Raw genomic sequence first — 144,179 nt, forward strand, 5'->3', positions numbered from 1 at the left:
AGTCCATTTGTTTGTGGATGATAGGGTGTGGTGAACTTGTATGTAACACCACACTCCTTCCACATGGCCTTTAAGTAAGCAGACATGAAATTGTTTCCCCTGTCTGATACCACCTCTTTTGGGAAGCCCACCCAGGAAAAGATTCCCAGGAGGGCCTTTGCCACTGCAGGAGCTGTAGTGGTCCTTAGAGGAATTGCTTCAGGATATCTGGTGGCATGGTCCACTACCACCAAGATAAACCTATTGCCTGAAGCAGTAGGAGGGTCAAGGGGGCCAACTATGTCAACCCCTACCCTTTCAAAGGGAACCCCAACCACAGGCAGTGGGATAAGGGGTGCCTTTGGAGTGCCACCTGCCTTGCCACTGGCTTGACAGGTTTCACAGGACTTACAAAATTCCTTTGTGTCCTCTGACATTCTAGGCCAATGAAACAAGGGAACAAGACTGTCCCAAGTTTTCATTTGGCCCAAATGTCCAGCTAAGGGAATGTAGTGGGCTAGAGTTAGGAGGAACTTTCTGTACTCCTGAGGAATCACCAATCTCCTGGCAGCTCCAGGTTTTGGATCCCTTGCTTCAGTGTACAAGAGGTTGTCCTCCCAGTAAACTCTGTGAGAGTCACTGACATCCCCATTTGCTTGTTAGGTTGTCCTCCCAGTAAACTCTGTGAGAGTCACTGACATCCCCATTTGCTTGTTTGACAGCTTGCTGCCTTAGACCCTCTAGTGTGGGACAGGTATGCTGTGCCACACTCAGTTCCTCCCTGGCAGGCCCCCCTTCACCCAAAAGCTCAGCAGTGTCTGCTTCCAGCTCCTCTGGTGTAGGTTCTGCACAGGGTGGAAATTCTTCTTCCTCAGAAGTAGAATCCACTGTAGAGGGAGGGATACTAGGTAGTGATTTACTTCTACTAACCCTAGCTTTAGGGAGCACTTGGTCCATTCTTCCAGGATCCAAGTCACCCTGTCCTTTTTGCTTCTTGGCCTGAGCCCTGGTTAAAGCAAAAATATGCCCTGGAATGCCCAGCATTGCTGCATGGGCCTCCAACTCCACATCTGACCAAGCTGATGTCTCTAAATCATTTCCTAGTAGACAGTCTACAGGTAAGTCTGAGGCAACCACAACTTTCTTTGGACCAGTAACCCCCCCCAGTTGAGATTTACAACAGCCATGGGGTGGCTAAGTGTGTTGTTATGAGCATCGGTTACTTGGTACTGTTGACGAAGTAGGTGTTGTTCAGGGTGGACCAGTTTCTCTATTACCATTGTAACACTGGCACCGGTGTCCCTGTAGGCCTGAACCTCAACACCATTTATTAGGGGTAGTTGCTTGTACTTATCCATATTAAGGGGACAAGCAACCAAGGTGGCTAAATCAATAGCCCCCTCAGAGACTAACACAGCCTCTGTGGTCTCCCTAACAAGACCAACCCCAACTAAGTTACCAAAAGTGAGCCCAGCTACTCCCTTGGATTGGCTATTAGTAGGTTTGCTCCCACCACCACTGCTATTACTAGGGGCACTAGGTGTAGCAGCAGGGGTTGTAGTGGTAGGAGGCTTGGTGCTTTTCTTTGGACAACTGGGATCTGTTGTCCAATGGCCTTTTATTTTACATAAATAGCACCATGGTTTCTTTTCTTTGTTTTGATTTGAAGAGGATTTGGGCCCACCACCCCCACCAGAGTGTTTTTGTGGGCCTGATGAAGACTCATTTTTAGATTTGTCCCCACCCTTGTCAGAAGACTTACCATCCTTCTTCTTGCCATCTTTGTCACCCCCTGTATGAACTTTTCTGTTCACCCTTGTTCTGACCCATTTGTCTGCCTTCTTTCCCAATTCACGGGGAGAGGTCAGATCAGAGTCCACCAGGTACTGGTGTAACAAATCAGACACACAATTATTAAGAATATGCTCTCTCAGGATTAAGTTATACAGGCTTTCATAATCAGTAACTTTACTGCCATGTAACCACCCCTCCAAGGCCTTCACTGAATGGTCGACAAAGTCTACCCAGTCTTGTGAAGACTCCTTTTTGGTTTCTCTGAACTTCATCCTGTACTGTTCAGTGGTTAAGCCATAACCATCTAGGAGTGCATTCTTAAGAACTTTGAAATCATTGGCCTCACTTTCTTTTACAGTAAGGAGCCTATCCCTACCCTTTCCACTGAAAGATAGCCATAGGATAGCAGCCCACTGCCTTTGAGGGATATCCTGTACAACACAGGCCCTCTCAAGTGCAGCAAACCACTTGTTAATGTCATCCCCCTCCTTGTAAGGGGGAACTATCTTGTGCAGATTCCTAGAATCATGCTCTTTTGCAGGATGACTATTTGGAATACTGCTGCTGCCACCATGGGTTTCTAAACCCAATTTCTGTCTTTCTCTTTCTATTTCTAAAGACTGCCTATCTAAATCCAGCTGTTGCTTTTTGAGCTTCAGCCTGGATTGTTCCACTCTCAATCTATTGAGCTCCCTTTCTAACACACTGTCATCAGGGTGGGTGGGTAGGGCATGTCTTGAAACAGAAGAATGGTGCGAATGAACAGAAGGAGACCTGGCCCTAACAGATGTCACACTAACATTCTGGCCTACAGAGGTGATACTTCTACTGTGATGAGAAACAACACTATTACTGTGATGTGAATTCACATCAGAACCAGCTATGCTGGGTGGCTTGCTAGGGGGCAGGTTGGAAAGCTTCCCTCCCACCTCTTTTGCTAGGGGTGCCCCAGAATCAGAGTGGGAACCATCAGCTAATTTCTCACCTGAAGTGCCACCTAAGGTCTTATCTTGTTCAATGAGCATATTAACCAACAGTTGTCTTGAGGGATTCTTCCCTACCCATAAACCTCTATCTACACAGAGACTCCTTGCTTCCTTCCAGCTAAGGTTGTCATAAGTTATGTTGGACAGATCAAGAGTTTGGCCTGTACCAGACATTTTAGACAGTGTTTAAGGGATAGAAAAAGTGAGAAAAAAGTTTTTCAGAACTTTTGGAAAGACAGAGAAAAAAACTTTTAAAACTTTTAAAGAACTTTTTAGAAAGTTTAGAGGTACTTTTCAGCACTTAGAAAAGAAGTGAGAGAAGAAAAGCAAAACTTTTTGGTTAGGTGTACATACACTGAACTTGTTTTGTATATTTTTCTCTTATGAAAAGTACAATGACAAAAGTGGTAAGTAGTTGCAAAGTACTTATCCCACCGCTGCACAACCAATGTAGGAGGCTGGACTGGCTTGTAGTGAGTACCAAGGGGTACTTACACCTTGCACCAGGCCCAGGTATCCCTTATTAGTGTATAGGGGTGTCTAGCAGCTTAGGCTGATAGAAAAGGTAGCTTAGCAGAGCAGCTTAGGCTGAACTAGGAGACGAGTGAAGCTCCTACAGTACCACTAGTGTCATATGCACAATATCATAAGATATACTAAAAATAAAGGTACTTTATTTTTATGACAATATGCCAAAGTATCTCAGTGAGTACCCTCAGTATGAGGATAGCAAATATACACAAGATATATGTACACAATACCAAAATATGCAGTAACAGCAATAGAAAACAGTGCAAACAATGTATAGTTACAATAGAATGCAATGGGGGCACATAGGGATAGGGGCAACACAAACCATATACTCTAGAAGTGGAATGCGAACCACGAATGGACCCCAAACATATGTGACCTTGTAGAGGGTCGCTGGGGCTGTAAGAAAACAGTGAGGGTTAGAAAAATAGCCCACCCCAAGACCCTGAAAAGTGGGTGCCAAGTGCACCTAAGTTCCCCAAAGAGCACAGAAGTCGTGATAGGGAAATTCTGCAGGAAATAGCAACACCAGCAATGCAACAACGATGGATTTCCAGATGAGGGTACCTGTGCAACAAGGGGACCAAGTCCAAAAGTCACGATCAAGTCAGGAGTGGGCAGATGCCCAGGAAATGCCAGCTGTGGATGCAAAGAAGCTGCCACCGGATGGTAGAAGCTGAGGATTCCGCACGAACGACAAGGGCTAGAAACTTCCCCTTTGGAGGATGGATGTCCCACGTTGTGAAGAGTCCTGCAGAAGTGTTTTCCCACAGAAAGACCGCAAACAAGCCTTGCTAGCTGCAAGGGTCGCGGTTAGGGTTTTTGGATGCTGCTGTGGCCCAGGAGGTACCAGAATGTCGCCAATTGCGAAGTGGAGTGAAACGGTGCTCACCCGAAGTTGCACAAGAGAGTCCCACGCCGCCGGAGGACAACTCAGGAGGTCGTGCAATGCAGGTTAGAGTGCCGTGGACCCAGGCTTGGCTGTGCACAAAGGAAATCTTCGTGGAGTACACAGGAGCCGGAGTAGCTGCAAAACACGCGGTTCCCAGCAATGCAGTCTGGCGTGGGGAGGCAAGGACTTACCTCCACCAAACTTGGACTGAAGAGTCACTGGACTGTGGGAGTCACTTGGACAGAGCTGCTGAGTTCAAGGGACCTCGCTCGTCGTGCTGAGAGGAGACCCAGAGGACCGGTGATGCAGTTCTTTGGTGCCTGCGGTTGCAGGGGGAAGATTCCGTCGACCCACGGGAGATTTCTTCGGAGTTTCTAGTGCAGAGAGGAGGCAGACTACCCCCACAGCATGCACCACCAGGAAAACAGTCGAGAAGGAGGCTGGATCAGCGTTACAGTGTCGCAGTAGTCGTCGTTGCTACTTTGTTGCAGTTTTGCAGGCTTCCAGCACGGTCAGCAGTCGATTCCTTGGCAGAAGGTGAAGAGAGAGATGCAGAGGAACTCTGATGAGCTCTTGCATTGGTTATCTAAGGAATTCCCCAAAGCAGAGACCCTAAATAGCCAGAAAAGAGGGTTTGGCTACTTAGGAGAGAGGCTAGGCTAGCAACACCTGAAGGATCCTATCAGAAAGAGTCTCTGACATCACCTGCTGGCCCTGGCCACTCAGAGCAGTCCAGTGTGCCAGCAGCACCTCTGTTTCCAAGATGGCAGAGGTCTGGAGCACACTGGAGGAGCTCTGGGCACCTCCCAGGGGAGGTGCAGGTCAGGGGAGTGGTCACTCCCCTTTCCTTTGTCCAGTTTCACGCCAGAGCAGGGCTGAGGGATCCCTGAGGGATCCCTGAACCGGTGTAGACTGGCTTATGCAGAGATGGGCACCATCTGTGCCCATCAAAGCATTTCCAGAGGCTGGGGGAGGCTACTCCTCCCCAGCCCTGACACCTTATTCCAAAGGGAGAGGGTGTAACACCCTCTCTCTGAGGAAGTCCTTTGTTCTGCCTTCCTGGGCCAAGCCTGGCTGGACCCCAGGAGGGCAGAAACCTGTCTGAGGGGTTGGCAGCAGCAGTAGCTGCAGTGAAACCCCGGGAAAGGCAGTTTGGCAGTACCCGGGTCTGTGCTAGAGACCCGGGAATCATGGGATTGTCTCCCCAATACCAGGATGGCATTGGTGGGGCAATTCCATGATCTTAGACATGTTACATGGCCATATTCGGAGTTACCATTGTGAAGCTACACATAGGTAGTGACCTATATGTAGTGCACACGTGTAATGGTGTCCCCGCACTCACAAAGTCCGGGGAAGTAACTTAGCACCCAACCTTTACCAGGTAAAGGTTAGACATATAGGTGACTTATAAGTTACTTAAGTGCAGTGTAAAATGGCTGTGAAATAATGTGGACGTTATTTCACTCAGGCTGCAGTGGCAGGCCTGTGTAAGAATTGTCAGAGCCCCCTATGGGTGGCAAAAGAAATGCTGCAGCCCATAGGGATCTCCTGGAACCACAATACCCTGGGTACCTCAGTACCATATACTAGAGAATTATAAGGGTGTTCCAGTATGCCAATGTAAATTGGTAAAATTGGTCACTAGCCTGTTAGTGACAATTTTGAAAGAAATGAGAGAGCATAACCACGGAGGTTCTGATTAGCAGAGCCTCAGTGAGACAGTTAGTCATAACACAGGTAACACATACAGGGCACACTTATGAGCACTGTGGCCCTGGCTGGCAGGGTCCCAGTGACACATACAACTAAAACAACATATATACAGTGAAATATGGGGGTAACATGCCAGGCAAGATGGTACTTTCCTACAGGAATGCAATAGCTGTGATTTCTAACACAAATTCGGCATAATAATAAGTAGCCTCTGTGTGCTTTGTTTCAAGGTCTTGCCTAAGACAGAACATGTACTGCTGTTTGTACATTGCTTGCTTACAAGGGGTTTATAGCCCTGCCCATTGCTTACCATTGGTTGGCTTAACGGTCATTAATTTGCTTGCTTCTCTTTGGTCAGCGCATGCTGGCTTGCCTTCCTCTTCCTGTGTTTGGTCCTCCCATGGAGCATAACCCAAGTACTGCTCCCCTGACCAGTGTCCTTCCACCGCTCGCACTTAGAGTTCTTTTTTCCTCTTGTGAAAGCACTCAATAAAAGAGCATGTGTTAGCTTTCACTGTCCATCCGGTGCTTGTCCCCTCTTGTCCTTCTCCCCATGATCGGTCATATTGCTTGCCCCCTCCCACCATCTTCCAGCTGTCCGTCATATTGCTTGCACCCTCCCACTGTCCTTGGTGTTGATTTGCCAGTCATGTTGCTTGCCCCCTCCCGCTGTCAGTCATGTTGCTTGCTCCTGCTGGTTTCCTCCAGCTGTCCTCCTGTTGCTTAGCCCTCATTTACACCTTCGCTATCTGTTGTGTTGCTGCTCCCGACCGGTATGACAAAAAAAGTGATATGATGTGGCCAGCACTGGCCATGTCATAGCATGTTACTCTCATGTCCGCCCCGAATTGTTGTTTGCTCCCTCCCTCCTACCCTTTCATGCCCCACCACAAATTAACAAAACCACTGACAAAGTCAAATAGCTCTTGCATACATAAGTGCCATTTGGCTCGGTCATTGTTTTTGTTATTCATGTTGTACAGCAGTGCAGCTGCGCTGCAGCATGGTTGAAAGTAAAAAAAAAAAAGAAAAAATTAAAAGTGCTATGACACAGCCAGTGTTGACCACATTAGAGCGTTTTGAGTGTGTGTGTGTATGTGTGTTTTTTTTTTTTTTAAACTTCCAGCCATGCTGCACAGCAGCCGTGCACTGTTATACAACATGGCTAAGAAAAATAATGACAATGCATAGGCGAGACTTATTGGCTTTGTCTGTGCTTGTCTGATGTTGATTTTGAAGTCAATGACTATCAAACTGAAGATACATTTTTTTGACTCCCAAAAAACTGGAATTGCTTGTGACAGTTTAGGTATAAGATTCTATGACTTATTAAGCAGAAGGTTAACTTAAACTCTGATTGTTGAGAAAGGTTTCCTGGCAGAAGAGCAAAAAAGACTGGTTGTTGGCACAGGCCATGTTGTTGATCCTGTTTCTCCAGGGCACAGTGTGATAATCTGAGACAGCGAGCAACCACGGCTTGAATCATATAATTATTCTTTCCTGGAAATCTGGTATTGTACAACAGTCCCGAGAAAAGGGAATTGTCCTTATGTCTTTATGAAAATAAAATCATTGGATACCGCCCAATAAATTATTGCCTAATCTATCTTCTACAGTATACTTAATTACTGGACAGGGAGTAATTAGTGAGGACAGTCTTCGATTCTATCAAGATCAGGCCAGCTCCAACCCAATTACGGGGATGAAATAGTTGGAGGTATAAACCCTGCGTCTTTATCCTGTGAAACTATCTGCAGCGCTCAACACCATCATCAACTACTCATATGTGCTCCTTGTCCGACTTGTCCAGGTACTCGTGTTCACTTTATTGTATGTATCGGGAGGACACCCAGTTGCCTGCGAAAATGCGAGGAAATACCGGTGACACCATCACCAAAGACTAAGGCATATTTTCCAGCTGCAATCAATGAATGCGATGGAACAGACACATGTTGAAGGATATCAACATGAAGCTTTCTACCTTTCCTCGACATTCACCAATGCTCACGGCCTTTTTGCCCCTGCACTAGGTCGACAGCCAGTTTCTGCCCCAGTGGTCAAAAGCACTGACATACAAATTCCAGTAACTTTCCGCTGGTTCCCGGTACAAGTTCCTGTGTCTGATCTGTACCACAACTCATCTTGTTCTAACAGATTTTCTTTAAAATAATAATAATAATAATAATAATAATAATAATAATAATAATAATAATATTAATAGTAATAATAATAATAATAATAAATAACCAGAGCTACTATATGCATTGCACTTGTATTTGACTATATTTCTGCCCAGTCCTTCTAACAGGTAGGTTTGCAACTGAGGTAGATCTTCCTGTCTGCATGGTTAGTCCTACATATGTATATGACTGCAGAACACAGAACAGCCAATCAAAGGGGTACTGTTGTAGTATAATGTAAGATACCAGATATAGGGATTAATTTAACATATGAATGCACTCAGTAGTCATCAAAATGGCTACAACTATAACATGGCGCAGGGCGCACGAGAGAAACAATTGAATGACAAATAGAACAATGAATTGAGTAGAGGCTGCCATGGGTAAAGCCTAGCCAATACAAGGTTAAAATCTATCTACTTTGGTTGTGTGTTCTCGGGGGAATATGCTCTCTCAGGATGACACTCAATCTGAGAAGACATCCGTGTTAGGTGTAGAACATTCAAGATACATATGCAGATAGTGGGGTGCTACTGCCTGCTGATGGGTGCAGACTTGTGGTCTGGTGTTGATGGTGGATGGCCTAGTCCATACAGGTGGTGTCTGATAAGAGAATGGGGTGGTAATATGACCTTAACTCTACATCGTGTATCCAACTGTTTTTTTATTCTTCATTCCTGTGTGCATTTTCACATAGAGATTTAGGATGTTTTGAGTAGCTGCAGTCCGTGGGAGTACTGTCTGGGGCCAAGGGGTATTAATCTCAAAGGGCCCGGTAACTCCCATTTTGGGGACTATCAGGCCTTTGGTCCGGTATCTCATACTCTGCTTGGGCAGGTAGGTGGATGCTTGACTCAGCCAGAGAACAGGTGGTGCATCTTGCCAGTTCAGGAACTTACAGGGCAAATTTATGTATTAATGATTATTTTGCCCTATAGTATTTCAACCAGCATATTTTTTGCAATAATTAGTCAGGGTTATGGGATGGACAGGGCACCCCAAATGTCAAGGTCATATTTTTCTGTGACCAACAAAACAGGGAGGTTTGGATGTAAATGCATAACCTATTACTCTAAATGTTGTTCTCAACCTTAAGGCTTGAGTACCTGAACATCGATTGTAGCATTAATATGTGTGGGATCTTAGGTGGTAATGAGAGCAAGATAGACAAGTCTGAGTTCAGATTGTCCTTGGTAACTTAATGTTGCAACCAGTTAAGACCCCCACTTTGCAGGGACAGTGTCTTAACCAGATCACATCACTAGTTTACAGGTATATAAGTGAAGCCAGTTGCCTTCACTAGTTCTTCCTACTCAGAAACTATCCAAGGGAGAATAAGGGAAAACAGATCCAAAGGTTATTACCTTTTTAATTGTCCAACTTGACAGGGCAGCTGTCACCAGATAATTATATGAGGATCACTAGAGCAGGGCTTTGGCTTTGCTCACACGATGGGAGCAATGACTACATGTTTTAATTGGGCAGATGTTGTGTGCTTCCACAAAAAAAAAAAAAAAAGTATTTTCCCTCCATGCAGCTTTGATAATGTTGTTTAGTTGTCAAGCTGCCTGAGAATTAACTTTTAGGGTCACACATATGATATTGTAAAGCTATTAAAAGCGTCTTAGAGAACTAGAGAAAGTATTGTGTACAGACGGATTCTGAGCAGTCATTAACCAACAAGGATGTTTAGGTTTGGCTTGAAAGTTCAACTCTCACCTGACCTTTTAATCGACCTTTTAACCTTAACCAATATTATGCTGCAGTTCTTTGCTTCCACATAAACGCATATCCATTCCCATGCTAAATACTTGTAATGCTTCACATTGCCATACAACATTCCTTTAATGCCAGACCTACTGGCCTTGCCAATGCTTGTTGTTTTGTACATCACTTGACAATCTGCTCCTGTTCAGTTCTTCTCTTCTACCAAAGTTTAGTTCTTTTCCAATGGTCTACCCCTGTTTGATCAATATTGGAATTTAATGACTCCTTCGTTTTCAAAAACCAGTGTTCTCTTTAAATGGTAAACCTGACTTTTTGTTTGGTGTTGTGTGTCCTGTAAATCTTTCCTCTACTTTACTTGACCCGGTTTCCTGACATGCCAGGGCATAGTGAGGACTAGGTTAAAGCCAGGAGAGGGCCTTCACCACCAGCAGAAAACGATGCTAAGTAGGAAACTAAAGATCCTCTGTCGCACATTAGACTAAGGGTGTGAGAAATTTCCTTTAACGTAATTATGTTTCATTTTGGGGAAATTATGCGAACGTAAATGAAATGTAAAACCGGCATTTGGTGCTATGTTTAGCGCAAAATGTCTCCTCTCATCCATTTTGGCCTTGAGAACACACTTTGCGTTAATAAAAATCAAAGCGCTTCAAACAGCATCTCCTCGTGTTGTGGGCGCTCATGTTGTTCACATGTGATACATTTTAGCGGGAAAAAATGGGTAATTACATTACGTGGCGTAATAGTGTAATTGTGTCATTTTGACTACACAGTCAATCATTTGCATTTGTACCAACGAAGACTCCCAAATGTCTAGAAGTTTACAGTTTAAGATGAGGGCCGTACTTGACACTCATCACATTGAGATCAATGTAAAACAGTGCATCAATAAAGTTTGGAAAACAATGGCTGCTTAATGAGTCTTATTTAATTAAATGAAATATACATAATGTGTTTGTTTCAATGGTATCGTCTCTGTAGATTCACACAGGATCTATTCCTGAATCTGTCAGCAACTCTTCTTTGATGCGTCCGGAAGAGCTACTGTAGCCCAGCATTGACTCAAGGAAAAACTTATGACTGTATTCCGGTAGCCTCCAAGGGCTGCTCGCTAATGAACCAGCTAGCCTTCGCAATTATGATTTTACACTGGAAGTTTTGGAGACAGCAGCATATGCAGTGTAAACACGTACAAAGCTATGCCAAAGATCTGGTTAACATGGCACAGTGGGAGACGAAGAGAGGAAAGATGCCAAGACAGCCCTTTAAATACAGAGAGAGGCTGAACATATAAAGTATTCCAAGAACGTGGAGGAGGTTCTCAAAATACACTAAATACTAAGTGGCAAGACACTGAACAGCAGTGTTATTTGCTTCCAGTTCACCAATTATAATCTTTCAGGAACATATTGATGGTGTATTGCAACAATTCCACTGTTTGAAGGTGTTTTTTTAGGCACAATAGGATCAGCCATTCAGCTTCACATTATAACTACCTTCCTCTTAAGCGCAGCTTAGTCCGGCTTAGAAAGTCTTTGTAGGGCGACCCAGTATTGGTTTTGAGTAGGTTGTCCCCAAGAAAGATTTTCCGTGTGCACTCAATCATGGTATCCGGGGAAAAAGGAAACACTTCACAGTATTTCTGAACATAATTCTGAAAATAAACTTCTAATTCTAAGAAGTGACGAACCCAACAAATGAAGTCACCTTGTACCACTCTAAGAGTCTGCAGTAAACGGAAGACCTGTTTTAAATGCTTTACCTTGGTCAACTTGTCTTTCCGATTGCTCAGGACCATTCCTGCAGTTTAGACAGCCCGAAGATGTATATGTAATAAGAAAAACAGCGACAGTATGACCTGGACCCTGCTGTCCCACTGAGCCTACCATGGGCTGCAGTGTAGGTAAAAAGATGACTTCCGTGGTAAAGTTGTCAACAGTTATTCCCATGTTCATCTAAGGTTGTCTCCCAGGTGAGGTTGTATAGGTGTCAAGTCTTCTGAGGTAGATAAAGTCAGTACAATTAAAAAACAAACACAAGACATTTAATACAAATGTGTAACGTCTGATTTGCTTGAAAGGAATGCTCACTTGTTCATAAAGCTGGCCAGAAGGCTTACTCAGGTGTCTGCGAGTCACGTGGGGACACCAGGGACGCTGGAATTACGCAATCCTGCATCATTTAAATATGGGTTAACTCCATAATCTCTTATCCGCTGCATAAATTGCAGATTTTTTAAAAAAAAAGTTTGTTCAACTGTTCAAACAGATTACAAACTACTAAAACCTCTATATGTCTTGCTGGGCAGCGGAGAGATCTTCACAAAGGTTCACCTTTCGGTTGCTTATTACTGTATCTGAGAGTTGAATTGGTGCTAATTAGTGAATCTTTGGCCCAGACAGTATTAACATGTGTAAAAATGATAAAACAATGATGTAATACTATCACACAACGTGCACTGTGTCCATAATTTGCCTTTTGCCGCATAATTTCGTCTTCCCCTGCCACATAATCCCAGTGACCCTGGGTGACACTGATAAAAGCCACTTGGAGAGTGAAGAAGAGGAAGCTATTTTATCATGTCTCCTCCTGCATCAGTAAGATCTGACCTGAGATGCATAGGCTAAGGTCCTCCTTCTTTGGTGGATGGCAACAGGGCTGTGTGTCAGAATATCATTGACAAAACAACAGTATGACATAAATATTGTGTCCTAAATATAATTTATATAAAATGTTATCCCAGTTTGTGTAGACTTTCTATTTTTAACTCCACTGGGCCAATATTTTTGTAAATATATTTAGGACAGAACATTTTTTATCGGACAACGATTTCCTGCTACCAGACCCAGTAATACGATATCTGGAACAAAAGTCCCACATCCACAGGCCGCTGCCTCATTTAAAGTATATGGGAAGATGGTGCTCCTGATGGAAAAGCCGCCACTGGCTCTGCCGCTATTCTGGCGTCCACGAGCTGACGTCAGAAGGGCTGTCCAATTGAGACGTTTCCCTCCAGTGTCACTCTGATCAGCAGTCCTCCTGTCTGGGGCTGCTGCTGAAACAATAGGTGTCCTAGATAGAAAAAGACTTTTAAATGTCCCCTATGCACTGGAAGAAAAATCCCAGTATTTGTGAGGGGAGGATGATATGGAAGGATCTGTGGATGGTCCTTTATTTTGGGGGTCTTTCTTTGAGAGTGACAAGGGCGAGAGGTTTTAGTATGTGGCGGTTGCCTGGCAGAACGTATGCAACTGGTTTTTACCCCTGAAGCGGCTCCCACGATGCAGTAGTTAACTAGGGGGAGTGACGGGAAGGTGAGGGGGGCAGGGCCAGAGTTAGGGAGGGGGCTTGGAGGGGTTCTAGATTTAGCAGCCTCGCTCCCTTCGCCACAACGTAAAGGGTCGACAAACCATATACCAAGCCGCAATTCTTGGCACTGTATAAACTTTCTAGCAAGCAAATCTGTTTCACTGCGTGGACAGGAGACACCTTCTTACAAAACTGAAGACTTCAAACTGGAGTCTGATCACTTCAGCCTCTTATTTCACCAATTTGGTAAACAAGACACTTACTCTCTGCATTATCTGTAAAAAAAAACAAAAAAACGCACGCTACAGTTTGGATTTCAAGGGGGTGTCTGGATGGTGCTGCTGGAGGAAGTTGTTCAAAGCGTCCTGGTACTCCTGTGGGTGCCTGCGCAGGTGCCCTGCGTGCTTGGAGCTCTTCCAGCCCTTCCCAACCACCTGCAACCCCCGCTTCTGCCAGGTCTCGATCAGCCGAGCAATAAGCACGTGGTCACTCAGAGGGTCATCCTCGCAGTAGAAGAAGAGAGCTGGGCAGGTGGGCGGGCCCTGCCAGAACACGTTGATGGCGTCATTGTAGTAGTCAACCGTGTATCTCTTCAGAAGGCTGAAGTACAGCAGGAGGCTGCTTTTGACCACGGGCTGCCAATGCGAGGAGATCATTTTAGCCACACCTAGAATACAAACAAACTATGAGTACCAGTCCAGGGAACAGATCTTTACTTTGGAACAGTCAGTTTACTGAGCTATAACACATACAGTCCCCGAGGGGGAGAAAGAGACAAAGCAGAGCCAAATGGCTTTTGTTGAGGTGATTCAAAATAAGCTCACCCTTCCCCAATCACTCCCACTACACCCCAACCTTTAGAATTAAAAAAATAAAGATTAAGAAACGAAGCATATTTTCCTAACATGGCATCAGCAATAATCCCAGCCCCCTACACTGCCGTTTCTGTGCAACCTCCTCCCTTAGAATGCGCTCTGCGGAATGCTGTTCACTCTCTGCCATCACCCCCAATCACCGATAACTGATTAGGACATTAGCCCCTTGTTCCTAACTCCTTTCAATTCATACAAATATGAGTTAAAAAGCAAACACCACCAGGACAACTGCAGCTGAATGCTCAACTCCCGTCAGGGCTTCACTGAAAGACAACAAACAAACATGTAATGCATTTACTCCATAGAGGACAAGACTCCAGAGGCAAATACACCAAGTTCACCTCTCGGCAATTCTACGGTGCTTGACAAAGGTAGAATGGGATGCCCAGGTAGCTGTCAGGAATCTTCTAAACTGAAGCGCCCTGCAACAAATATTTCCGCTAACATTTTCCTGTGTGCAGGGGTGAAGGATCTCTGTGCACTACAGATAAGGCCACATGCGTTCAAGATGCAACGACTCACTGCGCAAGAGAGACCACTAGAATCAGTCATATTTGCCACTGCAAGGATCTTTTTCAAATAAACACAAAAGGTGCACTTGATCCTGTTGAGGTGCCTGTGATACACTACTGACACTAAGAACGGCAAACAGCACCCCAACATCATCAGAAGTATTGGAAGCCTTCAAAGAAGATGAGCAGGATAGTGAAAGAGATTTGTAATATTCAATTCAGGTCCTCTGTGACCTGAGACTAAATGAGCCAGATAACATACTTCAGAAATCACAAAATATGAAATCCAGTATCTATCACTACTGAAATGCGTTTGCATGAATTCCAAGTGTAACACCTTCTGCTTGTGCCGTTTAATCATAGCCCTTTGCATAGTGTGGTTTGCAGTACTGTTTATGTCCTAAAGATATAGACTTCAAAATAACAACAATCAAAGTTCACATAGCATCAGTACTGGAAAACAGAAATTAGAAGCACCGAGCTCACTTTGTATGAAGATTTCATACTTGACATATTTGTATTTGTTGTCATAGCACAGGAAATTGTCCCAATTTCCAAAAAATGTGCTGCTGATGAAAAACAACTGCACCTGAAAATGCCACCCTTCCTAAATAGCAGGGGCGATGCAATTTAAAACTGAGGCGCATCTGCAGACCTGTGTGTGGAGGCTCGGTTCCAGAAGCAATGGTGCTGCAAAGAACAAGCATTTGCAATGCAATAGGTGTCACATTTTCTCAAGTTAGCGCTATCAGCGTTGTAAATGCTTAACTGGACTTTTCTTGCCACATAAATTGGCCAGCCCTGCCCCATAATTTGGTCATCTCTGCCACATAATTCCAGTGCCCCTGCCTATAACTAAAGCACTCCCATTTACCTTCTTCCTCTATCTGCAGCAAAAAATTAAAATATTGGTATTATTTATTATATTTATATTATTATTTTGGGGCCCCACCTTAACCCAGTCTGGGGACCACAGAAATGACCTAGACAGAAAGAGCACGTTGTGCTGACCGTTTTGATGGTGGTCCCATTGTCCTGAGCTATGAGCAAAAATGTTTTGTAAAAGGAATGCCCCACAAACCATTATGGGGCAAGTTTCAGAGTGGAGACAATATTGTAGGATATTGACTGTAATACTCAGAACAGCCTCTAGAGGACACCACAATAAAAACAACATTTGGAAGAAACACTCATGTAACCATAGTCAGCCCCTAGAGGAAATAACCACATGAAAAGATAATGGCAGAAAGTAATGCAGTGTAACCATGTATTTAGACCCTAGAGGGCACAGAGCTTTACACATTTTCAGGCCTACCAGGCCTACTGCAATAATATTACAAACAAGGCCCTTAAAAACACAAAGTACTCCCAGCCATAAAATAAAAGTTCCACCCATGAGAGCTTAAAAAGACACTGAATGGTGGGAGGGGTTACTATTTTGAGGTCCCCACCATCCTAGTGTGGGGACCCAGAGATTACCTAGACAGAAAGAGTGCATCCTGCCGAATGGTTTGGTTGTGGTCCCATTGTCCAAGACTACCACAGGCTTTTATGGGTCAAAACATTTTGTAAAAGATATGCTCCGTAAAGCATTATGGGGCAAGTTTTCAGAATGAAGTGAATATTGTAGTATTGTCTGTCCCGCTGTGCTGGAAGGTCTGAATTGAGGATTTCGGTGTTTTTTTCTGTTTAAAATGTGCCGGTTTGTATATTTTTCAACTGCTAACCTTGTACGTAAGTGGTACTCATGTAAAGAGCTCCTCCGATCGAGTTTGCGCTCTATGAAACTTCAAAAAATAAATAAATAAATTAAAAAGAAACCCCTCCAGCTTGCAGCCTTTGGACGCAGACACCAGAAAGAAACAGCAGCATGCCCAAAAACAAGGAAGAGGAAGAAACAACATACAGACATGGAGCGCAAAGCGGAGAGGCAAACGAAAAAAGAAAAAGAAGTAGTGCACCACACTAAGGTATATGGCAGATCGTGGAATAATTCATGTAACATGGTCAGTCTCCAAGGCGGTAACAAAACAACCTCAAGGCAGAACAAACAAAGCATTTACCTACAAAATCACTTGGGGTAGAAAAACATTGAATGAGAAATGCTGGATGAGTCCAAGGAAAAGAGAGACAAAGTAAGGAGGAGAAAGAGGAACATTAGTGACACTGGGAGAAGACACACTGGTGACGGGGGAAAAACAGGAGACCATTCTGCGCAGGTACTAATCCTATAGTATGAGTTGGATGGGAAATGTAATTTTATACTAATTAGTACCTTTTAGTCTCCAAGAATAAATTATCACACTTATTAGGTGTGGGAAAGCGGGTTGGGGGGGTGAAAAAGTATTTCAGTTACGGAAATAGAAGGTCACTTTTTTCCATATCAGTTACTCCTAACCAAGGTATCATACTACTCTAAGATTAAAAAGTAACCTTGTCTATTTGGTTTGGAAGAAATATTAAATATTTTTATATAGGACCTGCACACTTCCTATTGGTGCCATGCTTCATCATCGAGCCACACACTAGCCCCTAAAAATCAGGGTGGGCTCAACCATTTTTGGAGGCAGGGCACAGAGGCATGCCTCCAGACTAAAGGCTCAGGCAAGTAGGCTGGCTTTAATTTTCCATGTTTTGTCCACGTCTTATACGCATGACTAACTACTGATGACCTTCTAGACAATACTGACTGCCTTAAAGCAATGACACTTTCCGAAACAATGGGGTATATCTCAGTCCTGATGAAAGCCCAGAACCCCAGAGAGCCGTGAGAAAGGCAGAAACATGGCGACCAATGTTAGGGTATAGTGACAATAACCCCTCCCCACATACCTGACTGTTTAACTTTTTAACCTTAGCAGTGGAACCCAAAGTAAAAGGATACTGGAGTAACCACAAGGTATTTTTATATATATTTTTACCAAACTCCCAGTTAGGTCTAGAACCTTAACATAAGTGCTCCCTAGAAGATGGTTGAGCCTACTCTGGTTTTTAGGGACCAGAGTGCAACCAGACGATGATGCATGACGCTAATACTGTGTGTGAGGTTCCTACAGAAAAATTCTTCCGGACTAAATAGACAAAGCTACTTTTTAATCTCAGAGTTGTATGATACCTTGGTTAATAGTACCTTTTAGACTCCTTTCTGGAACTTTTATTAAGTTAATGCTTACCCTTCTGTTTATACTATTATTGATGGAACTATCTTCCTTCCGCACTATAATTAATCCCTTGTGCCGGACAAATTCCAGGTATATGAACAGTAGGATCTACAATTATTTTGACTCTAAGACAACTACATATCACATACTGTAATATGTACCTCTTACTTACTGGTTACTGTTATAGTTTACATTTATACATCTTTGTCAGCATTGGGCTTTATATACACCTAAACTTTGGTTTTCCCATTTCTGCTCGCAGCCATTAGACCTTAACTGCTTGCTCAGAACTTTTCCACAGAAGATATTTACTCCTTCATTAATCCCTCTCATTAATAGCTGTAACAGCACCTTCTTTGACCGTGCATCTATTACTTTCACACTTATATTCTCACTTGTTCATATAAACTTTGGGCTTGAACAATAAATCTTCTTAAAACATAAGATCATCAATCTCTGTCCGCAGAGCATGATTTTTATAGTTCACTAGCATTGGGGTGCATCTTAGGGATCCTTGTAATGGTTTTCGAGCTCAATGGGCACTGAATGATCAAGTGGTGGAATGCGTAATATTCACTTTATTGCATGGCATTTTGTAGTGCTCCACTTCCACTATTATCCTTAAAAGACTTAGCAACCCATTGATGCTGCTTTTAATATTTGCAAATGGGCATAAATGTGGTTAACATGATTCTGGCCAAAATGTAATCTGTAAATCCATGGAAAAACAGTTGAAATCTTTATAATTATGATTCCATTTAATTACAGCCTTGAAAAAGTCCATACAATGAAACACCTGTTCAGACAACTACATGTCTCATAATGAAATTTACATTATAACTAAAATGGTTGCTTTGATATTTTTCACAACATAGTTTGGCTATATGATTCATTGGTTTTTAAGCATTTAAATATTTGCTGTTTCAATATTAATTAGCACCTAAAATATATATATATGTGGTGTTTAATTATGTGAAGTCGCGTCTCCAAAATGAAATAGGACGAGAGTCTTGTCTTTATTTTTATGATTCAGACAAACGTGATGTCATCATGTGTGCATGTCATGTGATCAAGGTCGGCCGAAACAAGTAATGGCGGAAGATCAATAAAAATATTGCTAGGATTGCAGAAGGTATCTGCTTTGATCTCTGGGGAAGAGAGAAGTGAGATATATATTTTATTTTTCCCAAGAAAAGAAAGGTCTATATAGTTATGGAATACTTTGCTACAGTATTCGCTGATCTGAGTGCTCAGATAGACATTGTTCTCACAATCCTACAGATCAAAAGGTAGACTCTGCATTGAATACCAGCAGAGAATCTAGCTCTCAGAGCAAGCACCTACTCTGTGTATGCGGCTCAGTCACTGGTCAAAGACTTTCATAAACTGGCAGTTGTCATTCAAGAAGAAAAAACTGCTCTTATCCTTCTGGACTACTTAACTAAAGCTCTAACAAATCTGAGAGTTCCAATGTACATTGTGTCTCATTGTTAATGGCCAAGGTCATCTGGCCAGAAGTTTTGTTACCCTTAAGTAGCAGGGAACATGACATTGTGGCAGCACCTGTTCATGGATTAGTGTCTGTTGTAACCTTGACTAACCCAGTACTGCTTCTTTTTGGATGTGAGACAAATGCTAAACCATTGAACTTAACTGTAATCTTCAGAATTATCCGAGATTCTACCTAATAAAGTGATATGTATCACATCTACTGTAGCGAAATTAAGCTAATCCCATTCCTCCAGGACTAAATTCTTAATCTTCCAAAAAAAGGCACAGCCAAAGTAAAAGGGAATGGGTAAAAATCCATAATAATCTCTTATGTGAAATGAAATGTCCACCATTCTCCTCTCTTCTGATATATTTCCCTGTTGATCCCGCCTGGGTCTCCAAGTCCGGAGGAGAAAGAATTCTGAGGACAATCAAGAACATGCGTCTTGGCCAGCCTGCCTTATGCTTGGATTTGTGAGTACTTTTGTTAGTCACAGTGGTCTCGATCATTTTCTGCGCCTCTGCAACAGTCATTAGAACAGGAATGTCCCCAAGGGAGAGCGAGGGTCCCTCCAATTGCTTCTCCCAGCCAGAATAGGACCTACATCCTCAGAGGATGATGAAGATATGAAGATATAGGTCTCCTTTCAGAAGTTCTTTTGCTCACAATCATTACATCCACAATTAATTTGAAACACAGCACCCCAGGTTAAATAAAAGATGTCAGTACTGGGAGGACCAATTCCATGTTTACCCCTACAGCAACTTACACCAACCCTGAAATGAGGATCTCCCACCAATCCTCAATCAACACTGTGCATGCTAAATTTAAAAAATAAAAAGGAGTAACTTGAGCCCTCAAGGGACACTTACTGTAGTTCTACCAGCCACATAGTGAGAACCTCGCTCTCCTTGCTGAAAACACGCTGTTCTTATCAAAATGCTGTTGCTGTCTCACCTCTGAAATGCCTTCTTAGCCACAAAGACCTGGCCATATACTGACACAGCTGCTCTAAGAGCTTCAGGGATCGATCAGCTTGCAGCAAGACTCGCCTGTGCTGCCAGCTGCTAACTGAGAGGATTACTGCCCCACAGCTCTTTACAATTCCCCATGACGCATGCATACATAAATAAGCAGCCCAGCACCGCCAGCGGCCACAAAGTGATCGGTCTGAAGACCAAAACAAATAGAGTGGCAAGGGGCCTTTTATGCTTGTATTTGGTTGGGACTGATCTAAAGAAGCAGGACTGCCTCATATTTTTATGAGTTTTAAAGAGGGAGATAACAAATAGATAATGCACAATGGCACTTGTTCAAGAGGTATTTTCCCCACAAAACATGATGAGGACTTGCACTTGTGGGGGACACGTGTTTACTGTGGGCTGATCCAGAGTCAAACTGAACAATCTCTGGTGGCGAGTCAAGTGAAGTTGTGTCAAATGCACACTTACCTATCGCCATTCTCTCAATGCTTCCGATGACCAGGCTGTCGTAAACTTGTCCCTTTATCCTCTCCATGGTCCCCCTGTACTGCTGGCTGTGCTGTCCCATATGCAGCAGCATCAGGGTGAAAGTGTAGGCCCCAATAGAGAAAGCATGCACGTAAAGTGGACGAGAAGAGAATGCCTTCTCGTTCTTCAGAAGCTCCAGAATCTCGGACGCATAGGCCATTCCATGCCGGGGCCAAAGGAAGTGCCTCACACTGCTCTCTATCACCAGGACATCAAATCCAGGCTCTAGGTACAGCTGGCAATAGCGGATGATGGCGCTCGACTTGGAGCCCAGCCAAGGAAGGAGGAGAAGGAGAGGCCGGGTGGTCTCAGCAGCTCTGTTAGGGTCTGGGCCCACACTGCTCCTGCTATAGAGGCTGATCGAGCTGGAAATTTTTTTCACGTCTATGCTTCCGCCAGGCGGCAACGAGGAATCTGTAGTGTACTTCATTTGAAGAAAATGTGACTGAAATAAAAGGAGAGAAATGTGTGAATGCACTCAACTGTCACAAGTAAATGTGTAAAGCCTGGTTCAAACAGGTCACTGCATAATACACACACTCACCTAACCAGTATAATATTCATAAGAATTAATTTTACTCGTATACTAAAACGGTTTCTTTCAGCGTCACGGTTTTCAATAACGGAAACGTTTCAAAGTACTGATACAGAGGTGAGGAAATATGGTGACTACCATATGGAGACCTCAGTTCAACATATTTCAAACTATTGATAGCAGTTCATATATGAAATAATGCATCATTTTGTGACTGGTAGAAGTAGTCTGTTTTGGTACAAAAATACCTCGTGACTGATACTTTCCATATCTAAAATTGTTCTCAGTTAAACCTTGTGGTATTAAGATGAACAGTACACAATTAATAATCCATATTAGAAGAAACGCCATCCCAAGATGCATTTAAGTTGATTCAAATTTCATCTCAGTCTTTTGTTGAGGAAACAATGATTACGTCCTTTAACAGAGGGTTACAATACAGGCTCTGAAGGTTCATGTGTCTAGAAATGAAGACTGAGGCCACAATAAGAGAGAATCTCCCATAACACCATATTTGCAACCACATGTTAATATTTATAAAAAATACTACATAAACATCCATATCCTAACACACAGAGATACATCATTTTTTTGTAATACTATTATTAAACTACAGAACTAACGCACTCACACAGGGCATTGCATTAAAAAAACAGGTCAAAGCCTAAAGGACCAGCTCTTTCACACAGGTTACTTCTTAGAACACTAAGTCTACCCGGGAACTAAATCAAATAGGCAGAAATCAATATGTAAGATCATTTAAACGGCCATAAGGCGAGTGATGTTGCAATGCATCTCAAAACCCAAGTAGGTATCAAGGGAACATCGTGAAAGGCCTGTTGATGATTGTCAGTGACTTTTTTCACTCTACACTGGGTGGCCCCTTTAAAGACCGAGCCAATTCCAGTGGCGCTCCAGTAGTACTCACTAAGACCATGTTCAGATGGATTCTTAAGAGGTAGAAAATTATTTGATCCTTATTTTGTTATTTGCTGTTTCTCTTTTCACGTTCTTAGACCATTGCCTACGCATTTCCATTAAGCCTCTTTTGCCCTATTAGTCGGTTCTAATTTTTTTATGTGTCTGCCCGGACTTTCCATTTATTTTTGGATGTGTTTAAATTCTAGTATCTTTGTCATTGGTCGTTATAATCATCCTGCTGCTTGAGAAGCCTATTTACTGGACTTTAAAGCTACACCAAGGTACTTGAGTATTGCTTCGTGCACAATTCCGAAAGACAAACCAAATACCGGATGATCAAAGATTTCTATAACCGCAAATTCTGTTTTATGTCCGCTTGGTGTCAGCAGTAGATAGCACAAACAGCGGTCTGACACAGAGGGCCAAGTTCATACAAGTCCATTGTACTCGCAAAGGTACAAATGAGCAGGGCTAAGAAGACAGATGACAACTCGCAATGTACAAAATTACACTGCACTTCGGTATCTGCACTGCAGCTTAATATTTCACACAGCAGTTCTCGATATGACAGAGCAAGATCATAATTTAATTAAAAAAAATATACATTGAGATGTCTTCCTCCAATGAAAAATCGTCAAGAGGCCTTCGCACCTTTTCTCTGTCTGAAAACACCAACTGCACAGAGAAACGAGCTATGTTGAAATTAGCCATTCACCAGCAAGAATTAATGCACCTTGATTAATCCACTTTGGAAATCTCTGATCCCGATGAAGGCTATTTGAAAACAATGTCTGTAACAAACACTGTGTCTACAATTTGACTGAATTGGACTACGAGGCATTAGGATTATAAATTAAATGGAATGATGAATACATAATATTCATGAAAGTGAACAGCTAGTCACTGGCATGAAAGATGCTTGACAAATAATTATATTTTTAATTAAAAAGTAGGGTCTTTGGATAGTAGAAAGATTAAATGGATTTTAAACATTGTATTGTTTAAATAATATGTGCAATAAACAGAAAAATCTTTCTCAGTTAAATTGTTTCAACTTACTGTTAAATTCTAGAATGGTATCTCAAGGGGGATGGGATGGAGGATGTTAAAGGGAATAGTTCTGACAGTGCTCAATGTGCAGAAAGTGAATAGTTTCAGTTAAGGTCTGTGAACTGGATGATGGTTGGTGTTCTTCTAGGATGAAACAATTACACATTGATTGGTGGATGGGCGGTTAAGTAGGTGCATAATGGAGACAATCGTTGTTTCACAGGTACATGTAGCAGGTCAGTTTCAGCCAGTTTATGTACAGGTCTATGTATCGGGCATATTGTGATCCAAATCAAATCAAATCATTAACATTTATAAAGCGCGCTACTCACCGCGGGAAGGACCTCCCACCCGCCGTGGAGCGGCGGATGCGAGGGATGGCAGCGAGCGTGAGGCCAGAGGAACGGAGGAAACGGGTGGGGGCGTAGAAGCTGAGGCGACGGTTGAGGTATTCCGGTCCCTTGTTGTGGAGGGCTTTGTGTGCGTGGGTGAGAAGTCGGAAGGTGATCCTTTTGCTGACTGGGAGCCAATGCAGGTGTCTCAGGTGTGCGGAGATGTGGCTGTTGCGGGGTACGTCGAGGATGAGGCGGGACGAGACGTTTTGAATACGTTGCAGGGTTTTTTGGAGTTTAGCAGTGGTCCCAGCATAGAGGGTGTTGCCGTAGTCCAGGCGGCTCGTGACGAGGGCGTGGGTCACGGTTTTTCTAGTGTCGGCGGGGATCCAGCGGAAGATCTTGCAGAGCATGCGGAGGCGGAGGAAGCAGGCGGAGGACACAGCGTTGACTTGCTTGGTCATGGTGAGAAGAGGGTCCAAGATGAAGCCGAGGTTGCGGGCGTGGTCTGAGGGGGTCGGTGCGGTACCAAGGGCCGCGGGCCACCAGGAGTTGTCCCAAGCGGACGGGGTGTTGCCGAGGATGAGGACTTCCGTTTTGTGAGAGTTCAGTTTTAGGCGGCTGAGCCTCATCCAATCTGCGACGTCCTTCATGCCCTCTTGTAGGTTGGTCTTGGCGCTGGCGGGGACCTTGGTGAGGGAGAGTATAAGTTGGGTGTCGTCGGCGTAGGAGGTGATGATGATGTGGTGCTTGCGTACGATGTCGGCGAGAGGGCTCATGTAGACATTGAAGAGTGTCGGGCTGAGCGATGAGCCTTGAGGTACGCCGCAGATGATCTCGGTGGGCTCTGAGCGAAACGGTGGGAGGTAAACTCTTTGAGAGCGGTTTGAGAGGAAGGAGGCGATCCAGTCCAGGGCCTGGCCTTGGTTCCCTGTGGAGCGGAGGCGGGTTATTAGGGTGCGGTGACAGACGGTGTCGAAGGCCGCCGAGAGGTCGAGGAGGATGAGGGCGACTGTTTCATCGTTGTCCATCAGGGTTCTGATGTCGTCTGTGACTGAGATGAGGGCGGTTTCAGTGCTGTGGTTGGTTCGGAATCCGGTTTGTGAAGGGTCGAGCAGGTTGTTGTTTTCCAGGAAGGTGGTAAGCTGTTTGTTGACGGTCTTCTCTATTACCTTGGCAGGGAAGGGGAGGAGCGAGATGGGGCGGAAGTTTTTCAGGTCGCTAGGATCAGCCGTAGGTTTCTTTAGTAGGGCGTTGACTTCGGCGTGTTTCCAGCTTTCGGGGAAGGTAGCAGAAGAAAATGAAGAGTTGATGACGGCCTGGAGGTGCGGGGCGATGATGTAGTCGGCTTTATTGAAGATGAAGTGAGGGCAGGGGTCCGATGGGGCGCCGGAGTGGATAGAGTTCATGGTGGTTTTGGTTTCTTCAGTGTTGATGTGGGTCCAGGTGTTGAGGGTGATGGCCGGGGGTGTGGGTTCGGTGATGCTTGGTTGGGTCTGGTGTCCGAAGCTGTCGTGGAGGTCGCTGATCTTGCGATGGAAGAAGGTGGCGAGGGAGTTGCACAAGTCTTGTGAGGGCGTGACGGCGTTGGCGTTGGGGTTGGAGAACTCTTTGACGATGCTGAAAAGTTCTCTGCTGTTGTGGCTGTTTTTGTCCAGTCTGTCGGTGAAAAAGTTCCTTTTGGCTGCGCGGATCAGGTGGTGGTGTTCGCGGGTTGCGTTTTTGAGGGCGGTCATGTTGTCGGAGGTGTGGTCCTTGCGCCAGGCCTTCTCGAGGGCGCGACAAGTTTTCTTCGATTCTTTAAGGGTGTCAGAGAACCAGAGAGGTTTTTTGGTGATGGCCTGTTGATGCGTGCGTCTGAGGGGAGCAAGGTTGTCTGCGCAGTTGGAGATCCAGTTCGAGAGGCTGAGGGCTGCGTCGTTGGGGTCGGTGGTGAGGGTAGGTTGGTTGATGGCGAGTGCGGAGAGGAGTTGCTCTTCAGGGATTTTGTTCCACTGTCGACGAGGGATGGGTTGAGTGCGGAGGTGGCGGGTCTCGCGTCGGAATGTGAAATGGACACAGCTGTGGTCGGTCCAGTGTATAGCGGAGGCGTGGCTGAAGGAGACGTGTTTGCTGGCGGAGAAGATAGGGTCAAGCGTGTGTCCGGCGATGTGGGTGGCGGTGTTCACCAGTTGCTTGAGGCCGAGGTTGGCGAGGTTGTCGAGCAGGGCGGTGGTGTTGGGGTCGTTGTTTTGTTCCAGATGGAAGTTGAGGTCGCCTAGGAGGATGTAGTCCGGCGAGGCGAGGGCGTGCGGGGAGACGAAGTCGGCGATGGAGTCGCTGAAAGGGGCGCGCGGTCCGGGGGGACGGTAGACGAGGGATCCTCTGAGGGTGGTCCTGGGGTCGGTGCGAATCTGGAAATGCAGATGTTTAGCGGCGAGAGGGGTGTCTTCGGTGGAGGTGGTGACGCTGATGGAGTCTTTGAAGACGATGGCGATACCTCCTCCTACTTGGTTGGTGCGGTCTTTTCTGGAAATCTTGTAGCCTTCGGGGATGGCAGTGGCGATGTCTGGGGCCGAAGAGGCGTTCATCCAGGTCTCCGTGATGAAGGCGACGTCCGGTGTTGTGGAGTCCAGGAGGTCCCAGAGTTCCACGGCGTGCTTGTGGACAGATCGAGCGTTGACCAGGATGCACTTGAGGTGGTTGATGGCGCGTGGGCTGGTGGTCGTGGTAGTTGCGTGGTGGAAGATGCGTTTGCAGGAGTTGCAGGCGAAGGGTCCATGGGTGCGTTTGGGGTGAGCTTGGAAGCAGGTGTTGGAGCGCCCTGGGTTGAGGGCGTGGAGGGTGGTGGGGTCGTAGCGGAGCAGCGGAGAGCTGGGGACCAGGGGTCGTGGCGCTGGGCGCGGGCCAGGCACGGACGGGCGCAGACGGGCTTGCCTCTGGCGCGCCTCCGGCACGCCAGCGGCGCGGTCGCGCAGCGGCCGCCATAAGAGGGAGGAGGGGGGGGAGGGGTCAGCTGGGGGCGAATGGGAGCTGGGGGCGTGCAGGAGGTCGCGGCGTGAAAGCGGGAGGGAGGGGGGGACAGGTAGAGTGAGAAGAGCTGGGGAGGGGGGTCTAAGGGTGGAGGGGGGTGAGTGTTAGGAAGTTTAGGAGATTAGGGAGAGAGATAGGAGTGGGGTTGGGAAGATAGGGGAAGGGGGTTGTAGAGGTGGGTGAGAGGTAGAGTGAGAGGATAGGAAGATAGGGGTGGTAACAGAGGGGGTGGCGGGAGGGGGGAGAGATAGAGAAATAGGTAGATAGGAGGAGATGGTCAGTGAGGGAGATAGATAGTGAGATAGAGAGATAGGTAGATTGGTAGGTAGGAGGAGTGAGGGAGGCAGATAGCGAACGGGGTAGATAGGGGTGATAGAGAGGGGGAGGCGAGTGAGGGAGAGAGATGAGACAGGAGCAGGAGGGCAGGTGCGGGAGGAGCAGAAGACGGAGGACGAGGAAACAGAAGAACAGGAGACAGAAGAACACAGAAGAAGATACAGAAGACGAAGAACAGAAGGCAGAAGACCACGAAGAAGATGAAGAAGAAGAGAGGCGACAGAAGAGGCTGAGAAGCACACAGATGAAGAGAGAAGACGGGGAAAAGAAGAGTACAGAAGAAGATTACAGAAGAGGAGCGAGGAGGAAGAACAGAGAGGAAGAAAAGAAGAAGGAGCAGGAGAGAGGGCGAGTAGCGCGGGGCAGGGCGAGGGGCTGGGAGGTGGGGGGTACTTACTGCGAGGTAGCTGGGCGGTCTCAGGAACCTGGAGGAGCTGGAGGAGCTGCAGCGGCAGGGGGAGCGACCTACCCTTGGGTCAAGGGTCACTACCACTGTCGCACAGCGGCCGCCATAAGAGGGAGGAGGGGGGGGAGGGGTCAGCTGGGGGCGAATGGGAGCTGGGGGGCGGGGCGTGCAGGAGGTCGCGGCCGGAAAGCGGGAGGGAGGGGGGGACAGGTAGAGTGAGAAGAGCTGGGGGAGGGGGGTGAGTGTTAGGAAGTTTAGGAGATTAGGGAGAGAGATAGGAGTAGGGTTGGGAAGATAGGGGAGGGGGGGGTTCATTATTATGAGTGGGATGGTGGTTCAAAGTCTTTCCATTGGGTTGCTCTTTGTTGGATTGCTATAGCTGTAAAAAAAAAAAAAAAAAAGAAGAAATCAACTGCAATTTAGATTTTGGTACAATCTATGGGGTTGCTATGGTCTGACGAATACAAAAGGTACAGCGTTTCGAAATTCCCAAGTCACCCTGAAGTCTCTCCCCCTACAGTGAACTTTGTTGGAGCAAGGAGTCTTTCATAAGTGTAGCAACAGACCTCAGTGGGACCGGGGGAAGGAGTAGACAAGACAGGAAGCCAACTAAGATAACAGCATAATATTTGGACTAGAAATCTACTAATTTTCCTGCTGCTGCAGGTTTTCTAAATCATAGGCTGCTGTAGTCAAGCCCCTTCCTGAGGCAAGATTCCAAAAGAGCGTTCAAAAGGTGCAGCAACATACATTGGCACTGCTGCACTGTGGTGGAGACAAGGTTGAAGCTAGGCAGAGTAAGGCCTCACAGGCCCTGTGGTGATAGAGACCGCCACCAAACCAGGGGCTTACATGTTTATGCCTATCCCTCCTGCGGTATAGCCCATCAATCAGGACTGTCCAGCCACCTCTGCCCTCGACTTTTCTTTCAGTCTGACTCCAGACATAGCCCATCTCATTGCAGTCAGCCTTAAGGCCTCTGTACCAGGAGTTTCCTGGCCTTCCTCTTTTTCTTTTCTCTTCAGTCCTCTAAGTCAGGGCTTGCCTGCTGGTGTTTGATGCCCGCTTGCAGAGAGTGTGACCAATCCAGCCCCAGGGTCTTTTCATGATTTCTACACAAGTTGGAATGTCTGCTGCCATAGGTCATTGTTGCTGATTGTGTTTGGCCTGAGGATTTTGAGGATTTTCTGCTGGATGATGAAGGTCTAGACTTTGTTGGTGGTGGTAACTGTTGTACTGCACGTTTCTGTTCCATATAACAGGACCAATTTTACATTGGTGTTAAAAAGCCTGATCTTGGTTTGCAGTGTTAGGTCCTTGGAGCTCCAGATCTTCTTCAGCCAAATAAAGACAGCCCCTGCTTTGCTTATTCTTGTCTGGGATTGGCATTTGTGCTGGCCCCACTTGTCTATGACAATGACCAGGTAGGTGAAGGCCTCAACCTCTTTCAGCGCATCACCTGAAAGAGTGATTGCAGTTGTGTTGGCTGTCGAGACAGGCCACTCACCTGAAAAGCAGGATGTCTGCGGAGGCAATGGTATGCCCCCGCCCTCCAGGAACACCTCTCAGCACTTCCTGGTGGACACAGAAACCCCGGCAGTTGTCCCAAAAGGAAGGGGGGGTGAGAGAGAAAGAGACAAAACACTGCCACGTCTTGCCGGTCCAGCCAGGCACCCTGTATCTTCGGGGGGGCAGGTCGCTGCTGACAGAGTGATAGTAGACTTAGTGCACTCAACATCCTTGAAACTGAATCTCTCTTTCTGATATGGGTACGGGAGCAGTAGAAGAACACCAGGATGCTCCAGAACTTTTCTTGGATAATAATAACTGTTGGCACAATTACTAACACTGCATTACCAAAAAACCAAACTGACCACCATAACAATAAGTACTGCGACACTGGGGCTGGCTTCACAGAGATTCACTGTTGCACACTACAATTAGAACCGTGGGTTGCACTTATCATGCACAAGAAAGACAAACAATGGCATTAATTATATCACATATAACTTTCCTGCATGCATAGGATTAAACTAAAAGGAACAAGAACAATTCAAGAAATACAATTAGAACCGTGGGTTGCACTTATCATGCACAAGAAAGACAAACAAGGGCATTAATTATATCACATATAACTTTCCTGCATGCATAGGGTTAAACTAAAAGGAACAAGAACAATTCAAGAAATACAATTAGAACCGTGGGTTGCACTTATCATGCACAAGAAAGACAAACAAGGGCATTAATTATATCACATATAACTTTCCTGCATGCATAGGGTTAAACTAAAAGGAACAAGAACAATTCAAGAAATACAATTAGAACCGTGGGTTGCACTTATCATGCACAAGAAAGACAAACAAGGGCATTAATTATATCACATATAACTTTCCTGCATGCATAGGGTTAAACTAAAAGGAACAGGAACAATTCAAGAAATACAAATGCCCACTCTGGGTTTAAACAATTAGGGTGGCACAGTTTGGTTTGGTTTCACTGTATGTGTAAAAAACCCTTCAAAAGCAAATTCCTCAAACCTGAAACACAGGCATGAATGACAATTTAAATCCAAGAGTTATGCTGTTAGAGAACGAAAAGTCACTTAAATGCTCTTTTAAAATTGCACTGTCACTTTTTGTAGTACTTGAGCTCAAGCAGATTTCCTGAAGCACTTTTAGGCAAGTAACTACAATAGTAATGTAGAATGTTCAGAAATGCATTTGTCTTTTCAAGATAAGCACTCTGAAAAAATACGAGGTCTGAAATACACCAGCTATTCTAGGAAAGTGCGGCGCTCAAAGAACAAACTCCCTGGAGAATACTGGTCACTTAGCTGCAGTCTTTTCCAGTGTGCTGGAGGAATGCCTGGTGTCAGCTGGTACAGGAACCAAGAAAATAATTGCCTCAAAAGTCCTGAATACGAGGATGACAGCAGGGGCTGGACTGCCAAATCAGATGCTGAGATTAGGAAGCAAAACAAAGCCAAGCAGGGAGGCATGCTTCACTCTGCTATTTATTATAGCCAATCAGGAAAGCAGTTGTTTCCACATGTGGATGAGTCACCACACCCAATTAGAATCACATGTCTACACCACACCCAATTAGAAGCACATGCCTACACCTGCTCACATTAGCAAACAAGCATTGGTAAAACAAGCATTGATAAAACCAATTGTGTAACACAGCACATTATGTTTTAATTAGAAACATGAAGGTTTAACCAAGAACAGAGATATGATTTAACCCTAATTACTGGGAATGCTAACAGATAAGGCAGGAGGCACCTTGGGGATTCCTGACACTGACTGAGTTAGCCTTCAGGATCTTGGTTTTTTCCCTGTGACCTATGAAAGTTGAGGTCAAGTTGTGCTGATAGGGCTGCCACCTTGCCAGTCTTCTCTTGCAATCTGGAGATGGGTAGGGCCAAGTCGTCTGTATATTCTAGGTCGTTGAGCTGTGTTCAAGGTGTCCATTGGATCCCCTTTCTTCTCCTGGCTGGGGATGTCTTCATGATCCAGTCTATCTCCAGCAGAAAAAGGGAAGAGCAAACATTCCTGGTGATCTCCGTTCCTCACTTGGAAGGCTTTGATGAGTTGTTGTCCATGGACTATCTTGCAGATCATTCCCTGGTAAGAGTTCCTGATGATTCTTACAAGTTTACCTGGCACATAATAATGGCGTTGGAGTTTCCGCAAGTCTCCCTGTCCATGCTGTCAAAGGCCTTCTCCTAATTGATGAAGTTGACATAGAGGGGAAGGGATGTTCCATTCCGTCAACTGCTCAATGATGATGTGTAGTGGTGCGATCTGATCTGTACAAGATCTATCTTTGTGGAAGCCACACTGCTGATCGCGCAACTGAATGCTGACTTGTTCCTTCATTCTGATCAGGATGATACTGTTGAACACTTTGCCTGGGGCTGATGGAATAATTATCTCTCTGTAGTTTGATTAGTTACTCAGGTCGCCTTGCTTGGGGATCTTGAGGAGGTATCCCTCCTTCTAGTAAGACTGCACCTTCCCTGAGATCCTTCCAAACATGGGGTAGAGCATACCTACTGATGTTTCAATGTCTGCCTTCAATGCTTCTGCAGGAATGTATTCTGGTCCTACTGCCTTCCCATTTCTGAGATGTTTGATGGCTTGCCATATTTCTTCCTTGGTTTGTCTGCTACAGTTGATTGGCAAGTCCTTGTCAGCTAGCCATATATGATTAGTGGAGACTGTGGTACGGGCTGGTTCAGGAGTTCTTCAATGGGCCCCACACATATATTTTGTTGGCCTTCGTTACCCATGATTTTATTCCCAGCTTTGGTCTTAAACAGGTCTTTCTGGCTTGCTGTATCCATCTGAGACTTTTCTATTATTGTTGTAGAGTTCTTACAAGTTTCCATGGCTTGCTGCTTCCTGGGCTTCTGAGGAAAGACCACTGATGAATCTACGCTTGTCTGCTCTTAAGCGTCTCTTTGCTTCCTTGTTGGTTTTGGTATGTTCGGCTTAAGCTTTTGCTTTTTCTGCTATTGTTCAGCTAGTGCTAACTGCAGCTTTCCTTACCTTTCTCAATTGGATTTTGCATAGAGTTTAAGTGGAGAACCCGTCTTTATGCTATTGTTTCTTAGGACCCAGTACCTCCTGCGAGGCTGAGGTCACTGTTTCTTTCATCTTCTCCCACTGACTTTCTACTGGGTCTCTTTTGTCCTCTAGTTCCTGCAGGATTTGAAACTTATTACTGATGGTGACGGAGTATTCACTCTGTTTCTGTGCATCTTTGACGAGGGTGATGTTATATCGCTGTCAGTTCCATCAATGCTTTCTTTAGGTTTAGCCTTGCCACAAAAAGGTGATGGTCCAATGCCATGTCCGCTCCTCATCACTCTCACATCCTGCAAGGACCTCTGGAAATTCTTAGCAATGCAGGCATTGTCATTCTGATTCTTTGTTAAATGGTCTGGTGACTCCCATGTTGCCTTGTGTATTCTTTTGTGTGGGACTACACTACCGCCTGTCACCAGACTGCTTATGGCACAAAGATTAGCAAGCCTTTCACCATTCTTGTTCATGTCGCAAAGGGCATGGTTGCTCATGACTTCTTCGAACCTAGTGTTGTCGCTCCCAATCATGGCACTGAGGTCTACCATCATTATGGTGATTTGTCTCTCAGGCATTCCTCTAGGATGGACTGGAGTCTGTTGTAAAATTGTTCTTCTCCCTCTTCTTTGCTGTAATTAGTAGGTGCAAAGCATTGTATAAAATTCATATTGATCCTCTTTTTCTTTGTGCGGAAGGTCGCTGTGATGATTCTGGGACCATGGGCTTCCCATCCAGTCAGAGCATTGTAGCTGTTAATGTTAGCATCAGTGCTACTCCCTGGTATGTGGGCATACTCTTCCTCATTGTAGGAAAGTGCCCCTTTTTGACATCGTCACCTCCACTTTTTGCCTGGTATTTGATACCATTTTAACAGAAAGTGCACTGGGTTCCTGCTATCCAGGTCCCCAGTGCCACAACTTTTCCCTCAAACTGTACAATTTTTCCCCAATTGGCAATACCTTTGGCACCCCTATAAATCACTAGTAAACGGTACCAAGGTACCTAGGGAACGGGTACCAAAGAAGATCCCTGAGGGTTGCAGCATGTATTGTGACACTCTAAGGTACTCCTCACCTAGCAAATGCAGACTGCCATTGCACGGTGCGTGTCTTGGTGCAGTTAAGAGTGAAAACCCAAAATGGCCCGCAGCCTGTGTGCCATGCCAACTAACACTGAATGCAATATATGTAAGCCACTCCTACAGCAAGCCTTTCAATCCTAATGCAGGGTGCATTATATTACATGTGTGGACAGATCTGCAGGAGGAGATATGCCCCTGCTATGTCTCTGTTGATTCCTAGACATAGTAGGCTATCAGGAGAGCCATTTTAAGTACATGTGCTGGACACTGGTCAATACAAGATCCCCAGCTACATGATGGCTTCACTGAAACCAGGGATATTTGGCATCAAACATCTCTTATTAATAAACCCATACTGATTCAAGTGACAGACTCCCCAATACATGCACCCATAGGGCACCTTGGAGGTGCCCCCGATGCACCTATCAACTACCAGTGTGCTGGCTGACTGGTCTTAACCAGCCTGCCACCACTGACACGTTTCTGACCCCAAAGGGTGAGAGCCTACTCCCTCGGGCTGTCTGGAACAAAGCCTGCTCTGGCAGGGGTGTTCAACACCCCTCCCTACAGGATGACATGCGAATTAGCATCCAAAGGCAGGGAGCTTCTAAGAGCTTGCCACCTTAGATATGCTGGCTTCCTTCACAGGTAAGGATGTCCACCCCCCTGAGCCAGGGCCCATTTGGCGCCTGGACAGGAGGAAAAATTAGTAGTCAGAGAGAGGTGTCCACCTTCAGGCCAGTTCCACCCCTAAAGTGAACTACCTGATGTGGATATGACATCTGAAAGTCTGCCACCTTGGTGATGGCAGAACTAGGAACTCTGGGACAGGGTATGACTATTTCCCACAGGAAGTGGTCATATAGGGGGCATAGTGACCCCAAGGGTAGGTAGCCCATTGGCTACTATCTTACACTCTCCTAATGCCTCGCAATCCAGTATTTATGGGAGCCCCTGGTACCAGAAAATCAGATTCTGCTGACCCGAAAGCAGATGAAGGACACTGAAGAGACGCAAAAGCAAGAACAGAAGATCAACAACTGACTTGGCGCCAGCCTGCCTGCTTACTTTGAGAAATACATCAAAGACAAGTCGTTCTGCAGTTGCTTGTGCCTCCAAAAGCCTGGGAGAACCAGGAACTCCTGTGGAGTAGTGGAACTGCTCCCCTGCATCTTGAAAGCACCCCAAGAAGAACTGAGAGGCCTCCAGACCACCAAAACCTGACACCGGATAGCACCTGTGCCCCCTAGCATGAGTTGAAGTGAGCCAACAGTGCCAGCTTGGTCCACAGATATACAGACACGAAGCCCACCTTGGGTCTGCAAACTATTGACTTCACGACATTTCCTGCAGCCTCTTTGTGCAGGCACCCTTCTACTGCACATGACCCAGAGACAAATACTGATGCCTCTGGACACCTCTTTAAAGAAAACGAGGCACACCCCGTGACCCTAGAACCGGAGTAGTTAAATAAGCAAAATAAACAATGGCCCTATAGGGGGAAGTAAAACCCTTGTCTTCCTGGGAAACAACTTTTAAACAATCTTCAACCATGAGCAAATTTTGTCAACAATTCATATTTTATTATATAATAGATGCATATTTCTTTAGTAAAAACCAGTCATTCTTATACTTTGAATTCAAATACAGTGCTCCTATAGTGACAGCGCAGTGAATATGAATGAAGTGAAAATTGTTTGTGCAAATATACTCTGTACAATATATACAAGAATTGGTTAAAACATACATTTTCTGCGATCTTCCATAGGCGGACTCATGTTACTCCAGAAGTCACTTTTTAGACTCTCACAAAAAATCCACAATATCAAAATGTTGCCGTTTCAACCCCATTTATGTAGATTAATCTATCTGGGGCCATCATCAGGAGTGGCAATTTGCTATAGGTAGCACCAGTCAATCATCGTATTCTGTCTTAGGGTAGTTATTTATTAATCTCATCCTCCATTTGGCTTTTGATCTTGTTAATAGGTCCTCTACTTGTGAAACTTCATGTGGTTTGTTTTATCTCTCTCTACTGGAGGACACCTGCTTGCATCTCACTGCAGATGCAAGCAGGTGTCCTCTGATGCTGATCTGCACATCTGCACCTAGCCGCCCCACTGCTGCCCGTGGTGACCTATTGGTGTGGCCTAGAATCCTACCCTATACTCACCTTAAGTGAGTATAGGGTAGGGTGGAAGATTTGTCCTGTATGATGCTGTAGAGTGTCTGTTTGCCGTACATGTTTTTCCTCCATGGGTTAGCATTGTCGCTTCAGAAAATTGCACTATGCTGACTTTTTAAAACTGTATTAATTTCTATTGCAAAATGTACTTTCCTGATCATATTCATTTTGGGGCATAAACATATATAAAGATACATGTTATTTTTATAAATTGGTGTGGATCTCCTTAATGAGTCGCGTATAGCATTTAGGTGCCTATAGCAGGTATCTAACACTCCTCTCTGATAAGTCTAAGGGTTCTTGACCACACTAACCACTAAAAGTGCACCTTGGGATTGCCAAAGAAATCCCCAGTCCACTAGTAAGGGACTCTTTGCAAAGTATACCTCATTTTGGTATACTAAATAAAGAGCCAGCTTCCTACATCCGTCTCCAGAATACTGCAGCATACCTCCTGGATCCAGTCTTTCTGTTCGGATTGTGTCCATCTGGTCTCACTGATGCCAAGCAGGTCAACACTGTAATTTTACATCTCTGCTGTCACCTGGGCTGTCTTGTCTCTCTGGACATGGTCCTCACATTCCATGTCCCGATGGTGATGGTCTTCGTAGAAAGCAGGATGATCAGCCTTGTGGCTTCCAGGGAGAAATTTCTGGCTTTCACCACAAGGCGTCAAAGCTCTTCTTGAAGGAGATTCCTCTCTCTACAAGGCCGGGATGTCTTTTGGTTGACATTTCTGTAGCTAGGATGTTTTTATGTGGTGGGGGGGACTAGCCCCAGGCATAACCCTCTTCCTTTTGAAGATGAGATTGGGACCACTCATAGTGGGGTTAAACCAGGGGCCTTGCCAGCACTCAATCTACTCAGCCAGATACTGGCAAAAAAAAAAAAAAAGAGTGTGGCACTTATCCTTGGTATCGCAAAAGAGGCCATCAACATGAAAAAAAAGACGACTGACCTAGTGAGGGCCTGGTGAAGACTGTGCCTTTAGGACAACAGGACTCAGTGGCTGCATTGGTGGTCAGAGGCTGAGTCATAACATGATGGCACAGACACACAGGCCCAATTGAGTGGAAATCAAGGAACCCAAAGGGTTTGGATGCAGGGCAGAACTGGGTGGAGTTTGTGCTCAGGCTGCCAGGCAAGTGGTACTGTGAAACAAACGTGATTATGGCCCCTGCAGATAACTTTTTGGGGATGGCTCAGTTTCCAGAGGAACTGAGGTCTATAAAAAGCCTAGATGAGTATAATATTTGCAAGGTAGTCTGTGAGGCAGATTGCCATCTCAGATTGAACCTTGGGGGCTTAGATCACCAACATGGAGCCAGAGACGTAATACAATGAGATGACAGGACAACAGAAAATGAGAACCCTAACTGATGGAAAACCTGGCCAAAAGCACTGTAAACAAGATAGTGTGTAAGGTGCACCATAATCCTGGCCTGACTGTGGAAGCTTTTGAAAATAAAGCAGTGCTGGCCCATAGTATCTCTGAGACAGACAATGACATGTTCACGTCAAGTGAAAAAATTCTGTAAATGGAAAATTTGCTCTGTACCATCAAAGCCAAAAGTAAGAATTTGGAATCACACACCTGCTATAATAATATGAGAATTATGGGATTGGCAGAGACTATGGAAATACAGAAGCCTTAAATGCTCGTAGAATCTCTACCCTCAGAGTTCTTTGGCAGGCCAACCTCTCAGATGCAATCATGGTTGAGAAGACACATAGAGCATTGGTCCCAAGGCACTAACAGTAAACATTATGATTTAAACAGAACAGGGGACAGTGCTGTCCCTCTGGGGAACAATCCTACTCACAGATAGTTCAGCAGAGTTAAATGGAGAAATGGCTACCATTTGTGTATGTCCACTGAGAAAAAAAGACCTAAACCAATCCAGAACCAATGTATCCAGTCCAACACATACTAAACAGTCAATCAAGATGACTGCTATGACTCCTAATAAAAAAAGTACGATCCATATAACAGCAAGACAAGTGCCAAACTGGAGCATGTGCAAAGATATAATCCCTACCTACAAAGCTTTGCATTGGGACTCTGTGGTTAGAAGAAACTCATTCAAAGCTATCTGCATCACCTACTAGGCAATCCATTAAAGTGGGTCCTCCAATCATACCTCTTGTTCTACTCCCAAGGAAGAACTCTTAGATACAGAATCCAGACTATTCCCTCTTAAAACTGCTGCATGGCCAATCATTCTCTGTACAGACTTGCAAGCTGTGGAACATATTCATAAAGGAATTACAGACAATCAGTAACCACCCTGGCTTTAAACAAGCTATAAGCCCTGGCTGTTTCCTGAAACAAAATACCACCAACAGGACTGAATGCCCAAGAAGCACTATCTAGTGTACACAACGTTTAATCCTACCTCTCACACCAGCTTTCTACTGTTTACGGCATCGCAACATGACCTGTTACCCATGCTTAGTGTATAGTGACATCCAACCTCACACACCACCTAGCAGGTCCCATGTTGGCCTTAGTACTAGTGCTGATACTAATACAAAGTGGGGTGTTCTCAGCCTGGCTGATGAGAGGTGATATCGCAAAACCGGTCCCTGGGTGCTTGTTTCCATCCCAGGGAGGACCTAGCCTGGCAGTTCATGCTAGACTGTTCCCATAGGGAGCAGGTTCAAGACTGCTTTGCATATGGCTGGGTCCGAACTGGGGAGACGTGGGAGGCAAAATAATGATGGATTAAACCCAGATCTGTGACCAGAGGCGAGTGTCTAGAGAGTTTCAACATTCCGCCCATCATAGTATTTTGTGATATTTCTATGTGTTTCTCATCTGTCAGGGCTACGAAGTGCAAAAAAAATATACAGAAACAACAACTACTTCTACGGCCATACAGAAAGCACTCTGAACCCCATAAGGGGAATGAAAGCGTTATACAAAAACACTAATACAATACAAATAACTCCAGCTTTAAACTCGGTTTCTGTGATGTAAACATAAATCTAAGTCATTTATTTAACTATGTTAAAATATATTTAAAAAAGTGTACTGTTTCTTTCTTGCTGCAGACAAACTCTATTCTCACTACATTAATCAAGAACTATAAAACCATCTAGTAAAATTTTTACTCTTTTAATACCTGAATTCAGCAAGGCAGTTGGTCAAATTGTGCAGTGTCTGGCACTATGTTGCACTAGCTGCAAAGTTTTTTTTTTAGCAATTTACGATTCTTCCTAAACTGATTTTTTTTTTGTAAACATGCAAATAATGCAGCAATGGTTCCCTATTTGGCATTTTTATAATTGTGTGGAAAAGACAGCGACTCGTAATTCCAGTGACCTTGATCACAACATTGTGACCACACAATAGATTAGGGATTAAATACTGCTCACTGTACTGAATGAAGGCTACTTTAAAAAATGAGGGTTCAAGCAAGCTGCTTAATGTTGAGTGCACTCATATTTTCTAAACTGGAGAACCTCCTGGCTCAAACCAAAACAAACAAGCATTTGCAATGCAACGGGTTTCGCGTTTGCTCATGTTAGAGCTGATAGCGTTGTAAACTCCTAACCCGACTTTTTACCTATCGGCAACAGTGCATTTATGTACGTAACCTGAAAAAGTACAATTAACTGTGTAAAGCGCTCGACTTCTGCCAAGCGAAATCGCGCTAGTAAATTAGAGAATAAGTAGTCCACGAGCCGGACAGAAAACAGCGAGCCTCACATGTTTTCTGTACTTGGTCGCTGCGCTCGAGGAGGGCTAGCCACCGGAAAAGGCATGACCTATGCATGCCTTCGACTAATGAAAGCAAGCAGATTTTAAATGGCAAGCCCACAAACCAATGAAAAACACTGGCGTGACGTCGACAGGGCTCCGAGCCCTTTTCTAAACACAAAAGCGTCTCGCTGCGATACGCATGCGCCAGCAACGCAGACTCGACCCTAAAAAGGAGCACCTGAAAACAGAGCAGCGGACGGACACAAATAATGGGTCCATGCTCCAAGGGAGGGATAAACCCAAGAAGGGAAGGGAAGTGAAGCCCACAAGCCTTAACGAATTAGAAGCAAGCAAACAAGAACAACAATGAAGCCAACCAATGGTAACCAACAGTTGAACTCCAAGTTCACTGTAAGCTATTAAATGTATCACAACAAACGGAGCATGCACTGTCTGAGGTGAGACCTAAAAACAATCAGGTCGTTTGACACAGACTCTAGGTTTCAGGCTTCCTTAAAGTGTATCAATTTGGTCAAACACCGAGTTTCACCACGCTACCGAAGTTAGCAGCCTTGTAGTAGAGTTTCCCACTCGCCTGAAAGTTGCTGTGAAAACACAACTTGAGCCCATTACAACATCGTGTTCAGCAAGTGACATCTAATGCACATCATATGATGATCTTTGACTTTTTTCTTTCAAAAAAAGTTATAAGGACTTTAGCCAAATCCTCACTGATGATGCAATTCCTTTCTTGATGATAATTTCTACATAAACACTACCTAATAAATGTTTCCAGATATGGGGTGTGTAAGGCAATGTGGAATGGGGCAGCAATGCGTACATTTTTGTGTACGACAATGTGAGGTATGGGGCTCCCTACAACAAAGATTTATTGGATTCTTTAAACGAGTGACGTGTTGTTGAGCTTAGACACATCATGTGAGCCAAGCCCACGGACATAAGGAACGCTTGTTCTATAGTTTATCACAATACAATTTATTAAAGAAAGACTTTGGCTACAAATGAACAAAACAAACTAACTTTCTTTGGCGAAATCTGAATACAGGGATAATAAAGAGAAATAGCTGTTTGTTCGGGTGCATCATGATAAACAACACTGTTGGGTCATTTTTCACTTATGCTCCATTCAGCTAGATTGCAAACATGTTACATACACTTGCAGAATAGCCTCATAATGTATCTGCAAAAAAAAACTCTTAACATCTAAGTAACCCTACAGTAAACACATGGAGAACAAACCAATCATAACATTTACCAAATTAACTCACCATAAATACCGACAAAATAGCTCCATTAAACAGTTGTAAAGCAAGCAGCCAACAGTCAGCACATACAGGATTGCCCTGTAAAACCCATAGAAACAGCAATCAGCCATCTGTAAACATATACAGAGAAGCCCTCTGAAATTTCTACGGAATACCCCTAGTTATTTTGCGGCATGTGAAAGGTCCATCACTGGTGTGGGGGATGGTTTGTCAACAAACAACATTCCATACTGTTCACCTGAACTCGGGCGTCATCATTCTGGCCTGCATGATCGGTACCCGCTGTGGAATCATTGGTCCTTCATTGGTCAGGCATCATACTCTCTTGATCATGGCAACCATGTGTGTCCTGGGGCTGGCAGTACTTTGGTATGCTTGCTTCTGATCCACTGACAAGCTCCTCAGTTGGCAGGCAAGCAAACCAGTAGAAAACAGGCAGAGCCTTTCCTTGTTTAATCCTGACCTACTTCAGGCAGCTCGATGTTCAGTTACACTCCTCATATCCACGAGGAGTCTAAACTAAGTACTAGCTCTAAGGATCCAGTCCATAGCCAAGCTAAGGGAGGTGGACAAGGTTCCAGCTTCAAATCAGAGTTTAGTTTGAAAGATTTTATAGGCAGCAGTTCAGGAAAGGGGCCCTTTATCTGGGCTCCTTTCCCGAGCAAAGTGTATGATGGAGGAACTGGCTTTGGTAGGGAAGGATAGTGCTCCAACTCCAGGGCAGATCTGACCACATAAGATCCTATGTCAAACCTAGTCGCAGGAGATTATGAAATAGCTTCATTTGTTTGCTGACATGCCATTAAAAACTTAAAAACAAAAACTCAGTGCTATTTTTTTTCTCATATAGAGAATGTGTTAACTGGTATAAAAGAGCATGTTTGAGGAAATTATGTGAATTGCAAGAGGCTGCAAAGACAATTGCAGAACCTAGAAATGATCAGTTAGTTAAAAAGAACATGCACAATCACCATGGGAGACACAGTGACAGGGAAATATAGGTTTAGGTATACATGTAAATTCGACATCTGGAAGTCAAGCAAAAGTTGAATCTGTTCATTCTAATGCACCCAGGTATAGCTAACCTCGGTTTCCAAAGGGCAAGGCATCTGGTAACTGACAATAATTTAAATTAAACCCTCTTTTTCTAGTTCAGACACCGTTTTTTGATTTCATTTGAAGCCTTGTGGCTTATAGACGGCGGAAATGCATTGATTTGCAATCGAAATTGTTTCAAAGACGTTGGCATGGATCCAGCCTGGCCAGAGGCCAATGCAACATAAAAGAGAAAATTATCATAAAATAATAATTTTAATTTCAATGACCATTAGAGACCAGAAAAACATTACATTTTGATCTCAAATATAGTAACCGCCAGTGCCAGAGGGAACACTTGCTTAGAACTCATGCAAGATAATGTTAAATGTTTACCTTTTTAGTTAATTAGAAGTATCACCACTGAAGTGGAAAGGCGTGCCACAATAACCAACATGTTGCATCTAACACAAGACATCATATAAGCCCTGGGAAACCTGTGAATTTTTAAATGTTATAAACTACAAACATAAAACTACATGAACACGATACTGCAATGGCTGCATTTTTCAGTACAAACGATGTACTGATCTGTAGTACACACATAACTGAATTTACACACATATATATATATATATATAATGACCTAATGGCAGGTGCCACTAGGTAGTTATAGTTAGGACCTAGTTTCTATAGAACAAGCATTTTTTACTTGCCTATCTCTGCTGCTGGGTGATGAATCTTCATGACATTTTCCAAAACAATTTAACACTCACTTCAGCTGCTGTCTGGAAAGTTTTGGGGTAATCCATCAAGCAGGGTCTGAGAAAAAAGGGGGTTCCCGAAACGCATTTTCCCCAAGCACTTTTCCATAGGGATTTTGAAAAGGACTACAACCCGGACCACTGAACAGAATTACGCCAAATTTGGCAGAAAGGTAGCTCTTGGCCCAGAAAGTGTGTGTTTTGTTCTCTAGTGTAAATCTGTTCAATAGTTTTGGAGATTTTAAAGAAAATAAAAATGTGTATATATAGGGTGCAAAGGCTACATGAACCGTCCAGGATCTCGTGCTGAGATCTTATTGGCAGCCACTACTTCAACAAGGAAGTGTTGGCAGCCATCTTGGGAGCAGAGTCCCTGATAAAAAATATATAACTAGCATTTACAATAGCATGGGTCTCGCGTTTGCTTTTGGTAGAGCTATTAGCGTTGTAAATTTATTTTCTTGCCACACAAATTGAAAATAAAAAGTAAAACAGTTGATATAAGCGAGCCGAAGACAGACAAAAGGAAAAAGAAGTTTGCTTGCAGTCAAAGTTATCAGCAAAAGTGCAATTATCCATGTAACAGGGTTGATGGCCATGGCGGTAACAAAGCCGCCCTAAGGAGGTACAAACATAAAGCAGTTACCATTGAAAACAAAGGACTTTTGAAAGGCAAGCCCAAGAACAAGTGATAGTGATGAGTGTGCGGTGGGCATGGTTAAAAGCCCAGATACATACCAACACGTCGGAAAGGGAGCGCTTGCGCGCTGCTATGCTCGACCTAAAAAGGGGCCAAGGTAGGGACATCCTGATCCCTTAGCTCTGGTGCTGGGGTCCCAGAGGGCCAGGGCAAACAAGGATTGCAGCAGATCTGGTAAAAAAACAAAAAAAAAAACAAGCACTGGCTCCCACACTTGTTTTGGGAAAAGCCCCCAGGTGTGCCAGGTCCTCGGGGCATCATTTGAAAAAAGAAGGGGGACTATTAGTAAGCAGGAGGGCCGTCCGGATCCCCCTGACCCCCAGGAACCATCAACTGCACTGGGCTTAATGTTTGTAATGCAGGGCTGCTTGGACCCCTCTCCTCCCTCCCCCCCAAATAACCCAGGGACCACCACCTTCCCAGAGCTAAATATTGGCAATGGGGGGGGCCACTGGAGATGCAGGCATGGAAACCGACAAAAAGATTGCTCTCACAGACAGGGAGCTGCATGTTTAGCAGCTCCCTGTCTGTGACAGCAATGCCGGCTCCTGCAGTAGGCTGGGAGCCGGCTGGGATCATGGGGGCATTCAGGCTACCACTGCGGTCCCAAACAGTGGTGACTGAGTGCCCCGGCCGGGGGCTCCAGGGGCGAGAGGGTGAGGGGGGAAATGGGGTGAGCAGGCCCTCTCCCCAATACAAAAAAATACATTTTAAGGCTGGGCCCCAGACCCAAATCAGCCGGGGAGGGGAGCCCATAAGAAGCACTTATGTTCTATAGATAAGAGGAAGGACCCTGGCTTAGTGCAGATTTATATCTTTGTAGTCTCATTGGCCTCTCTATAGGAGGATTCATGTTATCACAGAATTTTGGAGAAAGACACACAAGTCACAATCACATTACCAAACACACTCAAGGTCACTGGAGACAGTTCCTCGTGGTCCACAACACAGCTGTACTGTAGAATACACACTGGACATTTACCCAAGGAGTGAGAATGGACTCCACTTGGGTAGATATTTTGTGCAAAACTGTGGACTCTTGTTGGATAAAAGGGCAGGAGAGGTTCCTTTGTATTCGAGTCACTCACACAACTCCTGACACACCCATACTCACACACCCACTCAGATACTCATGCACCTACTCAGACTCACTCAGAGACTCATGTACTCACTCACAGACTCAGACACTCAGGCATCCACTCACACGCCCACTTAGACACTCACACATCCATTCATAGACCCACTCAGAGGCTCAAGCACACATTGGTAGACCCACACAGAGGCTCACAGACCCACTCAGAGATTCACACACTCACAGATTCACTTAGCCACTCAAGCAACCCCTCACAGACCCATTCAGACAATCATGCATCCACTCACAGACCTAGACTCCCTCTCACACCTACTTTTACATCTAGACACTGTCACACCCACATAGACCATCTTACACTCACTATCACAACCAGAAACTGTCACCTCCACTCTCACACCAAGAAACACCCTCTCACACCTATTCTCACACTCAAAGAAGCAGGACCTGCTGTGCTCCATCCCTTGGGGCCTTGCCCCAAATTAAAAGGGGAGGCAGGCCCCTTCCCCAGCCGATTTCAGACCCAGAGACCCCATCCCTCGGGGCCCAGCCACATCACCTTGGTGCCCCCAAGGCACCCCGTCACCACAGCTGGGGACAGCGGGCCTGAATGCCCCCCACCTTCATTACAGCACACTGCCCCTAGGAGGTGGCGGTCCTGGTGCAGCAGGGGTAGGGGTGGTGCGCCCTCCTCCCTATTAGCAAACTGACTTCCTTCATCATCATTTTATTTCAGCCCTGGAAAGGTGGCAGTCCCTTGGGCCGAAGGGGGGGCCCCACGGCCCACTTACCTGCAATGCAAATGCCCCCAAATACTCTTTAATTTAAGCCCTGGAGAAGTGGAGGTCCCCAGGGCATAAATAAGCCCATAAGGGGGCCTCATGCACCCCCTCCTTTATTTATTTTTACATATCCCCGGAAGCCAGCCCACCCGGGGGCTTTATTGAAACCAGCCCAGGAGACTGCACTTTTTTTTTCAATGCTGTCACGAATTTGTGCCTTTTGCCTTTGGGGGGCCCTCCTGGAGGCCAACACCAGTGTTAAGGGGTCAGGGTGTCACTACCCAGGCACCTTTACTGTTTTTTTGTTACCTTCTTTCTAGGACTCGGCTAAAGCAAAGTCCGAAGCTGGCTGGCAACACTTCCAGGTTGAAGTGTTGGCAGCCAATCGGATCTCAGCATGAGATCCGGAGGGTTTGTGAAGCCTTCGCGCCTCTAAATATCTATATATTTTTTCTTTTAATATCTCAAAAACTACTGAACGGATTTACAACAAACAACAAAAAGCGTAATCTGCGTACCGTAAGCGAAAGGTTTGCTAAATGTGGTGTAATTTCGTCTAGTGGTTCAGGCTGTAGTCATGTTCAAAGCTCCTATGGGAATTAGCATCGAAATGCACTTTTTTTTTTTAGCCCTCCTTTTTCATGGCCACCGCTTGGCGGATGACATCGAAACTGCCAATGCACAACAAGATTCTTTGCTACATTTTATTGGAAAATTTTGAGATGATTCATCAAACGGTGCCAAAGATACAGGCAAGTCAATAAATGCTCTTTCAATGACAACAGCCAGTAGGTAATATGTAATGTAATATTGCTGATTTCGGCCCCAGGGACCCCATCCCTCATCCTTCATTAAATGGTGAAGAGGGGGCATGCGGTTCCTCTCCCCCAGCCAATTTCGGCCCCTGGGACCCCATCCCCTGGCCTTAACAATTGTTTTTAGGGGGTGGTGGAGGCCCCACGTGGCCCCCTCAGCAGGCTGATTTTGGCCCTGGGGACTCCATCCCTCGGGACCTGGCCATCTGTCCTCTGTGCCCTACAGGGCACCCAGTGTGCAATGGGACCGCAGAGAAAGTCTGAAGGCTCCCGCGGTCCCAGTCGGCTCCTCACCTCCTGCAGGAGCCGGGATTGCTGTCACAGAGAGGGAGCTGCTACAGATGCAGCACCCTCTCTTTTAAAGCATTAGTTTCCTCTGTTTCCAGCAAGTAAGAGCTGTTTCACAGCTCTCTCTTGCTGGGATCAGAGTGTTTGCTCTAACCTGGCGGGAGCAGTCAAAGCTCCCACCAAGTAAGAGCAAACAGCTATATCCCAGAGGTGGGCACCATACACTAAATCATTCAGTTACAGTGGTACTCAGAAAGTCATGCACACCTTCAAAGAACTCCTGAGAAAGACCCAGTAGCAGTCTGATGCACACATTTGCAGACTTAGTCACACCCTCATATACCCATTCATACTCACACATCCATTTGCGGACCTAGGCACACTCTCATACACCCATTCACAGATTCACTCACACCCTGACGCACCCATTCGCAGATGCAGTGACACCCTCATGCACCCATTTGCAGACTCACTCACACTGTCATGCAACCATTCACAGATACACTCACCCCCTGATGCACCCATTTGCAGACTCACTGATATCCTCATATACCCATTTACAGATCCACTCACATCCTCATGCACCCTTTCACTGACCCAGTCACGCCCTCACACACATATTTGCAGACTCAGTGACACCCTTATGCACCCATTCACAGACCCAGTCACACACTTTTATACCCGTTTGCAGACCCAGTCACATGCACAAGCATCCAATGACAGACCCACTCACACCCTCAAGCAACCATTCACAGATCTACTCATACCCTCATGCACCTATTCATAGATCCACTCACACCTTTCTGCACCCATTCAGAGACCCAGGCTCCGTCATGCACCCATTCACAGAGCCAGTCACACCCTCTTGCACTCATTCATAGATCCACTCACACCGTTATGCACCCATTCGCAGACCTAGGCACATTATCATGCAACCATTCACAGATCCACTCACACTCAGATGCACTCATCTGCAGACGTAGGCTCACTCTGATGCACTCATCTGCAGACGTAGGCTCACTCTGATGCACCCATTCACAGACCTACTCACATCCTCATACACCCATTCACATACCCAGTCACACCCTTACACAACCATTTGTAGACCTAGTCATACTCTTGCACACACATTTGCAGACCTACTACTCCCATTCACAGATCTATTCACACGCTGATGCACCTACTCACAGACACAGTTACACGCTCATGCACCCATTTTCAGAGTCATCCACATTGTCACACACCCATTCACAGATTCACTCACACCCTGATGCACCCTTTCGCAGACTCGCTCATGCCCTCATGCACCAATTCATAGATCCAGTCACACTCTTATGCATCCATTCACAGAAGTAGGCTCACTCTGATGCACCCATTCACAGACTCACTCACACCCTCATAAACCCATCCACAGACCCAGTCACACCCTTACTCAGCCATTCGTAGACCCAGTCACTGTCTCAAGCACCCAATCACAGACGCGGTCATAGTCTCATGCACCCATTTGGAGACCCAGGCACATTCTTATACACCCATTCACACATCCACTTACACCTTGATACACCCATTTGCAGATGCAGTTACACCCTCATGCACCCATTTGCAGACTCACTCACACTGTCACGCACACATTCACAAATACATTCAGACTCTTATGCAGCCATTTGCAGACTCACTCATCCCCTCATGCACCAATTCCAAGATCCACTCACACCCTGACGCACCCATTTGCAGACCCAATCACACCCTCACACACCCATTTGCAGATCTAGTGACACCCTCATGCACCCATTTGCGAACCTATGTACACCCTCATGTAACCATTCACAGATCTCAGATCCTGATGCACCCATTTGCAGACCCAGTCACACCCTCACACACCCATTCACAGATCGACTAACAGACTGATGCACCCATTTGTAGACACAGTCACACCCTCAAGAACCTATTCACAGACCCAGTCACCCCCTCATACACCCATTTACAGATCCAGTGACATCCTGACACACTCATTGACAGACCCAGTCACACACTCACATACTCATTTGCTGGAACACACACCCCTGACGCAGCCATTTGCAGACCCACTCACATTATCACGCACCCTTTTACAGATCCAGTGACACCTTCAAGCACCCATCTGCAGACCCACTGATAACCTGACACAGCTATTTGGAGACTCAGTTATACTCTCATGCACACATTCCCAGATCCACTCACAGCCTGACTCACCCATTCACAGACCCAGACACACCTTCAAGCTCATTTTCGCAGATCCAATCACACTCTCACACAACCATTCACAGACCCAGTGACACCCTGATGCACCCATTCGCAGATCCAGTCACACCCTCTCAGTTACCCACTCACACCCTTCACACCATTCACAAACCCACTGCCACTCTGATGCACCCATTTACAGATCCAGTGACTCTTTAACGCACCCATTGACAGAGTCACACCCTCACATACTCATTCATAGACCCAGTTGCACCCTGACGCACCCATTCACAGATCCACTCACAGAGTGACGCACCCATTCGTAGACCCAGTCACACCCTCATGGACCCAATTCACAGATCCACTCACACCCTCAAGAACCTATTTACAGATCCACTCACAGACTGACTCACCCATTCACAGACCCAGACACACCTTCAAGCTCCTTTTCGCAGATCCAATCACACTCTCATGCAACCATTCACAGACCCAGTCACACCCTGAAGCACCCATTCGCAGACCCACTCACACCCATTCGCAGGCCCAGTCAAACCCTTCGCACCCATTCACATACCCACTCACACCCTGATGCACCTACCCGGAGAGCCACTCACACCCTTATGCACCCATTTACAGATCCAGTGACATCCTGACGCACTCATTGACAGACCCAGTCACACACTCACATACTCATTTGAAGGAACACACACCCCTGACGCAGCCATTTGCAGACCCACTCACATTATCACGCACCCATTTACAGATCCAGTGACTCTAACGCACCCATTGACAGAGTCACACCCTCACATACTCATTCGTAGACCCATTTACACTCTGACACACCCATTCACAGATTGACGCACCTGTTTGCAGACCCAGTCACACCCTCATGGACCCAATTCACAGATCCACTCACACCCTCAAGAACCTATTCACAGACCCACTCAAACCCTCAACACTCATTCAGAGACCCTGTCACACCCTCAAGAACCTATTCGCAGACCTAGTCACATCCTTACACACCTATTCACAGATCCACTCAAAGCCTTATGCATCCATTTGCACACCCAGTCACTCTCATGTTACCATTTACAGATCCACTCGCACCCTGACGCATCTATTCTCAGACCCAGTAGTGAGACACCACTGAAAGTCTGTTTCATGCAGCAACAGACACAGTCAGAGAGACATAAATGAGTTTAGAGAGCCATTTTGAGGGTGATCTTGCTAGTCTGGTGTAGAAAATATTTTATATATATATAGGTTCAAATTCTGAATGGGATAGTGTGTGCTGAAAGCCTGCTTTTGCTTTGCGTGTTTAACGATGTTGTTGCGAACATTGTGAAAAAAAAAAAAAAAAAAAAATTGTACAAAGAAAATGAACAATATTTTAGGGCAATAGGGTGTCCCGCAGAAGAGCTTTGGTGTTCATTGTGAGTATGTGACAGCTACATATAAGACCGGATGCTGAGTTTCAGGTTGCTAAGAAAGACCCTGTAGCCTTCATCTGTGAAGTGCATACTGTCACATCTATAAATACCATCGATGTCAAAGCGCAGGTTTTTTGCGATGGATAGATACAGCCCATGTTATTGCCCCAGAGGACTGCAGAAACAATTTTATTAACTTGTTTCCTGGCTTTGTCAATCTGTGGTTAAAACCGATTTGACCACTTCTATTTCTGCCAATGGCATAAGTTAGAGTACACCAAGACAGAGTGAGTTCAAAGTGACATCAGTTGTGCAAACCCTACCTACCCCGGTCAGTGTGCCTAGATCATTATCCCCACAGTGCACAATCATGAGGTCAGGGAGTCGGCAATCTCCAGTGCTTGTAACCAAAGGGAGCAACTGATGCCACTTTAACCCTCTCTGGCCAATCCATTTAATATCCACATTAGCCAAATCCAAGTTCCTGTAAATGCCACTCTTTCTAGCAGCCTCCCTAGCCCAAAATACATAGCTGTGCCAAACAATCCACAATCTAACCATTTTGAAGTGAAGCGGTAGTAGCAGTCAGAAGACTGGAGCTGAATGTGGCAGTTTTGGAAATGGCAAGCAGTTAAAATGGAGGTGTGCGCCTCCTTTTAAAAAATTAAAAAATCATACCTTTGATTAGGTAGCTTGAATATGTAGGTGACTGAAATTAGGTGGTATCTTAAAAGGAAAAGTGAGCAGTTCTCTGCTTGGCTGTTGTAAAAATAACATTTGTACTGCAGACTTAGATATGGTGTTTAATCTGCACAGTAAACCACACCTGCAGCAGCTCATTTTGTAACTAGTATGACCCTTGTACGATATGCTGTGAACTTGTCACCTGGTGGCTCTAGGGGGTTGCTATAGAGACTGTGCTAAGAGTGTATTTGGGGAAGGGTCTTAAAGAGAGAGTTAACTCTTTGTAAAAATTAAAAGGGGTTTGCACTCACTATTTTGCTATAAGGTTTGAGTTTGCTAGAGAAGCATTCCTAATGAAGTGTACTATACTCTTGGAGTCATAAATCTAGCAAGCTAAATATGGTTTTGGACACCAGTTTTCTTTGTGAATTCGTTGCAATCATTGTAATTAACTCGTGATTTTAGATATAAAATCCTACCATACTAGGCTTCTTTAGAAAAGTGTATGAAAGGTTTAACACACACCAACCATTCAGTAGTGGGCTTACAAAAGTAAAAAAATGAAATGTATGTTTTTATTTGTTTACACCGAAAGTATCACACAGTGCAAAGTTTAAAAGGTTGCAATTTATGGTTCCTATGTGTAAGAGTACTGACCCATTCTTATGCTTAGTTTTGACAATTCTTGAGAGAACTGACTCTATCCAATAACACTAACAATTTAAATCGTCAGTTATGTGAAGTAGGTTTAATTTTCAAGAATAAAAAAAGATTAAGGACATATTTGTATGTGAGAGTGTTAAAATATACTATTAAGAATATAGTACAGCATTGACAGTAGCTCAGATGATCTATGACTGGTAATGTGAATAATTGTATGTTTTTATTAAGAGGTAACTAACTTGCACTTTGTCTAAGGTATAAAGTACCTGAGTGAGAACTAAATTTACAATGTCTTGCCATAGAAATGCATATTCTAAATGTAGTATTTTACTGTATACTCTTATTGCTAGAAAAAAAGATATGCAAGCTGAGTCTTAACCATTTCATTCACAATGTATTACAAGATATCAAAGTTTTACATGTCTATACATGATGTGCTGCTCACAAATACTGTATTTGTAATTATTCTGGGAATTGTAATTTTATTTATTCTATTTTATAACATGATTACAACATTCAGAATTCAAAGAGAAATAAAATTTAGTACAGGTGTATGTGAAGCATTAATCTGTAAAAGATGACATCTTTGTATTAGATACACTTTAGGGTAGGTGTTGGTAAATTATAGGGCAGGTTTGTATGTGATTAGATGGAAACATATGTTTAAACTAAGTGAGTTATATGTGCAGATCTAGACTGATAGACATAGTTAAACATGTACCTTTTGAACAGGGATCGGGTTTTGTTGTGTAGACTGTATATGGTATAACGTGTCAGATTCTTATAGCATGTACAAGCTATTAGTAAAGTACCTATCTTATATTGTAATAGATATTACTCATCTCAGAGATATGATGTATCTATGTCATTAAGTATGGTGCAAGGTGCTTAAGTAAATAAAAAACATACTTTTCAGTTTTAGAGACTTCCCCATGCAATTGCAGACCCCTAAGCCAAGCACCTCATAAGAGTATACAACTCCTCAAATAACTGATATTAATGTTTCCACAGCATGGATCTTGTGTGTCAGCCACTGACAGAACGACAGAGACACTTTTATATTCACTGACATTCTAAGAAAATATTTCTATATGCAGCACAATCTAAGGGGATTGTAGATTTAGTACATACCCCTGTATTCACTAACACATATATAGGCTAGCAGTGACAGGATTTTATCATGTATGCAGACAAATACTGCTTTGATCACAGGTGAGGCCTAGTAGTGCAGTGTGTGTCTGTGTTCTGCTACTGGCGACTGATTTTGACCTGTAAAATCCCTTTGTGAGGTCTCAAACTGACATTTTAGTGCAAATATTCCACCTTTGTGATATGCTGAAGGTATGCTCTCAAGCATGGTGTAATGTGCTTAAGTGGTCAAAAGACATAGTTTTAACTTTTAAAAACATACTGATGCACTTGCAGACCCCTAACCCATGCACTATATCAAGTATACCACTCACCAAGGAACCGTCATTCATGGTATAGTCACAAAGCACTTATTTATGAAGGAGTATTCAAAGTAACATCAGACACTTGACGCCCCTCTATTCGCTAACAAAAGTACAGAGGTATATATTTCCCCACTTACATAGGGATTTACAGAGTCATTCTGGTAGTAAAACAGGCAGTCATGTACCGGCTCTGTCTCTGGTTACTGAAATTAGTCTGTAAAAAGCTTTTTGAAACTTTCAAACTCACATTTAAGTGCATATATCACCTCTGCTATATGTTGTAGGCATGTTATGAAGTTTCAATTGAGCACTTTTAGATGCTGTGTGTCAGCTAGTGAGAAACGGAGACATTTCTACATTCCCCCGGACATACTCAGAAAGCACTTACATATGCAGCAATATGAAAGGCAATTGCGCACACACTCACATGTCCCTGTATTTCCTAACAGAGCTACTGAGGTGTTATCATCCACTGAGTGTAACTCGTTCTATGAATATGTGAATGGATATGTGAGCAAGTATATGGATGAGTGAGTCGCTGTATGGGAGATTGAGTGGATGTGTAATTATCTGTATTGGTGAAAGAGTGAGTTTGTGACAGGCTGCATTGACTGAGTGACTGGTGGTGTGAGTGGCTGTGCAAATGAGTGGGTGTGTGAATGCTTGTATGAGAAAGTGAAAGTGTGTGTTTGGTACTGTATCAGTAGGAGAGTGAGTGTATGGGTGAGTGAGGAGTATCAGTTGCTTAATGCCTAAGTGTGTTGATGTGTCATTGGCTTCATGGCCGAATGAGTGGCTCTGTGAGTACCTTTATTGGTGATTGAGTGAGTGAATGGGTGTACGAGTGCCTGCCTGGGTGAGTGAGTGGGTGTGTGAGAGGTTGTATGTGAGTGAGTGGGTAAGTTAGTGACTGTACTGGTGAGTCAGTGACTCTATTAGTGAGTGAGTGGGTGGGTGTACGAGTAAATGTATACACATGTGCCAGTCAAGGAATACGAGAGTAAGTGGATGTGTGAGAAGCTGTATGTGGAAGTGACTTGGTTTATTAGTGACTGTATGGGTGGGTGAGTGGGTGTGTGAGTAATTGTATGTGTGAGCGAGTGGGTGTGTTACTTTTTGTATGGTTGAGTGACTGTGTGTAAGTGTCTGTATCGGAGAGTAAGTGGCTACGTCTCTGACTGCATAGCTAAGTGTGTGGGTATCACACAAAACAGTATGTCAATGTCCTACATATAAACCAATATTATTGTAAATCAGTGGACAAGCTAGTACTGGCAAAAGCTTCCTAATTAAAGTTCTCATTAGTTACCTACAAAAGACTATGGATTCAAATTATGTGGTTACAGCACTAACAGGATTAGCTGCTCATAACATTAAAGGAATTACAATGCATCTACTTCTGTTGCTACCTGCTGAACATGACAATAAACAGGAGTATCAGAAGTTATTTGATGACGCTTACCATGAAGTATCCAGAGTATTGAAAAATATAACTCTTCTCATCATTGATAAAGTAAGCATGATATGAAACTTAATACTTGCTTTCATACACTTAACGATGCAGATAGTTTTAAGAACAAATTATGACGTACTATTTGGAGGAAAACACTGAATTGCCTTTGTTGACCTACTCCAACTTAACCCTGTAAAAGGAAACCAATTTTCAGAACTATTCTGCATAATGAAACAAGGAATTCTCTAGGAAGTATTGGCAACATAAATATTCGGTTAAACTTTGAGTACAAGGAATTAGTTAAAAAACAATATGTGCCAAGCGTCTGATATGGAATATGGAGGGATACTGAAAGATATTAAAACAGGAGTTCTTACAAAAGAGCGGAAATGTGTTTTGCAAAGTCAACTAATCACTAGTCTATTCCCATGTGGCATAACTGCAACAGATCTAATGTTCAATTTCATCAAAGAGGAGAAATCTAAAGTTTGTTTATTGCCAACACTTCAAGAGTGCTCAAACTTTAAAGGAAAATTACTACAACTAGAGTAAGAATACATCTTAGAAATTACAGCTATTGATAAAATGGAACATCAAGGAGTCACAGTATTACTAACAGATAAACTTCAAGCATAATTGGAGTCTTTGGAGAAATCAGTATTGACAACTGCAGGATTAGAAAAGTGTTTACGTGACTGCAAAAAGTGTCAGGTTATTTTACGACTTTAAATGTTGAGGAAGGCTTAGTACATGGTGCAATGGGTAAAGTTATTGATTTCATTAATTTTCCAAATAGAGACGAAGCAGGGTATTTGGCAATAAAATTTGATAATGGCCGGTGTGTTGTATAAGTCTTGCAAGCAAAAACTGTACATCTGACAACAAGTTTCCTGTCTCTTTAGCATATGCAGTAACCATCTACAAATCACAAGGTTTCGGTGTTGATACAGCTTTGGTTAATATTGGAAGGTCTGTATCCAAAGAAGGAATCTCATATGTAGCATTATCTCAAATTAGAACTTTCTCCAGCTTCTTTTTAGTTGACTTTGATGAAAGTAAAGTTACTGTTGACATAAACTCTGTACAGGAGTATAATCAGTTAGAAAGCCTATACGCTCCTCATTTAGGCCACAACCCTGTTTTTTGAGAAAAGGATACTCTGTCCAAAGCAGAAGATTACACAACAGCCAATGGAACCTTCAGAAAAGAAAGGACAGAAAGACAACACAGACAGTACTAAGAAGAGAAAACTGGAAAATGATAGTTAAATTGTAGGTTACTAGCTAAAAAACAGTTCAGGTATCAACTGCTATGCAAATGTAATTCTCAACGTACTATTCCATTTACCCCATGTGGTGAACCAAACTGAACAAAAGTCGGATAAGAGAATGTGTTCTGCACTATATATTTTGTTGCAACGCTTATTGAATTACAAAAGTGTTATACAGTCTCCTTCGGGGATCCGAGATCTTTTAGATATATGTACTAGATCAATAATGTTTACTCTCAACACTCAACAAGATGCACAGGAACTATTTATGGTCATGCTTAATGTCTTAGAAGAAGAAGTAAATACAGATGATATTTGTGGACTCCGTTACACATGGACCTATGACTGCTAAGACTGCTCTTTTACATCTAGTACTGAAATAAACTCTGAACAATTTCTCTATTTAACATTACCAGAATGTAGTAGTGTACCTTTTGACAAATTGTACAGAAATGCTAATCAAAATATGAGATGCCCAAACTGCAGATCTGACCTTCTCTCTACACGGTTTCTAGAAATAATAGGATAATACCTTATAGTAATGCTACAATGCTGCAGACCAGATGGTTCAAACTGGAAACTCAAATTACAAACTTTAAGTCTGAACAAATATCACTTTCAGGAAGAACTTTTACTACTTCAGCTATCATATTCCATGAAGGAGTTACTACAACTTCTGGACACTACACTGTATTTAGAAAGTAAAAGTAAAAAGACAGAATGCAATGACACTAAACTAAAATGCAAACAAAAACTTACGTTCAAACTACCAAACTAATGTCTTCTCTTTCTTCAACCAAAGTTATAAGGTAAAATTATGGTTAAAAAGTGGCTAATAGTGTTCCCTCCTCATAGTTCATCTGTTTTTATTCAGCCAATTAAGGGCAATGTCTTAAAAAAAGATCTTCAAATGTCAAGAGTCCTTTTAATATTCTACAATGGAGGTAATATATAAAATCTATGCAAAACTCTCTAATTAAACTGCAAAAAAAGAACATACTCCAATTACAATAGTTCGAACTTTAAACAATAAAGTTCCTTCAAAATTGAAAAAAGTCCCCGTTTGTTTCTCCAATGAAACTTCTACATCCTAATGGAGGGGAAAAAAACAATTGAGTGACATTTTGTATAGATGGATTATGAACACCTTAGACATAATTTGCCCTATAAAAATATTAAAATCTGCTTGCTTAGATTACTGTAGTAACTAGACAGAAAGCCACTAATTAAATGAAGTGAGTGTGCTGCATAGTGTCACTTATTTGCAGTGATGTACTGTGCAGATTCAATCCATTGTTTTTTTCCCCCACTGTTCAAAGATGATGCTTTATACAAACCACCATTATAAGGTGAAGAAGTATAAAAGCGGACAACAGTAAAAAATGAAAGTGATATTTTAACTATGTTGTAATAGTGCTTTATAGTACTGCAGTCAGTGTTATTATATTTGTGTAACTGTGGAGATTAAATACTAACATATGTTTATCTTTTGTTTTTTCCCCAATAGTTGTTGAACATTACTTTTCAAAAGATTATTGAAGGGCATACATCTGGCTAACGGATACAATGGAGACTATTTTTAAGCATAAACAGGATCTTGTCATAGCTCTCTTTTTCTTTGCCTATTACATATGAAAACTTACAGTTTAATTCAAGAGTCTTATTAGAGAGTACACAACACCTTTATGAATCATTCAACTAATAGCTCATAGAAACAGTTACAGAACTATTAACTAACCCATACACCACTCATACGCTCACTTACTCATACACACACTCTTGCACTCAGTCACTCCCCCATACTAAAACTCATGCACTCACTCACCCATACACATACACTCTCTCAGTCACTCATGCCCCAGTCACGATCTCACTCACGAAGTAAGCAATACAGCCACTCCTGGATCCAGTCACTCAGCTATTCAGCCATTCATGCAACCAATCACTCACTCATATATGCACTCCTGCACTCACAAAAATCACTGATACACCGCTCATGCACTCACTCACCCATGTAGGCACTCATACACTCAGTCAATCACCCATACACCCCTCATGCACTCACTCATACATGCACTCATTTACTTACTGACTTACCTATAGAGCCATTTATGCACCACTCACTCACCCATTTATGCACTCATACACTCACACATAGATGCACGCTGTCAACTGCCCACACTCCACTAATATACTCAGTAAATCTCACCCATACATCCCCTCATGTACTCGGGCACTCTTGCTTCCACGCACTCAGATACTCCATCATTCACCCATGCATCACTCACGCACTCACTCACCCATACATGCACTCATGTACTCACTCATCTATAGAGCCATTCATGCATACACACAGTCACACATGCACTCATTCACCCATACATGCACTCAAAAGCCCACACACCTCTCATACACTCAATCTTACATATACACAACTAATGCACTCACTCATTCATTTACTCATGCATTATCACTCACACTTCCATGTACTCAGACACTTGTTCAGGGACCTATGCATCACTCACGCACACACCCATACATGCACTTGTACTCAAGTACCTATAGAGCAAATTATGCACCCACCCACTCATACATGCACTCACTTACGAAAGAGTATGTGAATAGTTGTGTGTGTGAGTGTATGTATGACTGTATGTTGGTATTAGCTGGTGTGTTAGTATTTTTGTAGATGATGTCATCAGTGATGTCAAATGAGATGTCATCACTGATGTTACTGACCATGTCATGAGTTATGTAATATGTGAAGTCATAAGCAACTCATTATGGGGGCAAAAGTTATATTTGCTCTGTTAGCTATAACTGCTGAATTTCTATGGTTTTGTACATGTGAAATGTGAACCTAACTATCCCGTCCCTGTAACCTTGTTTTTATTTGTACTCTATATATATATATAGTAACAAAAAAATATATATATATATATAAAAAACAACTCCAACAGATCCAAAAAGGCGCGCTCTTCTCATGTCGGTGCCTGCATGTGGGAAGGACCTATTCCCATCAATAATCTTCACACCAGTTTGACAACTGAGTCAAAATTGCGGCACTCACAGGATTACAGCAGGTTACTTTTATTTCATGGCAGGACCCCAAACAAACTAACACCAATGCGTTTCGACCCTCACGGTCTTGATCACGGTAATTAACCAATCCATTACAAACACTATTTATACTAATCCTCTAAGCCATGCCCTTAAGTGGCATTCTGGGAAATGTAGTCTATACAATGTGTGCTACTTCTAAAGCCAAACACAAAGCCTATTACACCCTAACGTGTGTTTCATATACAAACAAAACTAAGAAATAAATAAAAAGAAAGACTTAGTGCACATAAACAATACTATTAAAGCAAAATGGACCGAACATAACAGCTATTCTATTCATCATTCCAGACTATTTTTTTATACCACTTTACACTTTGCTTGCAATCCCCCGTCAACAATGTCCATAATTGTTAACAATTTTTATTCCAAATAATTTCTCTTTCCCCATTGCTCTGTAGGGATTCAATTCCCAATTACCATTTCACTTATTTCAATGAATACACCTCATTCAATTTTACATTAACAATGGGAATTAATCCATGTTATACAACCAGGTTTTAAAGATGACAATAGAGTTCCTCATCGTAATTTATCCCAAATGGCATCTTAGTCTTTAACCTAATAATGTATCTGGATTCCAACCGTCTTAATCTTTGAACCATGTCGCCACCCCGTTCATGTTTTTTGTATTGTTGCAACACCATAATACTTCATGGACAACCAGTCGAGTTGTGAGTGAGTTTTTAAATGTTTGGTCATTGCATATGTGGTATCCTCATTACAAACCGCCCTTATATGTTCCAAAATACGCTTTCTTAAAGGGCATACAGTACTCCCTACATACCTCAGACCACATGGACATTCCAACACATATACCACAAAAGATGTTTCACATGTGATTCTTGCTCTGATTTCAATTTCTCTGCCTCTATGATCTATTACAGCTTTTTTATTGCATCCAATTCTACATGCTTTGCATTTTTTGCAGCAAATGAAGCCCTTACTGCCCTCTGATAACCAATTGGGAGATTTTGGTATCTGTAGGTGACTTCTCACTAACATATCTTTCAAAGACGGTGCTTTCCGATATGTGATTGAGGGGCAGATGCCCACTCTTTGTCCAATGTCACTATCTTTTTGAATCAAGTGCCAATATTTCTTCAATATTTTCACAATTTGTAGGTTTTCCTTACTATATATATATATATATATATAAAAACCAAACAAATGTTAAATGTATAACTATGGAACACACACACACACACACATATATATGTTCTATATTACCTACTGGCAGTATAGTTAGGACCTCGTTTCCATAGAAAAAGTGATTTTTTGACTTGGCTATATCTTTGGAGCCGTTCGACGAATCTTCACAAAATTTACCAAAAAAGTGCATTCTAAGGTCTTGTTGTGCATGGAATGTTTTGGGTCAATACGTCAAGTGAGGGGGGCAGAGAAAAAAGGGTCGGTAAAAAAAATAACAAAAAAGTGAGTTTCCCATGTTAATTCCTATAGACGCTCTAGACATGACTACAACCCAAATCGCTGGACGGAATTACACCACATTTGGCACTAAGGTAGCTTTTGGTCCATTGATTACGCTTTTTATTATTTGGTGTAAATCCGTTCAATTGTTTGAGATATTAAAGGAAAGCTAAATTTGTGTATCTAGAAGCGTGAATACTTTGCGAATAGTCCAGATCTCGTGCTGCAATTTGACTGGCTGTCAACACTTCAACCAGGAAGTGTTGGCAGCCATTTTGGGACTCGGTTGACAAAACAGAAAAAAAAGAAAAAGGGGTCAGGGTACGACTACCCTAACCCCCCAGCTTTGGTCTGGGGCAAAACACAAATTTTTCTTTCACTGCACCGCAAGATTGGTGAATAAATAAATAAACAGGGACTCCCTATTTGTAGTCCTTCGGTGGGCCAGGTCCTGGGGCGACATGCAGGCTTATGTTTAACCCCTTCGCTGCCAGGCCTTTTCCCCCTCCTGTGCCAGGCCTTTTTTTGCCTATTTGGGGCAGTTCGCGCTTAGGCCCGCATAACTTTTTGTCCACATAAGCTAACCAAGCCAAATTTGCGTCCTTTTTTTCCAACATCCTAGGGATTCTGGAGGTACCCAGACTTTGTGGGTTCCCCTGAAAGAGGCCAAGAAATTTGCCAAAATACCGGGAAAATTTGGTTTTTTTTTCAAAAAAATTGGAAAAAGTGGCTGCAGAAGAAGGCTTGTGGTTTTTCCCCTGAAAATGGCATCAACAAAGGGTTTGCGGTGCTAAACTCAGCAGCTTCCCAGCTTTCAGGAACAGGCAGACTTGAATCAGAAAACCCAATTTTTCAACACAATTTTGGCATTTTTCTGGGACATACCCCATTTTTGCAATTTTTTGTGCTTTCAGCCTCCTTCCAGTCAATGACAGAAATGGGCATGAAACCAATGCTGGATCCCAGAAACCTAAACATTTCTGAAATGTAGAGAAAATTCTGAATTCAGCAAGGGGTCATTTGTGTAGATCCTACAAGGGTTTCCTACAGAAAATAACAACTGAAAAAGAAAAATATTGAAATTTAGGTGAAAAAAACATAAATGTTTCTCTACGTTTTACTCTGTAACTTTTCCCTGCAATGTCAGATTATCGAAAGCAATATACCGTTACGTCTGCTGGACTCCTCTGGTTGCGGGGATATATAGGGCTTGTAGGTTCATCAAGAACCCGAGGAACCCAGAGCCAATAAATGAGCTGCACCCTGACGTGCGTTTTCATTCTATACCGGGTATACAGCAATTCATTTGCTGAAATATAAAGAGTAAAAAATTGCTATCAAGAAAACCTTTGTATTTCCAAAAAGGGCACAAGATAAGGTGTTGAGGAGCAGTGGTTATTTGCACATCTCTGAATTCCGGGGTGACCATACTAGCATTTGAATTACAGGGCTTTTCTCAAATAGATGTCTTTTTTACACACTCTCCTATATTTGGAAGGAAAAAATGTAGAGAAAGACAAGGGGCAATAACACTTGTTTTGCTAATCTATGTTCCCCCAAGTCTCCCGATAAAAATGATACCTCACTTGTGTGGGTAGGCCTAGCGCCCGCGACAGGAAACGCCCCAAAGCGCAACGTGGACACATCCAAATTTTTGGAAGACAACAGAGGTGATTTTTGCGAAGTGCCTACCTGTAGATTTTGGCCTCTAGCTCAGCCGGCACCTAGGGAAACCTACCAAACCTGTGCATTTCTGAAAACTAGAGACCTAGGGGAATCCAAGGAGGGGTGACTTGCGGGGCTCGGACCAGGTTCTGTTACCTAGAATCCTTTGCAAACCTCAAAATTTGGCTAAAAAAACACATGTTCCTCACATTTCTGTGGCAGAAAGTTCTGGAATCTGAGAGGAGCTACAAATTTCCTTCCACCCAGCGTTCCCCCAAGTCTCCCCATAAAAATGATACCTCACTTGCGTGGGTAGGCCTAGCGCCCGCGACAGGAAACGCCCCAAAGCGCAACGTGAACACATCCAAATTTTTGGAAGACAACAGAGGTGATTTTTGCGAAGTGCCTACCTGTAGATTTTGGCCTCTAGCTCAGCCGGCACCTAGGGAAACCTACCAAACCTGTGCATTTCTGAAAACTAGAGACCTAGGGGAATCCAAGGAGGGGTGACTTGCGGGGCTCGGACCAGGTTCTGTTACCCAGAATCCTTTGCAAACCTAAAAATTTGGCTAAAAAAACACATCTTCCTCACATTTCTGTGGCAGAAAGTTCTGGAATCTGAGAGGAGCTACAAATTTCCTGCCACCCAGCGTTCCCCCAAGTCTCCCGATAAAAATGATACCTCACTTGCGTGGGTAGGCCTAGCGCCTGCGACAGGAAACGCCCCAAAGCGCAACGTGAACACATCCAAATTTTTGGAAGACAACAGAGGTGATTTTTGCGAAGTGCCTACCTGTAGATTTTGGCCTCTAGCTCAGCCGGCACCTAGGGAAACCTACCAAACCTGTGCATTTCTGAAAACTAGAGACCTAGGGGAATCCAAGGAGGGGTGACTTGCGGGGCTCGGACCAGGTTCTGCTACCCAGAATCCTTTGCAAACCTCAAAATTTGGCTAATAAAACACATGTTCCTCACATTTCGGTGACAGAAAGTTCTGGAATCTAAGAGGAGCCACAAATTTCCTTCCACCCAGCGTTCCCCCAAGTCTCCCGATAAAAATGATACCTCACTTGTGTGGGTAGGCCTAGCGCCCGCGACAGGAAATGGCCCAAAACACAACCTGGACACATCACATTTTTTCATAGAAAACAGTGCCTACCTGTGGATTTTGGCCTCTAAGCTCAGCCGGGCCCAGGGGGGCAGAATCGGCCTAATACCAATAGGCCGATCTGCCCCCAGGGGGGCAGAAATGGCCTAAAATAAATTTGCCCCCCCACCCTCCCCCCGGGGAGCGACCCTTGCCTGCAAGGTCGCTCCCCTTGCGTGACGGCGCAAAAAAAAGATCCCTGGTGCCTAGTGGTTTCTGCCCCCATTGGGGGCAGATTGACCTACAATCGGCCAATCTGCCCCCAAAGGGGGCAGAAATGGTCTAAATACAATTTGCCCCCCAGGGGAGCGACCCTTGCCTAATGCGTCGCTCCCCATCTCTAAAAAAAAAAAAAAACAAAAAAAAAAAACACAAAAAAACTATTTGCCCAGGCGCCTAGAGGTTTCTGCCCCCCCTGTGGGCAGATCGGCCTAATACCAATAGGCCGATCTGCCCCCAGGGGGGGCAGAAATGGCCTAAAATAAATTTGCCCCCCTCACCCGCCCCCCCCCCCCCCGGGGAGCGACCCTTGCCTACAAGGTCGCTCCCCTTGCGTGACGGCGCAAAAAAAAGATCCCTGGTGCCTAGTAGTTTCTGCCCCCCTTGGGGGCAGATTGACCTACAATCGGCCAATCTGCCCCCAAGGGGGGCAGAAATGGTCTAAATACAATTTGCCCCCCAGGGGAGCGACCCTTGCCTAATGCGTCGCTCCCCATCTCTAAAAAAACAAACAAACAAAAAAAAAACACAAAAAAACTATTTGCCCAGGCGCCTAGAGGTTTCTGCCCCCCCTGTGGGCAGATCGGCCTAATACTAATAGGCCGATCTGCCCCCAGGGGTGGCACAAATGGCCTAAAATAAATTTGCCCCCCTCACCCCCCCCCCCCGGGGAGCGACCCTTGCCTACAAGGTCGCTCCCCTTGCGTGACGGCGCAAAAAAAAGATCCCTGGTGCCTAGTGGTTTCTGCCCCCCTTGGGGGCAGATTGACCTAAAATCGGCCGATCTGCCCCCAAAGCGGGCAGAAATGGCCTAAATACAATTTGCCCCTCCAGGGGAGCGACCCTTGCCTAAGGGGACGCTCCCCATCTGTAAAAACACAACAACAACAAAAATCCCTGGTGCCTAGTGGTTTCTGCCCCCCGTGGGGGCAGATCGGCCTAATAAAAATAGGCTGATCTGCCCCAATGGGGGCAGAAATGGCCTAAAATAAATTTGCCCCCCATGGGAACGACCCTTGCCTAAGGGGTCGCTCCCCTTACGTGAAAAACAAACAAACAAACAAAAAAAACTCCCTGGTGTCTAGTGGTTTCTGCCCCCCTTGGGGGCAGATTGGCCTCATAAAAATAAGCCAATCTGCCCCCAAAGGGGGCAGAAATGGCCTAAATATAATTTCCCCCCTATGGGAGCGACCCTTGCCTAAGGGGTCGCATCCCACACCTAAAACACAAAAGAAAACAAATTAAAAAAAAAAAGTATCCCTGGTGTCTAGAGGTTTCTGCCCCCCCTGGGGGCAGATCGGCCTATTATTAGGCCGATCTGCCCCCAGGGGGGGCAGAAAAGGCCTTAAAAAAAAATGACCCCCTGGGAGCGACCCTTGCCCAAGGGGTCGCTCCCTTCTGTCAATTACATCTAAAAAAAAAAAAAATCCCTGGTGTCTAGTGGGGTTTCAAAAGCCGGATTGCAAGCAATCCGGCTTTTGAAACCCTCGGAGAGACTTCAAAGGGAAGGAAATACATTTCCTTCCCTTTGAAGCCACTCCGGGCCTCCCCCACGTGATCGAAAGAGAAATGCTGAGCATTTCTCTTTCGATCGCGCTGGAAGCTCTGCTTCCAGCGCGATGGGGGAGGTTGTGTGATTGTCAGCGCGCGCTCGCGCGCTGACGTCACAGGGGGGTGGGGGGGGGGGGCGCGGGGGTTGAAGGGGAAGGGATTCCCCTGTCAGCCCTGACCTAGGGGGGTGGGGGGGCGGCCCTCGGGAGGAGCGCTAGCGCTTCTCCCGAGGGCAGCATTCAGGACGTAATGGTTACGTCCATGGCGCCACATGGGCGCTGCCATGGACGTAACCATTACGTCCGTGGCGGGGAAGGGGTTAAAATAATGGAGGGGGCACACAGGGCCCTCCTTCAAGTGCTTAAAATGCCCTTGGGACCACTACCTCACCGGGGCTTATGGTAATATCGTGAGAGGGGCACAGACCCTCCCCTCGCCCAAGCCCCAGGAAAGCCCCTCCCCGGGCTATAAAAAAAAACTAGGGGACGCTGCTCAGACCCCCTGGGCCCCAGGAACCAACACCTCCCTGGGGCTACAACTATATAATTATGCAGGGTAGGGCACTGACCCACTGTGTCCAACCACCTCCCCAGGGCTATATTTAACAAAACAAATGCAGTACACTGCACAGAAACCTCCCCCCCCATCCCGGGGCCCCGGGAACCACACCTCCTCAGGGCTATATTTAAAAAATGGATGCCGGTGGGGGGAGGTTGTTGCTTGAGCCCCCCCCCCCCCCGAGCCCTAGGGACAACCACCTCCCTGGGGCCAATTTATCTTTGAAAAAGGAGAGTGGCCGCACCCCTCCCCACCTAGGCCATATACAGCCTCAGGAGCACCACCTCCACAAGCCGGCTCCTGCTACTTCCTGAGGTGCCCATCCTCAGGATGCAGCTGTTTGCTTCTGCTTGGCGGGAGCTGTGACAGCTCCCAACAAGCTAAAGCAAACACCCCGCTTTCAGCAAGTGGGAGCTTTAAGAATACTCCTGCTTGCTGAAAGAGGAGATTTCATCGCTTTCCCTGCACGGAGACATGCGTGCAGGAGCAATGCTGGCTCCTGCACGAGGTGGGGTGACGGCTGGGACTGTGGGGGCCTTAAGTCTAGTGTAATGCTATCTGTATTTTACCCCCAGCCCCATCTGGACCACTGTTGCCATTTTGTGCTTAGCTTAGCCACAAACACCGTCATATTGGTGGTGCAGGTATTTTTCCGCGCACAACTAATGCAACATGTTTTGTGCTCCCCTTGCTCTCTTTCTCACCAAGGCAGAGTCATAACATAGAGGAATGAGGGAGAGATCAGGATATACCAGAAAATGTTTATGGTACAGCAGGGAACAGTTCAGTCTTGGGAGCGTACCTTGGGATGTGGCCAATCTCTAAACGTGCTCTTTCAACACGGACCTGATACAGCCAGCATTTGAACAACTTACTTTATGGGAGGGAGGAGTTACAAGAATTCTCCTCTCCAGCTTGTTTAAGGTATTTAAGAGGGAAGCTTGATGCCCTGGGTTAGACAGAACTCTTTCTGGGAGGGGGACGCCCGGATTCCCATTGTGGGTAGTTCTCTCTTCTCGCAGTCGTTTGGGTTCACAGCTTGCAGCTGGCAAAAAAGATTATGTCTATGTCACGCCCTATGGTGATGCATTTTATCTTTGCATTGTGCATGAATATATAATAACTATATAATCTCTATACATGCACTAACATTCCATGGTTGAAGTAGTGTACTTTGTTTCTATGATCGTTATTATTCTACTGCTGTGATTATTTTCAAAAGTGTACTTGTTTTGCTGCATTTGATATAAAAGCTTTCCCTGTACGAATCTTGAGAAGTGCCTTAAAAAATTCTTTACTCAGACTAAGAGTGCTGCATTGTTGGCATTCCTTTCATTTTGTCTTCTCTCTGTCTGAAGGCTAGCAAAAAACTCAGGAAGAAAAAAAACACCAGCAAACAAACTTAGTTTTGTAAAGTACAAATCATCTAAGTGTGTTTTCTCTGCAGTTCCAACCTGTAAAGTAATCTGACGAAAACAGTTGAGAAACAATGACAATGGCAAAGTTATAGAAACATGTTGCCACTGGAGACGTTATAATGACTTACTTTACCCATCTCTAGTGTAGGAGATGACTATTGGGCTTGGGTAGAGTTCACAGAGTTCTGCTATGCAGAACTCCACGAAGTGCCGAAAAAACTCTACCTCAAAACGCGGGGTTCCGCAAGCGGCAGAGTTTGGGTAAGTTGTGTCGTTCGCACTGATTTTCAGCGGCAGGAATTTCTCTGGCACTGTAAAATCACCACAAAAGGCATCATGCGGAGCACCAGAGGGCGCCAACTTCTTTCTGAAACACAATAGTTTTTTTTACTCAAGTGGCAGCTTCCTCAATGCAGGCAGCAGCTTTCTGAACGCGGGTGGGCGCGACTGTCTGTGTTCAGAAATCTCGCTCACCAACTTAACGTTGGTAAGCCGCATGAGAGAAAAACTTCCATTGTCACTATGAGGAGTTTTTCGGAACTCCGAGCTCTACGCAGACCAGGCAAAACTCTGCAAAGTTCGCTAGCGGAGCAGAATTCTTCACCCACCCCTAATGACTGTTCATTTTACCCACTAAGATAGCACTTACTAATTAGCCAGTAGAAAGTACTCCAGTTGGGTAGGCATTCTGCACAAAATGCTGGTGCTGGCCTCTTCTTGGATAAATACGCAGGGCAGGATTCATTCAGGTACGATGCTCATTTCACAACAAGCAGCTGCAATGCAATGGGTCTCATGTTTGCTCTAGTTAGAGCTATTAGCGCTGTAAATTCCTGACTGGACTTTTATTGCAACATAAATTGAAAATGAAAAGTAAACATTGACATAAGCGAGCCAAATCAAAGCCCCACAGCTGCCCTGAGCGTGAGGGAGAGACACAAAAGGAAAAAGAAGTTTGCTCGCAGTAAAACATACCAGCAAACGTGCAATTATCCATGTAACCGGGTCGATGGCGAACCCCTGCCAGGAATGGCCAAAAGGTGGTAATAGGGTTGGTTGCAGGGCCTGGCCCCTAATACTGAGCAGGATGTATTCCTGGCGCACTTATCTACTATCCTAATTGATTGGGCACAGTATCCCTGGGTGATAGAAGGGAACTTCAATGCAGTCCTAAACGTTAATTTTGATTATACTCACCCTCACCCCCTTTGCGGGCTCCGTCAGGCCAACATCAATGGGTCACAGGGTGATCCCTATCTGACACCTGGCATAATAGGCATGCCAGAATGCATGAATACTCCTTCTATTTGCCCCATCATAAATTGCATGCATGCCTGGATAGGACCTTTTGCACTGCATCCCTACAAGCAAATGTCACCCATGCAAAGTATTTGGGTAAGACGCTGTCAGACCTCAACCCCCCAGAACTCACCATATCATGAGGCAGTGTCCCAACCCCCATTCCTATTTGGCGTATACAATCTCAGCTCTTAGAGGACATTGGGGTCGATTACGACTCTGGCGGATGGAAAAGGCCATCTGGCGAAGTTCCGACAGTCAAGTTGCCGCCAGTGCGGCTGCTTTCCCTCAGGCCACATTAAGAGTTTCCCGCTGGGTCTGCGGCTCATTGCCGTCCACCACAGTTTGGTAACTAGTCACCTCTTTGTTGAAGCCGGGCCGGGACCCGGAAGATATGTCCTCCTATAGACCTTTGTCCTTGCTGAATACCAAATGTAAGATCTTAAGCAAGGTGCTGGTGTGGTGCCTGTGCCCTCTGCTTCCACATTCAATAAATAAAGACTAATGTGGTTTTGTCCCGCATTGTAACACCTCACTCAACATATGCCACTTCTATCAGTGGTCAGTATTCAGCGGCTGGTTGTCTCTCCCTGTACCGACAACTAGCATTCGACACCCACCAGTAGGATTTTATATTTGCTGTCTTTGCACGGTTCAACATCCAGCCTACCTACACACGCTAGGTTAAACTCTGTTAAACACTACCCCCACCGCTCAGGTTGCATATTTCCTCCTTCTCGCCATACCCAGTGTTCTGTGGCACCAGACAGGGCTGCCCGTTCTCCCCACTATTATGTGTATTGGCACTGGAGCCCCTGGCCCAACACATCAGGCACACTGGGACTAACTACGCATGCCATATCAGTGTATGCTGATGGCATGATCGTATATGTCCACAATCTTGAAGTAGACCAGACACCTGTATCCACGATGCTTCACTTGTTTGGGAACTTGTCCAGCCTTCAGGTAAATTACAGCAAGTCCCATGCCTTTTGTTTTGCAGATACCAGAGGTTAGACCACTCTTCCTTTCGGTCCTGACAGTATACAGATGGCCCACAAAACATTTTGCTACTTAGGCATACAGCTATATTGGGACTCTAAGGATTTGTTGGATGGTAACCTCATGAAAACTATCACCTCGCTGAAACTTCAAATTGAATTTTGGGTCACCCTGGCCCTGTCTGTCGCAGGACGTCTAACTAGCCAAAATGGTCACATTGCCCCACCGGTTGTATCATCTTGTCAATCTACCTGTGGTCATTGCTGCACCAGACTTTAAGATACTATTTCCCTGCAGGTGCCAATCATCTTGATCTATGCGCACAATACCCCAGGACTGCCCTTTTCCCGCTGTTTTGTAGTGCTTGCCCATTAGCAATCATGAACAACCCACTAACGTTCTCTGCTTTACTCTGTTACATCCGTTGGTTTCGATGGTTTTTAGTACAAAGTCCCAGAATCCAGATTTTATGACAAGACCGGAGGCTCCTATTATGCGTTTCTTTTCTCGCTTTAATGAATCAGCAGCAGTCAAGAAAAAACTACAAATCCCATAAGGCTTAACACAGACAGCCAATGGGATTAAAAACGTAGTACAACACACATGAACCAATGGGAATACTACCATGCCATTATGATGTCACTTGACTGCAAGCAGCCCTCTTTTCTTGCTGCTGCAGTCAAGATAAGTTGCCTTTTCATTTCTCTCATGTCTTTATTGATTACTGAGTGCACGGTGTTTTCATTGCTATTTGCTCTTATTGTGTATAAATTCCATGTTGTCGGCAAGTTGCCGCATTTTGCCTTAATCGTTCATTTCTACTTGCTTTGGTTCGGTCTCAGACATCAGCGGTCGCGCTGTTTCTGAGCCGAACGGTTCGTTTTTTATGTTGACATTCCAGCACGCTTCGCGCGCGCGCGTCGGCGTTCCTCAAATTCTTTCGCCTCAGGCAGCAACCGTCATTCGGATAGATAACCTCCTATAGTGCGCGCACGTTTATTTTTTCCCTCTCACATTCATCACCCTAATTCTACGGAATGGTTTCCAGCTGACCATGTGGGTCGCTATGTGGCTCAAAAATTGTTTTCACCTCTAGATAAACAAACTAGATCCAAGCTGAAGTCGGAATGCCCTCGTCCTGTCCTTCCGAACAAGGCTACCATTACCCCTTCTATTGACCAGCAAATGTTGACCTTCTTTACTAAGCAGGGTAAGGACCCTCGCAAAGGGGTGGACAAAGCGTGGTCCTCCTGTCAGGACAAGCTTTTGGATGTTACTGGTCCGCTTACTAGGATTTTCGATCTGGTTGAGTCGGCCAGGTTAGAGGGTACCTTTTTAGACCCAGAAGAGTTATCGTTGTGGGTTCAACGTTGCTTCTGTCTACTGGGGAATGCAAATTCCTCTCTTATTCATGAGCGACACAAGGGCCTACTTATCAAACTGGATCCCAAATTAATTAACTTGTCGACCGTACAACCTCACATTCAAACAGAAGGACAACTTTTTGGGGAATTTTTCATAAAAGACCTCAGTAAATACGTGGCTACATTTACTTCATTGGACAAAGCTCAACAGTCCATGAGGAAAATGTTTCATCAACGTGTTTTTGCCAGGGCCGGTAGAGGCAGGGGTCGCTTTACCGGCCGCAGATTCGCTAACCAAGGCTCCAGAGGTTACCACAGTTCCTACCAGCAGGATTTCAGGCCACAATTCCACCCCCAGCGTGGCAGAGGTTACCGCCGCAGGTCCGCCAGACACTCCAGAGCCTCCAACTCAACAGGTAAGCCCTCATGTTGTTTATTTCCCGACAGGGGGTCGTATCTTCCATTTTCTGTCAAATTGGTTAACAATTACCGCAGATGTGTGGGTGCTAGACACGGTGCAATGTTACAAAATAGAGCTTTATTCTACTCCGGTGCAAACTTTTTTCCAACCTCATCCCCATTTCTCCGCAGAAAAAGATGCGTCCAGTCATCCATCTAAAACATTTCAACCGGTTTGTGGTATACCGACATTTCAAAATGGAGACAATTCTCCACCTCAGAGATATACTTCTTCAAAACTACTGGATGGTCAGACTGGATTTACAGGATGCTTATTTAGTGGTTCCTGTACATCCGGAGTTCAGAAAATGTCTTCAATTTCAATGCCTGGGCCAAATGTATCATTTTACCTCTCTGCCCTACGGTCTCTCGTCTGCCCCCTGGTGCTTCACCAAACTCATGAAGCCCGTAGTTGCTTTTCTAAGAGCTCAGGGGATAAGGTTATTAATTTACCTAGACGATATCCTCATTTTATGTCATTCTCCTCAAACTCTTCTAGAACACTTACAAACGACTTGCTCTCTTTTAGAAGACTTAGGTTTCATAATAAACAGAGAAAAATCTCTCCTAACACCCTCTCAAATCATAGAATTCTTGGGATTCCAGATCAATTACCTTTCGGCTACCCTTCTTCTGCCTACGACAAAAATAAAATCCATAAAGTCAGAAATTTTACAAATTCTTCGCAGTTCTCTCATTTCTCTCAGAACTTTAGCTCGAATAGTAGGCCTTCTCTCCTCTTCTATCCAGGCAATCTTTCCAGGTCCCCTTCATTACCGCTCACTTCAAAGACTGAAGATTCAACACTTGAGAAAGGGGCTATCGTATTACGACCTCGTTCCTTTAGACGTAGAGTCACGCACAGAGCTTCAATGGTGGATAGACCATTTAGATGCTTGAAACGGGAAAAGTATTTTTCCATCAGCCCCAGATCTTGTGTTAGAATCCGATGCGAGTCGTCTAGGTTGGGGGGCCCGGTGTGGTCCCATCTCTACTGGAGGTACATGGTCAACCGAGGAGTCCAAATTGCACATCAATTGTTTAGAGATGCTTGCCGGCCCCTTTGCAATCAGAAGCCTGGCAAAACACAAAGTGCATTGTGCAATCCTTCTCAGGATGGACAATATCTCTGCAGTCAGATACATAAATCTTCTTGGGGGTACAAAATCCAAACCTCTGGCAGATTTAGCCAAGAGTTTTTTGGAGTTCTGCCTCTCAAATCATCTTTCGGTTCATGCAGAGTACCTTCCAGGAGTTCTCAACTCTGTGGCAGATTGGCATTCTCGTCATCTTCGAGACTCCAGCGATTGGAGACTTCATCCTTCAGTTTTCCACAAGATACAATCACTATGGGGCCCGCTCTCCATAGAGCTATTCGCATCTCGACTGAACACACAGCTTCCTCAGTTTTACAGCTGGCGACCAGATCCCTTAACCTTAGCATCAGATGCTTTCTTACAAAATTGGTCTCATTCCCTCAACTATGCCTTTCCCCCTTTTATCATGATCAACAGGGTCCTAGCACACGCCAGACGTCAGCATGCCTCTCTCATTCTGATTGTCCCATTTTGGCAATCCCAGGTTTGGTTTCCTACCCTGTTGGAACTCTCTGTAGATTTTCCCTTACTAATTCCGTCCTTCCCAGATTTACTGCTGGACCCTTTTCAACGTTCTCACCCCCTTATTGTGGACAATATCCTCACTCTATCCGCCTGGAAGATCTCGGGTATTCCCAATCTTCCCCTGTCATTTCGGCGGAGGCTTCCCAATACATCTCAAATTCATGGGCCCCAGGCACCAAGAAAGCCTATAAGGCAGCCTTGTCTTTATGGGACGGCTGGTGTTTGGGAAGGCAAATTGATCCCTTTTCAGCTGATGTAATTTTTGTTGTTAATTTCTTGGCCGCAGAAGCCAGTAAAGGTAAAGCATTCCGCACTATCAATCTCTATAGATCAGCGATTTCTTCCAACCATATCCATGTCAATGGGAAACCGGTAGGCGAACATCCGATGGTATGCCAATTACTGAAGGGAGTAACATTTTCCAAACCTCCTCTACTAAAGTATAATCAATTGTGGGACGTCAATGATGTTTTAATTTTTTTTATTTCTTTGCCAGACAATCCAATTTTATCATTAAAGATGTTATCCGCTAAATTAACAATGTGGTTATGTTTGGTTTCCATTAAACATTTATCAGATGTTAAAGCACTGGACGTCTCCAACAGTCAATTCACTCCTTCGGGGTGTTGTTTTCGGTTGTACGACGTACCAAGACCAACTTATCGTCAGTTTTTTTTATCCTTATTTCCCGCAACATCCGAAATAATGTGTAGGCCAGTGTCTCAAGGTTTATGAGCAGAGGACTGCAGATTTGAGAACATCCTCCTCCCAACTTCTTATCTCTTTCAGGAAACCCTATAACCCGGTTTCGTCTGCTACGTTGGCTCGTTGGGTGAGATGGATTATGTCCTTAGCGGGTATTGACATTTCCAGGTTTGGAGCTCATTCTTCCAGAGGGGCTATGGCTTCCAAAGCCTTCTGGGCAGGCTCTCGTTTAGAGGATATTCTGAAATCTGCAGACTGGTCTAATGATAATACTTTTAGAGTTTTTTATTGTAAACCTGTTGACAATGTTTCATTGAATGTAATTAATATGCTTTAAACTCGCATAATAGGAGCCTCCGGTCTTGTCATAAAATGTAGATTTTCCTAGTTTATGACGGAAAGTCTTAATTTTATTAAAGACACGGAGGCGAGTATTATCCCACCTCTGGAATAACTTTATTTTTCTCCCTCCCTTTCTTCTAGCGCCAGTTTCGGCTACTCAACCAGTGTCCTAGTTGGACCTCCTTGCATCAACTGAATTCTCCGTTTACTTCAAGTTTTGGATCGTCTCCTCCTGTCTTACTGGAACATTCCTTCCTTTCTAAGATCTTGGACTTTTGTTCTGATGTGTTTGCATTTCTTATGGCATTGTTTATTCTTTGTTCATTATTCCCGTTATTCATTACTAATTGACTTTATTCGCAAGAAAAGAGGGCTCCTTGCAGTCAAGTGACATCATAATGGCATGGCAGTATTCCCATTGGTTCATGTGTGTTGTACTACGTTTTTAATCCCATTGGCTGTCTGTGTTAAGCCTTAAGGGATTTGTAGTTTCTTCTTGACTGCTGCTGATTCATGAAAGCGAGAAAAGAAACGCATTATACTCGCCTCCGTGTCTTTAATAAAATTAAGACTTTCCGTCATAAACTAGGAAAATCTACATTATGTTCCTCGTGTTTTTTGATAGTATGTGTTCTGATCCCACACAAATGTCTACAATCAGTTCCACAACAGCCACAAGACAAAGTGTTAGAATGACGGTTTTGGGAGGGTTGGGGGACGGCAGGTCTTGTTACGTTTGCTTTGTTGTGTGTTATCCATGGGGGGTTATATGGTCCTATTCTCCGCTATGGGAGACAGCCCTTCAACCAACTGTTCTACATGCCGTTACCTCAACCATGTCGGTTAACTATTGCTACTTTTCTCAATTCCAGCGTGTATATAGCACTATAGAAGGCATAATAATTCTGTTAAATGTGTGACTTTTGCCCGGGGGATGAACATCTGATCATGACATGTATGCTTTGCTTGTGACTCAACAAATTACAATAATGTTTGTGTTTAAAAAAAACAAGCAGAGGAGCCAGTTAACTCATATCACATTGTATTTACTTGCACAAGACTTCAGTTTTACCTGTCAAAGCAGGCAGATAAAGTGCCCAGATTTACACTGTATTAATGCAACCGGTCCAAAATGCAGCACATGAATCAGACTCACAGGTGTGCAGCTTTTAAATCCCACATTTCTTTTCTGTCCTTTTAAGCCATAAAACAGGTACTGAGAAATGTTTACTTCTAAAGCTCTGAGCATTTAAAGAATGACAGAATAATTGTGTGCCTTTTTTTTTTTTAAAACATGTAAATCATTTCTGTCCTCTTCTGCATGAGATTTCTACATATTATTGTCATGTTTTTCGGGCATTTCAAAGCCTGATGGGCTCCCTCGGTCTTTCATCATTCAGAGAATGATTAAATGAGCGCTACTGAGCAGAATAACAATAAAAAAATTGGTTATTGGGAGCCAAGATACACTCCTGGGTGTGCATAAACTTTAGGAACACACGTTATGTAATTTACCCAAGTTCTGTAACTTGCCGGATGTATGTCGGAACGACGCCTGCCTGAACAACGAGGTCGGAACAACAACCTCGTTGTTACCACTAATGCCTTTACCACTAATGCCTTAACAATAATTTTTCGTTGTAAAGGCATTCCTGGTAAAGGCATTAGTGATAGGCATCCATTGTTCCTGCATGCGTCCCCCCTGGATCCCCACCCCTAAAAATTACCGTGACCACCCTCTGCCCCCCTAAAACCACACCCACCCCCCACCCTTGCCCCTAAATCTACCCCCTCCCCCACCCGCCCCTAAAACTGACCTCTACCCCCTACCCCAAAACCTAACAACCCCAACCCCCACCCTATCCCTGAAACCTAAAGTACCCCACCACTAAAACTACTCTGAGCCCCCCACCCTGCCCCTAAACCTAAACCCCCAACCCTAAAATTACCCGACCCCCCAACCCACCCCTAAAACCTAAATCCCCAACCCCCCACCCCGCCCCTAAAACAAACCCCCACCCTACCCCCAAAACCTAAAACAACCCCAACCCCCACCCCTAAAACTACTCCGAGCCCCCCACCCTGCCCCTAAACCTAAACTCCCAACTCCCCACCCGCCCCTAAAATTACCCGACCCCCCAACCCACCCTAAAACCTAAAACCCCATCCCCCACCCCTGCCCTCTGGCCCTAAACCAGAAAATACCCGACCCCCCACCCCTGGCCCTAAACCTAAAACCCCAACCCCCCACCCCGCCCCCCAAACCAGAAAATACCCTGACCCCCAGCCCTAAACCTTAAACCCCGACCCCCCACCCCCGCCCCCCAAACCAGAAAATACCCCGACCCCCCCACCCCAAACCAGAAAATACCCCAACCCCCGCCCTAAACCTAAAACCCCGACCCCGCCCCCCAAACCAGAAAATACCCCGACCCTAAACCTTAAACCCCGACCCCCCACCCCTGCCCCCCGGCCCCAAACCAGAAAATACCCTGACTCCCCACCCCCGGCCATAAGCCAGAAAATGCCCCAATCCCCCACCACACCCCCACCCCCCAAACCAGAAAATACCCCTACCCCCACCCCGACCCTAAACCTTAAACCCCAACCCCCAAACCAGAAAATACCACGACCCCCCACCCCGCCCCAAAAACTAAAACCCCGAACCCCCACCCGGCCCCACTTACCTGAGTCATCGCCTCGTCGTCCTCCTAAGCCGACTCCGTTGTTTGTGCCTTAACCACGCATGTGCGTTGTTCAGCACATGCGTGGTTAAGGCACAAAACAACGAAGTCGTGGTTAACGAAAGCGTTGTTCCGCTTTCGTTAACCAGGACTTCGTTGTTTAGGAGTCGGCATTGAGGGTGTTTCCCGTTAATACTGAATTGCTTAAAAATAAGTTCCAGCCATATCTATTGTGCAATATTTTAGTTGCCTTTAATCATAGATAAATTAAATGTTCCTCTCTTACTTTATTTTGTCGATATAGTAAAGCTCTACTACAAGTCTGATTATTACATTTCTCTTTAGGTTAATATGCAGTCATTTTAAAACATCTGAAAGAAAATTATTTAATTGTAGCCAAGCCACTGAATCCTGATTAGTGAGATAAGTGAACTTGTACGCTAAGTTCTGCTCAGCCAGAGCCTAGAACTGTACTGAGAAGGACCTAGAACTAGCACCTTAGTTTGCTCGGTGGACAAAGAGCAAAGAGCACGCAATGAAAACAAACATGGCCAATGCAAAAACAATTCAGGGTGAGATAGCCCCATAAAACGATGCTGCACACCCATCATAAATACCTTTAGAATAACGTCATCATAAACAAGTGAAAAATAACCTTATCTGCATTACGTGGAGCACAGCCCAAAACGCTGCCACAAAAAAAGGCTACTGTGAACACCGACAAAATAACTGTCACATAAACACACATGATCATCAAGCTGCCACAGAATAATCCTGTGATAAGTATCTGCAGAATAATTTCATCATAAACACCTGCACAGCTACATTGTCTTAACCCCTTTGTTGCCAGGCCTTTTCCCCCTCAGGTGCCAGGCCTTTTATTGGTTATTTGGGGCAGTTCACGCTTAGGCCTTCATAACTTTTTTTCCACATAACTACCCACGCCAAATTTGTGTCCTTTTTTTACCTATACCCTAGGGATTCTAGAGATACCCAGAGTTTGTGGGTTCCCCTGGAGGAGACCAAGAAAGTAGCCAAGATACAGCAAAAATGTTTTTTTTTTTTTTAAACAGGATAAAAGGGCTGCAGAAGAAAGTTTGTGATTTTCCCCCTGAAAATGGCATCAACATAGGATTGCGATGCTAAAATCACTACCTACCCAGCTTTCAGGAACAGGGAGACTTGAATCACAAAACCACATTTTTCAACACAATTTTGGCATTTTACTGGGACATCCCACATTTTTACTATTTTTTGTTCTTTCAGCCTCCTTCCAGTTAGTGGCAGAAATGGGTGTGGAACCGATGCTGGATCCCGGACAGATAAACATTTCTGAACAGTAGACAAAATTCTGAACTCAGCAAGGGGTCCTTTGTGTAGATCCTTCAAGGTTTTCCTACAAAAAGTAATAGCTAAAATAAAAAAATATTGAAAAGGAAGTGAAAAAAAGAGCCATTTCTGTCCACGTTTTCCTCTATAACTTTTTCCAGCTATGTCAGATTTTTTAAAGCAATATACCGTTACGTCTGCTGGACTCTTCTGGTTTCGGGCATACATAGGGCATGTAAATTCATCAAGAACTCTTGGTACCCAGAGGCAATAAAGGAGCTGCACCTTGCAATGGGTTTTTATTGTATACCGGGTATACAGCAATTCATTTGGGAAAATATAAAGAGTGAAAAATAGGTATCAAGGAAACCTTTGTATTTCCAAAATAGGCACAAAATAAGGTGTTGAGAAGCAGTGGTTATTTGCACATCTCTGAATTCTGAGGTCCCCATACTAGCATGTGAATTACAGGGCATTTCAAATAGTCATCTTTTTTTTATTTTTATTTTTACACACAGTCTTACAATTGGAAGGAAAGAATTTAGAGAAAGACAAGGGGCAATAACACTTGTTCTTCTACTCTGTGTTCCCCCAATTCTCCCGGTAAAAATGGTACCTCACTTGTGTGGGTAGGCCTAATGCCCGCAAAAGGAAACACAACATGCACATATCACATTTTTACAGTGAAATCTGACGTGTTTTTTTAGAAAGTGCCTAGCTGTGGATTTTGGCCTCTAGTTCAGACGGCACCTAGGGAAACTTACCAAACCTGCGCATTTTTTAAATTACACACCTAGGGGAATCCAAGATGGGGTGACTTGTGGGGATCTCACCAGGTTCTGCTACGCAGAAGCCTTTGCAAGCCTCACAATTTGGCCAAAAAGCACTTTTCCTCACATTTCGGTGACAGAAAGTTCTGGAATCTGAGAAGAGACACACATTTCCTTCCACCCAGCATTCCCCTAAGTCTCCCAATAAAAATGGTACCTCACTTGTGTGGTTAAGCCTAGTGCCTACAACAGGAAATGCCCCAAAACACAACATGGACATATCATATTTTCCCAAAGGAAACTGACCTGTTTTTGCAAAGTGCCTAGCTGTGGATTCTGACCTCTAGCTCATCCGGCGCCTAGGAAAACCTAGCAAACCTTCACATTTCTGAAAAGTAGACACTGAGGGGAATCCAGGATGGGGTAACTTGTGGCGCTCTCAATAGGTTCTGTTACCCAGAATCCTTAGCAAACCTCAACATTTGGCAAAAAAACGTCCTTCTACCCAGCATTCCCCCACATCTCCTGATAAAAATGGTACCTCACATGTGTGGGTAGGCCTAGTGCCCGCGACAGAAAATACCCCAAAACTCAAAATGATCAAATACAAAACTACCTGGTTTTGTGTGGGGGTCACCCGGGTTTTTGGTCCTGGGCTCAGCAGCCATCTAAGGAAACCTACCAAACCCAGACATTTCTGAAAACTAGACACCCGAGGAAGTCCAGAGAGGTGTGACCTGTGTGGATCCCCCAGTGTTTTCTTACCCAGAATCCTCAGCAAACCTCAAATTTAGCTAAACAAATCACATTTTCCTACATTTCAGTGTGGGATCACATCAACTGCACAAATTTCCTACCACTCAACGTTCCCCTCAGTCTCCCGATAAAAATGATACCTCACTTGTGTAGGTGGGCCAAGTGCCTGTGACAGGGAAGGGCCAAAAACATGTTGAAACTGAGGGGGAACCAAAGCGGGTCGAAAGGGCAATTGAGAAAAAATGTTTTTAGGCCGACAAGTGGCGCAGAATTTTTATCAGTATAGGTGCCACAATGGTTGGTGGTAGGAATGTTGTAGATTCCTGCAAATTCCGAAAGCTTCCATAACAAAAATGTAGGAAAAATGTGTGATTTCAAGCAAAGTTGGAGGTTTGCAGGACATTGTATGTAAGAAAATGGTGCGGGTGCATGTGAAGCACACCACCCTGGACTCACCTAGATGTTTAGTTTTCAGATGTATCTAGGTCTCGTAGATTTTTCTACAGGACAGCATCCCAAAGTCCAAAAAGTGCAGCCCTCATCATTTCAAGAGGGACGATTTTGAGAGTTAGACAAGCTTTCATGGCACAAATGTAAAACCAAAACCCCAAATATTCAAATGTCCTCTTGCTTGCCGTTGGAATAAGATGTTTTAGTGTGCTGGGGAGAGCTGAAAGACTGTTTCTCCCTTCAGTTGGGGTAGGGGCAGAACACCATGCCCATACTGGTTGGTAGCCACCATCCCACTATTTTTTATTAAATTCCATGGTATCTAGTGGGCTTTCTGCCTCCCTCCCCCCAGGGGGCGGGGGGAAGAAAAGGCCTAATAAACAAAATGCCCCATGGGGAGCGACCTTTGCCTAAGGGGTTGCTCCCCTTATAAGGGTAAACAAAAACAAAAAAAACTCCCTGGTGTCTAGTGAGCATTCCTGCAGCCTGAAAGGAAAGGAGACCTGAAAGGAAAGGTAAAGCCTTTCCTTTCCACGCCTCCCTGATCTCCCCTGCCCCTGTACCGAGAAGAAACTAATTTGTTTCTCCTCGGATCGCGCTCGAAGCCATGCTGTCAAATAGATCTTTTGCTTATTAAATATATTTAGAGTGGCTTTTGGGTCCACCCCCTTTCAACTACTGCTTTTTAGGTTGAAGCCTACTGCTAACAATTTCTTGGAGGCATTCAGAAAGCTACCCTGGGAATGCATTCCTATTGATTACCATTGGCTTTTCGGTTTGTAATTCGCATTTTCTTGCTTACTATTTGCTGGCTTTATTTGTTTTTGGCTGTCCAGCGTGAGACTGTCCCTTCCCTTGCCCAAACCACATTTACAGTATCCTTCTGAGTGCTCCCTTTCTGTAAACAGGCCATTAAATTGTGTTCTTATCTTGTCACAGTTGATGTGCATTCAAAGACAGAGATCAAAAGCCATGCTCTGTCTTCTGAGGGAGCTTGGTGCTTACTTTTCTTTCTCAGACTTCAAAGTGGGAGGATTTGTGTGACAATCATGCTGGCTACTGGGACTAATTTCTGAAGTGTGGTGGCAACATGTTTTAATACCATCAAAAAAAATGCATACACTAGATAATGACATTTCCACACAATATAGTTTGGGTGCTACATACTTTATCAGTAAAACGGTATGTCTGTGCAAATTAAATGCTCAATTCAACTGAAGATGTGTTGTCTGTAATGGCAATGCGCTACCACACCATACATACTCTACTTTACCTTACTCCACTCTGCCCAACTCCATTCCACTGCACTCTACTCTGCACCACTCTACTTTACGCTACTCCACACTCCACCACTTCACTCTATGACTTTCTACCCTACTCTGCATCAGTGTATGCCAATGCACTTTAACCCACTCTACTATGCACCACTTCACCCCACAAGGTTATTCCCACACCAATGTACTCTGTACCACTCCATGCCAGGGCACTCTTCGCCATCCATTCTTCGCCAATCTAATCTACTCAGCACCACTGCACTCAACGCCACTGCATTCTACCCTGTACTATTCCACTCTATGCCACTTTGCTCTACTCTGAAACAATCTACTCTGCACCACTACACTCTACTGCACTGCCATCTACACTTCACCACTCCACTCTGTAACACTCTATTCCAACCACTGCACTCAAAGCCAATGCACTCTACACCTCTGTACTTTAATCTGCACACCTCTACTCTATGCCAATACCCTCTACTTTACTATGCACCACTGCACTCTCCAGAGTACTCTGCACCACTACATTCTATGCCAGTGCACTCTACGCCACTACTCTATGTCCCTCCACTATACCCTGCACCATTCCACTGTACCCTGCACTTCACTCTGCTCTGAAACTATCTACACTATTCCACTGCACTCTATGCCAGTCTACTTTATGCTGCACCACTCTACTCTATTCCACTGCGCTCTAACCAGTGTACTCTACACCACTTTACTCAAACCCAATGCACTGTACACTGCTGCGGTCTACGATAACTACTGTGTACCACTGCACTCTACTATACTTTGCAACACTCTACTCTGTCACACTACACCATTGCACTCTACAACACTGCACTCATTGCCACTCTATTCTACTCTGCACCACTGTACACCACTGCTCTTTACAGCACCCTACAACAGATTGCGACACTGTACTCTACACCAATGCACTTTACATCACTGCACTCCAAGACACTCTACTATGTAAAACTGCACTCTCTGCCACAGATCTCTAAGCTACCCTGCACCACTGCACTCTATGCCACTGCACCCTTCTCTGCACCACCTATTTCTACTCCAATGTATTCTGTGCCACTACACTCTACATCACTCTAACCTACACTGCACTGCATGCCACTCAAGTCTACAACTCTTCACTTTATCCTGCACCACTCCACTTTAGCCTACACCACTTCACAAGACTCTGAAACAATCTAGTCTACACCCTGCACTCAATGCCACTGTACTCCACTCTGCACCACTCTTCTCAACGCTATTGCACTCCAGGCCTCAAAAAAATCTACTCCCTATTGTCATATTATATCTGGTCAGCTATTTTTAGGACCTAGTCGCCCCATCTGGAATAGGTGTTCTGTTCAGTCAGAAAGTGAAGGTGCAATAAAGGAACCTTTAAATCTTGTTATCTTGCCAGGTTTGCTCTATGTTCAAAGACAGAGGTCAAACGTCTGTATGTCCTTTACAATTTCTTCTGATGGCAGAGTTCCAGGGTTTTGTAGGGTGAACTGTCTGACCTGCTGGACAAAGAGTGTGAAGTGAAAGGGATGAAAACACATCAGAATACTTTACTTGGCGATGTGCAAAAGATAAATGTTTTCTGAAACCCAATTTTCACAGATTATTGTAAATACATTATATACGTTTATCAGTAAAGCTGCAAGTTAGTGGGGAGGTTTTTGGACATTTCTCAGAAATGTACCGTCAGTAAATGACTGTAAGCTACCACATCATGCTTTAGTTATTTATATTTATTAAAATTGAGTATGTAAACATAAACTGAGAAACACTCCTGTCCCAATGGCAATGCTATTAGTAATCTAAGAAGCAAATCATGGATCACGTGTCCCCTATATGTAGGCTAGATTCTGTATGTACATGGAGCTAACGTTTAGTCTATTTAATCAAACAAAAGAGGTTTTTTTGTACAGCATAAACGCTAAGCTCAAATATTTGAAGGTGCAATCATATGTGAGAATGAAGAAAAAGTCGACTGTAATATTAACCAGGGATCAGAAAATTTTAGACCCGTTTCTTGGTCTAATACATTACAGTTAGGTCGAATAGGTTAATCAAGTTACTCGACCTACAAGTCTAGTAACGTTTTTATGATTTTTCAAGGCCTACACTCTACACCACACTGTGCCACCACTCTACTCTGCACCACTCTACTCAAATCAATGCACTCTAAGACACTGTACTCTATGCCAATCTACTCTGCACCACTGTACTTTATGCCACTCTACTCCACAACACTCCACTCTACTCTACTCTACTCCATTTAAATCTACTCCACTCTGTGACACCCTACTCCATTATATGTCACTCTTTGACACTACTCCCCTCTACAGAACTCCCTCTATGCCACTTTACTCCATGCTATTCTCGATGCCCAGGACACATTGTTTTGGGTCAAGGACAACAAGTTTTCATGTTTATTTTGTCTTTCGGAAGAGCAGGCCCAGCCCCCTGCAGCACAAACACTTTAGCTGCCAGTTTATAGAAGCACATTACTGAGCAGTTAAGGGCACGGTCTGCAGTTGAGGAAATATTTGTGTCCATATGTTAATGCTGTTCGAACTTGTATTTATGGTTCATTAATGCAAAGTCTTTATTATTAGGGTGAGCACTCCAAATAAATGTTGTAAGCTCGGACTGCAGGACTGACAGTGATTCCAGCCATGAAATATGTAGATGTGTTTGCAAAGTTTAACAATATGAAACCATGTATAATGCTCCCAGAATGCTCTCTGATTAAATGCTAATATTTGCAGAAGCTTGAAAACAGGATTTGTGACTCTTTGCTTCCAAACTAAAATGTTCACAAAAAATGCAACTAGATAAAAAACAAATGTTTTGCATTGACAATGCCAATAGGTCCAACATTGGTGGTTGGTCTTTTGGTTTTGTCAATGTGTGTCTTGTTTTGACATGGCTTTTGTAAACCTTTATTGTTGTGGAAGCTGGCAAGCCCTCGCCATTGTAACAAACATTGGCAAAAAGCAGACATATTTTTTGGCCTCAAAAAGCATACACTGTCATTGTAGTTCCTAGCACTGAGCAAAACTACTTTGTGTGTGGATATGCTGCTTGTGAAAGAGCAGACTAGTACCACTCGCAGTGAAGCCAGCCGACACATGGGTAGAGAGAGAGAGAGAGAGATAGAATTTTAATTTTTAAAAAAGGTATTGGTTAAAGTCAGACCCAATTAGGGGCACAATCCTTACAGAAAGTCACAAAAGTGCACCTTGGATAGATGTCTTTGCATTAGTGTAGAATTACATATTTGATGAACTCATAAGAATTTACAGACGTAGACCAGGAAATTGTACTCCTGCAAAATATATGTGAACTGTATTTTAGCACGAACAAATATACATGTGCAGACTTGTTCATGCGAAGGATCTGTTGAGCGTTTACAAGTTCCCTTTCCCTCCAGCCACTATTTTCCCCAATCCTGGAAGAAGTTTTATGTCTGCTCTTGTCAGGAGTGAATTTCCAACCTTAGTATGGGAAAATATTAGAGAAGAGCTGGTGAAAACCCTTAACACATGAACGTTAGTGGGTTTGCAGAGACTCAAAAGGGCATTCCAACCCTGTAATTATTGCTTACTGCTACCTCCAGTCCCATTATGTAGATCTGTGACAAGTTGGCAAAATAAAGAAACTGCAAATATTGAAGCCCTTCCATAGTATTGACCCTGACATAATCAGAGAGGTTATTATGAGGGCTCTTATATAATGAGGTTGTTGCCTTAATGTGTTGCGAAGTGCATGGCACCAAAGGGACAAGAATTTTTTTACAGGATAATTAGATTTATGAAGCAACGTGTCACATGGACAAATAGATATTTTAATAAATTGCACACCCCAGCGACACTCTACTCCTCAACTCTATGCCACTTCAGTATCCTATCCTATGCCACTCCACGCTACTCTGTCACTCCACTCTGACATTCTACTCCACTCTACGCCATTCCACTCTACAACAATCTATTTCACTATACGCCACTCTACAACACTCTACGGACCATCCTCTACAACACTCCACAAAACTCTACTCCACTCTACCCCACTCCATGCCCTTCCACTCTACAACACTCTACTCCCTCCACAACACTCTATGCCAGTCCACTCCACCCCACTGTACTCCATAACACTGTACTTTACGACACTACATTCCACTCTTCTTTATGCCACTAACTTTTAACCATGCTGAACAGCTGCCAAGCTGGTGTACAATATGGCTAAAACATAATGGCAAAGCCAACCACCATTGCATAAGCGACAACTACTGGCTTTGCCAATGCTCGTTTTCTGAGTATCCTCTTTCAATCATTAGCTTGACATTTTGTCGATAACCTCTTGGCTCAACCCACAGGAGCGTTTCTCCCTTGTCTGATGCCACTGGTTGTTAGGCCACCTCCAAAGAACTACAGGAGGAATTACTTTGCAACTGAAAGTCTTTCTGTCTGATCCTTCAGGCTCCTTCCCACTCCACCTGCTTCTCTGTTTTGCTTTACCTTTCTCCCTTACATCACCTTCTTAAACTCCCTCTTTCTCTGTGGGCTAATGGAGCCTACCCTCTCTCAGTACTCCCTCCAGCGCCAGCCTTTTTCCCATCAGTTCTTAGTCATTTCTACTGTAATCTCCCTATCCACCACTCCATCTCATTCACCCCTGTAACTTTTCACTAGTGCCGCCAGGGCTCAGCATTTTTATCTTTTGTTTTGTAGAAACACAAAATTGTCTTTACTGCTTTTCAATCGGCCCTCTTTTTGTTTCATTTTTAAATGAAGATACGGTGGAATGGAGCTTTCAATATGGCCCTTCCTTTCTAAGTCATAGAAACAACTGAAGGACTATAAAGGTTTCTGTTGCACTTCGAACATGCACACTGGTAGATAACCCAGCAGGCAGGTAGGTACAGGAAAAGGTACTTTATTCAGGAACAGGCTACAAGTACTCATCCAGGAGCTAGGATGTAACCAGGTTGGTCCCAAGCTGGAGACAGAAACTCCAACTGTCACGAATAGAACACTCACGCTAATTACATCATAAAACTCACAACATTCTACACCAGGAAGACAGAAGATACAATGACAGAACAGTAGAGAGGGTACCACACACCCCTCAACCCCCGAAAGAACAGAAGCACAACAAAGTACAAGAACATAAAGGAACATAAGAAACAGAATACATAATGGGCAAAATAAAAGAACACAATTTATTTGAGTTTTAATACACATAACACTGAAGCAACAAAAGTAAAATAGAACCTTATGAACCTCACACATACCGTATAAGAAACAAGCTCAAATTAAACACCACCATAAATAGCTTCACACAGGGCAAATGGCAACACACCCAAGCTCACACACTCCTTCACACTGGGAACTCAACTGCACATCCCAGGGCACACACAAGTAAATAGTAGATAAAACGTTTGCACCAATAATCAGCACTGATATCACAATCAGTGGAGTACGCACTCTACATGCAAACAGTACACAGGAGTACAACCTAGTGGAGTACACACACTCTGTACAAAGAGAACATGGGCCTTGAAACCAGTGGAGTGTGCCCACTCCATGCAAAAGCAAATGACCATCACTGTCAATGAAGTATGCACCCTCCACAGACACTCAACACAAGACCTCCAGCTCCCACCTTAAAGTTAAAAATCTGTGATCTAAAAGAAGTGCTCCAGCCAGGGCAAACATCTACTGAGCCACCCCTGCCCTTCAATGAGGCACTGAGATAGGTCCTGTTTGGGCTTTGCAAGAGGCTGGCCTGTTTGTAGTGGGTACCAAAAGGTACTTACACCTTATACCAGGTCCAGTTATCCCTTAATAGTGAAATGTAGTCAGTGTCTAGAAGCCAGGCTTTCTAGAGGAAGCTGTAGGCAGAGCAGCCAAGGCTGAACTAGGGGCCAGATGTAGCAAGCCTTTTGCGCCTCGCAAACTTGGAAAAACGCAGTTTGCGAGGCGCAAAAGGCCAAACGTGATGCACAACCGCAAATTGCGAGTCTGTACCAACTCGCAATTTGAGGCTGCGACTCGCAAATAGGAAGGGGTGTTCCCTTCCTATTTGCAACCGCATCGCCATGCAGAGTTGCTTTGGGACCGCGAATGCGGTCGGAAACCAACTCACAGTTACCATCCACTTGAAGTGGATGGTAACTCATTCGCAAAAGGGAATGGGTCCCCATGGGACCCCTTCCCCTTTGTGAATGCCACTAAAAATATTTTTTCAGAGCAGGCAGTGGTCCTATGGACCACTGCCTGCTCTGAAAAAAACGAAACCAAATGGTTTGGGAATTTTTCTTTTTGCAGCCCGTTTTCCTTAAAGGAAAACGAGCTGCAAAAAGAAAAGAAAACTGCTTTATTCAAAAAGCAGTCACGGACATGGTGGTCTGCTGTCTCCAGCAGGCCACCATCCCCGTGAGTGCCTAGACTCGCTATGGGGTCGCAAACTGCGACCCACCTCATTAATATTCATGAGGTGGGTCTTTGCGACCCCATAGCGAGTCGTAGAAGGTGTCTGAGACACCTTTCTGCATTACATTTTGTGGGTTGCAAATTGCAAGTCGATAGTACTCGCAATTTGCAACTCGCAAAATGTATTCATGCTACATCTGGCCCTAGGAGACATGCATAGCTCTTGCAATACCACTGTAGTCACAAGGTTCTTAATTTTAGTGACACAAGGCCACAAATACTTTGGAGACTATACTCCCTTAGGAGGTAAGTAAATTACACAATATATACACTAATAACCAAAACCAGGTAAGTAAATAGTCAGAAAATAGTGCAAACACTGAAAATCACAATACGTTGCAATGGGTCTAGGGGGAACACAAACCATATACTAAACTAGTGGAATGTGAAAGTCGGTTTTCCCCCTAGGCAAGTGTAGTGTGTAGAGGGGCACTGGGAGTGTAAGAAAACAACAAAGGTAAGTAAAACACCCCACCCCAGAGCCCAGGAAAGCAAGAGTAAAACACAGCAAATTTCCTAAAACACACTAGAAGGCGTGATAGACGATAATGCAAGAACCAGAAGAGACTGCAAGACACCAACAATGGATTCCTGGACCTGAAGACCTGTGGAAGAAGTGGACCAAGCCCAAGAAGCACTGAAGAGTCCAGGGAGAACAGGAGCCCCCTGCTGACCCAGATGAAGGTGCAAAAAAAAAAAAAACACCAGTGAGAAGACAAAGTCAGTATTGCACCAAAGAAGACAGATGCAGGTTCCTGGTTGGTGCAGATGTCCCACGCTGGATGGATGAATGCAATCTGGTTTGCGTCGTTGGATTCCGCAAACAAGCCTTGGCACCCGCAAAGCTCAAAAGTTAGCGGAAAATAGCGCTGCCCGGGACCAGGAGGGACCTGGTGGCCTCTACACAGGAGGGGGAAGAAGAGGGGGATTTCAGCAACTCATAGAGCCCTCAGAAGACAAGGCAGAGCGCACAGGAGTTCTACAGCACAGGGAAAAACTTCTTGGAAGGTCGCACACAAGCCTTGGCAACTGCAAGTCATGCGGTGCACAGGGGTACTGTCTTGCATGGGGAGGTAAACTCTTACCTCCACCAAAAGTTGGACAGCTGGACGTTGGGACTACTGAAATCACTTCACCTGTTGCTGGATCCAAGCCTGTCGTCTACAGAGGGGACCCAAGCCACCGGTCGCTGCTGCAGATAGGTGCCTGCTGAAGAAGGGAAGTGACTCTGTCACTCCATGGGAGATTCCTTTGGTTCCCCTGGTGCAGGCTGAAGACAGGCAGTCCTCGGAGGATGCACGACCTAGAAACTGTTGCGGTTGCTGGCAGGACCTGAAGTTACAATGTTGCAGAAGTCGTATTGGTTTCTTTGTTGCAGTTTTGTAGAGTTCCTGGAGCAGTCAACATTTGATCCTGTGGATAGAAGATGAAGTAAAGGATGCAGAGGATTCCTGCTGGAGTCTTGCAATCTGAATCTGAAGAAACACCCAGAGGAGAGACCCTAAATAGCCCTGAGAGGGGGACTGGTCACCTAACCAGGTAAGCACCTATCAGGAGGGGTCTCTGACGTCACCTGCTGGCACTGGCCACTCTGAGGCTCCCAGAGTGCCCCCCCAACTTGGAATCCAAGATGGCAAAACCCAGGGACACTCTGGAGGAGCTCTGGGCACCACTCTTGGGGTGGTGATGGATAGGGGAGTGGTCACTCCCCTTTCCTTTGTCCAGTTGCGTGCCAAAGCAGGGACTGGTGGTCCCTGAACCTGTGTAGACTGGATTATGCAAGAAGGGCACCATCTGTGCCCTCCAAAGCATTTCCAGAGGCTCTGGGAGGATACCTCTCCCATGCCTGTGACACCTATTTCCAAAGGGAAAGGGTGTCACACCCCACTCCTAAAGGAAAAGTATTTGTTCTGCCTTCCTGGGATTGCGCTGCTCAAGCCCCAGGAGGGCAGAAGCCTGTCTGTGAGGTGGGAGCAGCTGGGGCTGCAGTGAAAACCTCAGAAGGCTGGTATGGCAGTACTGGGGGTCCACTGTGGAGCCCCCAGAGTGCATGGGATTGTGCAATCAATACTGGAATCAGTACTAGAGTACAATCCCCAGTTGTTAGACACCTTACATGGCCATATTCGGCGTTATCATTTTGAAGCTGTACATAGGTATTGACCTATGTACAGTGCACACTTAAGATGGCGTCCCCGCACTCACAAAGTCTGGGAAAATGGGCCTGGACCATGTGGGGGCACCTCTGCTAGTGAAGGGGTGCCCTCACACACAGGTACTTTGCACCTAGCCTTCAGGGTCTGAAGACCTGATATATAGGTGACTTATAAATGACCTTGTGCAGTGAAAATGGCTGTGAAATAGTGCATGCACTATTTCACACCGGCTGCAATGGCAGTCCTGTAGAAACCTTTGTATGGGCTCCTTATGGGTGTCAAAAGAAATGCTGCAGCCCATAAGGATCCCCTGGAACCCCAATGCCCTGGGTACGTAGGTACCATATACTAGGGACTTATAATGGGGGGACAGTATGCCAATTTGGAGTGAAATACTGAGTTACCAGCATGTAAGGACATATTTGGAACCAGAGAGAGCATAAGCACTGAGGTCCTGGTTAGCAGGATCCCAGTGATACAGTAAAGCATACTGATGAAAACAGTGAAACATACTGACAAGTAGGCCACAAACCATAAGCACTGGGGCCGTGACTAGCAGGATTCCAGTGACACAGTCAAAACACACTGACAAACAGGCCAAAAATGGGGGTAACCATGCTAGGAAGAGCCTACTTTTCACATACTTGTGTCAAACCTTGCTCTGAATCCTCCCCACCTCCCTGGTCAATTGTCAGTCGCCAGATTGCGAGATGCCACCTCCTTCCCCTTGGCAACCCTGCGATTTTGTCTCTCCGCCCCTTCACTGAATGCTTTATGGTTCTTCAAGTATATTCAAACAATACCAGTTGAGGTTGCACTCACTGGAGTGACATTTACACACTAAACTGCTGTTTTTCCAGTAGGCCACTAAAAAACAAAGTTCCACGAGCCTACATTTACACTTACAATGTACCTCAGAGAGGTCATATTAATAAACTATTTTAATGCACACCGTGCTTTTCATTTAGTATTTAAAAGCTGGCATTTTGTGCCAACACTGCATCATACTTTTCTTTCAGTTCATCACTCCCTTCACTGTAGAGTAGTACCACAAACACCCTTTACCACAGTTGTGCTCACCCTTACCACACTATGGACATTCCTTATGATCCCAGGAGGAGCCTTCCAGATGCAAAACTGTAAAAACTGCTGCAGCTTCTCAGATCTCCCTGATCAGGAAGCCTTAACACAGCCTGGTGCCCTCTATCTCTTGCACTAACAGTGCCTCACATAAACCTGAATTAGAAGCCCTTTCTATAGCACTCAGTTGTTCAGCAAAACTTTGGGATACCTTTCTTAATCAGCACTTCTCCTTAGCTTACTACTGCTACACACCCATTGCGCAGCGGCTGTTCTCTTCTTTGGGGCTGCCAGGTTTTGTAGCACTGGAGGAATTCCTTCTTCAACTTGACAGTTACATGGATCTTCACTTTGATGTCTTTCACAGACCTTTAGTTTTCACTCATCATCACTGATGCATTTCAAAGATGCACATTGGTAGGAAGACCCAAGAGAAGGTAGTAGTTAGAGCACCGCATACTTTATTCAGGAACCAGTTACTAAAAATGGAGTCCCAAAAGGAGCAATGTCACCAGCTCAGTCCCCGGCTGCAGAGGGACAATCCAACCTACAGGGATAAGACACTCACACTAATGACATCACACATTTCACATGACTCAAAACTTTACACACCAGGCTAGACAAAAGACAGGATACCACAGTTTCCTTGCCATCTGAACTTTAACATAGAAACAAAAACAGGACGGTATATCGGAGCTAAAAGTGGCTTCAACAAAGACTGCCTTTCGTTGAAGTCAGCATAATAAACCCATACTTATTATTAGCTTTATCAATGGCTGGTTCAAGACTAATGGCATCCCAGCTGACACTGGGCCATTTGATGGCACTGTCTTTAATCTCTTGCTGTCCAGTTACAGGGCCAGACGACATGACATGATCAGCATTGTGGATACAGGGAGAACAGCCACCCTCACAGTAAGGGGAGGTCACTCTTAGAAGGGCCAAAAAAAACATTCTCAGAGGAGGAGGGAGTCAAGAGAGAGGAAAAGAAAGAGAGAGAGACCAAGGGAAAGAAAGAAGGTAAGGAACAGGGAAAGGCAAAGATTCTGACATGACACTTCGTAGATCGGAGTTTGCAAGGAGAGACTACAAGATCCACGGAAGTGCTGAGCATACACCCACCTTAAGCACTTGGCGCCTCTGTGACATGAAAAGACCACAGATTACAGAATCAGTAACCCTTTGCGATTCTCAGCTACAGTTCCAGGGTCCCTCATATAGATATTGGTGGTTTAAGTAATTTGTCTTATTAAAAAAAAAAAACAAAAAAAAAAAACTCTACACTGCACCTTACTCAAACCCAACAGATTTTCTTTCTTGGTAGGCTTGGTGTGGCTGCCCTTCTCAGTTAAGACAAAAAGCAGATTTAACCCTAGTGGACGGTCTAGTTCTGATGAAGCACTGCATTTGCGCACCCTGGTTACCTTGGAAACTCTAACTGAGGACTGCAGGAGTATTTCCTAAAACCTCATCCCAGCATTAATTCCCACCATGTCAGACTGATTGGCTTACACATACTGATATGATCGTTTTTGATTAATTTCCCTGTTTATGTCCCACCTCCCCTACCAAAGACTTTATAAAAGATAGAGTTCTTACCATCTCTAATGTCCTTCTGTAGAACAACTAATACCCAAGTTGGGGTAGAGAAATGGTGCTACTATACCCCAGACCAAGCTGTTCATCACCCCTTTATGGTGCAGAGGTGCTGTTTGCAGGCTTTTTACCTCCCCATGGTTTAGAGGTGATTTTACTGTGCCCCTACTTGAGATCAAAGTTGGTGGAAGCTATTGGAAACGACTTGCCCACGCTGTACTAAATTTATGCTTTGTCAGGGGTAGTAAGAGATTTATAAATACAATTAAAAAACAGTTCTAAACGTTTTTGTTTAAAAAAAAAAACGGTTCCTGAATGCTGAATGTTGACTGAATTGTCGCAGGCTAAAAGGGTAGGCGAGGGAACGCATCTACTGTGCAGGTAGAAAAGGGACAGGGGGCTAGAGAATAAACAAGCTCTCTCTGCACTGTGCCTGCTACCAGAAAACTGCAAATCTAAAAGCTGCTTTGGAGTCTGTAGGCTTTAATTGATTGTATCATTAGAAGCTTCAAGGTGAAGAAGAATTATTCTACTTGAGAATTACTAAACGGTCCTACCAGTCCAAGAATATGTCCTTTCAATGGAAACAGATAAAAAAAAAAAAAAAGGTTTGCACTATGTAGAGCCCGATTCCAAATTACTAAAAATAACTTTGAAAGTTCTGTAAGCATGTAAACTGCGAATGTTTTGCACATGTTGTGGCACCCTATCTTACACTGTGTGGTTTACATTTTTTTTAAATAATGTACAAATTTACAGTGCTTCCTGCCGCCACCCGACCTTATAGCACTATAAAAACACATGTTGGTAATGCCCAGTATACCAACCAGAATTCAAGCCAGTGACCCTTCGATTACACCGACAAACATCTGACGTGATCGCATTAACCAACTGAGCTTTCCCACCGGAATAATGCACTTCCCACAGATTAGTTTAACTTGCATTTATTTTTCATTTAAGGAATATGGATTATCTTTTACACGCAGGTCCCTGCAGCTAAAAGGCCAACAAAATAGTTGCAGCGATTTTGTTCCTTTTTGCCATGTCTTTGCCCCATCCTCGTCCCACTGTCCTCGGGATCACGGTCCCCAAACCTTTTATGGACGTCTATCGCTGGTCAATGCACTATAGTCCGGTTGGCTTTCAACCTCACCTTGGAACAGAGGTGGTGTTAGTTAACCTCGACAGGTGCAGGCATGGCGGTCCATCGACAGCGCGCGCAGGACTCGCCTTCACTTCTACTTACCTGGCCCCTTGTATGTGGCTGCAGAGGGCTCCAGGCTTTGGCCCAATTACCACCCCGAGCAGTTTCTAATCATGCCACAGGTCAAAGTCTGAATTTCTCTAACGTGGTGAAACACCGAGGTCAGAGGGTTTCTTGCAGCACGTACCTATCCAGGGAGTTGTCCCAAAGTCACAGAGTCCCGGCTTTCTTATAACTTCGCTTCCATGTGTCTGGTGACACATAGAAAGCACACCTCTCATCTGTTCACGGCTTCTCGGAGCTTTAATTAGTAACTTTTATGAGTTTTATGGTCACGTTAGAGCTGACTGCTGAATTATCAACACCAACCAGAAAACGAATTGTTTGAAATGGGTACTTCTGTTTTCAGTGCTGTCAAAGTCTGTTCCACTTACCCCGTTGATAACCGATATTGAAATAAAATGGCTTATCCCCTTTATCCACTTCTCGCATAATCAGGGCATTTTGCCTAGTGGCTCATTTTCAGGGTTTGGTTCCTGTAGGCCTCACTTCTGTGCCTCAACAACAGCAAACTCAGTGTCTCAGATAACAGATTTAGTCCCATGCAGGTAAATATTACTACTTTTTTAAAATCTTAGCAGCAAAAAGCAGATAAGCTTTAAACAATGCTTTAAACAACCGCACAGCTGTACACATGAAAAAATGCAATTGATGAGCTGCGATTCAACAGGGGGCTCAGAGTGACTGTGGTATGTAGAGACGGGCGAGAGGGCTATTTGTTTTCAAGACGAACGACTCCGGCAGCAACAAGTTAAAGAAAAAGACTATAGTCTCCAAGCTAATTTATACTTTGTCACAGATATAAATTAGATTGAGCAAGATTGTTTTGATATACATGTAACCAAGCTGTTGAGAAAGGTTGATGGCTGTTTGTTGAGGGTTTAAAAATGAATATTCTGCTGGTGACCTTATGTCAGAATCCGTTTTGGAGGGTCACGGTGCTATCAGGAATCACTAAACCCAACCATGCGGGTTGAGGCCTTTCACTCCTGATGTCCCACAGTCTGGCCTACTACGGGCACTGAAAAAATGTCCCAAGTTAGGTCTCAATTTTAGATTCACGTTTTAACAGGACATCTTATTCTAATGGTGACATTTCGCGTAGTATTCTACTAACACGAGAATGTGCTGCTTACTCATTTTATTCTTGGTAGTCATTGTCGCCCTGTAGTCTGCAAATCCAGTCCAGGGACATACAATCAGTATGTGATGACATTTTTTTTGTGCTCGTCAGGAGACAGCCCACTTATGCTAGACGAACCACGGTAGCAGTTTTGCACCTGTCATGGTGTAATAGGAAGAGTGTTTTATTATATAAACAGCACCCGTGCTACACTCTTTGAGAGGAACACTTCACACCAGATGATCATGGAACTACTATAATCTGTGACTGAGATGGAGCCCTTCTTGGGAAGGTAACCTGTACACTAAGACTGGATTCCCAACATTTAAGATCAAGGTATGGGTTTTAGACTAACCTAACTTATCAGGCAGAAGGGTACTTACACTATGCTCTTTTTAGTTTAGTAATAGATACAGATAGGATTTAAGTCACATTAATAACAATTGCCATAGTTGAATTGTTTATTTTTTCCATTCTAACAATGCCAATTACAGTAACATCTCTCATCTTTTTAACAATCACAGCAGCTGATGCTTTTCATGCAAGAATACAATTCTTTCAATAAATGTTTGAAAATTCATTTTCATATCTTTGTTGTGTTTACCTTGGGCATGCAAGAGAGACCAAACATGCATTCCTTGGGAATCAGATTGCCATGTTCGAGGTTACCCATAACATCTACTTTCCCTGGTTAGTTTAGGGGTTTGGATGTGGTATTGTGAGCTAGCTGAAACAAACCAACAATTACTGATTATATAGGTAGACTAAGGCACCGATTACGAGTGTGGCGGTCCTAGGACTGGCAGACTCGCAGTGGCAGTCGGACTGGCACGGTTGTGGCAGTCCGACCGCCACATTACGAGGTTGGTAGGCACATCCACCAATCTACCACCGTCCTTGCCAGGATCTTAGATCCCATTGGGCTGATGACGGAGCTGGTTGTAATCAGCCAGGGCGGCGCTGAACTCAGGGCTACCATGGCTGATTACAAACTTGTTCTCCACCAGTATGGCAGAGAACAAGTGCAGGCGCCCACAGGGGGACACCTGCACTGCCCATGTCTATACTCAGCACCTGTGAAATGCGCACTGTCTGCTGTGCAGACAGTGCGCATTTCAAGAGTGCTGGGGCCTCCTGCATGCAGCAGCATTGCCGCTGGCTCTATTTTGAGCCAGTGGGACTGCTGCCGCACCTTTCCCACTGGGCTGACCGGCGGAAACCTTGGTTTCTGCCGGTCAGCCCAGTGGGAAAGTTGTAATGGGGCCGGCGGGGAGGTCGCCAGCACCGCGGCGACCTCCCTATTGCGAGTTTGGTGGACGGATGTTTTCATCCACCAAACTCATAATCAGCCCCTAAGTCTCTATACTCTGAAGTTCTTGTTGTCATAGACACAGTCCTACCAACCTCGTATGAACCATATAACACCAGTATGAGACACGCAGGCACTCATGCATGATCTGTGTTCAATCATGGCCAAGAATTTGTTACCAAGGAACCATATGTCACTGCAGCTTGGGCACTCAGGACAAGAGTACACATTTACTGCCAGGTGAAGGACTTTTCCACCCTAAGACTTACTAATTTTAAAAGGCCTGGCACAACTGGGGAGTCTTCACTTTCAAGTGTCTGGCCAAGTCAGTCAGAAGTGACGCTCACAACCTTGAGTGTCGCTCACTAGCAAACAGGACCAAAGAATTCACATTCTCTTCTACTAATACACATTTGTCAGAACAAATGCATTTGTTTTGGCTCAGTTCCATGTATTCTGGTCCAATAAATACATGTGCTGTTAACAATTGTACAGTCCATTATGTTTAGTTAGTATCTGAACATTTATTCGCAATGGCTTCTTCAGTATTATGCACATCATGTTTTCAGAATACTGACCAAATTGGACTTAGTTCGTTCTAGGCACCCCAAATTAGAGACACATGCAGACATCATTCAAACATTTAAAGAAAACACCTTGTTCATTAATCACCATTTTAGATGCACATCAGTGGACTCAGTAGTTTTTACATTTTCAGTTTGGTGAAATTTGTTGTGGTCTGCAGATAGATAATCAGTGTTATTAGAAAGTGCACATTATTACACTAAAAAAAACAAAAACAAAAAAGAAACATCTTGAACAATGGAACCCTTGACCAATGTCCTCCAAACATTAAATAGCACATGCATATCATTTCTAAGAGAGTATATATGTGACATGGTGGAATCTGGGCCAAAACCGATGGTAAACTACAATTTCTGAATTACCTGCAGGAATTTAAACATAGGAAAGGGAAAAGAAGGCCCCTGATAATGAATATAATGGTGCAGACCAGAAGGGCAGGACACTTTACAAACACAAATAAAAAAATTTTTGTAGAGTGTGCCTTCCTTTTGACCGTTAAAGGGACATAAGGTGTCACTGAAGTTTTTTCCTGCCTTCTCCAAAGTCCCCTTTGCACAATTTTAAATTACGAACATCTATAGTGTGCCCTATGGAAAATGTATGACTGAACACTAGTCTCACACCAAAAAGCTCCAGCACAGCACTGGAGACCCAGTGGACTTTTTATGATTATAATTGATTGACAATTAATTAGGAATGACATTCAAGGAATAAGAAGATGATAATATGTAAATGTGATGAAACATCATTATGTAAACTATGAAGGAATTGAATTTATTAATACCTAATTGCTGATAAAATATTAACTGTGTTAGTGCTCTTTTTGAGGTTTTAGCTAGGTGTTGTGTATTGTATAGGATGACTATAGAATAGACGAGAGTTGTGTGAGGTTTTAAATTAATTTTTGTGTATGTGGGGTAGAGGATGTGAGGTTGGGGAGGTTTGACAGACTTATAATATGAATTGGACAGGATATTGATAAGTGTCATACAATGAATTTATCAAAAGAAATATAGTAATACTCAAATTTCTATACAAATAAATAAAAAGTTGGGTTTCTGCATATAATTTGAACTCTGCATTGAATTGTATGATGTAAGATAATTACTGTAGACTAATGAGCATTTCTGAAATTTGATGGGGAAGGCAGAATTATTTTTGTTTGTATAGGAAATTCAACATCACCTTAACTATGCTGTCAGTAGTGCATCAGGTGAATACATGAATACCTGAACCTACAAATAATGAAGCACACATTTTCAAGCTTTCCATCACTTGCCTATATGAAACCCACTCCACCACTCAGGCAACACATGTCGAGCCATCACACACCATACGCAAAACATCCAAAAGGACCACTTTAAAAGAGTAGTCTGCAGAAGGCAGATGTACTGCCCCACACCACAAGATATCACTTCAAATCCAACCACAATGCTGTATCCACGCCCATCTAACAGTACAAGGCTCATCAACACCAAAAAGGTGTGTGTTAACATCAACAAGAATATAGATACTTCTGAACATTAAGCTGATAAGCAGCTCAATTATACCATGCGGATCAGGTACAGACCACTGACGATGTATGCCACCAAATATGAAAGGTGTTAAGAGAATTTCTGAGTTAAGGCAAAAACAACCAAATAACCCAACAATTCTATCTCTTGCTCTCATTCACGCCCATTTGAATTAATTTTTCACCAAGCATGACCCTCATGCCTCTTCCCCAATGGAAGAGAGAGCCTAGAATTGTTTGGATCAAGGAGACATCATATAGTTTGAACAACTGAAAAAGAATCAGCCGGCTCTAAGGTGTGGTGGCCGGCAAATAAGAACCAGGGGTAGACGTGGGAAGCTTGAAGAGCTGACTCTTCAATGTTGTCAGGTATAGATCCCTAGACTTAGGAACTGAATCCCATTGACACAAAGAAGAGAGAACACAATCCCACACCACACCAACTTGGCAAACGCTAGATCATGGTAACCTGTGCCAGAGTACGGAAATGGACAAGAGAGAAACACTGCAAAACATGGTGTCCTCCTCCCCTAGGAAAACAGTGATGCAAGGGTTGACAGACTGTCATTATTAAACAGAGATGAATGGAGTGCGTATGACAAAATCATGGCTCACAGAAATGAATAGGCCTGCTCAGTGTGTGGAGGTGTGATTAAAAGACAGGAAACAGGATTGATTCCTTCGTGTCTCTACTTCCCCTGGGAATAGAGACCTCTCTTCAGGGAACTCAAAGTCCTGGCGCAACAGCTCCTCAAAAACTGAGTTTCTACAAAAAATCCCAGGCCAGAAGTGACCCCTGCTATAGGGAGCCAGAAATATAGTAGCAGAAGAGGTCTGCGATTCTCAGAGGAAACATCTATCTGTAAATGAGAAACAGAGACACAAGTAACTGGAACACGGTCACAGGGAAGTCTTGTCTGAATGGAAGAAAACTAAAGTAATAAACACAAGACTGATGAAATCAGAAGATAAACTGCATCAGAGCAAAACTTCTGTAAAGAGAACACCTATTTTATGTACAGGAATATGGAATTAGTTACTTTTAACCAAGACGTTTGCTCAGAAACAACAAGACAATACATAAGAGGAGGCCAGATCCTGGGCCAGAGTGAGTACAGGGATGTGTTATGTCCCTGCTTATGTGAAGTAACAGGTAGGAAGGTAAGCAAGAGTCCACCAGACTGTAGGAACGAAAAGAAGTGATGCACACACCTCAAGTAGATTACCTGTCTGCAAACGTGGGCCAGAGGTTTTACCATACCCATGGTCTCGAAACAATGTTCTGCAATTCAATAAGCACTCAAGAGGGACAGTTTTCTCTCTTGGGTGCAAGGGAGAATTAAAGGTGATGCAGGAGTATAGGTGTAGCAAGATGGGCTAGGGCATTTAAAGGGACAGAAGAGGAGGCTTAAAGAGGTGGAGCCATACTACATTTTAGACCCTTAAAAAGCTGGGAAAGGCTTGGAAGGAGAGGATCGGGTAGGTACTCCAAGTATGATTGGTCAGCACTGTACACTTATCTGGGTTAACAGTGAACCAGGAATTCAGGCCCTGGGCCCCTGCACTTTTTTCGTTGTGGCATGTTGTCCTTGTTCTTCAGCGTTGCAGCCCTGCACAGATGGTTTGTAGGGGTACTCGTAGACATTAATCACTTTTTGCAAAGCTAGTGCCCGCTTGCAATGTTTCTAGTTATATGTCGCCCTAGTATCCATGCCCCATGAGTGGACTCACAGCCCACCCCGGCTCGGCAGGGACATCACGATGAGCACGCTTTTGATGTGGGTAGGTGCAGTGGGACAGACTTCTCCCAATCTTGCTCTCCATCTACCGGAAAGCACGGTAAGATAGCACAGCTTATACAGCATGGTGATCCTATTTGGCAATCATTCTCCAGCTTCTATATGAATGTTTCAACAGGAGGAACAGCAGACACCTGTTGTGCCCTATGAGTTTGACAGTCCCAAGCGGAGCCCTTTATAACATGCCTACCAGCACGTATGAGCAGTTTCACTATATCTCACGGACAGACTTCATACCCTTCTGCTCAGATGTTACTACTCAATGGCAAATCTTTATCACTTGTGTGGCATCAGCAAGACATATGTTTTTTAGTTTACACTGCAGCCCCCAGAAACCAACACCCAGCTGTGAATTAGCACCAAGATAATACTGAACTAAAAGAGCACACATGGCACTGTCAAAATGTCAGGGACTATTTTGTTTACTGAAGAAGAGAGGTCCGTGGCAGTGAGCAAAGTCCAACAAAGAGACTGCCATCAGGCATTTGTAGGAATGTAAATTTCGCTAGCCAGGAACCTTTGTCAAGAGTAGAAGTGCACCCGCCAATGCCAGCTGATGAGTGAGAGGGTTTCAAAACAATTACTACTGAGAATAACAAACATGCTAAACTACGGATGGATGAAGAATTCCAGTTCGAACTGTGTTAGTACAGCCCTGCTAATTACAGGTTGGACCACCACATTTTAAGGTCGAGCGCACAGGCGCTTTGACCTGTTGTAAATATTGTGGGCTTTTAACCATGCCCATCTCACGCCCATCACTTTCATTTGTTTGTGGGCTTGCCTTTCAAAAATCACTTGATGTCATTGGTAAATGCTTAATGTTTGTCCCGCCTTGGGGCGCTTTGGTTACTGCCTTGGACACCGACCCTGTTACAGGGATAATTGCACGATTTCAGATATACTTCAGCGCAAGTGAACTACTATTTTCTTTTGTCTGCACTTCATGGCTGACATGACGTTCACAGCGTTCGGATCGCGAATTCGATCAGCTGTATAGTTTTTATATTATTATGTACTCTGATCTTCTTAGTACATGTTCTTTGCAGCAGGCATATTAACCCTGTGCCCTACCTTATGATGCCTCCAAGCTTCCATTAGACAAAAGTATGTTCTCTTGGCCGCCATGGCGCTCAGAGTGCAAACTCGATCAATGGTATCGTTTTCACATTATATGCACTCTGATCTGCTTAGTACACGTTATTTGCAGCAGGCATATTAACCCTGTCCACTACCTTATGATTACTCCAACCTTCCACTAGACTAAAGTACGTTCTCTCTCCAGAAAGAACATAAATCGCCAGAGTCATTGACATTTTTACATCACATGCACTTTGTGATTTGCCTAGCACTCATTCTTTGCAGCAGACACGTTAACCCTCTGTGCTACCTTATAATGAGTCCAAGCTTCCACTAGACAAAAGTATGTTCTCTCTTCAAAAAGAACATTAATCGCAAGAGTTATTTTGATATTTTTACAGTATATGCACTCTGATCTGCTCAGTACACGTTCTTTGCAGCACACTTTGATTCTGGGACTTGTTGTATTTTTATAACGTGATACAAGCTGGATAACCAGCCCTTGGAGTTCTATTCGTAGAGTTGTCCAGCTCCCTAGTTCAATGCGTGATTTGGTCATTTAGGTTATGTTTCAGCTTTGCATTCTGGGACTTGTAGTTTTATTTTTATAACGTAATACAAGCTGGGAATACAAAGCATAAACCTGGCTAGATGAACTACACACATTTGAGTCTATGAAACTTGAGCTGTGAGTGTATTTATAAAACTAACCTTGAGGAAAGCTTACAGTTGATTGTGCTGTACAATGGTCAATATTTTATAACTAATATTTCAATTCAAGACTGACTGAGGATCATTAATATTATGCAAGGTCACTCTCCTCAAGCATGTAAAAAATCATGGGCATTTTGTTCAACTCCCCAGACTGCAGTAAAGGGGCAGTTATCCAGTAAGTACGCATTTTTGGAGTACAATGAAAAATTTCCTAGCTATCGTAACAGAAAGTTTCAATTCTATTAAGGACACGGAGGTGAGGATTATGCTTTCCCTTTTTTCCTGTAATCAAACAGCAGAAGTTAGAAGCAAAAACAACATTTCCCAGAACACCCTGGAATAGGACTACAAAATGTCATCAGCCAATCCATGTCATTCTACTGCTTATATCCCGCTGCACCTCCTCAGGCACTTGCTCTTTCTTGACACGAGATTAAGATAATGGACGAATCATTCACCTTTGTTGACCTCATTACCCAAGAGAAAGAAGGCACAAAACAACATCTGACCAAGAGTCAAAACCGCATGCACCTTATCATTCGCTGCAAGGAAAGTTGTTAACATCAGTAACATGACAAAAAACATAGCATTCAATCAACATCTTATGTATCATTATGACATCTGATTACTTTACTTACTCTTAACCAGACCTCTCATGAAGGGAAAAAACACCCACTGAGCAGGAATAAGACGAGCAGTATTCGGGAGGGAATAATCCTCGCCTCTGTGTCCTTAATAGAATAGAAACTTTCCATTACGATTGCTATGAAATATTTCAATTCTATGTCAGGACCAGAGGCGAGGATTATGCTTGTTCAAAGCTTATCCACCACCAATGATGCCATGTCCAACACTGGTTTAAAGTAGAACCTCTTGAACATGATCCCTGCCTCCTGCATAACCCATCTTACTATGGTCGGCGACGAGACAGCTTTGAAAGGTTTCCTAATGGAAATGAGCAACTGGCGCTCCCCCAGGGGGCGAATGTCCTCAGTTTCAAGCTCGTATGCCTTGAGGCATGTTACCACGCACAACCTGGAAGCATTGTCAAAGGCGGGATAGGAAATAAGCCTTGTGTCCATTTTTGTCCGTCTGGATACATGAAATGTGACTCCCTGAGGTGTAAAAAGCCTACTCGAAAGGTCCAGGTCTCGAACATCCGAAACCCCTTTGCAGGAAACAAGGCACAGTGACATCGCTAATTTGGTCGATATTTCCTTCCTTGAAAGGTATTCGCTTGTTTACCAGGATTGGAAGAGACTGACATCCCATAAATTGGAGTACTTGGGTTGTGGAGGGAGAGCAAGGCGAATACCCCTTAACACTTTACACACTAAAGGATGTTCCCCTACCAGCAAACACTGGATAGGATGGTGACCCGCTGAAATAGCCGAGCAGTATGCATTAACGGTGCGATAAGCCATACCCCAACGTCGCACCCCATGGGATCTTCTTTGCATTGAAGACACCAATGTACCCATTTTGTCCATGCAGATTTGTATCTCTTAGAAGTGCAGTCTGCCCAGGCTGCGGCCAGCAGTCTTACAGCTTCCGATGAAAGGCCTGGGACTCTCCATCGATTCCTGTAATCCTCCAGGCCATGAGAGGAAGACGGCCTTGGAGAACTAACAAATGACTAACAAATGACTAACAAATGACTAACAAATGACTCTGTCCCAGAGGATCCTTTAGAACATCCGGATCTTGGGGGAGAGAGACTGGAAAATCCCAAGAAAGTTCCAAAAGAACAAGAAACCATACTCGAGATCCCCAACCCGGAGTGATCACTACCACTTGCGCCTCATGTCTGCGCACCTGCGCAGCTAGGCGCGTTATCATTGCAATGGGGGGGAAGGCATAACCCTTCTCCTTGGACCAGTCTTGGAGAAATGCATCTGTCGCCACTGCCTGTGGGTCCAGCTTCCAGCTGACATAGCGGGGAACCTGGTCATCCAGCCATGACGCAAAAAGGTCTATCATGAAAGGATCCCACATTGCATTGAGCTTCGCAAAACCCCGCGAAACAAAGCAACACAAACTTGTGTCCACCAGTCCGGTATTCGATTCAAAGACCCTGGGAGGTATTCCGCTTTGACAGATAAATTGTATGTCAGACAATATGCCCAAAGATCCTTGGCCAAATCTGCCAGGACTTTGGATCTGGGGCCCCCTAGGTGACTGATATAGTGGACCGCCGAGCGATTGTCCATCTTGCGTAAAACCAAACAATTTGCCTTGTCTTTGGTCCAGCGCATTGAAATGTGAAAGGGCCTGCCAGGAGCTCCAGAAAATGTATGTGGAGGGCTTGCGTGGCTGACGACCATCTTCCCCCGGTGCAGGAATCCCTGCAGCAAGCTCCCCAACCAGAGCCGCTGGCATCAGATTCTATGATAATGTCTGGATCGGAGCCGAAAATCACTCAGCCGTTCCAGGCCTCCATATGAGAGAGCAACCAGCTCATCTCGCTCCTTGCGTCCTCTGTCAGAGACACCAGATCAGAGTAGGAGAGGCCCCTGCACAAATGGGAGGCTTTCAGAAGCTGAGGGACCCTGTAGTGCAGGGGGCCTGGAAATATCGCTTGTATGGAGGAAGCCAGAAGCCCCACTATGCGAGCAATCTGGCACAGGGACTTGCAGACTTAGAAATAGTTTTCCTTAACTCCATGTGAATCTTCGCAACCTTGCGAGGCGGCAGGCTGAGAGTCTGGTCTACCAAGTTTATGACAAAACCCAGAAAGGTTGTCTGTCTGGAGGGAGTCAAAGACTTCTTGGCGTTGATCAGGAAACCCAAACTCTCTAGAAGAGAAATGGTGTACTGTAGCTGCTCTCGCAGCTTGTGGGGGCATTGATCCATCATCAAAAGGTCGTCTAGATAGATGATCAAACGTATTCCCCTCGCCCTCAGATGCTCCATTGCTGGCCTCAGAACCTTGGTGAAGCACCAGGGAGTCGAGGACAGGTCGAATGGCAGTTTTGTGAACTCGTAGACCTGCCCCTTCGACTGAAACGGTAGAAAACAATGATGGGGGGACCGCAGATATGCGCCCTGCAGATCCAGGCGCACCATCCAATCGTTGTCGCGCAGAGGATCACGCAATAGATGGATGCCTTCCATCTTGAAATGGCGGTAGAGCAGCCAGCCATTGAACTCTCTAAGGTTGACTACCGGACGCTGGCCCCCATCCCGCTTGTCTACTAAAAGATGTTGCTCAAGAAACCCCGAGGATGAACAGTAGTCAGAACTATAGACGCCTTTGCGGCACAACTCCCTCACCTCCTGGTCAACCAAAACTTCTTGGGAATGGATGAACACTAGGGGACTTGGGCGAGAGACTTGAACGGGGGGACTCAAAGATCTCTAGCTGAAAACCTCTGATGGTCTGGAGAACCCAAGAGTCCGAGGTAAGCGACTCCCAGTGGTGTGCGAAAAAAGCCAACCTACTCCCAACCGGTATGAAAACTGCTGACATCACACTCCCCAGCTTGGGGTCCTTGCAGTTATCCTCGGAAGGCCCCTTTGGCTCCTCTACCTCGTTGACCTTGTCTGTTGGGGAAGAACTCTCCGTAATGAGGTTGCTCTACTGCCCTGCATGGGGCTTGACCTCAGGCAGGACCCTGGATGTAAAAACAGCCGGTCGAGCAATCTCTCCCACGACCGGCTGAGACGAAAAGGTGCAGCTGAAATATCTTTTTTTTTTTTTTTTAAATCGAGGACTGCGCCCCTGAGAAGTTCCCATGTGCAACCGGCCCCGCCTCCATGGAAGCAAGGTCCCCGAGCTTCGGGTCCACCTTTATCAGGAGAGACCTGCGCCTCTCCGCTCTGATCCACAGTTGACGTTCCCCAGAAAGATTATAGCTCTCTGGGCCCACCCGGAGACCACCTCTGGGGAAAAGGCAGTATCCGTTGCCTTTGCCTGCTCCAGTATTTTCGTAAGAGGCCCAGAAATATCGAGCAGCTTGTCTTGAAAGGCCCTCCGGGACCTGTCGATCCCCTTTTTAGGATCCTTCATAAACTTTTGTAGAAAAGTGGCCATCCTGGGATCTATTTCTGGGATGGAGGAGACTTTCCATGGGAGAGATGGGCAGGGATGTGACCTTGTTAGAGGGAACCCATTCGGAGGACCGAGGGTGGACTAAGTCCTCAGGGTCTAGCATGTCTGATGACCCCGTTGCCTGATGGAGTTTCGAGACGGTTTGGGTTGGTCTCCAGGGCCTAGATGGGCCTGCCTCGTCAATGGAGTCATGTGAGTCATCCTCCTCAGGATCTGCTGACAACCATGAGAGTGGATCGCCATCTAGGGTGGAGCACTTTGCAAATGCCTGCTTCACGTTATCAAAGGCTGTCATGTCCAGCCTGCTCTCCATTTTGCGTTTAAGGGGACATTGTGCTGACTGCCCCCAGTCTGTCTGTCTGTCTCTTGGCAGGGAGAGATAGGTTAAGGGGGTTGGGCACGAATACACCAGCTGGAGTAGAAGTCTCTCCAGAGGCTCAATTGCAGCGGCCACCGCCAGATGGATGGAGCATCCACCGCCTCACAGAATTCATTATCAATAGGAAGGACAGAGATGGTCTCTTCCTCTACGTAGTCCTCGCCTTGCATACTGGAAGTGTATGGGAGGCATAATATACAGGCCAGTGGAGCCACTGAAGTTGCTGGTGAAGGCCAGAGAAATGAGACTGAGGCTAAGCTCAGGGCATTCCCCCTGGGCCGGACCAGGTCCAGCAGATTTAGACACAGCATGCAGTTGTTAGGGAATGCCCACTACAGGATTTTCCAGCTTAGAGCCTTTTGTAAGGCACTTGGGGTATCCCCCTGGGGCCACCTCCCTTTAGCTCTATAGGGAGATATGAACACCTGGGCCCGACCACCCAAGCAGTGGTGAAAACGCTCTCTCGCACTTTAATGGCCTAAGCGCAAGGAGCCTTGCGGCTCAATACTGACCCGGAACACCTGGGCGACACCCGCTGCTAGACCAACTGGGGCAAGGCAACTTGTCTGTGCCCAATACGGACCCCGAGTGGGGCGTCAGGGCTTCCAAGGTGTGCGGTGCTCCGAATCGCTTTGCGGTGGGCTAAGACTCCTGTCAAAGACAGAGCGGTGCCCTCACGATCAACCAGACGCGCGGTGCGCGTCAGAGAAACCCTCTGCAAGCGCACAGGGTTACCGTAGTGCTTGCCGAATGGGGTTGGTGACTAGCCCCCCACAGATCCCTGCGAAGGAAAAGTTGGTGCGTTGTTTTAAGGCACCACTACCTGCACGCACGACCTAAGTAACTAAATCCTAATAACTTCCAACAACGTGAAACACAAAAGGCACTTATCTTCTTCCGCAGCAGGAAAGAAAAAGGAAGTGCCTGAGGAGGTGCAATGGGATATAAGCAGTAGAATGTTGTGGATTGGCTGATAAAATTTTGTAGTCCTATCCCAGGGTGTTCTGGGAAATGTTTTTGCTTCTAACTTCTGCTGTTTGATTAAAGGAAAGAAAGGAAAGCATAATCCTCGCCTCCGGTCCTGACATAGAATTATTTATTCTTTGCCACGCGGGCAATGTCACCTGTTTCAACTGCCAAGTAAATATTTTTGGCACCTGGGAATAGTTTGTGTTTTTTAAGGGCCTTGTTTGAAATATATTCCAGTAGGCCCACTAGCCCTTTAGTTATATGCAGGGCCACTGGAATTATGTAGCAGAAAGGACCAAAAATAGGGGCAGTGTTGACCAATAAGTTGTAGCAAGACAAGTCCAGGTATGCATTTACAATGCCAATAGCTCCAACTCAAGTAATTGCGAGACCTATTGCATTGCAAATGCTTGTTAGTGAATCCTCTCATTACCACAGGGTTTTATATTTGTCACGCATACGGAGGTAATAACTGATAGAGCGTTTATTTGCTATTGCAGTCTAGCTTTATGCAGAAGAGGACTTTTGTCCTGCTTGCCCCCCCAACCCGGCTGACTGCAACAATCCTGTATGCCTTGGCTATCCCATACTCACTAATCACTGTACAGTGTCACATGGCCTTTTGGCTATCTCAGACTAGCTCACCAGAGAGTAGCACATGACCTCCAATGGAGAGTGCCCCTCCTTCATGAGCTCAGTGGGTGATGTGGTGAGCTCAAACCTTCCTAGGAATGCGCTCTGCGACATCCCAGTTCATGGAGAAGTTCATTTATTTGGTGCTGTGTATTGTGCGCAGATTCAGTGGTCTACGACCGTCTAGAGCAGTACATAGAACGAGAAGACAGAGCACTGTGCTCTTCATGTCCGCTGGGGTGGGAAGCAGCAATAACACTTGGTACAAGGGTGTGACAGCTGTCAGTTGTATAATAGGGCGATGGTAAAGTGCTAGTAAGGGACTCTGCTTGCACACACAGCTCGTGTTAGGTTACAGGGCTGGGCCAGGCCTATCTGTGCCGAGACACATGGTTTTAGGGGCCAGTGAAAAGATGAGAGAAACCCAATATTTTTGGTTCCTCAAGGGTCTGCCCTTTTGACTTTGTTTGTGTCACTCAGTCCTGATGATGGGCTTGCAGACTAGTTATCCATTTTAGACTGAAACAGTACATCCTCTCTAGCTTCCATCAGTCAACTTTGATCAACCTTGGATTGACTATGGTCAGAAAGTCTGTGATATGTTAGGTGGAAATACAGATCCCCATTGGTCATTACAAAATAATTTTACTTTTGTGATTAATGTGCTCTTTATAATATTTTATTGTGGACCCTGATTGAACATTGTTATAAACGATTATGTACAATGTATTCATATTTGTTGCTGAAATCTTATTGCTAAAAAAAGAAAACATTTCTACAATTATTTTTTGGTATGCCTTATTGTTAGTATATCTTGTACTTAATTGACTGTAAGTTGGGTTTTTATACCAACTCAACTCTGAGTATATGTAACTCCTTCAGGAGCCTAGTGTTCCACGATTACGTTTATACCCAGTCTCCTGGGGGAATATTGGGCAGCACTAGCGTGTTTTGTGCTATGGACATGGGTGTAGAGGCAAACATGCCTTTAGGGGGCTCACTGAAAGTGGGCCACAAATAAAGTGCACTTTCAGTGCACCTACCAAAAGGCAGCTCTTTGGAGGAGAAAAATAGAGTTCAATGGACCCTCCCAGACATCCCCTTACAGGTGGGTGCAGTCACTCACTGTACCCGCCTGCAAGGAGATCGCTAATCCCTTTTGAAAGTGCAGGCAACTGCCACCTGCACAGTGAAACACAGAGCAGCTTTGAAGCAGCCGCTACGTATTTCAGTTGAATGTGCTTCCCCCCTGGGGAGGGCAGCGCAAGTTTGAAGCTGCCCGGAAAGCAATGCATTCACCATAATAGGGCTCACTTTCCCTCTTTGCGCCCGGCGCAACTGTCTTAATGTGCATCATGGCACAAACTGGGAGAGTGCGCCCGTATCACAATATGGGCCCTGATAGCCACAGAATTGGAGGTGGAGGGGGCAGTGGCTAGGGTAATGGAGGTACCCAGGCATGCAAATAAGATTTTGAAATTGACTGTATTCAGCAAATAAGTATTTTTAAGTCTTGCTACAGTCAGCTTTATTTTTTAGGGTCGAGTCTGCGTTGCATGCGCTCGCGCATGCGTATCGCAGCGAGCCGCTTTAGTTATTAGAAAAGGGCTCGGAGCCCTGTCAATGTCATCTCAGTGTGTTTCATTGGTTCGTGGGCTTGCCTAGTAAAATCTGCTTTCTTTCATTAGTGGAAGGCATGCACACGTCATGCCTTTTCTGGTGGTTAGCCCTCCTCGAGCGCAGCGACCAAGTACAGAAAACATGCGAGGCTCTATGATTTCTGTCGGATCGTGGACTACTTTTTCTCTATTTTCCTAGCGCGATTTCGCTTGGCAGAAGTCGAGCGCTTTACACAGTTAATTTCACTTTTTCGGTTACGTACATAAAAGCACTTTTGCCGATAGATGAAAAGTCGGGTTAGGAGTTTACAACGCGATCAGCTCTAACATGAGCAAACACGAGACCCGTTGCATTGCAAATGCTTGTCTTATATTGTGGTTGCTGCCTAATTCTGCTACCAAGAACAGTCTGAGTAACGGTTTAATACAATCTGAGATTACACACAACTCAAGAAGGGGCTGTTCCCCACAACAGGCTCAAAGACTGCATGCGCTAAAGTGAGATACCAAGGGGCACTGCCCTCCGAGACAGCCTACAAAACGGCACAATACAGAATTAGAACACACCTCAAGATAATACTGCTGCTCATGTGGACTGCTCCCCAGGACAGGATGAGAGCAACTTTGACGCAGTTTGTGATTAAACTCAAGGAGAGACTGCTTCCCAGAGCTCAGATAGTGCACAGGGTAGGGTGATATTACTGGTCCAAGATGCTCCTCTGCAGTCCAGTTTAAGAAAGACCACAACATAGCATGAGATCATATCTGAAGAAGAGCGAAGAGGCTCACAGACTGCACAATGTAGAGGGACATCATTTCACAACAAATGGAGAGACCGCCACCCAAGACACACTCTAGAGACAGCACAATATAAACCGAGATAACAACAAAAGGAGGGACTGCTAACAATAACAGGTTCAGGGACCATATGAAACAGGGACCCCAATTAAAAAACAGACTGCTCCCTACAACAAGTGCAGGGATTGCACAGCACAGAGATCACAACAGACACTACTTCCTGGGGCAGTCAAAGAGACATGCACAATGGAGAATGCAATCAGAGACGCTGCTTCCCAGGACTCCCCCTAACTAAAGGATGTGCAATACAGATCAGAACAAGCCTTCGGCCTCCCTTGGCTTTCTGTGTTCTAGGCTGTTTTAAAGGGGACCATTAAATGGAGTCTTTCTCAACGCCTCATCAATAACAATCTTCATTCACTGGCATTCTAGAATTTATGTTTGATTATGTGTGCTGGGGTTTTAAGGTCAATTGAGACATAATTCACCGGATGGTCACATTTAAAACTTTTTCTAGACCCTAACATTACACGTCTCGTATAGATTCTTCCATTTATCTCCCAAGATACAGAAACAACTGCTTTGTGTACTTGTGATAAAGTGTAGCATCTAAGGCAGTAAAATGTCACACAAGCACACCGAAAGCACGGAAATGTCACAAATAATGAGAAAATAAATCTGGCAGCTAGGTTATTAGTTCATAAGTGAAGGTAATTCCGAAGTATTTCTACTTTTCTTTTTCTCCAAGTGCCAATCAGCAATCTCTGTCTGGTGACCCATTAGTTAGAGGAGCTGGGTGAGGAACCTCGTATCTGTGTTTACATGCCTGACCACTCACTGTCAGACACCCTGGTCCTTCGGCCTCCCATTCCTAGTGTTACTCTGAACGCGCTGGCCCCTCATCTCTCCTATTTTCTTTTGTCTCCTTCACACTGTGGCAGTGCCATTCCTGGCAAGGGACGGCAGGCCCGCCCCAGAAGGCCCAATATCACTGGTCATTTATAGAGTACACACTATTGGTCAGTCCTATCCTGGCTCACGCCCCGTTCCGACGAGAGTGACAAGGTGTTAGAGAGAGGAATCCAGAAGCAAACTTTGCGGGTGACAGGTGGTGTACACAGAATCGGAACAGAAACCACGGCCACTTAAAGAGCTGATCTCCTAGAAAACTGTCCGGCCTCCGACAGTACAACACTAGCTTACAAGAGGAGGCCATTCCTAGACACCGTTGAGCCCTTCAGTGGAGACTTCAGCAGCACAAACTTCGCATGCACGCGCATGTTGGTGCCTTCTGTGCAAATGTGGCAAGAAGCTAAATGTGAAGGTATTAACTAGGGCACACCCCAGAGGCTGTTCAGTCCTATAAACCAGACCTTAACAGATGCTTGAATCCATGTACACGGAATATATAGTAGGCTCTGCCAAGTTTGAGGACAGTATCATTTTTTTTTTCTGTTTACACATGAATCTTGTAATGTTTGATGACTCTGTTGTAGTTTATCTGTGGGCCGAGGGCCAGGTGTGCTTTCTCACTGCAATAATACACAACTGCTTGTTTTATTTGAGCTATTAAATTAGACTATACAAACTTACCGCCAGCGTCAGGCTGAATAATATAATAATAGTGGAGGTTTTTGTGCTGGCGGGTGTCCATGTAAAGCCGCGTGGACCTTTCAAAGGTACCATCTGCTGTGGAAGTCTGCCATTTCCCACTAAGCAATTCTCAGAGATATATAGATATTCTCTTTTAGTGCAAATAGGATCAGGGATCCCGATTTGAGGCCCAACTGCAGGACACAGGATTGGAAATTATGACATTCACTGAAGATTTTTCTGATGGATCTGATGCATTGCAGATGAAGACAGGCATCCTGAAGAGCGAGGATTTAAAAGATTTCGCCTCAGAGGCCCTTGGAACTTAGGGCCAGATGTAGGTAGGTAGAAATTTGCGACTTGCAATTTGCGAGTCATAGCGACTCGCAAATTGCAACTCGCAAAACAAAATGCAGAAAGGTGTCTCAGACACCTTCTGCGACTCGCTATGGGGTCGCAAAGACCCACCTCATGAATATTAATGAGGTGGGTTGCAGTTTGCGACCCCATAGCGAGTCCATGCACTCACAGGGATGGTGGCCTGCTGGAGACAGCAGACCACCATGTCTGTGACTGCTGTTTTAATAAAGCAGTTTTTTTTTTCTTTTTGCAGCCCGTTTTCCTTAAAGGAAAACGAGCTGCAAAAAGAAAAACTTCCGAAACCATTTGGTTTCGGTTTTTTCAGAGCAGGCAAAATATTTTTTTAGGCATTCACAAAGGGGTCTCATGGGGATCCCTTCCCTTTTGCGAATGAGTTACCATCCACTTCAAGTGGATGGTAACTGCGAGTTGGTTTGCGACCGCATTCGCGGTCACAAAGCAACTCAGCACGGCGATGCGGTCGCAAATAGGATGGGAACACCCCTTCCTATTTGCGAGTCGCAGCCTCAAATTGCGAGTCAGTACCGACTCGCAATTTGCGGTTGTGCTTCGCGTTTGGGCTTTTGCACGTCGCAAACTGCTTTTTCGCAGTTTGCGGCGTGCAAAAGGCTACCTACATCTGGCCCTTATTCTCTCAGACAGTCCATCTTGAAATAAGATGGCTAAACTCAGCTGTGGACATTCTTTACATTCAGTGCTGGATAATAGCCTCTTGTAAGCGTTTCACCTAGAAACAGAGTAAAATAGATACCCCCTCCCCTCTTCTACCAATAGAGCATGAATCACTGCTTTCTTCTGTATGACAGCCTTCTCACCGCCTTTTAAAGCGTGGGCCTTATCCATGTTCTGGGAAGAGGCATACTTTGAGGCACCGAGAGACAGTCTAGAATACAGCCTACTCAAACCACCTCCAACACCCAATGGTTTGAGACTTCTGCCATCCAGTAAGCTACAAAGCCTTGGGTGTACCCGCGAACTACCTCTCCAACCTCCAGCACTCTGCATTGGGCAGGAATGCTGCAGTTTATTATGAATATAACAGCATTGGGCGGTACTATTCTTCGCCAATTTCCTGGGTTAAAACGGCTTTCTCCTGTATGACTTGGAATATTCGCAGAAATTCTTGCTTGATTCCAAAGCACCAGAGTAGGAAGAACCAGAAGGCTCTTTTTTATAAGGTAAAAGTATGCTTTGTCTTTCAATACTTTCGTGGCCATTTGTTCTAACTGGCCTCCTAAATGTTTAATGACTAATAAGGGAATCTTTAGAAAATCTGACTTCCCTGCAGAATCTGCTTGTCAGTAGCTAATCCACATGTGCCTTCAGGATAGCAAAGAAGCTCCAGAGGTCACAGCAGACGCCTTGATCCCATCACAAGCAATAGCTTATAGAAAACGAACTTGCTACTCCGTTTGTACTAGAAGATCTTATCCTTCGTACAATGCTCCTGCCAGGAACTTCACGTGCTTCACCAAAGATTTGCAGGGTATGCTGCATACACCCCTGCTCCTAATGCTAAACTGTTCCCAGCATCTTTTTTTTTCCCCTCACAATACTGTGTTTGTCTTCATGATCCACGGCATACATTCTTCTGGGTTTACCAGTGTACATCCCATCAGGGTGGCAAGAAGAACCAGTCCTTCCAGTGAAGAACCAGATTCCAAGTCCCTTTCTTCTTTCGAGTACTGGCGTCTACATGCCTTTGTTTAACTCTTTCAGCTGCTATTATTGCCTTCACATCCGCACATTTTACCGTCTTTTGTACTTCAGCCACAGATATATGTTCAGGTTTATCAGGATTTGTAGGAACTGGAGAGACAGTATGCCTTGATTTACTCCTACTGGTTCTTCTATCTTCATCATTAGAACAATCTACAGTAGCCATGTGTCTGTACTTCAACGCTCTTTAACCTTCGATTGCCATTTTAACATTGATTAGGCAAGGCACTGCAAATAGCAGCTTTGGAGGTAACCAATGAAACCTGTAACCTGTGCTATCCCTTGTGATCAATTAAATTCCTCAAAAAATGAACATATATCTTTTGACAGGTAGAATAGGGCGCATGAAGCAGAGAGCCAGTGAGCAAATCGGCAGAGAGGACATTGTAGAGGCAAATGGAACAGGGAGCAGAGGGGCTGTGTGTGAGCAGAAGTAGCGAGAAGCATAGAGGTGCGTTTTTAAAGAGGTTAAGGGGCAGAGAAGTAGTGTGTGAGTAGATGGGACATGGAACACAGAGAGGGCAGTATTTGTGCAGAGAGGGCAGGAGAAAAGATTTGGCAATGAGAATAAATTCAGTGTGCAATCTTAAAATGGATTGAATTGCATCGATTTCACAAGTGGATAGACCTGCTGCAGCCCATTACTACCTGCAGTTCTATACAACTTACATTTTAAATTGGCTCATATGACCTGCGTCCCACCAATGAGTTTGCATACCGGGCTCGTCCATGCATTGAGCACTAGAACAGTACTGCGCTCATTCCCCACTAGTACCTAGAGAAAATTCCCATATATTTCAATTTCTACTTATAGCATCCGACTTCCAGATCCCTCAATAGTGCTTCATCTTTCAACGCGCTAGGCAGCAGAGCTATAAGTGTGTTGGGTCCTGCCAGGTCTAATTAAAAAACCTACTTTGAAACTAGTCAGAACCTCTCAGTATATTCATGTACTTTACTGGCAAAAAGACTGATTAATTTCTCAACAATGACTGTAAAAAACCCTTGAGGGCTTCCAAGTCACCAATCACAGTTTATATTTCACGTTTTGATTTCCCTAAGACTATTTTCTTTTTTTCAAGTTGTATTTCTGTATTTTCCTTCATGCAACAGATGACTCTTGCTAGGGCTCAAGTTGAAAGTACAGGTGGGTGGACTGCATCTACCTACTCTTTTCACAGGGTGGACACTGTCTACCCTGTCAAGTAGTTGGGCCGAGATAAATATGCTAAACTTGACCCAAAGTAGTTTTCAGGCAAAGGGTCACATTCAGCAGCACCTGCATGTTATCCGCTTTTGTTCTGAGTAGCAACATGCAGGTGGGGAGGGGCTTATCAGATTCCCGCTGGGCTCATAACAAAGGCTGAAATTAAGGGGCCATCAGATCTTCTTTTCTTGGAGTATCCTGGATGGAAACAATTGAGAGCTTCAAACCTAAATATAATGGGGGGGAAACAAACATACACAGCCTACCACTTAAGCGAGGCAGGCTTTTGACATTGTTCAGTCCCTGTATATAAGAGATACGCGTGCACTGTAAGAATGTCAGATGTGTTGGTCTGTCCCACTATTGACACAAATAATTTAAATGCCACTATTTTGTTTTTATTTCTTTTATAGCGCTACTCATCCCCATGCAGGGTGTCAGAGCACTTTACATAACACGAACACATTAAACACTGACAATAAATCATGTGTGTGTAAATCAATGTGTAGGATGTGTTGAATCAGACATTGAGGGTTACAAGGTGCAGGAATAATATGTCCTTTATAGCTCACTGTGTTATATTAGAAGGATTACAATTTTTGAAACTGCAAGTAACAATAGGATCCCTGTGTTAAAAGCAGTAACCCACTTACTCATTGATGTAAAATGAAAATATGTTATCTCTGTGTTACATAATGTGCTCTGCAGGACACAAATTAACCCTCTATTCTACTCTGGCTCAAAATTGGGACTACACAAAACACATATCTCTCCAGCAAACACGTTAACCTCCATAATTATCTTACCATGATCATCATACCCTGAAATTTAGGTGGCAGAGAAAGATCTTTTAAAATGCAGACTTTGCAACCAATTAAGAACGGATGTACTGCCACCTTACTCCTTGTTGCCAATTTCTTTGCAGCAGGGTTTTAAACAAGCATTGGCAATGCCAATAGGTCTCGCCTTTGCGAAAGCGATAGGCGTTGTCAATTTCTTTTTTAGCAATGTTGTATAGTATGGTATGGCCTGTCATTGGATAGTATGGCATGGAATAGCTTTTCACTGTATTCTATGGTACGGTATGGTATAATACAGTATGGGGTAGCCTGTTATTGTATAGTACAGTATGGCCTATCATTGTATAATATGGCATTGTATGGTATCCTTGTCATTATATAGTATGGTAAGCTTTTTGGTGGACTGGCTTGTCATTGTATGGTATGGTGTGGCATGAAATGAGCTGTCATGGTATGGGCTGTCATTGAGTGGTATAGTACGATATGGTATGGCATATCATGGTACGGGTAATGTTTGGCATGGCCTTCCACATACATAACTTTTAGTTTACCACTTTTGTTGCAATACGCATTTTTCTTCCTGATTTAGACATAATAACTCAACCCATCCTCCCACCACCAGTGTGCAGCTGCCCGAGCCTTTCACCTGGACAGTCGGCTGTGGCTCAGCTTTTGCTTATGTGACAAGAAAGGGAACAGGGAGAGCAGGCTTTACCTAGGGGGTGGAGTGTGATGAACAGCAAAGGTGGAGGACCTACACAAACCAACATCACAGACGACACATAAAAAGTACCTGTCTCGATGGATGAGAATGGTACCTTAAAATTCTGAGCATATTGCCGCGAACAAGGCTTTCTAGCCATTCATGTCCTATCAGCCAATAACACTTGCTACATAGTGACTTGCAGTTTGACACGTGGGGACAGCAACATTACAGATCCCAGAATGCAAATTGCTTAAAAAGTCAGACTGACTGAATGTGAGTGGATATGCAATGAGAGTGACTTGGGAACTGTACTGCTGTATGGCACACTTAGGATGTTGACGGTGACGACAGATTCTCTGTACTCAATGGTGCTCCTTTTTCCGACCTCAGAAGGATTAAGGACTAAACAGTGCAGCTACAATTGGAGTCATTGGTCACAGGCTCGTCTAGTGATACATTAACACAAATGGCCAACATAAACCAAAAGACAGTGTGAAAGCATTGGGAACATTAGCAACCCGTCAAACCATTCCACTCATTAAAATAAACAGAAATAGGAAGGAGTGAATGCTTGTTTATACATTAAACTCACCCTTTTAATGGTGTTTAAAATATTTGTTAAAGTTAGCATTGACAAGTGTAACCATTCATTAACACTGCCTCACTAAAAGTGATCTGAGAAACACAGAAAGATGACTCAAAACGTCAGAGGCTCGGAAAGGCTTGCGAACCTGAGTCCATTTATTAGACATATCCCAGTTTCTAATTTTAGCAACATAGCCCAGCAGATTAATGCAGTTCATAACTGTATCTTTGCATGAGGTAAACTCCCCTTTAGTTAGAAAAAAAGATTACATCAAACCTATCAAGTTTGAGGCTATTTGGCTGCATTACCTGTAAAATATGCAAGGGAGATAGGATGTGTGTTAGGGTACAGGACGGTGTGTGAAGTATACAGAGGGTTAGTCATATGCAGGTATGTAAAGACATTTGTGCGATGGGAGACATAATGAGAGATTGTGTGTTGTGCACAGGAACATGCTGAACATTTGGATTGCTGTGTTTAACAAGAAGAAGCAGCCATCAGACGGGAGGAGGGCCATCACATGCTATAACAGGAGGAAGAGTGATATAGTGTGATGGCCAGCAAAAATGTTCTCTTAGTGAAATCGCTTGGAAAGGAACTAAGCACACAGAGTGAGGGACATTTAGAAAAATGTACCACTAAAAAGGAACCATTTAAGACAAGCACAACAAAGCATGAATGGCAAGAGTGGGCGTGGTTAAAAGCCCACAGGCTGAATACATGTCTTGCAGACATCGCTGCCTACGTTCGACCTAGATAGGTATTATAGAGGTCCAGTTTTGTGTCCGTTTTTTGGCACAACCCTGACACAAAATCTAATTTGTTAAATATTGTAATACGCTCAAATGTACCCATGATAGACCTGGTAAACATGTGTGTGAGGTCTAAGATCTGATGTCACTTTTTGTGATATCACTTCCTGTGAGCTCATAGGTTGTGATTTCACGTACGATGTCATGCACCATAATGTCACTTGCATACTGCCTAACTTGGTTAGTCCCCCCACTTTTTTTTTTTTTAGGACTTGGGCCCTGATTCTCACATAGTGCACATTGTGAACTGAGTAACCTCCAGATGTCTGAGTGAGTTCGGGTTTGTGTGGGTTTTTATGATTTACTGGTGGTGAGAGCTCTGTAAATGAAGCAAAAGGCAGTTCTCACAGTCCCTGTCAGTGGGTCACAAATGTTAATTACTACTTGCATACCCAAATCCTGGCCTCTCAGCAAAGCGATGGAGGCATACCTGACAATTGTAATTATGCTTCTTTGGCCACAGGCCTTCTATAAGCCCACCCCCAACTTTTCCATCCCACTTAGCATCCCAATTTTTCACCCCCGACCAGACATTTACTTTCTCCAGTGCGACATGATCTGCTTCGTTTAACTGTCCATATCCACCGCCTTATTATTGTAATAGTCTCTTGTGGTAATTCCCGTATACACACATTGACATACACGCCCGAGTTCTAATAATATTTATGTCACCCTTGTACACTGTGCGTTGATAAAGCGCTCTGATGACTCCGGTCAGGTCGGCACTATATAAAATTGCGAAAATAAAATAATAAACTTAAAGCATTGTTAAAACGCGTTTAAACCAGATCACTCAAAAGGGCGCAGGCGTAGCGCCGAGTCCTCTGTACTAGGAACTGACACCGAAAACGCGATTACTATATGCGACAAAATAATGAATAGAGCCACGGGTACCCGCTTACGGGTGGGACTCAGGTACGCACTACTCACCCTGCTGCTGCTCAGTGCTGGCAACGGGTTTGGCACACCCCGGTTCTGGTCCACCATATATCCCCGGGGCGTCTTCGGCAAAAGGTCTGCCATCCGCCGGCTCCACGTTACCCGCACCAACCGAGAGATCATGTGTAATGTCCAAGCACAGCCTCGGAAAACGGCCTGCTCCCTACACTAGTTGTTTGTGCGTAGGACGGGATAGAGGAAGCCCGGGAGGAGGAGGAAGAGGAAGGTGACGCCCCACAAGCCCCTCCCAAAACACCCCCGACCCGGGGAGTGGGTGTTGTGACTTAAGGCTGCTGCCTGCGGCGAGTTATGTGGGGCGTGCTCTTCACAGTATTTTCACATCGCTTTCTTATGTTTATAAAACGTTTAGCCTGCTTAGGTTACGGAAAGCCTAGCACGTGGCCACCTTCCATTGACCAATCGAAGTCACTTGGGCTCCCTTCGCAGAGAAAAGCCGCCCTCCTATAGAGCCGCTCAGCTTGGGTGCTACTTTCAATTAAACATTAATTTAGGAATAGAGATATTGTGTAGGAAGCTGTGCATTCTTAAAGTTATTTATATTTTTTAATCAGATAGTTATCAAGAATGACATGAAATCAAAGGCATTTTTGTGATACATTTCAAAGCATAGTATTCATAGCTGCCAAGGTTTCGTATTGCTGCTATTTGTGACATTTTCCAAATTTCGGTGTAATTATAAGTGGCATTTCAACGACTATGAGTGACTATTTCTTGCAAGCAATATAGCGATGAAGACGTAATAATAGCGAGAATCTTATACTTCCCTTTGTACACCAGCGCTACCTTCTGGCCTTTGATACATACTACTCGGTGCTCACCTAGCAAAGTGAAAAACTGGAGCAAGAAGGTTTTACCGCATTTAAGGACTTGCGTGACAATCTCAGGCATTGCGGTAATGCACGTAAATGACCGGAAATGCTGTTCTAAGCTAGATGCGTCACACTTGGCAGGGCTGACTATTGTGCATAATGTTTGTGATTAGGTCATCCCCTTCTGGGACATTTTTAGGACTCGCCTACTGTAAGCTAAAGTCTCTTGTGACTCGGTTGCTTCTTATACGGATTGCATTTTTATGCCTTGACAATGAGCACTTGCACTGTCTCTTGTGAGACGTACTGATTTCTAACAGTGGACTTAGGTGTGGCCCATTGGTTGGCTCATTGTCACTCTTATTTGCTTGTTTCTTATTAGTCCACTGTTGTAGAATTCCTTCTGCTTTGTGTAGAGCATAGACATAATACTTGTGTCCTTCTAGCGCTCATTTATTTAGGTGCTACTTCTTTCTATTTAAGCACTCTAGGGGAGTGCATGTTTTTCAGCTGTCTTCCTCGTTTACTACTCCCCCTCCGTGTTCCTCTTGCACTCCATCCTGTGATTGTCCATGAAGCTTTCCTTCCCTTGCAGCCCCCTCTTTTCTTTATCCATGTTTCTTGCCCTCACCAGCCCTCCTTCTGTTTTCCGTGTTGCATGCTCCCACCTTCACCAACCCTCCCTCCTCCTGTTGTCCATGTTGCTTTCCATCACTTGTCCTCTCTCCTTCTGTTGTCGGTGTTGTGTACTCCGCCTGCTCCGACCCTCCCTCCTTCCATTGTTGGATTTTCTTGCCCCACCGCCCTCCTTGTGGTTTCTGTATTCCTTGCCCCCACCCTCCCTCCTTGTGTTGTCCATGTTGCTTGCCCCCCCCTCCTTCAGGTGTCCGTGTTGCTTGCCCCGCGCCCTCCTTCCATTGTTTATGTTGTATGCGCTCACCTTCCCTCTCTTCTTCAATTGTCCACGTTCCCTATGCCCATCCGCCCTCCTTCTTTCCATTGTCCTTGATGTCTGCACTCACCTGCCCTCCCTCTGTTGGCTGTGTTGCCAGTGCCCACCTTACCTCCCTCTCTCTGTTCTCCATTTTGCCTACCCCCTATCTCTGTTGTCTGCTACCCCTCCCTCCACTGTCTGTTGTCCCTCCCTCTATTGTCCGTGTTGCCTCTACACCCATCAAAACAAACAAAAAAAGCAATATGATGTTGATAAAGATGTCCTCGTCATAGCACTTTTTGCCCCACTCCCTCTGTGTTGACCACGCCACCCGCTCTCCCTCTTGACCCCCAAACTTCTCTCTGTGTTGCCTCCCACACAGCAATAAAAAATGCACTGTGACGTGACCAGGACCAGCCATGTTGTTTTCCACACCCTCCATTGTCCATATTGCCTCCAACCCTGCCGTATCTCCCTCCCACCAGCAATAAAAAAAAGTGCTATGGCCAGGGCTGCCCACTTCATAACTTTCAACAATGCTGCACAGCAGCTGCACTGATGTAAAACATGGGTACAAAATAATGACAAAGGCAACACCCCCGCATAGGAGAGACTTGTTTGATTTGTCAATCCTTGTGATTTTGGTTTTTGTCCCTTTCCTAGAGCATAGCCTCCTTGCAGGGGCGGACTGGCAAAGCAGGCAGTTGGGCATTGGGCAATGGGCTGGTGTCTCTGTGCCTTCTGTGGGCCATTTGTTTAAGTCAAGCATAGCAGTGTAGAATCGCTGCTTTTCGACCTGTTGTAATCTATTCTGCGGGCTTTAACCACGCCTATCTCATTTGTCCCAGGACCTGCCTTTCAAAAATCCCTTGATATCATTGCTAAATGCTTTACATTTGTCCCGCCTAAAGGCTCTTTTCTTATGTCTTGCCTTGACCTTGTTACATGGATCATTGCACGATTGCCAATATATTTTAGCGAGGGCAAACAGTTTTTTCCTTTTGTCTCTCCCCTTCACGCTCCATGACGGCCATGGCGTTTTTAAGTTTCATAGAGCTCAAACAGCACAAACTCGATCAGCGGTATTGGAGCACTCATCACATTGTTCACACTGTTACCTAATTTGAGTCATTTCATTTAAATTTTGCTTTAGTCTCTCCCCTTTGTGCTCCATGGCTTATAAAATTCTCTTGTAATTGGTAAATGCTTTACATAAAAAACACAGAAATCATCAAAGCGGTCTCCAAGCACAGCGGGAGAGCCGGTACTACAATATTCACTGCACTCAGGAAACCTGCCCCATAATGCTTTGCGGGGCATTCCTTTTACAAAACATTTTTGCTCATAACTCAGCCTGTGGTGGTACTAGGACAATAGGACCTCCATCAAAACGTTCAACATGAGGTGCTCTTTCTAACTATTCATCTCTGGAGCCCCACACTGGGTTAGTGCGGAGCCCAAAATAATAACCTCTCCCAGCAGTCAGTGTCTTTTTACGCTCTCTTGTGGCTGGAACTTTTGATTTTCAGCTGGGAATAGTTTGTGTTTAAGGGCTTTGTTTATTATATCATTGCAATAGGCCGGCTAGCCCTGATAATGTTTAATGCACAATGCCCTTTTGGGGCTAAATATATAGTTACACTGCATTACTTTCTGCCATTCTGTTTTCATGTGGTTATACCTCTAGGGGCTATCTATATGGCTACATAACCATGTTTCTTACAAATGCTATTTTTAGTGTGGTGTCTTTTAGGGTCTGTTCTGAGCATTACAGTCAACATACTACAATATTCACAGCACTCGGAAACTCGCCTCATAATCCTCTGCAGGGCATTCCTTTTACAAAACATTTTCACTCATAACCCAGCCTGCGGTGGTCCTAGGACAATGGAACCACCTTCAAATCATTCACCACAACATGGTCTTACTGACTAGATCATCTCTGGGTCCCCACACTAGGTTAGTGGGGACCCCAAAATAATAACCCCTCACACTATTCAGTGTCTTTTTAACCTCTCTTACGACTGGGACTTTTGTTTTACAGCTGGGAGTAGTTTGTGTTTTAAGTTTGCTTGTCATTATATTCCAATAGGCCTGCTAGCCCTAAAAATGTGAAATGCACTACGTCCTCTAGGGGCTAACTATATGGTTATACTGCATTACATTGCCATTCTGTTTTCATGTTGTTATGCGCTCTAGGGGCTCTCTATATGGTTACATAACCATGTTACTTACAAATGCTATTTTTATTGTGGTTTCCTCTAGGGGGTGCCCTAAGCATTACAGTAAACATACAATATTCACAGCACTCGGAAACTCGCCCCAGAATGCTTTGCAGATCATTCCTTTTACAAAAACACTTTTGCTCATAACTCAGCCTGTGGCGGTCCTAGGACAATGCAACCACATTCAAAACGTTCACTACAACCTGCTCTTTCTGTCTAGATCACCTATGGGTCCCCACACTAAGTGAGTGGGGGCCCCAAAATAATAACCCCTCCCACCATTCTCTGAATTGGCCATCCTATGGCTCAAACATCTGTTTCACAGCTGCAAGTAGTTTGTGTTTTAAGGGCCTTGTTTGAAATAATATTCCAATAGGCCTCCTAGTCCTTTAGTTATATGCAAGGCCACTGGAATTATGCAGCAAAGAGGACCTAATTATGTGGCAATAAAAGTCCAGTCATGCATTTACAATGTCAATAGCTTAAACTCAAGCAAATGCAAGACCTATTACATTGCAAATGCTAGTTTTTTCCCAGCCCACAGAGGGCACTGGACAGGTGTGATGCTATTAATGGAGTTTGACCAATGACTTTGTGTTTCACCACTGCGCATATTAGTTGCTCAATGTTCACCAGTAGCACATTATATGTTTTGTTCAGCCTAGCCGCCTATTGGCTTTGAAATGGCATTAGCCATTACTTTCGGTATTCAATTTAGGTGCCTATTGGCTTTGACATTGCATTAGCCATTACATTCTGTATTCTGCCTATTGGCTTTGACATGCTGTATTCAGTTTAGCTGCCTATTGGCTTTGACATGATATTAGACATCACATTTTGTATTCAGTTTAGCTGCCTATTGGCTTTGACATGATATTAGACATTACATTTTGTATTCAGCTCAGCTGCCTATTTGCTTTGACATGATATTAGACATTGCATTTTGTATTCAGCTCAGCTGCCTATTGGCTTTGACATAACATTAGACATTACATTTGATATTTAGGTTTGCTGCCTATTGCCTTCAACGTGGAGTTAGACATTGCAGTTGAGAATTCAAGCTGTATTTTTCCAAGCTATGTTTTTCCACAAGAGGAACCAAGATGTTTTCTTCACACCAGACTAGACCTGATAAGAGAGAGTACATTTGGTGTTTTCCTTTCTGCTCAGGCTTGGGAAGAGGAGAAGTCTAGGAGATCTGGCCAGTCTCCAAAGGCTTGCGTAGTTTTCCCGAGTCTGAGAGGAGGGGGCACGCTTTTGTAAGGATGGCTCGGGCTTCAGAGAATTAGATTCGAATCTGCTTGACTTCGGGCTGGAACTTGGTGCCAGTTGCCAGTCTCCCGTGTGGGTAGATAATCTCTTTCTCGCAGTTGACCGGAGTCATCAACTTGCAGACCCCAGAAAGATGAAGCTGTAAATAGTTTCTCACACGGTGAAGTATTTGTTTTGCTTTGCATTCAATATCTTATCAATATCTTATATATATATAACCTGCTGTGTACATTGCAACTGAGAAGTACTGTGATATGTTTTGTTTTCATTGAACGTGTGCTGAAAATCTATTAATTCGTCTCTCACGAACTTGTGGGTGGGGAGGAATTAACAACAATAAAGGTCTTCTTTGAACTCAGAAGTGCATTCTTGATATGTTCTGTAAGCTCTGATACGAGATAAGAAGGAAAGCAGAACATTTTGGTACCAGAAGTGGGGTAGAGTCGAATTATAGATTTCTACGTGCACAATTTAAAAGTGTAATTGTTTTTTGTTGTTTGGAGAATTACAGAAGCACGGCAGACCATGTTTGAAAATGCATGTGTAGTTAAACTGCCTGATGGTGCTGTGAGAAACATGTTTTGTTGTGATAAAGCATATTTAGAAAATGTGCCTTTTGAGAGCAGTGATGTTCCTTTTGTTTTTGACAGAAGGGTTTGGGAACTTTTATCTGCTTACAGAGAAATGCAGGAGAAATGTAGGCAGTTGGAACATGAAAATGAGAATTTACGTGAGCAAATTAGCCAGAATACATTAATGCAAGATAATGCTGAAAGTTATAAAACTGCTGTTTTAGAAGAATCTGTCTTTTCCCATTCCAGTAATGAGGGGGTTAAGACAGCTTCGAGCTACTCTGAGCCTCTGTGTGAGCCAGGTTTTTTGGCAGTCGAAGTGCATTCCTTAACTGATAACACGGAGAGAGCTCAGAATGTGATTTACGAGTTACCGTTGCAAAATGAAGTAAAACAAAAGATTTTAGAGTTTCTTAATGTTTGCACTAAGCAAGAGACACTGAGTTTCATTAGCTTGTTTGATTTATGGAAACAGAATAGCCCTCATCTGAGTGAAATCCTAACACTTTGGTATATGGTCACTGGGAAAAATTATAGGCAGCTGCGCGCTTGTGATTTGGCAAATGAAAAAATGCAGACTTTAGATTTCTGCGCAGTGCAAGAGGGAAATACTGATGTACATGTAAATCAGGAACAGGGGAAGAAAAGAGTGCCCCTAGCTAGGATCATACACTGGATCTGGTACCTGCAAGACAGGGCTAGAGTACCACAGGTAAAAGAGTCACTAGTGAAATTGAGTGCACCATATGAATTTGTGTCCACTGAGGATAAAAAGCATGTTTGTTTGACTAATGATTTATTGACTGAAATGTTATTTTCTGGCACAGGAAAAGGAACAGCATTGTACAATGTGTGTCAGACTTTAAAGCAAGAGCTACGTGAGATGTGCCATTTTTACACTGATTCTTGGTTCATTGCCAATGGTTTAGCCGTTTGGTTTTCCACATGGCTTGTACCTAACTGGTTCAATTCCCTTGCAGATGTTAAAGAGAAAAATTCAGAGAGAGAAGTGTACACCCAGAATTCTGACTTAGTGGGGATGGCTAAGTGGGTGCACCAGAAATGTGAACAGCTGAGAGAAAAATACACGTACAGGTGGGCAGAGATGAGAGAGATGCACATTCCCATAGATTTGATAAAAACTGTGCAGCACGCACAAAAGCAATCTGTCCCACAAGCAGTCACAGAGCAGTTGGGGAGAGAAAAGTTACCAGAACAGAAATGGCAAATTGATCAGGTTTTAGGGCAAGTGATTGCTGCAGATTACCAAGGAGAAATCAAAATTATGCTGATAACTAGAAAATAATCTGATTCATTCATACAAATTGGAGACAGAATGGCCCAACTTGTCAAAAGTGCAGTGAATGGAGGTTTGGTAAAGAATGAGTCTGCCCCAGCCCTTCTGACAGTGCAAGAAAAGGGAAGCTGTGGTGCAGCAGATAAAAACCTCAGTGCTGATGTGTGGGTTGAAGCCCCAAGTGACCTTCCAGAACCTGCAGAAATCATAATAAAGGGCCCCAAAAACATCCTGCTGATTATAAAACAGGGAAAGAAAGAGGAAGGGTACATTTCAAATGACAAATGTTATTTGCAAGAAAAGTCATACTTTTTTCTTTTGCAGATCCTACCACGTTTCGTCACTATCCCTGAGTGTGCTGTGTGGTCCCCCTTCGGGTGTGTGCGTGTGGGGTCGGGGAAGGGACCGAACCCCCAACCTGAACCTGACTGAGTACAGTACAAGCACCATGGATCTATTTTGCGCAAGTGGCGCCTTCAGTTCAAGTTCAACTTGTTTGATTACATTCTTCTACTGGAACTAAGCAACCTTAACAGTTAACTGTCTGTGTTTTCTCGAATGGAACTCTGACTTTCTCTTACCTTCCAGCAAACCTTTCAGGTGGACCGTGCACCTTTACATGAGTAGTACTCATGCTACATCAAATTGCTATTTTAGAGACACTATAATCTCATTCAGAGTATAAAAGTTTCAGTCTTTTCTGTGTAGATGTATCTGATGTGAAAGGTTATGAGATCAATGTGTTAACCCACTTCCATTGCTTTACAGTGATTGGTTTGATCATTCAAATCTGATTTGCTGATAATGTTTTTTTTTGTGCTGATGTTTTTTTGGTTTTTGTTTGAAACAAGAGATATGTGAAACAAAAATTCATTGGTCATAGGGTGGAATGTGATGCTATTAATGGAGTTTGACCAATGACTTTGTGTTTCACCACTGCGCATATTAGTTGCTCAATGTTCACCAGTAGCACATTATGAGGGTCATTCTGACCCTGGCCGGCGGCGGGAGGCGCCCGCCTGGCGGGAACCGCCAAATGGCCGCTCCGCGGTCAGAAGACCGCGGATGCCATTCTGGCTTTCCCGCTGGGCCAGCGGGCGACCGCTAAAAGAGCGCCCGCCGGCCCAGCGGGAAAGGCCCTGCCACAAGGAAGCCGCCTCCTAATGGAGCCGGCGGAGTTGCAGGGGTGCGACGGGTGCAGTTGCACCCGTGGCGATTTTCACTGTCTGCTAAGCAGACAGTGAAAATCTTTATGGGGCCCTGTTAGGGGGCCCCTGCACTGCCCATGCCAGTGGCATGGGCAGTGCAGGGGCCCCCAGGGGCCCCACGACACCCGTTCCCACCATCCTGTTCCTGGCGGTAAAAACCGCCAGAAACAGGATGGCGGGAAGGGGGTCGGAATCTCCATGGCGGCGCTGCTTGCAGCGCCGCCATGGAGATTCAGCCCATGCAGGGGAAATCCGGCGGGAAACCGCCGGATCCCCTTTTCTGTCAGAATGGGCTGGGAAGTGCATGGGCAGTGCAGGGGCCCCCAGGGGCCCCACAACACCCGTTCCCGCCATCCTGTTCCTGCCGGTAAAAAACGCCAGAAACAGGATGGCGGGAAGGGGGTCGGAATCTCCATGGCGGCGCTGCTTGCAGCGCCGCCATGGAGATTCAGCCCATGCAGGGGAAATCCGGCGGGAAACCGTCGGATCCCCTTTTCTGTCAGAATGGGCTGGGAAGCACCGCCAGCCTGTTGGCGGTGCTTCCGTGGTCCCCGGCCCTGGTGGTCTTGGACCGCCAGGGTCGGAATGACCCCCTATATGTTTTGTTCAGCCTAGCCGCCTATTGGCTTTGACATGGCATTAGCCATTACTTTCGGTATTCAATTTAGCTGCCTATTGGCTTTGACATTGCATTAGCCATTACATTCTGTATTCTACCTATTGGCTTTGACATGCTGTATTCAGTTTAGCTGCCTATTGGCTTTGACATTATATTAGACATCACATTTTGTATTCAGTTTAGCTGCCTATTGGCTTTGACATGATATTAGACATTGCATTTTGTATTCAGCTCAGCTGCCTATTGGCTTTGACATAACATTAGACATTACATTTGATATTTAGGTTAGCTGCCTATTGCCTTCAACGTGGAGTTAGACATTGCAGTTGAGAATTCAAGCTGTATGTTTTCTTCACACCAGACTAGACCTGATAAGAGAGAGTACATTTGGTGTTTTCCTTTCTGCTCAGGCTTGGGAAGAGGAGAAGTCTAGGATATCTGGCCAGTCTCCAAAGGCTTGCGTAGTTTTACCGAGTCTGAGAGGAGGGGGCACACTTTTGTAAGGATGGCTCGGGCTTCAGAGAATTAGATTCGAATCTGCTTGACTTCGGGCTGGAACTTGGTGCCAGTTGCCAGTCTCCCGTGTGGGTAGATAATCTCTTTCTCGCAGTTGACCGGAGTCATCAACTTGCAGACCCCAGAAAGATGAAGCTGTAAATAGTTTCTCACACGGTGAAGTATTTGTTTTGCTTTGCATTCAATATCTTATCAATATCTTATATATATATATAACCTGCTGTGTACATTGCAACTGAGAAGTACTGTGATATGTTTTGTTTTCATTGAACGTGTGCTTGAAATCTATTAATTCGTCTCTCACGAACTTGTGGGTGGGGAGGAATTAACAACAATAAAGGTCTTCTTTGAACTCAGAAGTGCATTCTTGATAGGTTCTGTAAGCTCTGATACGAGATAAGAAGGAAAGCAGAACAACAGGGATAGGAAAGCAGACTCACTGTGGAGGAAGGAGGGCTGTTTGATGTGGCTGTTGGGCCATTGGCATCTGTGGTCTCCCCTTGACCTTCTCTCCTATCAGGCAATCACCCTGAGGCAAGGGTGGCCTAGGAAGGGGTGATTCACTGTGAGATTTGGCCTCCCTGGCGGCCAGGTGTGGCTCTGGCCATTGACCCATTCTCATCTTAGCCCCCATGGGGTCAGTGCCGCCCAGAAACAGTGTCTTTCCCTGACACCTTCTACACCGCAGGCCATCACATTCAGGCCATGGTGGGTGGGGGAGAGTTGTTGTATGCCGGGGATTCGCTGGGAGGGCAGGTGATGTTGTGGCCTTGGGCCATCTTCACCTCAACCCCCACCCTGATGGATGGCACAGCAAGTGTGTCTTCTTAATCCCCTCCCCTGCCAGGCCATTGCTCTGAGGCAATCAAGGGCTGTGAAGGGCTTGAGTAATAGAAGGGGCCTTGCTGTTGTTCTGCTGTTTGGGCTGTAAGCTATTGTCACCTTGGACTCAGTGTCTTTCCCAGGATTGATCTTCCACATCCAAGCCCTGTATGTGCATAGGCAAATGTGGCGTGAAGGTCAGAGTTGCACAGATGAAGAATCAGGTTTGAGTCCCGGCGTCTGCTCAGCATCCTGTGATTCTGGGCAAACAATTTAATCTCCCAGGCCCTTAAACTAAAAATCTGAGTTTGTGTAATGTAATTGGTGCTCATGATTAGTGCTTAAATAGCCTGCTGCAAGAGGGTAGGATCCTCTACAGTATCAAAAGTAGCACTGAGATCTAACAGGATAATGGCTGCTGATCCACCTTGATCCTGGAGGCTCCTGAGTTGGAATGAAGAAGTGCATTCACACTTTCAAAGACATGTTTAATAAAGTATTTTTCTAGAAGTTTAGAGACTCCAAGTGACAGAGAAATTAGCCTATAGTTTTTCAGATTGGATGGGTCTAAGTTCGGCTTCTTTGAAAGTGGCTTAGCAATTGCATATTTTCATTAATGAGGAACAAGCCCACAGGACAGGGAGAGATTGAACAGCTCTGTCAATACTGGGGCAAAGACATCACACCCTTGACGAAGAATATGTAATAGAGCAGGATTCCGGGGCAAGCCTGATTTTACAGTATTTAAAAGATCCTTAACCATGCATGCAGTGAGCAGTGGAAAGACCAGAAGAGAACACTCTGGAGGGACACAGGGAGGTTCACTGGGGCAAAAGGCAGCCAAATTGGAGTTGTTAAGGAAGGAGGAATAAATGTCCATGATTTTTTTCTGAAAGAAATAGGCCAGTTCATTGCAATGTTCAGCTTATGCCACTGAAGTGGAGCCAGCTGCCATGGGCACACTAATATTTTAAAGAATTTTAAAGATTTCTTTTGGGGAGCTGGAAGAATTGGCAATTTTAGTGGAATAGAAGGCCACTTGAGATGCTTTGATTTGCGCATGATAGCACCTGATGGAGTTCCTATATTCTGCTCTACTGGTTGCATCTTATTCCTTCCTCCATCTCCTTTCTAAGTGCTTACATTCTTTCTTTAGTAATAAAAGATCAACTTTGAACCATGGGGCTTTATGGCCTTGCTGAACATCTTTTTGCCACCTTAACAGAAGAACAACATCCAATGAATTGGCCAGCCACTCATTGAAGTGGTGGGTGACTACTTCAACAGTAACCAAGGAGTCAAGCTTGGTGGTTTCCAGGACCTTTAGCCAGTTCTTCTAGTTAAGTTTGGACCCAGGCGATCCAATTGTTTAGCCAGGGAAGGAGGGACCGGAGAGGAGGACATGGGTAAGATAAAATGAATAAGGAAATGATCTGGCCAGGTCAGGGGGAGAGGGGTTAGTATCTGTAGGTTCTTAATATTGGTAAAAACAAGGTCAATGGCGTGGCCCTTATCATGAGTCGGGCCTCCTGCAAGCTGAAACGGCTGTAGAGAGGCCATATTGTGGAGTAATGTTTCAATCGCATTAATGCACGGATCATCCATATGGGAATCGTCTGCGGATCGTCCATATGGAAATCGCCAAGTAGAGGAAAGTTCGGCCTTCCCGTAGCTAGGCTGGTGGTTACCTACTGGAAAGCTCGAAGAAATTGGATTTGGGGGCCTATACAGGAGAATAGCGTGAAAGGAAAAGGTAGGGCTCAACATTAGAGAAAAGGCTGGGCTCTCGCAATTAGGAATAGCGGACAGCAATTAGGAGGATTTAAACAGATCCCTGTAAACAATTGCGATCCTACTGCAAGTTTTACTCTGCCTAACCAGCCTTAAAATACAGTAGCTCGGAGTGAGGGCCTGCACGTCATCCGGGCTAGAACATTCTGACAGCCACGTCTCCATTCGAAACAATACATCAGGACTGGAATCCAGTGAAAGAGTAAATATGTCTAGCTTATGGGTGGCCAGGGAGCAGCAATTAGCGAGGTAGAAATGCCAGTCTTCCGAGAAGGAGGAGAGGACTCCAGGCTGCACTGCCCAACCACAAAGGTTACATGGCAGTAGAGGGAGGTTGGGATTAATGACATGCATGCAGGAATCAGAAGGAGTTGTACAACTCCTGAGGTTTAGGCAGAAGGCAGTCCCGACCCTCCCATACACAACTACAGAGTGTTCACCCAGCCTTTTTTTTTCAGTTACTCTTCTCAGTCAGCAGCATCACAGGGCCAAGCTCCAACTCAAGAGGGCCAGCTAATCCCCTTTGCACCCCACTCTCCACAGGGCTGACCAAAGCAGGCTTAGTAAAGCAGTTCTCCAAGCCCCATCTAGTGCTTCACAATCGCAGACCCACCACGTCCAGAAAATTCTGCACTAGGCACAGTGCAGTAGGTGTACCTCAAAGCTTTATTGATTTACCCCATCGAGCACCAAGGCGCCCAAAAATGCAGTGTTTTGCTACCTGAGCCCTTCCTATGAAGCAAGAAGGAACAGGTAGGAACCATTTTCATGGACTTTTTACCCATTCTTTGCACACTTAAACTGAGTCATTTGTGTTCCAGTGAAACGTTCAGCTCTATTTTGAAGGCCTCATCCAAAATGCAGATAAGGGACTGAGGGGGTTATTACAACTTTGGAGGAGGTGTTAATCCGTCCCAAAAGTGACGGTAAAGTGACGAATATACCACCAGCCGTATTACGAGTTCCATAGGATATAATGGACTCGTAATACGGCTGGTGGTATATTCGTCACTTTACCGTCACTTTTGGGACGGATTAACACCTCCTCCAAAGTTGTAATAACCCCCTGATTCTCCCTATGCCAGGAACATTGATCAGTAACGTTTGGTTAGTTTTTGGCTGTAGTTTGTAGGTCATTCTGACTAGACTCTGTTTTAGGTCCTAGGGCAGAATGTGCCAACATTTGTGTGTGTTGATTTCAAGATATTTTTAAGCCTTTGTTTTAATGTCCTTTCTCAAAAGAGAACTGTTTGAGCCTCTAAACTAGGCCCTGCTTGAGGGCTGAGCAAAATTTGCAAACTTGGCACTTCTTTCTCTGTGCAGCAGGATTGCCTCTTCTAGCATGTTGAGGTTATATGTAATTTTTGCTAATTGTCTATTATTTTCATAGTTATTGCCATTGATAGAGGAGCTTTTCTACAAGATAATTGCCTGGGGTCTGTTTAAGGGCTTAGTCCCTGTTATGACCAAACATGTGGCTCTGTTCTGCCTGCAAGAGAAGGGCCATTTGGTATTGTACTTTTTCTGGTTGGTTGTGTTTTGTTATCATACATGTGGCCCGCAGAACGTGCTTCAGATTTGGTGCTACAACATGTGTTTCACACATGGGGTTCATGTGAAGACTTGTGAGGGACAGTTACACAGATGTAATATATACACAACCAATATCACTAGTTGTCTACATGTCACTTTAACCACCATTCTGAGAATAGAGGCTGTTTTTTTGCCTCTTCTGAAAACTGTGTGGCATTTGATACTTATTCTTTTTGGAAAAAATTAAGAAGATGCATTTTGCAAGTGTTTTCCCATGACCATAAAGTATTACCTACACCCTGTCAAAATACACCAAGTTATACACCACAGCAACAAACATGTCAACACAAACACCAATCAATAGCATGACAACAAAATGTTTCAAACAGACACAAGCTCATCACACAACACACACACTATCAATGTGGGACAAAAGCACACCACACAGCCACAAAGCATACTGCCCAAACAATACAGGTAGCACAAGCTCAAATACAGACACACAACCAGTCTCAGCCGGGAACAGCTCCATACTAGGAAAATAAATGCAGTTTTGGACTGCATCTTTTCTTCTTTTACTGTTTTCATCCAGCATTCTTTATTCTGGCCCCCTATTGACGCACGTTGCCCTGCAGACTCCACTGCGATATTAAGGGTTTTCTTTTCTTTAACTGTTTTTTTTTTCTTTTTTTTTTTCATTTTTCTTTTTCTTTTGCTATATTTCATCAGACTTTCCATTACGGACCAGTATGATCTAGTCTCTACTTGGACAACCATTTTGACACCAATATGGCCTCATTGGTGCACCCATCCAGTACCGTGCCTTCCCTTTACACCATCCCTCTCTGTCAATTTGCCATGTTCCAACATGGCCGCCACAGTTTCTCCTCTGGCTACCCTCACTTGGCTTGTCCCTCTTCTATTTTTTTCGCTTTTTAGGCCCTCTGGCTTTCCGTCCGGCTTGTAAGTCAGACTCCATTTCCTGCATAGATGTGGTCGACATAGACCAGGTAAGCTACTCCATACTACCCAATGTTATTTTGTGTCCTGTTCCCCTGCCTTTTCATTAACACCCACCTCGTTCACCCTGCCACTCCGTTTTATGTCACTCTCTTTGGTCCATTTTTGACGACCATTTAGTCAGCTGGTTTAGATTTGTTGTGCTTTTAACACCTAGTCGCCTTTTCACTGCCTCGTTGCATGCTGCACTAGGCCTACTGCTACAGGTCTCAGGTGCTTTCTGGCAGTACTCACCCACCGGCCTTTTTGTTTAGTCTGTCCTTTCTCTCTCAGCCAGGAGTACATTATTTGCCAATGTGCTTTCATTTCTGTGGCAGTACTATCCGCCCCTTTCTGACTACACCTGATTTCTCCTGACCTGTTCTGACGCCAGCCTTTTCTGTTTTTCTTTTTCACTCTCTTTGCCATAGGAAGGAGACTTACCACGGTCTTGGTCAGCAGGGTTTACCCTTCACCCTGTTCATTTTACTATTGAATGACCTTACTTACTTCCCTACTTACTGTGTTATCTCATAGGTGAGTTCCCGATGCATGGTTTGGTCTCTTTTACACTCAACGTACCTCTTATTATGTGGTGCTTTTTACTTCATTTTTTTTGTTAATTCCCTTCTTTTAACGGAAGTTTAATTTCTACCGAGCATGTCTACATAAGGAGGTACTACCGTCCTACTACTACCCCCTCATACACCTTAATTTTATTTTTCTTTTAATACGTGGTCTCCCACTAATAGGTCTAATCATGTTTGGGCTTTCTGAGCACATAATTCACAATTCACTGGTGATGGTGTTATGGTTTACTCACTTTGTGACAGATATCAGGACACTGCTATGTGGTGAGAACACTCTATGAGGTGGCTCTTGCTAACTTACACAGTTTAATCTTGCTAGGTTGCCTTATTTCCAAGCCACTTTCTGCAGATTTGCACGGGCATGTCAACACCCTTCCTTCACTTGATTATGGACGCATGCCTATGAATTCACACGTACAACTACTTTGCTATCATCCTCTATTTTGATTTATTGTACTTGGCTACTACATATCTCTGTATATTTTGCAGCCTTGAAAAAGTCACCTCTTGTGACGAAACACGTGTTGGCTGTGTATATGGAACTATGCTCAACTGACTACCTTGCTGTATTTATGGATCAATCCTCAACCGATCTCTTTTGATGCCCTTGACTACTAATTAAAGGAATCCACTACAACCAACTCAGCTGGAGGACATCTTTATTATGAACATTGTTTTGAGTGCTGTGGCTTCTGTGCTAAAAAAGTAGAAAGGGGTGTAGGAGGACAGAGATGGTGCTGGTGTTGTCCGAACTGGGTCCGCCACCGCCAGGGATTGTCCACTTGAGGAGGATTCTGATGATGATGAACTGAATTATTTCTCCCCCTTGCCTCTCCCCTCGCCCTTCGGGCCACTTGGTCCCTCAGTGTTGGTGGTATCATGACTTGAGATCCCTTGGCCAACAGCTCCCCCTCTTGGCTGTGCCCTGTCTCCTTCGCCTGTCAATGCTGATGCTGGAAAGCAGAAAGACAGGTAGGTTCATCATATTCTTTTCAAGCACTAAAATCACACTGGACTTATCAATCACATTACAACCACTTGTACTACACCCACAGGTAGAACCAGGTAGAGCCAACATCATGTCACAACTAGTGGCCACCTACACCCCTACATTACAACAATGTCACACACCAGCTAAGCTACCTATCACACACCTAACATATCATCATATCAGTAGAGTAATCACAATAACCATTCCATGACAACCTGACTTGCCAACATGAATCTAAGTCCCTATCCAAGGCGACATAGTCATCCAACAACCAAGCAATGGGAAATAGTGGTAACATTCATTTCAACATCTCACAAACACAAAATCCACACATACCTTCTTTTTTAGCTGATATCATGTACCAGGAAAGGAACCACATCATGTGCCAAACACAAGACAGCATGTTGCATACAAGCCAAAACCATTTCATGTCACAGAATCCACAAACTTCACAATTGGCATGCACCAACTATACTTGCCTTTCCAATAATTGGAATATGATAGAGTCTAAACACGTCAGCAACACATGTCCCAATAGTCTTGGAGGAAAGCATGATACGTACTCTGTGGGGCTACTCATCTAAGTCATTCTCCACCTGTATACAAAGTCATGTATACTTGTAAGGGCAAACGTAGCCCACAGGATTTATCCACGGACAAAGCCAGATACCATACCAGCACATGAAATACAATATCCACCTGTCATGTGCATGAAGGCCACATACAGTACAATTAATCATGATGAGTGGCAACATCAATAGCCCATTATTCAAGTTGTAACATCACTATCCACACTTCAGACATTAGCAATCTTACATCTGGATCTGAACATTAAAATGCCACAACACACTTCTGAGCTTAACATGATAGAGACATACACATTGAGGCAAGCCTAATGACTGACTACACATACCATTCCAACAACATGTGTAGGTGAAATATCAGACCTGCAACACATTTGAGTCAGTACAAACTATAGGATTCCATACCAAAAGCCTTCAAAACATATCCAAAATAGCAAAAGTAAGTATGTTGAAGCTGCATCACAATGTTGATACATGGCTGAATTGACAATGTACACATGATGTTGGCAAAAAGCAGTTTTGCCAACCAATTACCAAGATGTTGTGGCGTATTTAGCATGCCCACAACACATTGCAATAGGACATTGCTGTGAAGCCACTTACCATCCAAAGAACATGTACATGGGACTAATATTTTGAGCTCTCATTTCAATGATATGGGTTGCACTAGGAGACTAGTTATACCACCATGGTTTAGTACATGCAGGATTCCCATTCGGAGGAAACATCACACGTGCCAATGTTTAGTCCACACTTACCAATGGGGACACCTCCTAACTGATCTGAGTAAGTGCAGCAAGTGTGGCCTGTTGAGATCATAGCCTCACAATAAGTTGACACTCATTGGAAACCTCAGTTATAGTAGGCATGTACTGAACTTGTCAGACTTAATGTTGCACATAGAGATGGAAAAAGGTGTATATGAATGGACAGAGGGTAAAAACCAGGACAACTTACCATCAGGATATTGGGAGTATGGATCTGTAGGTGGCAAGGAACAACCAGCAGAGTACTAAGAGCAGTATAGGGTTACACATATGACGCAGACACGTGCATCATCATATGCTACTGTACAGAAGGAGTGACACAGGTGAGTAATATGTCCCTATACACAATACAATATGCACACCTGTGTACCAATGTTGAGGACTCTACGACTAGGTTTTCCTAGGAGACATTTTACCTTTTGCACTTACCACATTGTCATAGCTTAGAGTCTTTCACATCATACACTGATCTTGCAGGGGAATGTAAATGAGTTTAGTCAGTACTCCCCCCGGGTAGCTGCTGTACTACCCTCAAACAACCATCCAACTCAGGGTGTCAGAGTCACCAGAACCTCGGAGTCTGCGCACGTTCCCAACACGTCCACCACTGAACAGCTCCAAGACTCTGATAGATAAATCACAGAGGCTAAGAGAGTTCAAGCGGGGAAGAGGGGATTAGGAAGGGGACAGCTGGGAAGGAGACCTGTGGGAAGCAAAAGATTAAACAACACAACATCAGATTCAAAACCAACATTTAGATTCATAAAGACTCTCGGTTGGATCTATGGTTCAATGATACTTGGAACATGAAATAATACTCTATTAAGTTCCTGAATTCTATAACACTCGGAACATGAAATAACACTCTGTTGAGCCTAAAGTTCAGTGATACTTGAAACATGAAATATACACACTGTTGAGCCTAGAGTTCAGTGATACTTGGAACATGAAATAACACTCTGTTGAGTCTAGAGTTCAGTGATACTCGGAACATGAAATAACACTCTGTTGAGTCTAGAGTTCAGTGATACTCGGAACATGAAATAACACTCTGTTGAGCCTAGAGTTCAGTGATACTCGGAACATGAAATAACACTCTGTTGAGTCTAGAGCAGTGGTTCCCAACCTGTGGGCCGGGGACCCCTGGGGGTCCGCGAAGCCTCCTCAGGGGGTCCGCGGCTGCTTAAAACATTTAATAATATTAGGTCCCAGCTATCAGTAATGACTCCTCGGGGGTCCCTGTGTTCCAATAATGATTCAGTGGGGGTCCCCGGGCTCCAGTATTGATAAAATGGGGGTCCACAGAAGTCAAAAGGTTGGGAACCACTGGTCTAGAGTTCAGTGATACTCGGAACATGAAATAACACTAAGTTGAGTCTAGAGTTCAATGATACTTGAAACATGAAATAACACTTAAAACTAAGAAAACATGAATGGTCTAGAACTAGACTCTAATTAGACCTTACTAAATCTAGATACCTGGAAAAGAATCAAAAATGGTTAGTATAATGTTTCATATAGAATTTTCCATGAATTGAAAACATACTGTTCTAGGGATACTAGAACCTTCCTGAATAATGTCCCAAAACAAACACAGCCTCATTACATGAGGATAAGACTCTCCAAACATTCCTTGGAAAACAATAGGAATTGTACTAGAGACCCTACATGCACATAGAATACAATATCCAGAATTCTAGCACAATAGAACTTTAGAATGTCAGAACATAGATTGTGCACATCGCAGATTTCCACAAGAGTTCTGTAAATGTCATGAGATAGTTGCGCACAATGAATAACATGAATTAAGCATAGGAAACAAATCGTGCGTTTTAACTGATTTGAAGGCAACTTTATAAATGCCAGAAAATGGTTGCGCGCAATGAATATCTTGATTTATACACGAGTAAGAATCGCGCGTCTTGCAGATTCAAAGTCAACTTTGTAAATGCCAGAAAATGGTTGCGCGTAATGAATATCTTGATTTATACACAAGTAAAGAATCGCGCTTCTTGCCGATTCAAATGCAACCTGGAAAATGTCAGAAAATGGTTGCGCGCAAAGATTATCTTGGTTTATACACAAGTAAAGAATCGCGCTTCTTGCCGTGAATAACAGAAAATGATTGCACACAATGAATACCAAGAGTTAAACACGAAAAGCAAATCGCACGTCTTGCCGATTCGAATGCCACCATGTAACTGCCAAGGAATGGTAGCGCACAATGAATATCACAAATTAAATACAAGGACAGAATTGCGCGTCTTGTCGATTCAAATGCCATCATAAAATTGCCAAGGAATGGTAGCGCGCAATGAATATCACGAATTAAACACAAGGAAAGAATTGCGTGTCTTGCCGATTCAAATGCCACCAAGAGACTGCCAAGGAAATGGTAGCGCACAATGAGCATCAAGAGTTAAATTACTAGGAAACGAATCGCGCGTCTTGCCGATTCGAAGGCCACCATGTAACTGCCAAGAATTGGTAGCGCACATTGAATATCATGAAGTACGCACAAGGAAAGAATCGCGCGTCTTGCCGATTCGAATGCCAGCATACAAATGTCATGAAAAGTCCAAACGCACATCCACACACGCAAGAGCAAATTATTTAGCACAAAGAATTAGGCCCAAGAATTCGAGCGTCATTGATACGGAGTCGGGGCCCCAGCCCGACCTCCGTCTTACCGCCCTAATCAAGAATCACACAGCCGAGTGAAAGGGCGAGGCCTGGAAAATCAAAGTAGGCCACTGGAACAGGAGCTCAGGAAGTTGCTGCTGCTCTGCACCGGGACCTCTGAATAGTGAGCACGTGGAGCTGGGCTGGCTCCCTTTTATAGAGTCTTGGCCCAGCCTACAACCACACCCAGGCATGCTGCAGGGAAAGCTTCTAGAAGGCCCTGGAAGGGGGCCACACCCTGACACACTCTGAAAGCCTGCAGCAATACATTGCAAATGAACAGTATTTATAAGCGCCTTAAAAATAAGTTTTCAGGATTGAACTCTGCAATGCAAAAGGTTAAACAACAGCATATCAACATAATGCATGAATTACGTCATCTCATACGTGCTGGGTTTTTGCATTCCAGTCGCCCGTAGAGCGCGCACTGCCCAGATGTTGACACAGGGTAGGTCAACGCCAATATGCAGGCCATTAGGAGGTCAAGTTCCGACAGGCACCCCTTCGTCCTTGGGGGAACATCCCCAGCTGGGCCTCAGCAGTCTTACGGGCCCAGTGTCTCAGGTCCTCCCACTGCTTTTGACAGGGTCCCCCCAGCGTCTGCACTTTCTTGGCGATGGCATGCCAGATCCTCTTTTTCTGATGGGCGCTGACCTGCATGGATGACACAGACAAGAGGAGAAAGTCATGTACACATGCTCCATCCCGAAACAAGTATGGTGAACAATCAAGTTAGTGCAAGTAGCCAAACATACCCTTCTTCAAACCTCAAACTTTTTTGCAAGTCACCCTCTGCAGTCAGGACATGTGTGAAGTGGAGTCAGGCATACAACATAAATACCCAGTACCAGGTTTTGGCTAGACACATAGGACCAGACCTCAAGTATGTCCCTAAAATGGTACATCTTTACAACCATTTGTCACACCAACATTGATGTAAATGCTGTAATGTACATATGTGGATCTGGGTACATATATCACACACTACCTACTATGTATCGGGATAACAGTCTTTCTATGCACACGTGCACATTATCATCTACCCACACATGATAGCTCAATCTTTCATTCATGCACATTTCATCTTCCTTATCATACACTCTACCTTTTACCCTTTGGTATTGCATTGGACTCACCTGCTTCTCTGGTGCACCATATAGCTGTTCATACAGGGATAGGACCTCCTCTACAAGCTAGTCCAACTCTTCTGGAGAGAAGGCAGGGGCTCTATCACCTGCAGGACGTGGCATGATTGCTCCCACAGGCAGTACACAGCACCTCAGGTCTTGAAGGTCTTGCTGGCAGCAGTGTCAGGAGTCAAGTGAGGGATTGTGCAGAAGATGGCTGTCACGTCTGCCACGTATAGGACCGTCACCGCCAACGGACGTTGCTATTGGCCCAAGCCCTCCAAAGGCAGCAATCTGCTCCAATGGCAATGTCCACCGCGGTTGTAACTGCCTACCGCCATCCGCCGGCAGAGTGATGTCACTTCCTGATGTCCAGTACAGTACGTCAGGCAGCTGCCATTTTAGGGCTCAAATATGTATGATGTAGTAATTAAAGTTACGTCATTTGCTTAAACCTCATATCTATGACAATGTGTGAAGTGCAGGTTTACTGTTTACTAGTATTAATGTGCATGTGGTATTTTGGGTTATGTACACGAAACAGTATTGTCATCATACTAATGACAATCTGAAGATGGAATAGGTGCAAAAAAATGTGTTACATGTCTACGGGGTTGATGTAACTTTCACTGTCAGTGACATGTATCTCCATGTAGAGTACATGCAAGGGTTTAGGGGATTAGAATCCGGTACACTTTCATATTTTGTCTCGCTATGTGCTGAAAACCACATACTAATTGTTTAATGTGACATGATTTAGATATATGTGTGAAGTTGTGATCATAATTATGATGTATGGATTGAGTCACTCACATTCATTCTGGTGTTGTCCCACATAGTTACCCTGGCCTGGGGATAGCAAGACACCCTCCAGTGTACTGTCCACTAGCAGACCTGCAGACCATGGAGGCAAGACATATAATCCAAATATATTGCCTGGATAGGTTTACAATTATGGATCTCTGTCGTCAGTTGGAGTCAGATCTGATGCCTGCAATTTGCAATCCCAGAAGCATACCTCCCATCATTCAAGCCATCTCAGTGCTGCACTTCCTGGCCACTGGGGCCTTTCAGAATACAGTGACCCTAACTGCAGGGATGTCTCAGCCCATGTTCAGTGTGGTTTTGAAGGCTGTACTATCTACATTGTTAAAACACCTGGACAGCTACACCAGATTTCCTTCAACATGAGCATTTGGCCCATGTGAAGCCATATTTCTATTCTTTGGGACACGTTCCACTTTTGATTGGAGCCATAGATGGCACCAATGTAGCCGTGGTTCCCCCAAGTGCAAATTAACAGGTATATAGAAATAGGAAAAACTTCCACTCCATAAACGTCCAAGTGGTCTGTGCTCTACATTTCACAAGTATGGGCAAGGTATCCAGGAACAGTCCATGATTCCTTCATCATGTGGAACAGCAAGATCCAGGAATGTGGAGTTCCTATCGCCCAACGCCCGGGACATATTGTTTGGGGTCTAGGGCAACAAGTTATCATGTTTATTTTGTCCTTGGGACAAGTAGGCCCAGCCCCGGCAGCACAAACCCTTTGGCTGCCAGTTTACAGAGAAGGGAACTGTCTGCGGTTGAGGTAATATGTGTCCATTTGTTAATGCTGTTTGAACTTGTATTTATGGTTCATTAATAAAAAGCCTTTATTGTTAGGGTGAACACTGTAAATAAACATTTTAAGGTCACACTGCACTACTGGCAGTGATTCCAGTAAAACAAAAGTGTACATACATGTTTGAAAAGTTTAACAACATGAGGGTAAGTATAATGCTCCTAAGATGCTCTCTGATTAGATGTAAATGTGTAAATGTTTACAGAAGCTTGTAAGCAAGAGCTTTGATTCTTTGCTTTCAAAATAAAATGTTCAGAAAAAATGCAAGTAGGACATTTTGGGTGCTGTTTCTTTGAAGCGTCACTTAGTTAAATGTGTCGATGCATGCTAGTACTTCCCAAAAATATTCCTAATGGAAAAATCAGTGTAGCCATTTTCAACAAGATTATGGGAAGCAGGAAAATAAACAAGCACTGGCAAAGCCAACCAATCCTTCATATTTATTTTTGTGAGTCTTTTGGTTTCGTCAATGCGTGTCTTGTTTTGACATAGCTTTTGTAACACTTTATTGTTGTGGGAGCTGCCAGGCCCTCACCATTGTAACAAACACTGACAAAAAGAAAAAAAAAGCTTTTGGTCTCAAACAGCACACATTGCTACCAATGGCATTACAAAGGCCCACAGCCCCCCTGAAGGGGCCCCCTCAGCACAGCACCTGCCCTGAGTGAGTCTGGAGGGGAGGGGGCCTCCATGTTCTTTGCAGGGGGGCCCCCTTCAGTTTTGTTACGCCACTGATTGCCACAGTAGTTCCTGGCACTGAGCAAAACTACTTAGTGTGCCAATATGTTCCTTGTGGAAGAGTGAATGTGATCACTTACAGTAAAGCCGGACGATAGATAAATAGAAGTTTAATAAAAACAAATGTCTTTGTTAACACTAGACCTAATTAGGGACCCTATTCTTAAAGAAAGACACAAAAGTGCACCCATGGTATATGTCTTTGAATTAGTGGCTTTCATGAATTCACAAGAACTTACAGAAGTAGACCAGGAAATCGGACTCCTAGAAAATATATGTGAACTGTATTTTAGTACCAGCAAATATCCATGTGTAGATATGCTCATGTGAAAATCTATTAAGCGTTTACAAGTTCACTTTCCCACAAAACCCCTTGTTTCACAATCCAGAGCTTCTATTTATGCCTTTGTCAGGAGTAAATTTCCAATCTTTCTCATTATGGGAAAAAATTAGAGAAGAGCTGGTGAAAATCCTTAAAACATGCAAGTTAGTAGGTTTGCATACTTAACGGCATCCCAGCGCTGGAACTATTGCTTACTGTTTCCTCCAGTCCCAGTATGTAGATTTGTGAAAAGGTGGCAAAATAAGAAAATGTGTATAGTAGGGACTGAAATTGCAAGTATTCAAGTAGTAGTAGCCCTTGCACAGTCAGAGAGGCTTACAAAAAGAGATTGCTGTCATAATTTGTCACCGCACTACATGGCACCAAAGGGACAAGTAGATTTTTTTTACAGGACAAGTAGATTTAAGACGCAACCTGTCTCATGGACAAGTAGATATTTTATTAAATTCCACACTCATGAAGATGACACGACTACACACAGAGAGTGCCTGGCTGGTTGGTAAGTCATGTGTGTCTGTACCCTTTTTCCTGCTACCATATATGTGGATGTCCAAGATTAAAGTTTGGATTGGTGTCACTATACCTTACAGGGGACTCTGGCTACCCAAACCATCCTTGGTTATTGACACCACTGAAGTGCCGAAACCACGCCACAGGAAGTCCGCTTCATGGAGGCCCATGGAAGGATAAGGCATGTTGTGGAGTGAACATTTGGGCTCCTGAGGGCAAGATTTCACTGCATAAACACATCTGGAGGAGCCCTCCTCTACTCACCCTACAAGGTATGTCAAATATGTGTTTTACTTGCTGCATGTTCCACATCCGTGCCCTGAGACGTCAGATACCATTCATGCCAGATGAGAGGGAGCTAGCAGATCCTGTGGGTGGAAATGCAGATATGCCATGTGAGGAGGAGCATGATGAGGATGAAGCTGGAGACATCAGGGCAGATGTCATCAACCAGTACTCTTACTGACTCAAGGTATGTAATGTGATGTGACAATAGAGATTCCACGGAGTATTGTTGAGGTTATACATCCTATGTAATGTTCTTTTTACCACCATCAGTGTGGTCTTACGTGGTTCCAAAGCTCATTACTCAGATATGCATGCTGAATGTTTCTTTGTGTTGTGTACAGAACTGTTATGTAAATAGTCTATTGTTTAGAAAATGCACAATCAAAGTCTATTTGTAGTTATGAATACACAATGTGATGTTTGTGTTCCACTCTGGCCTATACCTTATCTTTGTCAAACACAGATTTGCAAATTGGCTGTTTGGCTCACCCTCATTTGGCATTGTTAGACAGTGTCACAGGCAGATAGGATTTGCAGACTGACATGAGCAGTGGACATGGATTAGACCAGGTACTGTTTGCATGAGATTTGTGGTGTGTGAATTATATGCCCAGACTGTCAGGACAGTGGTTTTGAAGTATTCTTTTCAACAATATAGACATGTTTGGTATTGGAGGTGGCTCAAATGGTGGCATGTGTGTGTCCATTTGTGTCTAACACATGTCATAATGTGGTGTCCAGACACACTACCATCATTATGTTTTGTGTTGTATGTAACCTAACTTGTCCATAGCTGTCAGTGTGTGTCATCATTACAGACCAATGTGCATGTGTCTGAAGACTGACATAGGTGAGTGGCAAGCCTACAGAAACTGGCCATATTAAGTGGAAGGTTCCATGGCTGGGAGGATTAGTACAGACCCCTTTCTGTTTCATGGGATATGGTCATTTGGGAGGATAGGGTATGGGTATGTGATAGGGCTTTAGCTGATGATACACTGAACCAATCTGTCTGTCTCCTGGGATGGTGATAGACTGACATGTCCCTAACTTTTGTATTCTGTGGGTTGGTAGTGAATGACACCTAAGCTGAAACACTGAAGTCCACAGCATGACTTCACATTGTGTTGAGTGTCATTTTGCAAATAAATATGTGGAGATGAACAATACAAGTGACTTGTAGCATGTGTATCTTACACGTCCAATGCAATATGTATCCTGGATGTCCAGTACATGTGTAATAACCATAAGAGAGGTATAACATTGGAGAGGAACATTTTGGTACAATAGTTGTCATATGTGGTTGATACATCACACTTACCTAGGATCTATGATTAAGTGGTAATTATTGGAGAGTGAACAACTAAATGAGTGAATTGAAACCAGAAATGAAATAAAATTAACTGTAAAGGGTTCAGTCATGATGGATGCAATCATCAGGGTAGCTGCTATACCATTTGGAAACACAAGTCCAGTTTCTGT

At 44.4% G+C, this 144,179-nt stretch overlaps 1 protein-coding gene across 1 annotated transcript; it reads right to left on the reverse strand.

The window, feature by feature from the left end:
- Positions 1 to 10,714: 10,714 nt before the first annotated feature.
- On the reverse strand, positions 10,715 to 118,054 carry LOC138288122 (transmembrane protein 53-like). The gene is made up of 3 exons (XM_069229379.1): positions 117,824 to 118,054; positions 20,607 to 21,111; positions 10,715 to 13,782 (listed from the first exon to the last, which is right to left on the reverse strand). The coding sequence occupies exons 1-3, from the start codon at positions 117,953 to 117,955 to the stop codon at positions 13,418 to 13,420; spliced, it is 1,002 nt and encodes a 333-aa protein (XP_069085480.1). The 5' UTR covers positions 117,956 to 118,054; the 3' UTR covers positions 10,715 to 13,417.
- Between the last annotated feature and the right edge of the window lie 26,125 nt (positions 118,055 to 144,179).

Source organism: Pleurodeles waltl, chromosome 4_1 (assembly GCF_031143425.1).
Source record: "Pleurodeles waltl isolate 20211129_DDA chromosome 4_1, aPleWal1.hap1.20221129, whole genome shotgun sequence".
Taxonomy (NCBI): domain Eukaryota; kingdom Metazoa; phylum Chordata; class Amphibia; order Caudata; family Salamandridae; genus Pleurodeles; species Pleurodeles waltl.

Bases quoted from the DNA above. Each gene is read 5' to 3' on its own strand.
- LOC138288122 (XM_069229379.1), bottom strand. From the start codon at position 117,955: ATGATCTCTCGGTTGGTGCGGGTAACGTGGAGCCGGCGGATGGCAGAC. The intron at 21,112-117,823 runs GTGAGTAGTGCG...CTTTTATTTCAG, and splicing joins CAGCACTGAGCAGCAGCAGG to TCACATTTTCTTCAAATGAA. The intron at 13,783-20,606 runs GTAAGTGTGCAT...TTTGTATTCTAG, and splicing joins CATTGAGAGAATGGCGATAG to GTGTGGCTAAAATGATCTCC.